This window comes from Rattus norvegicus, chromosome 9 (genome assembly GCF_036323735.1).
Source record: "Rattus norvegicus strain BN/NHsdMcwi chromosome 9, GRCr8, whole genome shotgun sequence".
Lineage (NCBI taxonomy): Eukaryota > Metazoa > Chordata > Mammalia > Rodentia > Muridae > Rattus > Rattus norvegicus.
Genome location: NC_086027.1, coordinates 17,211,982 through 17,356,160, shown reverse-complemented (window position 1 = coordinate 17,356,160; position 144,179 = coordinate 17,211,982). Strand labels below are relative to the sequence as shown.

At 42.3% G+C, this 144,179-nt stretch overlaps 1 protein-coding gene, 1 long non-coding RNA gene and 1 pseudogene across 5 annotated transcripts; all 3 read right to left on the bottom strand.

The window, feature by feature from the left end:
* Nucleotides 1–6,137: 6,137 nt before the first annotated feature.
* On the bottom strand, nt 6,138–14,920 carry LOC134480550 (uncharacterized). Its single transcript, XR_010054931.1, has 2 exons — nt 13,181–14,920; nt 6,138–11,848 (listed from the first exon to the last, which is right to left on the bottom strand). It is a non-coding gene; the product is annotated as an uncharacterized LOC134480550 (long non-coding RNA).
* Nucleotides 14,921–17,004: 2,084 nt separating this feature from the next.
* LOC134480458 (reticulocalbin-1-like) lies at nt 17,005–22,604 on the bottom strand (annotated as a pseudogene).
* A 25,110-nt stretch (nt 22,605–47,714) lies between these two features.
* On the bottom strand, nt 47,715–81,164 carry LOC691414 (hypothetical protein). Of its 4 annotated transcripts, XM_063268076.1 has the most exons (6): nt 80,720–81,164; nt 59,191–59,459; nt 54,955–55,114; nt 53,496–53,627; nt 52,650–52,833; nt 47,715–48,502 (listed from the first exon to the last, which is right to left on the bottom strand). In XM_063268076.1, exons 2-6 carry the CDS (start codon nt 59,279–59,281, stop codon nt 48,497–48,499), a joined length of 573 nt encoding a protein of 190 aa, XP_063124146.1. In that variant the 5' UTR covers nt 59,282–59,459; nt 80,720–81,164; the 3' UTR covers nt 47,715–48,496. The 4 variants fall into 4 exon arrangements, with proteins under 4 accessions (XP_063124146.1, XP_063124147.1, XP_063124148.1 ...); XM_063268077.1 differs by lacking the exon at nt 80,720–81,164 and having other exon boundaries at nt 59,191–64,357; XM_063268078.1 differs by lacking the exons at nt 59,191–59,459; nt 80,720–81,164 and adding an exon at nt 55,899–59,184.
* Nucleotides 81,165–144,179: the final 63,015 nt, after the last annotated feature.

Below are 144,179 nucleotides of genomic sequence, written 5' to 3'. Positions count from 1 at the left end.
TTCTGTTGGGAACACAAGAGCACTTGGCCAGAGATCATAGGGGACTGCATTTTGGTTGAGCCCTGAGACCTGGATGAGCACAGGCCTCCACAGTTCTGATAAAGGGAAGCAGAGCCACATACATGTGAGGGAACAATGGATCTTTGAACTGCATGTTCTCCACTTCATTTATCTTGTATACATAATATATGTAAATGACAAGAGCATCCTACTTTATCACATCTAGTCTCTCTATCTGTTAAAGCATGTGCAAATGTAATCACAGGTGAGTTAGTTCAGCAATACATTGTATCCCATTTTGTTAAAGAACTTTATTTTATTTCTATTCATATATTTTTTCTTTTTCACTTTACGTTCTGCTCACTGACTACTGATACCTAATTACTCTCCCACAATCCTTTCCCAATTCTCCTGCCACAGTCTTCTCTGAGTTTATGAGGGCCAACTGTCTCACTACCTCCCTTCTTTTACCAAAGCCTTTTCTGGTTGCATTGGTGAGGATGCTGGTTTTGAATGCCTTGGACTTGGCTTTCTTCATGCTCCAATTTGCTGGCTTTCAGAAGTTTGTGAAGAAATGTCTGTGAACTTGGTACTTCATCCAGATGGTACACAAGAGGCAATGGTTTTGTTAATATTTTTGAGAGTATATTTCAATCAAACCTATCTTACTAATATCCTAACAATTACAAAGGTAATGGGAGGCTACACATCTATTCCCTTAGTTTTCAGTTCTTCTCAGAGCAGCAGTGTAGAAGCCCACAAAGCTGGCAAAGTGAAGTGAGGTCAGGCAGGGATACTAAGAGCACAGTCCTACTTTCTTAGAGTAACTCCTAGGGACTTACCATATCCATACACCCATAGCTCCATATGCACTGGACCCCAGGGAAGTGATCAACACTCATTGCTTTTGCCACGCAGTTTGCCACAAATGTTAGAAATCTGAAAAGTTCAGGAAAATTGAAGGTGTGAATAAGTCCCAGTGACTGGAGTAAGCTCAAACAGTCTGTGACAACAAAGAACTGATTGAGCATCCAAGAGACAAAACGCTCACCAGGATCATAGTTTTATCCCAGTAAGAAAATTTGAATAATAAGTCTTCAGGTGAAAAGATAAATTAGGAGGTCATAGATCTAAAAGTTTTATCCTTTGCCCTCAGGGGAGCAGCCATTCTGTCAGCCTTTCCTGGCCCTCACACAGGATCAGAGTTCTCACCTGGAAGCAGGGTTATCTGGAAGGCGCGTAATACATATCCACAGACTCCTCTTTGGGTACAAACTGACAGGCAACTTCAAGGCTTAAAGTCATTGTCTGTCTGTCTCTCTGTCTCTCTGTCTCTCTGTCTTTCTGTCTCTCTGTCTCTCTCTCTCTCTTTCTCTCTCTCGGAGCTTGAGGCTGCACACACGCTGCATTCTTTTGTGCACTCTGCTTTTTTTATTGCAGTTTTCTTTTCTCAAACTCCCACAATCGTGCACATGTCTGTTCATTACCCTTTCATTCTCACACACACTCTTCATACACACCTCATACATATCTCACACAGACCACACGCACTCTCCTGTCACTCACACACACAGTCTTCATACACACCTCATACATATCTCACACACACCACATGCACTCTCCTGTCACGCACACACACAATCTTCATACACACCTCACACATATCTCACACACAGCACATGCACTCTCCTGTCACGCACACACACAATCTTCACACACACCTCACACATATCTCACACACAGCACATGCACTCTCCTGTCACGCACACACACAGTCTTCACACACACCTCACATTCTCTCCTCATTCATTTTCACATTCTCTCCTCATGCTCTCTCCCTGGCTCTCACATTTGTTCTCAGACTCACTCTCTCATTAGCTCTCTCATTAGCTCCCTCATTCACTCTTCACATTCTCTCTCCACTCACTTTTCACATGCTCTTCTCATGCTCTCGCATTTGCAATCACATTTGTTCTTACATTTGCTCTGTCATTTACTCTCTCATTCACTCCCTCATGCTCTCTCTCATTTACTCTTCACATGTTCTGTAGCCTTTCTCTTGCCCCAGTCCTTTATTAATATTCCAAAAGCAGGTAGAAAAAAGAGATTTTATAATCATTGCCAAATCAAATGCAAAGAATGACTACATCTCACCAAGAACTAAGAATTACAACTGTTCTCCAAAGTTTCAGGATTGCCCTATACCCAGGCCTGTGGCCAATATAATAATAATAATTGTAAACTTATCATTATTTAAACTTTAACTCTTTACTTTTATACTTCAGAGTCCAAAGCTCCGAGATCAGCTAATTGCGTTTTCCTGTGACACTCTAATGATAAATGACATAGGCAAAACTGCCAGGCAGTGGCCAGAAAGAATCAAGGTAACCCTTAGCACACTAATTCCACTAGCGTTCTGTTCCTTGCACACAATGACTCTCATAAGGGTTCCAGTAGTTAGACTTAGTTTACTAGTATATTATTTTATATATTCTATACTTCCTTAACCAGTCAATAATATTATGTAAAACTTACTTCCTAACTTCAATAACTTTTTCGTTTCTTAGGGTCCCAATGTTGGCTCTAATTTATTTTCTCTTATTTTCTTCAAGCTGTCTTTGCAAGTCAAACCCTAATCTAGAACTACAATTCTGCAGTTATTACATTTTTTCCAAGATGAGAATACACAGTATCCACCTGGGCCTCTAGGACTGTGCTGTGCTGTGCCCCTATGCATCAATTTCCAATTGTTTAAGAATAATAACATCAAGGAACATCTAGTTTCACAGAATTCACGAGAGCAGGAGGAGAAAGAAGTAGGAAAGTCAGATATAATACAATAATTGTGCACACCAAGGACAACTGATAGACAGTCCCACACAAATGAAATCTATACAGCCCTTGTCCAGGGCTAAGGTTTGGAGAAATGCAAACAACCATTTTTTACAAAAAGCTACTGCAGGCTACTGAGATGTCTCCATTGTATGTTGTCCCCAGCATTAGCCAGAACTCAGACAACAAAGGGAGGTCAAAAGGATTCAGATTGGAGAGGAAGAAGTCAAAATATCACTGTTGCAGAGGATAGGGTAGTATACATGGGACACCCCAAAAGTTACAACAGAGAACTCCTAAGCCTGATAAACAACTTCAGCAAAGTGGTTGGGTATAAAATTAATTCAAACAAATCAGTAGCCTTCCTCTACACAAAAGATAAACAAGCTGAGAAAGAAATTAGGGAAATGACACCTTTCATAATAGTCCCAAATCATATAAAAATACCTCAGTGTGACTTTTATCAAACAAGTGAAAGATCTGTGTGACAAGAACTTCATGAAATGAAGAAAAAAATTGAAGAAGGTCTCAGAAAATGGAAAGATCTCCCATGTTCATGGCTTGGCAGTATGAAGATAGTAAAAATGGCCATTTTCCCAAAGTGACCTACAGTTGCAATGCAATCTCCATCAAAATTCGATTCCAATTCTTCATAGGGTTAGACAGAACAATTTGCAAATTCATTTGGAATAACAAGTAACGCAGGATAGCTAAAACTATCCTCAACAATAAAAGGACTTCCCTGGGAATCACCATCCCTGAACTCAAGCAGTTTACAGAGCATTAGTGATAAAACTGTATGGTATTGGTACAGAGACAAACAGATAGACCAGTGGAATAGAACTGCAGAACCAGAAATGAACCAGCACACCTATGGTCCCTTGATTTTTGACAAAGGAGACAAAAGCATCCAGTGGAAAAAGGATAGCATTTTTACCCAAGGGTGCTGGTTCAAATGGAGGTCAGCATATGGAGGAGGACAAATCATCCTCTTCTTATTGCCCTGTGTAAAGCTTAAGTCCAGGTGGATCAAGGACCTCTACATCAAACCAGATCACTCAAACTAATTGAAGCAAAAGCGGGGAAGAATCTTGAACACATGGACACTGGAAAAAATTTCCTGAACAAAACATGAATGGCTTATGCTCTAAGATCAAGAATAGACAAATGGGACCTCATAAAGCTACAAAGCTTCTGTAAGACAAAGGACACTGTGGTTAGGACAAAACAGCAAACAACAGATTGGGAAAAGACCTTTACTAATCCTACAACTGATAGAGGGCTAATATCCAAAATATACAAGAACTCATGAAGTTGGACTGCAGGGAGACTAATAACCCTATTAAAAATTGCAGAACAGAGCTAAACAAAGAATTCATAGCTGAGGAATATGGAGTGGCTGAGAAGCACGAAAAGAAATGTTCAACATCTTTAGTTATGTGGGAAATGCAAATCAAAACAACCCTGAGATTCCACCTCACACCAGTCTGAATGGCTAAGATCAAACACTCAGGCTATAGAAGATGCTTGCCCGGATGTGAGAAAGAGGAACACTCCTCCATTGTTGGTGAGATTGCAGACTGGTACAACCATTCTGGATATCAGTCTGGAGGTTCCTCAGAAATTAGACATTGCACTAGCGGAGGACCCAGCTATACCTCTCTTGCACATATACCCAAAAGATGCTCCAACATACGACAGGGCACATGCTCCACCATGTTCATAGCAGCCTTATTTATAATAGTCAGAAAATGAAAAGATCCCAGATGCCCTTCAACAGAGAAATGGAAACAGAAAGTGTGGTACATCTACACAATGGAGTACTACAGAGATATCAAAAACAATGACTTCATGAAATTCATAGGCAAAGAGAACGAACTAAAACATATCCTCCTGAGTGAGTTAACCCAATGACAGAAACACACACATGGTATGCACTCATTGATAAGTGGATATTAGGCCAAATGCTCAAATTCTCCAAGATTCACAGACCAAATGAAATTCAGGAAGGATGACCAAAATGCTGATTCTTCACTCCTTCCTTTAAAGGAGAAGAAGAATCCCTATTGAAGGGACAGGGATGCAAAGTTTAGAACAGAGCCTGAAGGAATGGCCATTCAGAGTCTACCCCACATGTGGCTTATACATATACAGCCTTCAAACTAGATGAGGTGGATGAAGCTAAGAAGTGCAGGCTGACAGGAACTGGATATAGATGTCTCCTGAGAGGCACAGCCAGATCATGTCAAATACAGTGGAGAATGCTAGCAGCAAACCATTGAACTGAGAACTGGACCTCAGTTGGAGGAATTAGAGAAAGATTGAAGGAGCTGAAGGGACTTGCAACCCCATGAGAACAACCATGGCTGCCAAGCAGAGTTCCCAGAGACTAAACCAGTACCAATCACTATACAGGGACTGTGCCATGGCCTCATCTGCATGTGTATCAGAGGATGGTCTTCTTCGGCACAAATGGAATGAACAGCCCTTGGTCCTGCCTAGGCTGGGAATGTGGATGGCTGGTGAAGGGAATACCTTTATAGCAGAGGTGGAGGGCGATGGTATTCAGACTTATTTCTGGAAAACAAGGAAGGAATAACATTTGAATTCGAAATGAAAAATATCCAACTAAAAATCAACAACAACAAAATGGTATTTTGAGCTACGAATCAAAAAAAAGCCACAGTCAGGAAACAGAGAATTGTATGCCTCTGGTTTTCTTCAAATATGCTCGGGGCCCATGTAGGTTCTGGGCCCAGGCTGAACCAAGCAGGTTCCTGCCACTGACTGCTCCTCTATTCCTGTTTCCAGAGGCATCATGCAGATTAATATTGGGCCAGAGATGTGGGCAGAGCTGGTCAGAAGTGGCTTTCTTTCCTGTGGTCTCAGGATTATCTGCATTCCAGGGTGTTCAGCATTTTCTGCCCCGGGATTTGGGTGCAGGATTCCTGATGGCTTTAAACTCCATTATACCATGTTTATATGTCCTGGGAGGTGTTACAGAAAATTAATGTTTATCCTATTAATTTGGTCAAAACTCTCATCGACAGAGTATAATTTAGAGGTAACTATATATTTGACAGCAAGCATACACAGTGGGTAATGTATGCATGATGAAGTTGAAATTCAGAGTCGGAAACACAGTGCACAGTGACTATATAAATGCCTGTGAATCTCAGTCTGACTGGGAAGTGATTTGATGCCCAGTCCCCATGAGAATGCAGAGATCCATCCCTCCCTGATAGCTGTGGGACTTCAGATATTGACACTAATGATCAATAAAGAAGGTTCTTAAGAGTGAAGAGTTTGAGATTACTCCTTTATTGACCAGAATACATCCAATTTACTTGATAGTAACCAGATGCAGGTAGTCAATATATACAGTCTATATCCTTATCAAAATAGAAAAGCAAATGAACAAAACAACAACAACAGATAAATTACAAATCTTCAAATGAATAGAAGGAAAACCAAATAACCAAAACAATTAAAAATTAACCATACTTTAAATAGAGGAATTGCACTAAGCATTTTTTGCTGCTCCTTTTGCAGAATAGACTTATAGCCTGTGGCTTGCCTTGGAGACATAGTAGACAAGCAGTTAGTGATGGTAATAATCTTTTCAAGAGGAGTGGAAGTAGGTCTGTTTTGTTGGAGTGGAGGTATTAAGGTAAAAGCCATCCAACACTGAGTATAAATGATATTACACACTTTGTCACAAAGTCTTTCCAATTTTGTGAACTGATCTCCACGAAACTCTTCTGGATGACCCATCAGGACAAGTACAAATTTACACGTGCACAGTCTTTCTGGATGACCAGCAGCTCTTGATTGATGTGCATCAGCACTTCTCTGAGTCCCTCAAAAAGTGTACACTTGCTGGAGAGAGGCAAGGTGAAAATACAGCGTATTCAATCCAAAGAAATCAAACTAAAGGAGGAAAATGCAGCCCACAATTGCTATGGACATTACAGGTGAGACGCAATAGTGGTGTATTTGCTGTGCACACGTAGTACTCCTCCTGTAGCACTTCTCTCCAAGGGAGATCTTGTCCTGGACTGTGTCATGTTCGAGATTCTGCTGGAGAATTTCAGACCTAGCAGAGCAAGGGAAAAAAGGTTTAGTGAGTGGTTGTCAATTCAGCTCTCCCTCTTACATCAGCTCTATTCAGTTGGACAATCCAGCATGACCTGTCAGCTGAGGTCAGTCCCTGCATCCCCAAGTGTCATAGAGTACCTGCACTTGGATTTATATCTCTTCTTTCAAACTGCTAGAATTTGAACTGTGGACTATGCACTGTACTGGGATTAAGAGAAAAATGAGCATTTTTTCCCACTGGTCCAGGTATATGACATTGAATAATAACATTGTAGCTATGTCTGAATCTGAGTTCAAGAGAGGTATGAGCAACCTAGAATACCATGTGGATTCCTTCTGGAGAACATGCCCAGAATTGAGGTGAAATTTCTGATTATGTCAGTACTGAAGGAACCCGTCTAGTTTCCATTTGTAACCACTGAATCTGCAAATACAGAGAGAAGCCATCTCACTTCAAATCCATGGGAAGTGCACAGATCCTGTAATCACTGCGAATGTGCTCCATGCAAATCTTCCCAGCGTACACATGGACATTAAAGGTGATTGTGATGTAGAAACAGAACAGCACCCCTGTAAGTCTATGGCTAGTGTAAGGCAATTTTTGAGAGGACAGAAGAGAAGATGTCCTCAGATCTTTCCGGAGAGATCACAGGAAGAAAGGAGTAGAACATAGCAAGAAATCCAGAGGATCATATATAATGTTTCATGGGCAAAATTCACATGAACTGTACCAGAACAATACTCTGAGTAGCTCCTTAACTGCCTGAGGCTGAAATCCAGGTGGGGTGGTCATCCACCCAAAAAGGGTATTTATATAGGGAAGGATATTCAAATGGCTTCTTCCAGCCTGTGTTCCTACCTGAACATTAATACTTAATGTAATGATTCCCCAGGATTCGCTGGAGGCATAAAAACAAATGTTGAGTGGGATATGTACATAGTGGCCAGACCTATAGACAGCTCAGTCAGTGATATGCTGTCCTCCCATAAACCGTCATAGACTCAGGGTTCTTTCTCCATTAACAATCTGGCTTAGCAAGTCCCAAAGGCTGTGTAGAGCTGTCTTGTTGCTCAGCAAAGGATCATATATTGGTGGTGGACTAGACTCTTGTTCTTGTTCACTCTTTCAGACTTTCCCCAAAGTGTGCAACTTCTTCTAATCGGAGCTGTCTTTACCATAGCCTGAGTGACTTCATGCCCAAAGCTAGAATCACAGGAAATCTCCATAACCAGGATCCAAATCAACAAATTTTCTCCCAGTAATGTGATTGTTCCACAGATAATTTGAATAAGTAAGTAAAATCTTGCATGGATTATCTCACACTGAATCAGAATCTATGGAAGGGCTCCATCGTATGGTACACTTTTACTCCTTGGCTGATGGACGTCTGGATAGATTCTCCTTCAAGGCTACTCTGGGACCACTACAACATTGATGCTCCCTAGTTGCAATGGCAATACCTACTCCTTGTTGTGGAATCACTGGGTTAACTAAAACTTCTGTTCCACTTTCTGAACATGGCTTCTCATAGGGCTAACTGTTCTTACACTGTCAGACCCATTTCAAGCTCATCATTTCTCCTAACCCATTGAGGCTGAAATTAACTGAGAGAAAATGATGTTGATCGAAAGCACTTGCAGAATGCTACACAGATAACATAGAGGAGCGCTTTGGATTATCTGTGCACCTAAAGGGGTTCCTGAAACTGCCCTGTTCTTGCACCACAGCATAGCTATGGGACTTTTTCTGGATGACGATACAATTCCAAGCAACTCAAATTCTCAATGAATAAAATCCAAGCCAAACTCCCAGGGGAAGTTGTAGTGTGCCAAGGTAGCTCGAAAGAAATGGTAGCAGGCAATGTGGAAAGCAACCTTGGAGAAGACACAGTGAGTGACATAACCTTCCAGTGGGCTTTCACAATTCACAAAGAACAGAGAAGCAGAGTAAACTCATGAATTTTTCTAGAGAAGCCTTGCCCTTACCTCCCAGTACTCCATTCCTTTGATGTGCTCCAAAGGATTTCAATGCAGATCAGTAGTTTTGCCCCTAATCACTTGAAAATCTAACTTTACAGGTGTTTTTGTGTCCTCTTTTTGGGGGTTGCATTTCTAAAGGATTGTATTGTCCTGCTTCTACACCATAACAAAAAGGGACCTGCAAGCTCTAGGCCTGTATCATTTGTTACCCCTGTGAAATATGACTCACTTGAACATATTTCCACTCCTCCCCCAGACTTCACAAGATAATTCATTCTGAAATTTTTGGAAACAATAAATTAGTAATTTAAGTGTCCTTTTGCTGTACAGAGCTCGATGGAGATGCCAAATGACTGGGCAGCTCTATTTCATGTTTCATGGATGTAAAGTGTATGCTTACAGTACTTTTCTCATGAAACTTGGAAATAGAGGGAAACATATGTTCACTACTGCAAAAACACACACACACATATACCCACACACACACCACACACACACACACACACACACACACCACACACACACCACACACACACACACACACACACCACACACACAAACACAGACACACAGATACACACTTGCATGCACAAATGATAACTTTGCTCTTATGCAGCACATTTCCTGTTGAGTGAGGAATTAGTGGGAACAATGCTGTGTACAAGTCTCTTAGACACAAGCAAGATGTGCTGCCCTGGCCTGTACTCATTTCCACTTCAGGAAACCTTTCTATGCAGATACTTGCTGGTCCGACAAGTAAGTTACATGTTCTGAACAGATAGCCTAAACAACACATCATCAAATCCCCAAGAGAGATTTCTAGGAATAGACTCCATCAAGCTCTATGCTGACTCATCATAGGCCCCTCACTAAAACTACCCTGTTTCCTTCATAGAAGACTTTGGAAGCATCAGAGAAGACAGTGACTCATGGTCAGTTCCCAGGAACATTTCATCACATTGGAGTTCCTGTGATACTAAAACAACCTCAATGTCAGTCAGAAAAAGGCTAAATAAATAACATACAGTGAATTTTCTGAAATGCAGCACTGTGTACAATATTGAGAGGGTATCTATCCTGAAAGAATGCAGTGCCCATGATATAGTCAGCAAAGCAATGTCAGCAGAGGGTTGCACTCTAGGATTCCATGCAATATCATGGTGAAGCCAATAATACAATCCAGAATCTTCCCGGGGGATAACTCTGTTCAGGTAAAGTGAAGAAATCTAATCCTTATTTTTAAAATAGCTGAATGGTTTAAGTATGTGTTGAGACAAATAAGAGAGGGGGCTCATCTTGGAACTGGACGAATGATGCAAAGACTGCTGGCCAGCACAAAACAGGAAGCTTCATGTTTGTTGAGAGACCTAGGCTTAAAGGACTAAGTCTCCAGGAGCACTCAAATAAGACAGGACTGACATGCTGATACACAGGCTCTGTAGTTACCCAAGATCTGTGAAGCATGAAGTCACCATCTTCATATACAGGGACATGAGGGGAGGAAAAACAAAAGCCACCACAAATGACAATGAGAACCATTTCTTTGGCATTTCCACCAGGCTCTCCTCCTTGAAAACTACTTACTTCCTGAGTCTCACACCATCCCTGTAAAGAAAATGGGCTCTGGGCTTTTGCTTCATCCCTCAAAGCCCTGCTCTGGTCTAAAGAGGGGCTCCCACATAGCACCCTCCATACATAATGGCATGTAGTGCTCTGCTGTGTGATCAACGTATCTCCCTCAATGAAGTGCAGATTCTCGAAGAGCAGGAGCATTTGCTTTCGAAACATGCAGTTTCTTGAAAAGGGGCTATCTCCACAGAAAGCCTTGTAAACAATCACATGAATGTACACTTGGATGAGACCTAGGTCAGGACATTGATCAGTCAATAGACAGTTACATTGGTTTGTCTATGTTTATGGTAAGACCTGAGGACAACCTGACCTGAAGCCTAACCCTACCTGCTGTTGCGTGGCACTGGGGGCACAGATGTTCATTCCGGCCTATTCACAGAGCCTCTTTGTCTCCACAGAGGATGCTGGCAGTTCAGTCTGCTCCACCAGCAGTTCTCTCTTCTCATTCAGCAAAATCTGTATATTGTTCTTCAATTGAGCTTGTTCACGCAGGAGCTGGGAGTGCCTGATGCTGAACCACAAACAAAAAATGGTAAAACCCAGCCAGCTTCTATTTGCCTGTCACTCCTGCAAGTCCAATCATCCCTTCAAGGGTCCTCATCCTCAGAAATCCCCAGAATAGAGCCACACTATGCAGGTTAGCACCAATTAGAGGAGGTCAAATCCAGAATCCACATTCCACATGAATCAAAGTACTTCTGAAAATCCTGACAGTAAGACGGTTTATATAAATCAAGGAAGAAGAGATGGTCCATAAGGGAGCTCGTATGTCCATGGTATGGTGAAACCATCTTCACGTTGTGGGGAAAGCCCCTCTGAGGGGTAGTTGAAGACCAAATAGCTATAGACTCTTTCCATGTGTTTCTCATGGATCACAGATCTTTGAATCTCCTGTCAGAGTCCTAGAGATTCAGATTTGATTCCCATCATGGTGCAAACCTTTTCTATCTAGAGGAACTTTAACTGGGAAAATAACAATTGGAGGGTCTTCTACACCCCTCACATGTACGACAACTGAGTCCAAGAGCTACAAATCTAAGACCCTTGCCAGGAGGCAGGGTTCTTGTTAAGAGTCAGACACTACAGAACCAGAGCCCTGACTTTTGTTCAAAGTCATACAGGACAGAAGCATTCCCAGCCTAGTGCTGGGTTCTCATCTCTGTCAGCGACTCACCGGTAGGAACTGTTCAATTGTATGAGCTCCTTGTACCTCTCCATGGCATCACTTATTGAGTTGGTCATCATTTGCATAGCCATCATTCTCATCTCATGTTCAGATTGAAGGACTGGCAATTCGACATGCAGCCTGGGTTAGGTCATGGCCAAAGGAACAAATAATGTTTTGAACTCACGATTTCAGAATTAGGTGAAATGTAAATAAAAATATATAATAAAAAATTTCAAATTCAAGGAATGGTGGAAGGGAAGAAAATGGCAAACTCAAAAACCAGACCAAAACCCAACAGTGAGACTCAATCCACAGAAAATATTTCTATGTAAATAAGCAAACATTTGTTTTGAAATAAGGACTCCTCGGAATCCTGAGAGATATGGTTCTGCAAAGACTCACTATATAGGAGGGGGCAGAGCCTGAGAGCTCCCTGTTTGGGAATAACAACTGTCAAGACCACAGTGACCATTTCTAGGTCACAATAAACAATCCCTGGATAGTTAAAAAAATAAAAAAACTAAAGATCAAAGCAGGTGAAACAAATTAGGTAAAATCAGACTGTTCTCTCTATTACTTAAACTCAGTATGTACCACATACTTGCTCCTTCAAAGTATTTGTACTGGTTAAGTTTATTATCCTGGGAACAGGAAAACAGAGTCACGGTACCAGTTGGAGGGACCTGACCTTCAAGAGCTGGCCAGGTGAGCATGATGGAATTGACTAGTTCAGGAAGAAGATTCCTCCAGTCTGTGCCACAGCTTTGGGCCCAAGAGAAAGCTGTGATGACATTTCTCTTGTTTTGAAAGCAGGTATACTCAATCCTTGGTTTCTATCGTTACATGAATTCCCAGAGGGCATAACTATGTTTGACAGGGAAGAGGATTTATAGCACCTCCTCCCCTCAGGAGAGTCCTGTGTGCCACCAAGGTATACAGAAGGAGCAAAGTGCTGTGTTGATCAACGTGGGCCTCCATGTACTCATCACTATCATGACCTGCAAACTGTTGATCAAACAAATCCTCAGACCCAATCAAAGGTCCCAGATGTCCTGATCCAGAGTAAACCACCAACAAATACTGCCACATATATACACACCAACCCATATCCAAACACATTTAGAATGCCAACTACATCCATGGAGGTGCCATAGAATCAGTGTATAATGAACAAATTCAGAGGAAAGAGTGATGACGTGCAGGCATTTCATTCACACACACAGTTGCAGCAAGTGTGACAAGGTCATTCTAGCTGTTGACAGAACCAATGCTAATCCAAGAGGCTCAGGGTCAAGTACAAAAGAGGTTGACCCTAAACACACAGCACCTAGCTCATCTCACAAGCAAATGCCTGCCAAATCTCCTTAAAATCCAGGATGAGAGGTGAAACTCTCTCCTGCTATGAGTAAATCTAGGGTTAGCAGAGAGAGAGCACAAGACAGTGAACAGGTTACTGGGCATAATGACTACCTGTGGTCCCACTCATCATAGATATAAAGATCCAGGATTTGATAAAGTTCATCCCTCTCGAATTGACACTTCTGGATTTCAAATTTGAGTTCCTCCAGTTCCTTTAGACACTCCTCTTGCTTACTAATGACATTTTGGGATGATGCCTTCCTACCAAAACCTGTAGACAGATAAACCCAAGTGAATTTGCATATTTGAACCAATGGGCAGAATAGATCATTCTGAATCCGAAAAGGAGGTTGAGGAAGGGGAAATGGTAGAGACTGGGTGAAGCCCTGAAAGAGCAGAAAAGCTTTCTTAAAGGTTGATTCTTAAGCTTTGTCCCTGTTCCCAACCTCTAATGCCATACACGTGCCACACTCACTATTAAACAACCCGCGGCACTGAAAGTTATAATATGACTGAGACATAAACATCTGTGACATTGTTATATCAGATGTGGTGCAGATAATCCTGGAGTTCATAATGACTTCATAATGTTTAGCACCATCAAGCTCTAACCAAGTGTGGTCCAGCCCAAAGTGTCTGAGAACTCAATTCATGACTAGGGGTGCATCCTTCCTTGTTCTCGCCATCAGACACTTATGTAACCTACAGTAATCTAGAGGATGAAGTGCTTCAACTCCCAACCATGGATGGTCACATTGTTAATCTCACAGTGCCTCCTCCTGCTATTCGTTGACACTCACAGTTAAAAAGCTTCAAGAAAAGACACTGAAGTCTTACAACTTTATGGCTTTCTCTCAAATTAAAGATCAGGAACTCCTGACTCTTGTTTTGCCTTTGAAAAATCCCAAGGCTCCTGCTTGTAAGGCCTAGTCTTAGAAGGCACATCTCAAACCTACCTCCTTGAGGATGTTCCCCAACTCTGCCCACGACTCACCAAGCCTTCCCCAGAATGATTTCCTCCTTCCTGTTTCACTAGAGAGGGGGTCAGCTTCCCTCTGACCTGGTGCGGTCTCTCCTTGATCAACACTTTCCTTCCGAAATAGCCTGAGCAGCTGGCGAAACATGCCTGCTTGTGAACGCAAAGGGAACTGAAGTAATATCCCAAAGGCAGTTGGTGTCACCACAACACTGGTGACATCACAGAAGATTCTAGGGATCTCTTAGATACAATAGAGTGTCCAGTGAACGGCCTACTGGTGATGTCACTGGAAAATTCTATGGCCTACCTACTAACCAGCTCTCCCCACACTGATGAATTTCTGTGGGGACCCTTTCCTCCAGTCTCCCATGTGTCACTGGGAATACCATTTGGCAACCTCTATTTCAAAGCTAGATGTCTCTCTGCTTCATTAGAAGTCAACATTGCTTTTGCTGCAGAGGGTTTCTTACAACCCTGAATTGGAGAACAGATTTTTCTTAGCACCCAAATCTCTAGGGACCAAGGAGGAGGGAGATTTTTCTTAAAAGTAAATCTACTACTCGAGACAATGCATGTGACATGTATTTCGATTTCTAAGCTTTTCCCTTTTTCTGGAGGCCAATATATTTCTTCTATACCTCTGAGTGTATAAAACCTCTGAGTGTATATTTGCTTACTGTGCAGTCCTTGAAAGCCGACATTGTTTCCATTTACATATCCATGTATTTCCAAAATCAATGGTCTATAATCCTATTTTTTTGCAATAAAAACTCCTTTTCCTTGGGAACATAGGGATCAACTACAGGGCATATATAAAACAATAAATTTCTGTCTGTTTTATATATTATGTAGGACATCCTCCCTTTCTCAAATATAAGAAGACAATTAAATTGGACATCAGTGAGCAAATGTCAACCTGGACCTTGTGTTACTACATTGTAACTACATAACCATCACTTCTCCAATATCATTCTCCGTGAATAGACAAGTCTAGGCATGAGAATATTGGGGACTACAACATGATCTTTTACTTGTAGCAAACATAAGAATCCGGAGGACGAGAAGGGAGTGGAATGGTCTGAGTTCAGGTTGAACCTCAATTTTAATGGGTCCATACGTTCAGGAGGGAGTCTATTTGGCATTGTGATATATGCATTCTGTCTTCTTATCATAGGTGTTATAATAATTCAACATGAATGTGTGCTATAATGCCAGCCCACCTCAGAGATGTAAGAGTGAAAATCATGTCTGACCTTGCTGGGAAGAACTCTGCCTTTTACTACCATCTGGAGTTATACAACATCACTATACAAAGCTCAGAAGAGAGGGGTGCAGATGTGCAGGCCTTAGAAGTTGAGGATCTTTTCTACTGATTAAGCCACTTCTTTTTCCTATGTAATTTTTCCCTTGCTCTTTTACTAATGGTGGCTGACTTCTTTCCTGGCCTGAGGTAAACTGGAGTCCAATCTTTTGGATTACCGAACCTTCTATTTTCGAGATGACAGTCCCACCAACGGTCCTACTGCATACAGAAGGTATGAATAAGTCTCAGGGGCTGGAGTAAGTTAAAAAGGTCTGTTACAACAAAGAACTGATTAAGAAAACAAGAGCCCAGCTGCTCATCAAGATCACAGTTGTATGAGATTAAGAAAATGTGAATAGGGCATCGGGTGAAAGACAAATTAATTAGGAGGTCATAGGCCTAGAAGGGTTATCCTTTGATCTCAGTGGAGCTGCCATTCCTTCTGCAATTCCTCGTTCTCTGCCACAGGACCAGAGACTTCCCCATACAAATGGCTGGCCTTGCCAAAGACCTGGCAGGGCTTCTCCCTGTAGAATAGGACATGTAGAGTCCTTGAGGACTCACCAAGAGGTCTCCTCCACACAGGTTCCTTGTTGTCAAAGGGAAATGTTCCTGCAGAATCCTGTCATGGCAGCAGGAATTTCAACCTGGCTGCTCTTGGTCCAACTCACTGGGTGCAGGCCTGAGGCCCAGGAATATCTGGGGAAAGAAGTAGCAGGCACTACCTCACAGCTCTCTCTTTGTTGGATGCAACTGCTAGGACTGTGATAGGATTTTTGTTTCTTGTGTGTTTATTAGAAATACCTACAAAGCTGATTAAAGTTGTAACATGCCTTCATACCCAGCGTGCAGAATGTTTTCAAATCGTTGTTCCTGTTTTATGTTTGGATTTTGTTCTTTAATCCCCTCAGGAAATTTCCCTGTGCTTAGAATGTTAAGCACATGCTCAGGAGGGATCGATTATTCAAGTTAGGCAAAGCTTTTGTTCTCACCATCCACTCCACAGATGATGCCATAACTTACTTTGAAATAAGAATACAGTTATAGAGAAGTAAATTAACCTATAAGCTATCACAGAAGAAACACATCATGATTGTGGAATGGCACCCCAGTATTTTGTATTTCCTAAGTTATTTTTATTTTAAACTTTTTTATTGGATTTTTTTGGGTACATTTCATCTTTTTTAAATCCTTAAAGGTATCTTTTATTCCTCTCCTCCCATTTAAACAAGGTGGAATTTCACATGTAATTGTTAGTCCAGATAGTTTGGTCAATGGCTTAGATATCACCCTGGCCTAGTTTCCTTGGCATAAGCTGACTTAGAAGCAGACTCAAAGGTTCAGGACTCAACAAATAATGAATTCCACTACATCTGGATACCTAGCCTCACAGCCAGGAAGGGACTGTATTTCCATTCACTATTTAAAAAAAAGATGCAGTTCATTAACATGTAAAAAATTTCTCAAGTATATTAAAGTGTTTACCATGGTCATACAGTTTTTTAAATACCTGGCATTCATCTTTTTCCAAAACCTAAAATTTCTTTCTTATTCACATTTTTTGATTATTTTTTGGTATCAGTATCATTTTTTTAAATTTCAGTTTTTTACTAGATATATATGTTTTATTCAAACGTTATTCCCTTTCCCAGCTTTTGGTCCATAAGCCCCCCTGCCATGACCTCTCCCATATGTATGGTCCCCAAATCCATGCCACTTAGAAACCCCTTCCTGGACATTTCCCTGCACTCAGGGTCCAACCTTGTTAAGAACAAGGTCTTCCCCTTCCACAGGTGCCCCAACGAGGATATTCTCTCCTACATATGCAGTTGGACCCCTGGGTCAGTCCATGTATAGTCTTTTGCTAGTGGTTTATTTGGTTGGCATTGCTGTTCTTATGGGGTTGCAAGCCCTTCAGCTCTTTGAATCCTTCTTCTAATTCCCATAAAGGGCGTCTTGTTATCAGTTCAGTAGTTTACTGCTAGCACTGACCTCTTTATTTGACATGCTCTGGATGTGTCTCTCAGCGGAGATGCATATTCTGTCCCTTTCAGTAAGCACTTTTTAGCTTTATCAATCTTACCTAGTTTTGGTGGCTGTATATATATATGGGCCACATGTGGGGCAGACTCTGAATGGCTGTTCCTTCAGTCTCTGCTTTAGATTTGGCCTCCATATCCCCTCCTATGGATATTTTTGTTCCCCATTTTAAGAAGGAGTGGGAGCATCTGCACTTTGGTCATCCTTCTTCTTGAGTTTCCTGAGATCTGTAGATTGCATCTTGGGTAATTCGAGGTTTTGGTCAATATCCACTTATCAATGAGTGCATACTGTCAATGAGGGGTGCTGAGTACCTGGAAGAGAATGGGGGACAAGAGATGTGAAGAAGGACGCCAAGACAAGAGTCTAATCAAGGCGACACTTTTATTTTTCCCCAAGGCTGATTTTGTACCATAAAAAGGGTAACAGAGAGAGGGGGGAAGTAAGAAACATTTACCCACGCTAAGGACACAATATTCCTGTGGTTAGAGAATTGGCTGGTGTTGACAGGTTGTCAGAAAGGTCACGGGTTTGTCATATCTATTAGTCAGCAGGATGTTGGTTTTTCAGAAAGGTTACAGGTCATGATATTGGGTATCTTAACGTCACACGTTATCATATGATTATTCATTTTGACCACCACTTTTGTATTAGTCTTCTGCAGCTGGCTGGGGATTTTCCATGAACCCAGTCATACTTAATGCTCACCATAATAATAACATCAATAATGGAGGGCTTCAAGGCCATCGCTCCCAACAGCATACCAAGTGTGTTTTTCTGTGATAGGATTACCTCACTGTGGATGATATTTTCTAGTTCTTTCCATTTGCCTATGAATTGAACGTTGTCATTGTTTTTGATAGCCGAGTGGTACTCCATTGTGTATATATACCACATTTTTCGAATAAATTCCTCTGTTGAAGGGCATCTGGGTTCATTCCAGCTTCTGGCTATTATGAATAAGGCTGCTATTAACATCGTGGATTATATGTGTTGTTGTATGAGGGAGTATCTTTTGGGTATATGCCCAGGACAGGTATAGCTGTGTGCTCAGGTAGTGCAATTTCCAATTTTACAGGAACGTTCAGACTGATTTCCAGAGTTCTTGTAGCAGTTTGCCATCCCAGCAACAATGGACGAGTGTTCCTCTTTCTCCACATCCTCGCCAGCATCTGTTGTCACCTGAGTTTTTGATCTTAGACATCCTGACTGGTGTGAGGTGGATTCTTAGGGTTGTTTTGATTTGCATTTCCCTGATGACTAAGGATATTGAGCATTTCTTTAGGTGCTTTTCAGCTATTCTATATTCCTCAGCTGAGAATGTTTTCTTTAGCTGTGAACCCCATTTATTAACAGGGGTGTTTGGCTCTCTGTACTCTAACTTCTTCTGTTTTGTGTATACTTTGGATATAAGCCCTCCATCAGATGCAGGATTGGTAAAGATTTTTTCCCAATCTGTGGGTTGCCTTTTTGTCCTAATGACACTGTCCTTTGCCTTACAGAAGCTTTTCAGTTTTATGAGGTCCCATTTGTCGATTCTTGATCTTAAAGCATAAGCCGTGGTATTTTGTTCAGGAAATTTTCCTTAGTGCTCATGTCTTCGAGACTCTTCCCTACTTTTTTTCTATTAATTTTAGTGTATCTGGTTTGATGTGGAGGCCCTTGATCCACTTGGACTTAAGCCTTGTACAGGGTAATAAGAATGGGTCAACTTGCATTCTTCTACATGCTGACCTCCAGCTGAATCAACACGATTTGTTAAAAATACTATCTTTCTTCCATTGGATGTTTTAACTCCTTTGTCAAAGAACAAATGACCATAGGTGTGTGGGTTCTTTTCTGTGTCTTCAATTATGTTCCACTGAGCTGCCTGTCTGTATGCCAATACCATACAAACTATTGCTCTGTAATACTGCTTGAGGTCAGAGATGGTGATTCCCCCAGAAGGTCTTTTATTGTTGAGTATAGTTTTGCTATCCTGGGTTTTATGTTATACCAAATGACGGCAAATTGCACTTTCTACCTTTATAAAGAATTGAGTAGGAATATTGTCGGTGATGGCATTGAATCTGTAGATTGCCTTTGGCAAAATGGTCATTTTTTACCATATTCATCCTGCCAATCTATGAGCATGGGAGATCTTTCCATCTTCTGAGACCTTCTTCAGTTTCTTCAGAGATTTGAAGTTCTTGTCATACAGATTTTTTACTTGCTTGGTTCAAGTAACAGCAAGTTATTTTATATTATTTGGGACTATTGTGAAGGGTGCCATTTCCCTAATTTCTTTCTCAGCCTGTTTACCCTTTGAGTAGAGGAAGGCTACTGAATTGTTTGGGTTAATTTTATACTCAGACAGTTTGCTGAAATTGTTGATCAGGTTAAGTAGTTCTCTGGTAGCATTTTGGTGTTGCTTAAGTATACTATCATATCATCTTCAAATATCAGTGTTTTTACTTCATCCCTTCTAATTTTTTCCCTTTGACCTACTTTCATTGTTTGATTGCTATGGCTAGGACGTTAAGTACCATATTGTACTTAAGTAGGGAAAGAGTGGGCAGCCTTGTCTAGTCCCTGATTTTAGTGGGATTCCTTCAATTTTCTCAGTTTAGTTTGATATTAGCTACTGGTTGGATGTATTTTGCCTTTTCCTATATTTAGATATGGGCCTTGAATTCCTGATCTTTCCAGGACTTTATTAATGAAAGGGTAATGAATTTTGTCAAATGATTTCTCAGCATCTAATGAAATGATCATGTGGTTTTGACTTTGTTTATATGATGAATTTCGTTGATGGACTTCCGTATATTAAACCATCCCTGCATCCTTGCCATGCGGCCTACTTGACCATGATGGATGATTGTTTGGATGCGTTCTTGGATTCAGTTTGCAAGAATTTTATTGAGCGTTTTTGATCAATATTCATAAATCAAATAGGTCTGAATTTCTCTATCTTTGTTGTATCTTTGTGTGGTTTAGGTATAAGAGTAATTGTGGCTTCATAGAAGGAGTTTGGTAGTGCTCTGTCTGTTTCTATTTTGCGGAATAATTTGGACAGTATTGGTATGAAGTCTTCTATGAAGTTCTGATAGAATTCTGCACTAAATCCATCTGGTCCTGGGCTCTTTTTGGATGGGAGATGTTTAATAGCAGTTTCTATGTCTTTATGAGTATGGGGTTGTTTCGATGGTTTATTTGTTCCTGATTTAGCTGTGGTACCTGTTATCTGTATAGAAAATTGTCCATTTCCTCCACATTTTCCAGTTTTGTTGAATATATGTTTTTGTAGTAGGATCTGATGATCTTTTTAATTTCTTCAGATTTTGTTGTTATGTCTCCCTTTTATTTCTGATTTTATTAATTTGGATACACTCTCTGTGACCTCTGGTTAATATGGCTAAGCGTTTATGTATCTTGTTGATTTTCTCAAAGAACCAGCTCGTGGGTTTGCTGATTCTTTTGATGCTCGGTTTTGTATCTTCTTGTTTGATTTCAGCCCTGAATTTGATTATTTCCTGCCTTCTACTCATCTAGGGCTTATTTAATTTTTTCTAGAGCTTTTAGGTGTGCTGTCAAGCTGCTGACATATGCTCTCTCTTGTTTCTTTTTGCAGGCATACAGAGCTAGGCGTTTTCCTCTTAGCGCTGCTTTTATTGTGTCCCATAAGTTTGGGTATGTTGTATCTTAATTTTCATTAAATTCTAAGAAGTCTTTAATTTCTTTCTTATGTCTCCAATGACCAAGTTGTCATTGACTTCAACTTCCATGTATATGTGGGCTTTCTGTCCTATTTGTTGTTATTGATCAGCAGCCTTAGTCCGTGGTTTTTTGATACGAGGCATGGGATTATTTCTATCTTCCTGTACCTGTTGAGGCTTGTTTTGTGACCGATTATATGGTCAATTTTGGAGAAGGTACCATGAGATGCTGATAAGAAGGTATATCCTTTGGTTTTAGGGTGGTGTGTTCTATAAATATATGTTAAATCCATTTGTTTCATAACCTCTTAGTCTTTCTGTGTCTCTGTTTAATTTCTGTTCCCCTGATCTGTCCATTGATGAAAGTGGCGTGTTTAAATCTCCTACTATTATTGTTTGTAGTGCAATGTATGATTTTTTTGAGCTTTAGAAAGGTTTCTTATTGTTTAGGGACACAACTGCTATATACTTGACAAATATAGCAATCAACCAGAATATCCGTAGAAAGCAGGTGACTGTTGGCCACATGAGGATGAGTTTCTTTCAAAGATCATCATGATTTTTGGTAAGATCTTCCCTGTAATTGGTGGCATGGCTTCCCACAAACATGGTCCAGTTGTCTACAATCTCCTCCTTGGTCAGCATCTCATCCTTGTTCTTATCTGACTCATACACCAGATGCTGGGCCTCAGCCTGTGCCTGGTCATAGTCCTGAGGGAGGATCCAGTGGTGAATCTCATCCTAATCCAGTTTCCCATCCGTGTTCAGATCTGGGAAATCATTGAACTGCTCCCCAGACAAAACCCAGTCGGTCTCAGGGCAATTGTCCTCCTGAGAAAAAGATGTCCACAATGTACTCATCCTGGTCCACAAAACCATCCCTGTTCTTGTCGATATTCTCCAGCGTTTCCAGAACTACAATCTCCTTCATATGTTCTAAATCCTCTTAGTGCAGAAAAGCAATGAACCAGTCCTGAGTAGATGTCAGGTCACCGTCAAGGCCTTAAACCTCCTCTCATCTCGTGGAGGCAACTTTTTAAAGTTGTGATGATCAGAGCTATCTTGGAATTCAGCAAGGTTTCCCAGGTAGTAGCCATAGGTAGCCTGCTTGTATTCTTCCCAGGAGATTTTTCATCTATGTCCCTATCATAATCCTTCCAGAGTTTAGCCACATTTTGGTTGATGTATCTTTTCTGTACCTGTTTGATCCAAACTTTCAGGTCCTCAGTAGTAACAAGGCCGCGTTCATCACTGTCGATTGGATCAACAATTTTCCCCAGCCTCTCCTGCTCTCGTCCAGGATTAGCTATCAAAGGTCTTGGAGTCCTCCTTGCCCAGGAAGACCTCAGGATCGTACAGGAAGCTGTGCTTATTCTCTGGTGGCCATTCGCCCTGCTCTGAATCAGGACAAACCATGTGCTCCTTGCTCATCATGCTCTTGGCCATGACCGCCAGGACCAGTGCCAGCAGCAGCCCATGGAGAGTCCCAGGCTGACACCATGTACCACAGTCGTGAACAAAGGGAGGCAGCAGGGAAGTAGGGGCTCAGAGCAGCTTATCCGCTGTCCCTTCCCCAGAGAGGGCTTTTGTTACATTTCAAATGTTATCCGTTTTCCTGGTTTCCACAAAACCCCTTATAAAACCCCCTCCCCCTTCTACTGTGAGGGTGTTACCACACCCACCCAAACACCCAGGCCTATCTGCCTCCCTGTTCTGGTTTCCCCTACACTGGGGCATCAAGCCTTGACAAGACCAAGGGCTTCTCCTCCCATTTGTGCCCAAGAAGGCCATCCTCTTCTACATATGCAGCTGTAGCCATGGGTCCGTCCATGTGTACTCTTTGGATGGTGGTTTCGGTCCTGGGAGCTCTGGGTCTTTCTTAGTGTTGTTCTTATGGGGCTGTAAACCCCTTCAGCTCCCTCAATCCTTTCTCTTACTCCTCCATTGGGGACCCTGCTCTCAGCTTAATGGTTGGCTGCAAGTATCTGCCTCTGTATTTGTCATGCTCTTTACCCCACTCTTTTGAGCAGATCACCACAGAGCAACGAAGATGTATTGTCTTGGCGTGATGATGTACAGACAAATAGATGATTTCTTAATTCTTATGATGATTCTATAAGAGTTCCTAAAATTAGATTAGTAATTTTAAGCTCCTTTATAATGGGACAGCTATTATGTTTTCTCTGGTAATCAAAATTGCATTGAGAACTCTTCCTTCTTAAAGTTTCATGAGTGAATTGCTTCTGCAATACCAAGCAGGCATCTACAAATTAGAACCCATGCTAAGAGGGTATAAACCAATTAACCAAAGTTCATAAATAGAGAACTAATGATTTACTATAGGTGCAAGGACTTTACGTAAATAATTGACTGGATTTGCCTATAGGCAATTTCACTTATTCTTTTCTCATAAAAATTACAGCTTTTAACTCTCCATGAACATGCAGAGCCAGTGACAGATGGTGACGGTTTATCCTGATGATTACTCTTGATGGATATGCATGTAAACATTCTCTGTCGTAAACTGATTATCCAACTTATGATTTGAATTCCTGTGCAAACTTGTGGTGAACTTTTCACCATGTGATGCTGTGTTCAGAAAGATATACAAATGTTGAGGACAAAGAGAGAGAAAGCTTTTTAGACAGAACTGAACTGAAGAGAACAGAACTCAAGAAGAACTTAGAAGTAAAGGCCTAGCGTTGAGAGTAAGGCATTGAGAGTAAGAAAATTATTGTCATAAGAGCAAGTAGAAAGGAGATTAGAAGAGAGCAAGGAGAACCTTATAAGTCAAACTTTATGGAGGCAAACCTTTGTAGAAATTTTAGGAAAACGGAAGAACTTATAAATAAAGGTTAAAATCACTGCTCTTCAGTCTTCAGCCTGGCTCACTGGCTAGCCTGTGCTCTTCAGTCAGACTCACTGGCGAGCCTCTGCTCTTCAGTCAGGCTCACTGGCTAGCCTGTGCTCTTCAGCCTGGCTCACTGGCTAGCCTCTGCTCTTCAGTCAGACTCACTGGCTAGCCTCTGCTCTTCAGTCAGGCTCACTGGCTAGCCTCTGCTCTTCAGCCTGGCTCACTGGCTAGCCTCTGCTCTTTAGTCAGGCTCACTGGCTAGCCTGTGCTCTTCAGCCTGGCTCACTGGCTAGCCTGTGCTCTTCAGCCTGGCTCACTGACTAGCCTCTGCTCTTCAGTCAGGCTCACTGGCTAGCCTCTGTTCTTCAGTCAGCCTCACTGGCTAGCCTCTGTTCTTCAGTCAGGCTCACTGGCTAGCCTTTGCTCTTCAGTCAGGCTCACTGTCTACCCTGTGCTCTTCAGTCAGGTTCCCTGGCTAGCCTCTGCTCTTCAGTCAGGCTCACTGGCTAGCATCTGCTCTTCAGTCAGGCTCACTGGCTAGCCTCTGCTCTTCAGTTAGGCTCACTGACTAGCCTCTGCTCTTCAGTCAGGCTCACTGGTTAGCCTCTACTCTTCAGCCTGGCTCACTGGCTACCCTCTGCTCTTCAGTCAGACTCACTGGCTAGCCTGTGCTCTTCAGCCTGTCTCACTGCCTAGACTCTGCTTTTCAGCTGGGCTCACTGGCTAGCATCTGCTCTTCAGTCAGGCTCACTGGCTAGCCTCTGCTCTTCAGTCAGACTCACTGGCTAGCCTCTGCTCTTCAGCTAGGCTCACTGGCTAGCCTCTGCTCTTCAGCTAGGCTCACTGGCTAGCCTCTGCTCTTCAGCTAGGCTCACTGGCTAGCCTCTCCTCTTCAGCTAGGCTCACTGGCTAGCCTCTGCTCTTCAGTCAGGTTCACTGTCTAGCCTCTGCTATTCAGTTAGGCTCACTGGCTAGACTCTGCTTCTCAGCTGGGCTCACTGGCCTATGGGGCCCTAGCACATCGCTTAACCATCTGCTCATGACTGCCTGACCACACTGACCACCTGACCGGTCGCCCTGACTTCTTAAAGTCATTCCCTAGAAAGAGCACAAGAAACCAAAGAGAAAAACCACAGCAAACTTTTCCCATGGGCTCTGCTTTAACCTTAAGTGCTTTCATTATTTCTTTAAAAGAGTGAAATATAATTTCGGCTATTCATATGGCCAAGAGAGCTGTGCAGTAGTCATTGCTTTATGGAATTTGGTGCTAAATCAAAAGATTCCTTTATTCTATTACGATGTTATCTGTTTGCTGTACGATGTATGTTTAGAAAACACAACACTAAAATCCTAAAATCTAGATGTTTTAAGACATCGGCTCATGGACAAACATAACTGCTTACCTATCTAGACTGGCCTTTTTTGCTATACTGCAGGTACAATCAATTTTCCACACTACTTCCATGATTTTCAAGAATGATTAAGAGAAAAATAAGTTGAACCTAATGGCCAGAAAGGGGGTTCTGTCAAGTTGTCGTATGTGGGACAAGATACCAAACTATGATGGTAAACCTAAAACCACCTGTTCCCAAAACTAACAGAACTTATAGAAAATACATACTTTCTTATCATTCCTCCTCCCCGATGGTCAGTGATTTATTGAGCACCTACTACGATCCTAGCACTGTGCATCTAAGTGTGTAATGGTGAATAAAAAACTTAATAAAAAGCCTCATTAAGGAATAAAGAAAAATGAAACATAACTTTGAAACTCAGAATTCAATATAAGCAAAACCACCACCATTTCTTCAACTGGTGATTTCTGAAAACTTCATCATTTTTTCCATGGGCTTCTATAGTAATGATACTGAGTCTTGATTTGGTAAATCACAAAAAGCAAGTCACACTTCTTTCTTGGCTCCCACAACTGTCAAAGGGAACAACACTGTTGCTGTCCATTGTGCTTCCCTATCAATCCTGCTATGGATGGTAATGAATTCCAGTCTTTTCAATGTGAAAACAGGCCACGACTTGAGGGCAAAGGTTATTAAAATTACCCAAACCGGTATATTCTCTAAAATTTTCACATAGCATTTTACTGATATCACAATGTAAATTCACCACAAATATTTAACCAATGAAAATATTGAATAGCTCTGCAAATAGGAGCGATAATCATATATACGTGAAAACAACTATCATGGAAACAAACGACGTAATAGGAGAAAAGATACATCACGAAAAGCTACACAAGCAGCAAAAAAGACACTACATTTCTTGGTTTAAAAGTTAGGAGATACACTTGATCTTTAAAGACAGACAATGTACTTGATCTTTAATCCCTTTAACTGTGCCCTGTCCACATAGAAACTGCAGTAGATGACAATCTTTTGTAAGATTTATTTATTTATATGTGAGACAATGCATCTGTCTTCAGACACACCAGAAGAGGGCATCAGTACTCCTTACAGATGGTTGTGAGCCACCATGTGGTTGCTGGCATTTGAATTCAGGACCTCTGGAAGAACACTTGGTGCTCTTACCCACTGAGCCATCTCTCCAGCCCTCACAACTGCCTCTTACACAGCATCACAGTGGTCTATTTCACTAGATGGCTCCAGGATGATAACAGAGAAACTTTCACAGTTCCTGAGCACTTCTGAGTTCAAACACCACCAGTGCCCACTCTGTGCTGTTGGCACATTCTGACCTTCTCCTAAGGGTTGTCAGCCACAAAAGGGACGGGTTAGCCCCAGACAGCATTCACTGCCCAATCCTAAAAACCCCCTCGATTCTGAAAAAGCCACAATCCATGCTTGCTCCATATTTGAGGAAGCCAAATTGTTGATCTGGCTCAAGGCTCTACTTTTCTTAGCTCATCAACTTTCTTTTTCCACTTCTTGTCACAAGAAGTACGTTTTTATGCTGCAACTACACTGCAATGTTTGAAGGAAACCACCATAAACTCTGGGTGCCACCTCTTGAAATTTAAAATTCACAAAACAATTCATGGCTTTCTAATCAGCACCATGGACAATAAACAAAAACAAGCAAAACCATTCCAAAGGAACTTGCTGATCTGGAGGCCTGCTCATAGCAGGCAGGAAAGAATTAAATTAGGCAGAACTGTAATCTGCATAAATTGCCTGAGGTTTTAAGAAAATATATTCCCATGATCCCCATCCTATAACATACAATAGAAACATTACAGGGAGTGTGCCACCAGGATAAGCTGCCTCTGAAAAGCCTGTCCTGCCCTGGCAGGTACAGGTCATTTAATTCTAAGTCAATCTGGAGAGAGGTGACAGCCCCAAGTTGCTCTGGGGATGTCAGAGCACAGCTCTCATGCACACTCCAGAGCACCTCTACACTCTTTCCCAATGCCATAGGCTTTCCAATCCCTGCTTCAGCTCTCCATACATCCCTGAACCCTCCCTCCCCCTACCCAGTGGGCTCACTTTGCATTGCCTCCTTCTGCCACTGCTTTCCCAGGACAGGGGGACCAGGTGGGGGGGGGCAGAACCAGTCCAAAGAGGGACGCGGGTCTCCTACCTACCTTGATTCTGCTGCTCTGGGGCTGCAGCCCGCCCTGCTTGCTGCTTGCTGCTTGCTGTTCCTGGGGACCAGACCGGAGGTTGGGCTAGGGGTCCCCACGAGCTCCATGCCTCAAGGTCCCCTGGCAGGGCTGGCCTGGGCTTCTTCCTTGGACACTGCGAGGCTGTAGTCTCTGTTGGAAACCCCGCCGCTGTCATAGGGCGCCCTCCCGTGGCCGAGATGATGCCCAACGCCGCTAAGGCCCCCTTCCCTGGCCGCTCCTTCTGCTTTTTCTTTTCTTTTTTTCTTTCTCTTTTTGCTCGCGATGTGGCGCCTGCGAAGAGCTCGCCTCCAGGAAGGAGGACAACGTGGAGGCAGAATCACCTCTGGGGCCTGCCGGGGTCAGAGAGGGAGAGAGAGGAGTCAGCTTGGGCGGAGGCGCCCTGGCTGCAGGCGCCTGAGGAAGGAAAACTCGTCCAGGCACAGGCGCTGCTGCGGGCGCCAAATATAAAGCGAGCGCCCCGTCCCCTCAGGCCCTGCGCTCACCCACGAGCCCCGCGTGCCCTGAGTCCCGGCTGGGGCGAGGTCGAAGGGCGGGGTGGGAAGGACACGTGTGCCCACTCCAAGGTGCAGGCAACACCGGGAGGCGCGACACCCGGAAGCGCATGGTGCGGAACTCAGGGATCCAACCAGGCAAGTCAGTCCCCTCTCAAGGCTCTTTTGATGCGAGGGCGGCTTCTTCAGGCCTCCAGGTCCACCACGAAAAACCCGCGGGCATCACAGCTTGAGCTTCCAGGTGCCCCAGGCTGGAGGCTTGGACATGGCGATTGTGGTTGCCACTCTCCTAGGCTGGCTCAGCAGGGCACAAGCCACCACCTGCTGTCCTCACCTGAAGGCATCTTGATGGGGCTGAGAGCCCACATCCAGCAGGCGAGCCTCAGGGCACAGGGCCATGGTCTTGGGTCTGCACCTTGTTGCCAGCCCCTCACACATATGGCAGCATCACACATATGGCTCCTTCTACCAACCGCCACTAATTACCATTTGGACATTCCATCACAGTGTTCTCAAGAAGAAAGATGCAAACAAACACGAAAAGAATGAAATTTAAAATCTTTTTTATCAGGCTGGAGAGATGGCTTGGTGGTTAAGAGCGCTGCTTCTCCATTGCTCCCAAGTTCAATTCCCAGCAACCACATGGTGACCCACAACTATCTGTAGTGGGATCCAATGCCCTCTTCTGTCTGAAGCTCTCTTCTGAGATGCAGGCACACTCGCAAACAGAGTGCTCATGTACAGAAATAAATAAATCTTTAAAAATAAAACCTTCTAATCAGTTAATGTATCTACATCTAGAAGCTAGAAAAGGGTCACAGCACTATTAAAAATAACTCAGAAATAGTAAAGGTATGTATGAGAGTCACAAAATTCACTGGGCAAGATGGTGTATACCTGCAATCCCAACACTCACAAGGCTGAGGTAGGTGGATTGCCTTGAGTTCAAGGCTAGACTAAAGTGTGAGTCCTTGTACTAGAAAACAGAACAATTGGGGAGGGGATGGAGAGAGAGACAGAGAGACAGAGAGACAGAAGAGACAGAGAGACAGAGAGACAGAGAGGGAGACAGAGACAAAGAGACAGAGATAGAGAGAGAGAGAGAGAAAAAGAGAGAGAGAGAGCTTGATGTCATTTCCTGCACTGATGACAAGCTACTGAAGAATGTGAATGTCTCCTATCAAGCACAGAGAGTGCTAATGACAGAATGGGTTTCTTATTAAGATATCATAAAATGTAGATGGAAAAGTAAAGGAATGTATAATAAATAAAAGAGAAATCCTAAATTTGGAAAGCCTAAATTTAGAAGACTGTATAAGTTTAAGTCATAGGGGAGGGGATGAGACGATGTGGGGGGAGAGAATAATCACAATAAATTATATATGTGTATGAAAATGTTAACTAAGAGCAACCAATGAAAAGAGAAAAGCAGGTTTGTTTACGATGAAATTGAGTTCCCATATGACACTATATAACATTTTGTGAATGGATTATATGAATTATCTGCAATAAAAAATCAATTGTTATTAAAGATGTGGTTGTGTTCATATTAATTTCAAGTGTTTTAAATTCTTTTTTATTTGCTTATTTATTGATTGATTTTTTTTTAAGATAGGGTTTTCCTATGTAGACCAGGTTGACTCAAAAAAGAGATCAACCTGCCTAAGTCTCCAAAGAGTTAGGATCAAAAGTGTATACACACACATGAAATTTACATTCTTAAAGTCATAAAAAATAACAGCTATCAACTTGGTACAATTTTTGAACAGTGATCAAGTGAATAGAAATATCAGAAACACATTTAAGGCATTAGGTTACTGTTGTTAAAAGGATCTTGAGCAGCATATATAATTCAAATCATCCAGGAGATACATTGTGAAAAAAAACATGAAACTGGGTAAAGATGATTTAAATTTTTTAATCTATTAAAAATTTTAAAGTGCATTCGATATGAAAGCTCTAAGTGATATACTTCACACTTTTGCTTATATACCATCTTCAATTTTATGTGCATTCTGCAAATATTGTCCATGTTTATTCAGGCTCTTATTATTTCCCCATGACTGATAACATTCACAGAAATCATATTGAGCAAACTGTATATGTTGACATATAATAGAATTGTATTCTACACAGTATAGCATAGAAATATGTATACATAACTTCCCATATGTTTGTTTATACATATGTAAATGGGTCAAGAAAATGAGTATCACTTTATCATTGTGGTATTATTGTCATCAAAATCCTGAGAACATTGAAATGGCATCAAATAGTGACCAGATCGGCAAAAAAATCCACAAAATAAAACTCTTATAAAGAATCTAAAAATACTAGCAAAAGATGCAAAAATATTAAAGTCTCAATGAAATAAAAAGCCCAGATGAAATATTGTATAATATTTTCTCAAATCTAGGATAATGTATTTTTGTAAAACTATCAATAAAAGGCCTAAATTTTGAAGAAATCAAAAGTAGTACAGTATAATTATGCAGTGGTCAATATTGATGCATACCATTTTTACATAACTGCATAAACTGTCTTTCTTTTATTCCGTGGTCTACCGTCGAACTCGGATAGATTTATGGGGAACCATTACATTGTAGACTTAAACTGGATTAATTTCGGGGTGAGTAAGTCATATTTTGGTAAAGTTGCTTTAAAAATAAACCATTTGATATTAGTACGGCAAATAATTCTCCTTAAAGGAAAAACCAGACACCAAGAACCTAGACCACTGCTGTCCAGGAGAAATTTCTAGATGATAGAAATATTCTATATCTGCGGTGTTTCTGGCTATGGATTCTGGCTGGCTGTTTGCCTCCTGGTTTGCCTGCTGTGACTAAAGAGGCAGATTTTAGTTCTAAGTTTAGTTCATCTCAAATAGCCATGTGTTACCAGTCGGTGCCATTTGGACAGTGTAGCCACAGAAAACTGAAGCAGTGTAACCAAAGACTCACCTAGGAGTCAGTTGACCTCCTAGAAGTGACTTGGGAAAACGCTGGCAGTGATAGCCTCTTGGGGAGCTCAGCTTCACCAAAAGCAAACTGTGAATCCTTTACTCTTCTGCAATACTCATAATGCAACTGGTCTCACACCAACCCCAACTCTCACCAAAGACACTTGAGAGGGAGCTGAACCCACTGTGTGCTTTAGATTTCAGTTTAGAAAGCACTTCCTTCAAAGTGGAGCAGACTGAGATTGCCAAGTCCTTTGTGTGGCTCCAGGGACTTGGGCCTGATGTGGGTGAGGAGGAAATGAAGAATGACATTGGACACACATACATGGGGAAGGCTGGGTCCGTGGGCTGGAGAAAATGCAGCATCCCAGAAGCTCAGCATGTTTATTGTATAGAGCTGGCCAGGAAGCAGGGCTGTTGCACAGGGAAGCAAGGAGGTGGGCATTACATGCAGATAAACAAGTAGGGGAGGACTATGCATATGCAACTGACAAGGGGCAGATTTAGCTAATCTCAGTAGGAGCAGTCTGTGCAGGGAGCAGTCTTCAGGCTGTAAATATCCAGATGGGGCCAGGGAGAAAGTTAGAGTAGACTTTTTCTGCACACACTATCAACACCATCCTGAGAAGGCTTTGTCATGTCCCTGAGCCTCAAGGGGCATGGGGGCCTTTCCCTTTTCCCCATGGATGAATGGCTTTGGGTCCAAGGCATGGTCATATCATGTTTACAGCACACATCCACTTAGGGCTGTACTTCCTCAGGGCTTCCTCTGCTCCCACAGTAAGATCTCAAAAGAAAAACAGAAACCAAACAAAGAAAAAATGTGCTCAGTGAACTGGTTAATTCCCTTAACGGTACAGATCCAGTGTCCTAAGTCTAGGACTTCCTCCAAGGCTACAGAAAATCCTGTGGACCTAAAATAAGCAAAAAACAAACAAACAAACAAAAAGAAAACCAAAAAACAAAACAAAAACAAAAAACAAACAAAGACCCTTGCGCCCCCCCAAAAAAAAATGAATGGGAGAAAAAATTATTAAAGGTTTTCATAGAAAAATGTTTAAGAAATACACACGGGAATTTACTTAATATAGTTAGTGTGCTGAGATGTGAGGCCCACTCACATCATGCAGCATTTGGAAGTCTCAGAGAACTTAACAGAAGAGGACTCCTATTTATTCTTTGTGACCACTCTCCACATCTACTCACAGCTTAATACTAACCTTCATAATTGAGTTGGGGACAATATTCACCATAGCAGATAATTGAAGCATTAGTGCACACAGACACAGACACAGACACACACACTCATACATACACTCACACACGCACACACACACAAAACACACACACTCACATGCATACACACACACTCACACCTGCATACACACTCACACACATACACACACAGACACACAGACACTCACACACACAAGTACACACACATACACACACACTCACACATACACATAATACACACACAAAACACATACAAAACACACACACTCAGGAGCACACACAAAAGAAATGTATATTCTATGAAGTTTCTTGGCATAATGTTATTTGTAATCCTCAATGCTTTAGTATTCTTGGTTTTGCTTAAAGGGGGGGAAAGTCAGGCTTCATTTTCCCCCTTTTGAAATGACAGATATCTGTGTGTTAAACATACTCTCATGGCTGTCCAGGCTGCCTCGGCCTATTTGACAGCATCCAGGTCACTGTGGTCAGGACCACAGTGCTCTTCTTATTGGCAACTGGTTTGCATCACAAGAGTTTTCCACATCCTTACCAATATTAGAAGTTTGGTGACACAAGCAGCTTGACAAACAGTAAAATTATTGTGGTTTTGCCTTTCTGGAGGACATTAAAATTTACATGTTTTACATATTGCTTTTTTTCTTAGCATTTAGTCCTGCTTTAGTGCTGTTCAAATGTGGCCATGCAGCCAGCATCCCTTTGCTCCAGGCTCTCAGCACCCCATTCCCGTCACTGATCTGATGCATACTTGGTCCCAGAGATGGACAGCAGAGGGACTTGACACACAGCATCCACTCTGCTCCACTGCTTTGCTTTTTGTAAATTCTTTACAATGGCTATTTCTTGATTTATTATTAAATAATAATAAATCTTGACTTTTCTTGACATTTTGACATAGGATCTTATTAGGCAGTCCAGGCTGGCCTTGATTTCCCAATTCTCTGGCCTTAGTCTTCCACCATTCCCTGATTCTCAGTTTGTTACTAGAGGTAGTTATATAGCCCCATTTCCAAATCAAATGTTCTTCTGGCTTTATTACTTTGCCCTTTCCACAGACTTTTATTAATTATGCAAAGTAGATGATGTTTAATGTTTAAATACTAGATATATTAACTCGTCAGTCCCCAAGACAACTCTGTGAATTAACACTCGTTATCATCCTCACTGTGCAGATAAGGAAATTGGGTCACACAAAGGTAAAATAACTTCTCCAGGTTGAACATCCAATGGATGTGAGAGCCAAGCTTTGAGTCCAACTACAAAGTAGATCGGCCTATAATGTGTCTGCTGCTGCTGTATATTCAAATGGTAAATTCTGTACCCTAAGGTCTGGTTTCTCCAAGACAAGGAGATCCTCATGTATACCAGATTTTCTTTTTTTTTTTTTTTTTTTTTTTTGCCTCCTAAGTTACCCCTGATTGGTTAATAAAAATCCCTACAACATGGGCTGGGCAGAAGAGAGGGGACAGAGCAAAGTTTCCCTGGGCCTGGGGGCTCAGGCAGGGTCCACGAGGAGAAGGAAAGGACATGGAGGAGAAGGAAGGAGACACCACCCCATATGGTAGGTGGATCGTGAGTGTATTGGCATGAGGGGCAGCCTGACAGAACAGGAGTGGCCCAGGTAGAGCATGGCAAGCAATACCTCAGGGTTATTGAGAGGGAAGCAGAAAAAATAGCACAGAGGGTTGATGTCTGCCCAGTTCTAGTATTTTAAAGCTTATTATAAATCTAAAAGTTTTGTGTCTTTTATTTGGGAACTAAATGATCTACGGTCTGGTAGAAACCCCCTTATAATATTTACTGTAGCAATGGCCACTCAATTATTGTGGTATTTTAAATATAACACACATTGAATTTTACAATTCAGATGCAAGGTTTTGTATATTTCCAATGTGACTGTACACCTGAGGTCATGTGTAGGTATAGAGACATAACATGGCAGAAATACCTAGAACATTTTAAGGTCACCACACCGACCAAATGAAAGCCACAGGCTATACAGAATAGGATGGATGAGGAGAAGGCTTAGTGCTCTCTGGAGTCCCCTTCCCTAGTCTTGGGATAAGACTACCAGTAAATCAAGACCATATTCCTCTTTCATTTCTCAAGGAGCCAGGGGTAGACCCAGATATATGATTTATTGCCTGCAGGGTTTTTTTTTTCGGCAAGCGCTGCCCTGTTTGAGAACTTGTCAAGGGTAAGCACTGTCAGAGGAAGGCCAGCATATGAATTCTGTATAACTCTGCTATGACAGAATGTAGCACAATCCTATCAAGTACTGGAAGCCTTGCTGGAAAGAGTAATCAAACTCTAGGATCAAAAGGAAGCAACCCGAGGGCCACATGGCTGTAAATCAAGTATGAAACCATAGCCCATTATGGAAGTTCATCCTTGCATCTTATGTCAAACAGCGTTAGCATCCAAAAGAAACACAAAATTGAAATTGCAAGGTGACGGGTAATGACCCCATGGCAAGAATATCTAAGTCATGTGGAAAGGTCCCAGTGCAAAGACATGTAGCAAAGATACTGAAAGAGTGAACCCCAAAACGGGGAGCCCCGTCTCTTGCTCAGATCGCGGGCTGTGGTGCCCCCAGGAATCACGAGTAGCCATTCTTGATGTAACAGCAAGAGGTAGCTTTTAGTAAGGAGATCCCGGGTCTTAGCGGGATCCCGGGTCGATACGTATCTCACACAGGAGACAGAGGAATCGACCCCGAGCCTCCAACCTGGGGGGTTTATATAGGGAGGTTAGGGACATTTGCACGGTTACACATGATTGGTCAATTCAAGTGGTGCACAGTTACTTTCGGCGCGAAATTACATCAGCAAGGAGTACGTGCTCCCTAGCAGCTCGGCAGGCAGCTAGGGTGGCTCATCTCACTCAGGGGGGTGAAGGAAGGGGAGGGAGTGGCTACAGATGGTCAATGTCCTTGGGGCTGGTAGCGGGTCCGGCAAGTCCTATCTCTGGCTCTCCCTCAGGCACGTCCGGACCTGCACATCCGGACTCTGACAATGAGTAACCTTTTAAAAACTCTAGTTCTACATTCCCCACTTCTTTTTTTTGTTAATAGTTCTAATCTTAGAACTTCATGGAGAACTCAGCTTCATCTAGCATAACAGCTTGGTATTGTTGTCTTAACATGAGGATTCTAATCTGGACACTATCTAAGCCTATACACCAAGGTCATGACTAGCTTTTAGAACTTCTAAGCTTATACAGACTGTGATCCCTGAGGCACGGTCCCAAGAAGTATTAAGAGTACTAACATATGCAATGTTACATCATTTGTAATGGAAATCAAGCCTATCCCACACCTATCTTGATAGAACCCGGGACAAACATGACTGAATTTCCCTCTAGGTCCCAGCTCTCAGCCCCAACAGCTAGTACACGACTGGTGAGGGCTGAGAATTGACAGCTGTCAGGGTGGTCAGCAGCACCAGGTATGGTCCTTTCCAGCGAGGCTCGAGTGTCTGGGCTCAGTGTAGCTGCAGTCTCCGACCTGGAACTGATGGGATGTCTCAGGGGTCTCCGGGGCATAGGCTGCTGTCAGCTGTGAGCAGATTTCTTTCTGTATCACCTGTAGGTCTTTTAGCCTTGCACACAAATCATTATTACTATGGCACTATGACGTGTTGGTTCAGTAACATCATCTAATACAGTCAGGGGGGCTGAGGCCCCATATAAGATCTCAAAGGGGGTAAGGCTGAATCTGGAAGGGGTATTTCTTGTTCTGAAGAGAGCAAGAGGGAAGGAGTGTCACCCAGTCTGCGCCAGTCTCCATGGTTAATTTAATTTGGACAGGGTCTCTTTTAGAGTTTTATTTATTTACTCTACCTGTCCTGAACTTTGAGGTCTGTAGATACAATGTAATTTCCAATCGACCTCTAAATACTTGGCCACACCCTGGCTTACCTTGGCAATGAAAATAGGGCTGTTGTCTGACCAGATTACCTTGGGTACTCCAGACTGGGGGAAGATTTCTTCCAGTATCTTCTTGATGACTATCGAGGCCGTCTCTTGCAGTTGTTGGCTTCACCAGGGCATCCAAGAGATGGTAAAGGCATCTGAAGTGCTGATGTGCTGGGGGGTAGAAGTTCAGCCCTCCCAGATGACATCGTGTTGTCCACCATGGCAGCACCCACTTGTCTCTGACCTTCATTCATGAAGAGAACTGTTTCCGTCGTGTGGACAAGGTCCTCGGCTTTCAGCAGGGGTCAATCAGCCAGTTGCAGAGGTCTTTCCTCCACCCATGGGCTTCTGTCAGTGCTTGACACTCGTGCTGTGGTGGCTCCAGGTCTGGATTGGGCAGCAAGGTGACCAGATTGTCCCCACCGGTGGAGAATCTAGTCCATGGCAGCTGACCAGTGGTTCCATCTTTTGGGACACTCTATTTAAAGGCAAAACATCAGCCACTCTATCACAGTTTAAGTCCTGGATTGGGTGATAATTGCCAGTGCCCGGCTGGCAGGAACGGTGTGTTCCAAGCAGAACAGGACTAAGTCACACATCTCCCAGCATCAGGTACTGGTGCACTGAGACAGGTCTTAAGCTCCACATTCACAGTCTGTAGATATGCATACACATGGCCTCACCCAGCGATTTTAGCCCACGCAAGCCAATTTGGAGAACAATTTTCTCATGAGCAAGGGATAGGGGCAGTCAGGGATGACCATGAATTAGTGGGTGGGTTACCTGGCCCACGCCAAGGTCCACTGTTCTTCGGGCAGTCCATAAGTATTGTTCGTTGCCAGTAGCCCCTTGCACTCAAGGTCTTTGGATATTGGCCCACTGGGGGGCATAGGAGCACAGAGCATTGGGTCCCTGTCCAGCACTCTAGGACCAAGAAGCTCTCCAGTGGCCCCTCTTGTTCTTTCTTGGGCAGTCCATGCCCCAGTGTCCTTTTTCTTTGCATTAGGCACACTGATCTTTAGCCAGGAATTCTCTTCTGTTGCCAGGTACTATCTTCCTTAGTTCCCTAACTACTGTGGCCAGTATATGTTCCTCTCTCATCTTTTATCTCTCTTTAGCTCTCTAACTTCTTCTTCTTTTTGTCTCTTTTCTTCCCTAGCTTCCTGCTCTTTTTATCCTCTTTCTTTCTTTCTTTTTTTCAATCTCTCTGTCTGCACCTTCTTCTACAGCTATTTTTCTCTGCAACTTACAATAACTCTCTCAGTGACTTAGCTTAACCCTTCAAGTTTCTGTAACTTTCTGTTCATATCCTTTCCTTATCTTAGCCAGATTGGTGGGGCATTTTCCAGCCCCTCAGAGACCACCCTTGGAGCCTGGCGGCAGACCTGGAGCACTCCCTACCTTCAGGCGTCTGAAGAGAGCAGGCAGAAGTGAGGGCCTTCTATCCGTGTCTGGAACATTTTTTTCTGGCCTCTAGTAGGATCCCGTCTTTCCTCAGTGGTAAAGAAAACCTGTAACAGTTACTAACAAGCATGAAGAGGGCAAACAGCATTTAGTCACACAGCTAAACCAGGAGGCCTTCTTGGACAAAAAGCCATTGTACAAATAAGCACAAGCTTTGTCTATGAAACGGAAAGGTGAGCAGAGAGGCAGCAGATCTCTTATCGACTATCTCTCTAGACTTAGATTTTTCCCTCAAGGAGTATAACCAAAGGATGGAGAGATGGTTAGAACCTGGGTGCTAGATGCCAGGTGGCTGACAAAAGAATCGTAACCAATTCACCTGGGGCTATCAGGACCTCAGTAGCAGCCCTTTACCAAACTGTCTCACTGGGTTTAAAGGCCCATGGAAAAGAAAACATTAATGCTGACCTTGGCCACCGCCTGATAAGGCAGGCTCCCTTAAAGAACTTCTCTAAATGAGCGCTCTCCTACTGTGAGCAAATGTCAGAAATTCCTTTCTTATTCTTGTTTTCCTTATAGTCCTCTCCCACCTCGCTCTCAGCCTTTTCAGATAGTTCCTCCTGTAGCATTTCTAACACAGCCTCTCTCTCTCTCTCTCTCTCTCTCTCTCTCTCTCTCTCTCTCTTTTTTGATAGCCTGTTGACAGCATTTCTGATCTTTTAGGCAGCTACGCACTAAGTGTCAAAACGGCTGAAACTCCGCCTTTAAGATTCCTTACTCCCAAGCAAAATTTAAATCTTTCTCTAGCTTATCTCAGCTGGCTGCGAGCACAAGCACAGATAAAACACTGTTTTAAAAATTAACTTTGGCTATCAACCAACACACCGCCACTAGAGCAGGGTCCATAAGATTAAGTTTCTTACTCACTAAGCATTAAGGGGACCAAGTAAAACTCTTCGACGAACAAAGCAAAACATGATTTCAAACACAGTCGTCAGTCCAAGATTTTAAACACAGTCAAATCTTTTTGACTGTCAGTTGCCGGGTCCTCCCTGCAAAATTCAGCTTGTGGAACGTTCTCATGCGTCCCAGATCATGCGCGATTGGGGCGTCCCCCTGTGCGCCTTCTAAAAAGGAAAAAGAAAAAAAAAGACTATTTGGAGTAGGAATCCTTCATCTACTCACAGGCGCCTATTCGGGGTGGGGAACCTTCTTCCACCCGTGCACAGGGCAGGAATCCTCCTTCTGCCCAGACAGTGCACTCTCAAGGTAGCTTTCTACTGGGTGGGAATCCTTCTTCCACCCGTGCACAGGGCAGGAATCCTTCTTCTGCCCAGACAGTGCACTCTCAAGCTAGCTTTCTATGGGGTGGGAATCCTTCTTCCACCCGTGCACAGGGCAGGAATCCTTCATCTGCCCAGACAGTGCACCAAGACCTTAAACCGGTACTGAAAAACACAGACTACAAGACTTAATTCACACACACTCACACACAGCAGCCGCTTTCCAGCACTCACACTAACGTACCTCCAAGTGGCATTCATGGTTCCGGGGGGGTCACGCTCAGATCTCAGATGAGCCCCCAAATGAAAGAGCATACCCCAAAACGGGGAGCCCCGTCTCTCGCTCTGATCGCGGGCTGGGGTGCCCCCAGGAATCACGAGTAGCCATTCTTGATGTAACAGCAAGAGGTAGCTTTAATTAACAAGATCCCGGGTCTTAGCGGGATCCCGGGTCGACACGTATCTCACACAGGAGACAGAGGAATCGACCCCGAGCCTCCAAACTCGAGGGTTTATATAGGGGATGTTAGGGGCATTCTCTCGGTTACACATGATTGGTCAATTCAAATGGTGCACAGTTACGTCCGGCACGAAATTACATCAGCAAGGAGTACGTGCTCTATAGCAGCTCGGCAGGCAGGTAGGGTGGCTCATCTCACTTAGGGTGGTGAAGGAAGGTGGCTATAGATGGTCAATGTCCTTGGGGCTGATAGCTGGTTTGGCAAGTCCTATCTCTGGCTCTCCCTCAGGCACGTCCGGCCCTGCACATCCGGACTCTGACAATGAGTAACCTTTTTAAAACTCTAGTTCTGCAATACATGTCCATGAAGCTTTCACCAAGTATCCCCATTCTGTGTTCTAAAATACTATATATACACACACACACACAGTGAATCCTCATTTATGGTCAGCTATGGGGATTGATTCTCTGGGAACCTGACTTCGAGATAGAGATAGATGTATAAATGTGTTCGACAAGTGCTCTTGGGGACCATGGCTGTGACAAAGAGGAGAGAAGAGGATAGGATAGAGAGCACTCTGACTCTAATGCAGTCACAAGAGTATGCAGGCAGCCCTGTGTGGGGCTCAGGAGCTGGCCTGACCCTGAAGTCTTAGCCTGCACTGGAACAAGCAGGAGGCCCGGCCTTAAAGTCCCCATTGGCTAAGGACGAGGTTCCTGGTCAGAAACTAATTACCACATTGTAACCACATAGCCATCCCTTCTCCAATATCATTCTTCCTGAATTTCCAAGTCCAATCATGAGGATATTTGGGGGTCCACTCTGATCTTTTACTCAGAGCAAACATAAAAATCAGGCGGATGGGCAGGGAGTGGAATGGCCTAAGGTTAAGCTAAACCTCAATTTTAATGGGTCCATAAGTTCAGGAGGGAGTCCATTGGCATTGTCATCTGTGGCTTCTGTGTCCTTATCCCGGGTGTGCTGACTCTGTGATACGATGCCAACTCAACTCACATATGTCAGGGTGAAAATCATGTATGAGTTTTCTGGGAAGAACTCTGCCTTTTCCTACCATCTGGAGTTATACAACATCACTATGCAAAGCTCAGAAGAGAGGGGTGGAGATTGTGGAGGCCTTAGAAGTTGAGGATCTTTTCTGAATAAGGCACATATTTTTTCCTGTATAATTTTTCCCTTGCTCTTTCACTAATGATGGTTGACTTCATTCCTGGCCTGAAGTAAACTGGATTCTAAGGTTTGGATTAGGGAAGCCCCTCTTTTTGAGATGATAGGCCCAGCAAGGGATCCCACTGCATACAGGTTCCTATTCCCAAGGAAGTTGTTGCTGCAGATTCACAGCATGGGGGCAGCAGCACAGGATGTCTCCCAGCTTTCTCTCCTGCACTTGCTGCAAGTGTAATAAGGCTGTTTGTTTGTTTGTTTGTTTGTTTGTTTGTTTTTTATTGGAAATTCCTACAAAGCTGGTCAGAATTAATACATGCCTTTAATACCAGCACCCACAAGGTATTTTTGTTTTTGCTTTTGTTTTTGTTTTATTTCATTTCATTATTTCTGTAATTGTTGTTAGGATTCTTATTGTTTTCTTTGGTAATTCCCTCTACCTCTTCACTCTCTACCTAGAATGTGAAGCCTATGCTCTGCATGGTCCTATTATTTATGTTAAGAATTTTATTCTTACCACCACTACCACAGATGATCACATTATTTACTTTCAAATCAGGAAAACAGGCATAAAGAAGAGAGCTATGTAGTTTGGTCTCAGGTAAGCAGGCAATCAGGAGTGTAGGATGGCTTCCCATTGTTTTGGGTTAGGTAAGCTTCTGTTATTGAGATGAAAGGCCTCTGTTGAAACCTCCAGTTGAGTAACTGAGAGCATGGAAAGACTGAAAGAGTGGTTGCACCTTGAAGGTGAAGGCTGGCCCTTCAGTGTCTCTGCAGCCTGAGGCAGAGTTCTATTGTGAACACAAGGGCACTTGGTCAGAGATCATAGGGGACTGCATTTTGGTTGAGCCCTGAGACCTGGATGAGCAGAGGCCTCCACAGTCCTGATAAAGGGAAGCAGAGCCACATAGATGTGAGGGAAGAATGGATCTTTGAACTGCATGTTCTCCACCTCATTTATCTTGTATACATAATATATGTAAATGACAAGGGCATCCTACTTTATCACATCTAGTCTCTCTATCTGTTAAAGCATGTGCAAATGAAAATACAGTAGAGTTAGTTCAGCAATACATTGTATCCCATTTTGTTAAAGAACTTTGTTTTATTTCTATTTATATATTTTTTTCTTTTTCACTTTACGTTCTGCTCACTGACTACTGATACTTAATTACTCTCCCACAATCCTTCCCCAATTCTCCTGGCACAGTCTTCTCTGAGTGTATGAGGGCCAACTGTCTCAGTACCTCCCTTCTTTAACCAAAGCCTTTCCTGGGGGCATTGTTGAGGATGCTGGTTTTGAATGCCTTGGACTTGGCTTTCTTCATGCTCCAATTTCCTGGCTTTCGGGAGTTTGTGAAGAAATGTCTGTGAACTTGGTCCTTCATCCAGATGGTACACAAGAGGCAATGGTTTTGTTAATATTTTTGAGAGTATATTTCAATCAAACCTATCCTACTAATATCCTAAAAATAACAAAGTTAATGGGAGGCTACACATCTATTCCCTTAGTTTTCAGTTCTTCTCAGAGCAGCAGTGTAGAAGCCCACAAAGGTGGCAAAGTGAAGTGAGGTCAGGTAGGGGTCTTAAGAGCTCAGTCCTACATTCTTAGAGTAACTCCTAGGGACTTACCATATCCATACACCCGTAGCTCCATATGCACTGGACCCCAGGGAAGTGCTCAACATTCATTGCTTTTGCCACGCAGTTTGCCACAAATGTTAGAAATCTGAAAAGTTCAGGAAAATTGAAGGTGTGAATAAGTCCCAGTGACTGGAGTAAGCTCAAACGGTCTGTGACAACAAAGAACTGATTGAGCATCCAAGAGACAAGACGCTCACCAGGATCATAGTTTTATCCCAGTAAGAAAATTTGAATAATAAGTCTTCAGGAGAAAAGATAAATTAGGAGGTCATAGACCTAAAAGTTTTATCCTTTGCCCTCAGGGGAGCAGCCATTCTGTCAGCCTTTCCTGGCCCTCGGTCACAGGATCAGACTTCTCACCTGGAAGCAGGGTTATCTGGAAGGCACATAATACATATCCACAGACTCCTCTTTGGGTACAAACTGGTAGGAAACTTCAAGGCTTAAAGTCATTGTCTCTCTCTCTCTCTCTCTCTCTCTCTCTCTCTCTCTCTCTCTCTCTCTCTCTATCAGCTTGAGGCTGCAAACACGCTGCATTCTTTTGTGCACTCCGGTTTTTTTATTGCAGTTTTCTTTTCTCAAACTCCCACAATCATGTACACGTCTGTTCATTACCCTTTCATTCTCACACACACTCTTCATACACACCTCGTACATATCTCACACACACCACATGCACTCTCCTGTCACGTACACACACATAATCTTCATACACACCTCACACATATCTCAAACACACCACATGCACTCTCCTGTCACTCACACACACAGTCTTCATACACACCTCATACATATCTCACACACAGCACATGCACTCTCCTGTCAGGCACACACACAATCTTCACACACACCTCACACATATCTCACACACAGCACATGCACTCTCCTGTCACGTACACACACATAATCTTCATACACACCTCACACATATCTCACACACAGCACATGCACTCTCCTGTCACTCACACACACAATCTTCACACACACCTCACACATATCTCACACACACCACATGCACTCTCCTGTCACTCACACACACAGTCTTCATACACACCTCATACATATCTCATTCACAGCACATGCACTCTCCTGTCATGCACACACACAGTCGTCACACACACCTCACACATATCTCACACACAGCACATGCACTCTCCTGTCACGCACACACACAGTCTTCACACACACCTCACACTTATCTCACACACAGCACATGCACTCTCCTGTCACGCACACACACAGTCTTCACACACACCTCACATTCACTCCTCACTCATTCTCAAATGCTCTCCTCATGCTCTCTCCCTGGCTCTCACATTTGTTCTCAAACTCGCTCCCTCATTAGCTCCCTCATTCACTCTTCACATTCTCTCTCCACTCACTCTTCACATGCTCTTGCCATGCTCTCTCATTCGCTCTCACATTTGTTCTTACATTAGCTCTGTCATTTACTCTCTCATTCACTCCCTCATGCTCTCCCTCATTTAGTCTTCACATGTTCTGTAGCCTTTCTCTTGCCCCAGTCCTTTATTAATAATCCAAAAGCAGGTAGAAAAAAGAGATTTATAATCATTGCCAAATCAAATGCAAAGAATGACTACATCTCACCAAGAACTAAGAATTACAACTGTTCTCCAAAGTTTCAGGCTCGCCCTATACCCAGGCCTGTGGCCAATATAATAATAATAATTGTAAACTTATCATGATTTAAACTTTAACTCTTTACTTTTATACTTCAGAGTCCAAAGCTCCGAGATCAGCTAATTGCATTTTCCTGTGACACTCTAATGATAAACGACATAGGCAAAACTGCCAGGCAGTGGCCAGAAAGAATCAAGGTAACCCTTAGCACACTAATTCCACTAGCGTTCTGTTCCTTGCACACAATGACTCTCATAAGGGTTCCAGTAGTTAGACTTAGTTTACTAGTATATTATTTTATATATTCTATACTTCCTTAACCAGTCTATAATATTATGTAAAACTTACTTCCTAACTTCAATAACTTTTTCATTTCTTAGGGTCCTAATGTTGGCTCTAATTCATCTTCTCTTATTTTCTTCAAGCTGTCTTTGCAAGTCAAACCCTAATCTTGAACTACAATTCTGCAGTTATTACATTTTTTCCAAGATGAGAATACACAGTATCCAGCTGGGCCACTAGGGCTGTGCTGTGCTGTGCCCCTATGCATCAATTTCCAATTGTCTAAGAACCATAACACAAGGAACATCTAGTTTCACAGAATTCACCAGAGCAGAAGGAGAAAGAAGTAGGAAAGTCAGATATAATACAATAATTGTGCACACCAAGGCCAACTGATAGGCAGTCACACACAAATGAAATCTATACAGCCGTTGTCCAGGGATAATGTTTGGAGAAATGGAAACCACCAGTTTTTACAAAAAGCTACTGCGGGCTACTGAGATGTCTCCATAGTATGTTGTCCCCAGCATTAGCCAGAACTCAGACAACAAAGGGAGGTCAAAAGGATACAGATTAGAAAGGAAGAAGTCAAAATATCACTGTTGCAGAGGATCGGGTAGTATACATGGGACACCCCAAAAGTTACAACAGAGAACTCCTAAGCCTGATAAACAACTTCAGCAAAGTGGCTGGGTATAAAATTAACTCAAACAAATCAGTAGCCTTCCTCTACACAAAAGATAAACAAGCTGAGAAAGAAATTAGGGAAATGACACCTTTCATAATAGTCCCAAATCATATAAAAATACCTCAGTGTGACTTTTATCAAACAAGTGAAAGATCTGTGTGACAAGAACTTCATGATATGAAGAAAGAAATTGAAGAAGGTCTCAGAAAATGGAAAGATCTCCCATATTCATGGCTCGGCAGTATGAAGATAGTAAAAATGGCCATTTTCCCAAAGTGACCTACAGTTGCAATGCAATCTCCATCAAAATTCGATTCCAATTCTTCATAGGGTTAGACAGAACAATTTGCCAATTCATTTGGAATAACAAGTAGCTAAAACTATCCTCAACAATAAAAGGACTTCCCTGGGAATCACCATCCCTGAACTCAAGCAGTTTACAGAGCATTAGTGATAAAACTGTATGGTATTGGTACAGAGACAGGAGGATAGACCAGTGGAATAGAACTGCAGACCCAGATATGAACCAGCACACCTATGGGCACTTGATTTTGACAAAGGGACAAAACCATCCAGTGGAAAAAGGATAGCATTTTCAGCAAAGGGTGCTGGTTCAAATGGAGGTCAGCATATGGAGGAGGCCAAATCATCCTCTTCTTATTGCCCTGTGTAAAGCTTAAGTCCAGGTGGATCAAGGACCTCTACATCAAACCAGATCACTCAAACTAATTGAAGCAAAAGCGGGGAAGAATCTTGAACACATGGACACTGGAAAAAATTTCCTGAACAAAACACGAATGGCTTATGCTCTAAGATCAAGAATAGACAAATGGGACCTCATAAAGCTACAAAGCTTCTGTAAGACAAAGGACACTGTGGTTAGGACAAAACAGCAACCAACAGATTGGGAAAAGACCTTTACTAATCCTACAACTGATAGAGGGCTAATATCCAAAATATACAAGAACTCATGAAGTTGGACTGCAGGGAGACTAATAACCCTATTAAAAATTGCAGAACAGAGCTAAACAAAGAATTCATAGCTGAGGAATATGGAGTGGCTGAGAAGCACGAAAAGAAATGTTCAACATCTTTAGTTATGTGGGAAATGCAAATCAAAACAACCCTGAGATTCCACCTCACACCAGTCTGAATGGCTAAGATCAAACACTCAGGCTATAGAAGATGCTTGCCCGGATGTGAGAAAGAGGAACACTCCTCCATTGTTGGTGAGATTGCAGACTGGTACAACCATTCTGGATATCAGTCTGGAGGTTCCTCAGAAATTAGACATTGCACTAGCTGAGGACCCAGCTATACCTCACTTGCACATATACCCAAAAGATGCTCCAACAGACAACAGGGCACATGCTCCACCATGTTCATAGCAGCCTTATTTATAATAGTCAGAAAATGAAAAGTCCCAGATGCCCTTCAACAGAGGAATGGAAACAGAAAGTGTGGTACATCTACACAATGGAGTACTACAGAGATATCAAAAACAATGACTTCATGAAATTCATAGGCAAAGAGAACGAACTAAAACATATCATCCTGAGTGAGTTAACACAATCACAAAAACACACACATGGTATGCACTCACTGATAAGTGGACATTAGCCCAAATGCTCAAATTCTCCAAGATTCACAGACCAAATGAAATTCAGGAAGGATGACCAAAATGCTGATTCTTCACTCCTTCCTTTAAAGGAGAAGAAGAATCCCTATTGAAGGGATAGGGATGCAAAGTTTAAAACAGAGCCTAGAGGAATGGCCATTCAGAGTCTACCCCACATGTGGCTTATACATATACAGCCTTCAAACTAGATAAGGTGGATGAAGCTAAGAAGTGCAGGCTGACAGGAACTGGATATAGATGTCTCCTGAGAGGCACAGCCAGATCATGTCAAATACAGTGGCAAATGCTAGCAGCAAACCATTGAACTGAGAACTGGACCTCAGTTGGAGGAATTAGAGAAAGACTGAAAGAGCTGAAGGGACTTGCAACCCTATAAGAACAACCATGCCTGCCAAGCAGAGTTCCCAGAGACTTTAGTGGTTTACCACTACCCAATCACTATACAGGGACTGTGCCATGGCCTCATCTGCATGTGTATCAGAGGCTGGTCTTCTTGGGCACAAATGGAATGAGCAGCCCTTGGTCCTGCCTAGGATGGGAAAGTGGATGGCTGGTGAAGGGAATACCGTATAGAAGAGGGGGAGGGCGATGGTATCCGGACTTATTTCTGGAAAACAAGGAAGGAATAACATTTGAATTTGAAATGAAAAATATCCAACTAAAAATCAATAACAACAAAATGGTATTTTGAGCTTCGAATCAAAATAAGTCACAGTCAGGAAACAGAGAATTGTATGCCTATGGTTTTCTTCAAATATGCTCAGGGCCCAGGTAGGTTCTGGGCCCAGGCTGGACCAAGCAGGTTCCCGCCACTAACTGCTCTTCTATTCCTGTTTCCAGAGGCACCATGCAAATTAATATTGGACCAGAGATGTGGGCAGAGCTGGTCAGAAGTGGCTTTCTTTCCTGTGATCTCAGGATTATCTGCATTCCTGGGTGTTCAGCATTTTCTGCCCCAGGATTTGGGTGCAGGATTCCCGATGGCTTTAAACTCCCTTATACCATGTTTATATGTCCTGGGAGGTGTTACAGAAAAATTAATGTTTATCCTATTAATTTGGTCAAAACTGTCATCGACAGTATAATTTAGAGGTAACTATATATTTGACAGCAAGCATACACAGTGGGTAATGTATGCATGATGAAGTTGAAATTCAGAGTTGGAAACACAGTGCACAGTGACTGTATAAATGCCTGTGAATCTCAGTCTGATGGGGAAGTGATCTGATGCCCAGTCCCCATGAGAATGCAGAGATCCATCCCTCCCTGATAGCTGTGGGACTTCAGATGTTGACACTAATGATCAATAAAGAAGGTTCTTAAGAGTGAAGAGTTTGAGATTACTCCTTTATTGACCAGAATACATCCAATTTACTTGATAGTAACCAGATGCAGGTAGTCAATATATACAGTCTATATCCTTATCAAAATAGAAAAGCAAATGAACAAAACAACAACACATAAATAACAAATCTTCAAATGAATAGAAGGAAAACCAAAAAACCAAAACAATTAAAAATTAACCAAACTTTAAATAGAGGAATTGCACTAAGCATTTTTTGCTGCTCCTTTCGCAGAATAGACTTATAGCCTGTGGCTTGCCTTGGAGACATAGTAGACAAGCAGTTACTGATGGTAATAATCTTTTCAAGAGGAGTGGAAGTAGGTCTGTTTTGTTGGAGTGGGGGTATTAAGGTAAAAGCCTATCAATACTGAGTATAAATGATATTACAGACGTTGTTTCATAGTCTTTCCAATGTTGTGAACTGATCTCCATGAAACTCTTCTGGATGACCCATCAGGATAAGTACAAATTTACTCGTGCACAGTCTTTCTGGATGACCAGCAGCTCTTGATTGATGTGCATCAACACTTCTCTGCGTCCCTCCAAAAGTGCACACTTGCTGGAGAGAGGGGAGTTGAAAGTACGGCCTATTCAATCAAAAGATTTCAAACTAAAGGAGGAAAATGCAGTCCACAATTGCTATGGACACTACAGATGAGACGCAATAGTGGTGTATTTGCTGTGCACACTTAGTTCTCCTCCTGTAGCACTTCTCTCCAAGGGAGATCTTGTCCTGGTCTGTGTCATGTTCGAGTTTCTGCTGGAGAATTTCAGACCTAGCAGAGAAAGGGAATAAAGGTTTAGTGAGTGGTTGTCAATTCAGCTCTCCCTCATACATCAGCTCCATTCAGTTGGATAATCCAGCATGACCTGTCAGCTGAGGTCAGTCCCTGCATCCGCACGTGTCCTAGAGTACCTGGGCTTGGATTTATATCTCAGCTTTTGAAACTGCTAGAATTTGAACTGTGGACTATGCACTGTGCTGGGATTAAGAGAAAAATGAGCATTTTTTCCCACTGGTCCAGGTATATGACATTGAATAATAACATTGTAGCTATGTCTGAATCTGAGTTCAAGAGAGGTATGAGCAACCTAGAATACCATGTGAATTCCTTCTGGAGAACATGCCCAGAATTGAGGTGAAATTTCTGATTATGTTAGCACTGAAGGAACCTGCCTAGGTTCAATTTGTAACCACTGAATCTGCAAATACACAGAGAAGCCATCTCACATCAAATCCATGGGAAGTGCATAGATCCTGTAATCACTGAGAATGTGCTCCATGCAAATCTTCCCAGCGTACACATGGACATTAAAGGTGATTGTGATGTAGAAACAGAACAGCACCCCTGTAAGTCTATGGCTAGTGTAAGGCAATTTGTGAGAGGACAGAAGAGAAAATGTCCTCAGATCTTTCTGGAGAGATCACAGGAAGAAAGGAGTAGAACATAGCAAGAAATCCAGAGGATCATATATATTGTTTCATGGGCAAAATTCACATGAACTGTACCAGAACAATACTCTGAGTAGCTCCTTAGCTGCCTGAGGCTGAAATCCAGGTGGGGTGGTCATCCACCCAAAAAGGGTATTTATATAGGGAAGGATATTCAAATGGCTTCTTCCAGCCAGTGTTCCTACCTGAACATTAATGCTTAATGTAAAGATTCCCCAGGATTCGCTGAAGGCATAAAAACAAATGTTGAGTGGGATATGTACATAGTGAATAGAGCCTATAGACAGCTCAGTCAGTGATGTGCTGTCCTCCCATAAACCGTCATAGACTCAGGGTTCTTTCCCCATTAACAATCTGGCTTAGCAAGTCCCAAAGGCTGTGTAGAGCTGTCTTGTTGCTCAGCAAAGGATCAGATATTGGTGGTGGACTAGACTCTTATTCTTGTTCACTCTTTCAGACTTTCCCCAAAGTGTGCAACTTCTTCTAATCGGAGCTGTCTTTACCATAGCCTGAGTGACTTCATGCCCAAAGCTAGAATCATAGGAAATCTCCATAACCAGAATCCAAATCAACAAATTTTCTCCCCGTAATATGATTGTTCCACAGATAATTTGAATAAGTAAGTAACAGCTTGCATGGATTATCTCACACTGAATCAGAATCTATGGAAGGGCTCCATCGTATGGTACACTTTTACTCCTTGGCTGATGGACGTCTGGATAGATTCTCCTTCAAGGTTACTCTGGGACCACAACAACATTGATGCTCCCTAGTTGCAATGGCAATACCTACTCCTTGTTGTGGAATCACTGTGTTAACTAAAACTTCTGTTCCACTTTCTGAACATGGCTTCTCATAGGGCTACCTGTTCTTACACTGTCAGACCCATTTCAAGCTCATCATTTCTCCTAACCCATTGAGGCTGAAATTAACTGAGAGAAAATGATGTTGATCGACAGCACTTGCAGAATGCTACACAGATAACATAGAGGAGCGCTTTGGATTATCTGTGCACCTAAAGGGGTTCCTGAAACTGCCCTGTTCTTGCACCACAGCATAGCTATGCGACTTTTTCTGGATGACGATACAATTCCAAGCAACTCAAATTCTCAATGAATAAAATCCAAGCGGAACTCCCAGGGGAAGTTGTAGTGTGCCAAGGTAGCTCGAAAGAAATGGTAGCAGGCAATGTGGAAAGCAACCTTGGAGAAGACACAGTGAGTGACATAACCTTCCAGTGGGCTTTCACAATTCACAAAGAACAGAGAAGCAGAATAAACTCATGGATTTTTCTAGAGAAGCCTTGCCCTTACCTCCCAGTACTCCTTTCTTTTGATGTGCTCCAAAGGGTTTCAATGCAGATCAGTAGTTTTGCCCCTAATCACTTGAAAATCTAACTTTACAGGTGTTTTTGTGTCCTCTTTTTGGGGGTTGCATTTCTAAAGGATTTTATTGTCCTGCTTCTACACCATAACAAAAAGGGACCTGCAAGCTCTAGGCCTGTACCATTTGTTACCCCTGTGAAACAGGACTCACTTGAACATATTTCCACTCCTCCCCCAGACTTCACAAGATAATTCTGTTCTGAAATTTTTGGAAACAGAATAAATTAGTAATTTAAGTGTCCTTTTGCTGTACAGAGCTAGATGGAGATGCCAAATGACTAGGCAGCTCTATTTCATGTTTCATGGATGTAAAGTGAACGCTTAGAGTACTTTTCTCATGAAACTTGGAAATAGAGGGAAACACACGTTCACTACTGCAAACACACACACACACACACACACACACACACATATACCCACACACACACCACACACACACACACACACACACAAACACAAACACACAGATACACACTCACATGCACAAACGTAAACTTTGCTCTTATGCAGCACATTTCCTGTTGAGTGAGGAATTAGTGGGAACAATGCTGTGTACAAGTCTCTTAGACTCAAGCAGGCTGTGCTGCCCTGGCCTGTACTCATTTCCACTCCAGGAAACCTTTCTATGCAGATACTTGCTGGTCCGACAAGTAAGTTACATGTTCTGCACAGATAGCCTAAACAACACAAAATCAAATCCCCAAGAGAGAGATTTCTAGGAAAAGACTCCGTCAAGCTCTATGCTGACTCATCATAGGCCCCTCACTAAAGGCTACCCTGTTTCCTTCATAGAAGACTTTGGAAGCATCAGAGCAGACAGTGACTCATGGCCAGTTACCAGGAACATTTGATCACATTAGAGTTCCTGTGATATTAAAACAACCTCAATGTCAGTTAGAAAAAGGCTAAATAAATAACATACAGTGAATTTTCTGAAATGCAGCACTGTGTACAATATTGAGAGGGAATCTATCCTGAAAGAATGCAGTGACCATGATATAGTCAGCAAAGCAATGTCAGCAGACGGTTGCACTCTAGGATTCCATGCAAGATCATGGTGAAGCCAATAAGACAATCCAGAATCTTCCCCGGGGGATACCTCTGTTCAGGTAAAGTGAAGAAATCTAATCCTTATTTTTAAAATAGCTGAATGGTATAAGAATGTGTTGAGACAAATAAGAGAGGGGGCTCCACTTGGAACTGGACGAATGATGCAAAGACTGCTGGCCAGCACAAAACAGGAAGCTTCATGTTTGTTGAGAGACCTAGGCTTAAAGGAGTAAGTTAGAAATGACTGGGCAAAACTGCATGTCATGAACTGGCCTCCCCGAATGCTCCCTAAGATGCAGGTCAGCACAGCAATGCACCTTTCTTGGTGAGAATTGGGGGTACATACGGATAACTTTGTTCTTGAAGTCTCAAGTCTCTCATGCCAACCCTCAGCCTTTGAGAAACATTTTCCACATCCTTGCTCTTCTAACCAGCTTCAGGTTGTAAGGCCCAGTTATGAACTCTCCAGGAGCACTCAAATAAGACAGGACTGACATGCTGATACACAGGCTCTGTAGTTACCCAAGATCTATGAAGCATGAAGTCACCATCTTCATATACAGGGACATGAGGGGAGGAAAACAAAAGCCACCACAAATGACAATGAGAACCATTTCTTTGGCATTTCCACCAGGCTCTCCTCCTTGAAAACTACTTACTTCCTGAGTCTCACACGATCCCTGTAAAGAAAATGAGCTCCAGGCTTTTGCTTCATCCCTCAAAGCCCTGTTCTAGTCTAAAGAGGGGCTCCCACATAGCACCCTCCATACATAATGGCATGTAGTGCTGTGCTGTGTGATCAACCTATCTCCCTTAATGAAGTGCAGATTCTCGAAGAGCAGGAGCATTTGCTTTCCAAACATGCAGTTTCTTGAAAAGGGGCTATCTCCACAGAAAGCCTTGTAAACCATCACATGAATAAACACTTGGATGAGACCTAGGTCAGGACATGGATCAGTCAATAGACAGTTACATTGGTTTGTCTATAGTTATGGTAAGACCTGAGGACAACCTGACCCTGAGCCCTAACCCTACCTGCTCTTGCTTGGCTCTGGGGTCACAGATGTTCATTCCGGCCTCTTCACAGAGCCTCTTTTCCTCCACAGAGGATGCTGGCAGTTCAGTCTGCTCCACCAGCAGTTCTCTCTTCTCATTCAGCAAAATCTGTATATTGTTCTCCAATTGAGCTTGTTCACGCAGGAGCTGGGAGTGCCTGATGCTGAACCACAAACAAAATTGGTAAATCCCAGCCAGCTTCTATTTGCCTGTCACTCCTGCAAGTCCAATCATCCCTTCAAGGAATCCCTCATCCCCAGACATCCCCAGACTAGAGCAACATTATACAAGTTATCACCAATTAGAGGAGGTCAAATCCAGAGGACACATTCCACATGAATCAAAGTATTTCTGAAAATCCTGACACTAAAAAGGTTTATATAAATCAAGGTAGAAGAAATGGTCCATAAGGGAGCTCATATGTCCATAGTTTGCTGAAATCATCTGCAAGTAGAGGTCAAAATCCCTCTGAGGGAGGATAGAAGACCCAATAGCTGTACAATCTTGCCATGTGTTTCTCATGGATCATAGACATCCTGTCAGAGTCCTAGAGATTCAGAGTTGATTGATATTCCCATCATGGTGCAAACCTTTTCTATCTAGAAGATCCTTAATGGGGAAAATAAGAATTGGAGGGTCTTCTACACCCTTCACATGTAGGACAACTGAGTCCAAGAGCTACAAATCCGAGACCCTTGCCAGGAGGCAGGCTTCTTGTTAAGAGTCAGACACTACAGAACCAGAGCCCTGACTTTGGTTCAAAGCCATACAGGACAGAAGCATTCCCTGCCTAGTGCTGGGTTCTCATCTCTGTCAGCGACTCACCGGTAGGAACTCTTCACTTGTATGAGCTCCTTGTTCCTCTCCATGGCATCACTTATTGAGTTGGTCATCATTTGCATAGCCATCATTCTCATCTCATGTTCGGATTGAAGGACTGGCAATTCGACGTGCAGCCTGGGTTAGGTCAAGGCCAAAGGAACAAATAATGTTTTAAACTCATGATTTCAGAATTAGGTGAAATGTAAATAAAAAATATATAATAGAAAAGTTCAAATTCAAGGAATGGTGGAAGGGAAGAAAGTGGAAAAGTCAAAAACCAGACCAAAACCCAACAGTGAGACTCGATCCATAGAAAATATTTACAGGTAAATAAGGAAATATTTGTTTTGAAATAAGGACTGTTTGGAATCCTGGGAGATATGGTTCTGCAAAGACTCACTATATAGGGGGGGCAGAGCCTGAGAGCTGCCTGTTTGGGAATAAAAATGGTCAAGACCACAGTGAACATTTCTAGGTCACAATAAACAATCCCTGGATAGTTAAAAACATAAAAAACTAAAGATCAAAGCAGGTGAAACAAATTAGGTGAAATCAGACTGTTCTCTCCATTACTTAAACTCAGTATGTACCACATACTTGCTCCTTCAAAGTATTTGTACTGGTTAAGTTTATTATCCTGGGCACAGGACAACAGAGCCACGGTACCAATTGGAGGGACCTGACCTTCAAGAGCTGGCCAGGTGAGCATGATGGAATTGACTAGTTCAGGAAGAAGATTCCTCCAGTCTGTGCCACAGCTTTGGGCCCAAGAGAAAGCTGTGATGACATTTCTCTTGTTTTGAAAGCAGGTATACTCAATCCTTGGTTTCTATCATTACATGAATTCCCAGAGGGCATAACTAAGTTTGACAGGGAAGAGGATTTATAGCACCTCCTCCCCTCAGGAGAGTCCTAGGTGCCACCAAGGTATACAGAAGGAGCAAAGTGCTCTTTTGATCAGTGTGGGCCTCCACGTACTCATCACTATCATGACCTGCAAACTGTTGATCAAACAAATCCTCAGACCCATTCAAAGGTCCCAGACATCCTGATCCTGAGTAAAACACCACATATACTTCCACATACATACATAGCAACCCATATCCAAACACATTTAGAATGCCAACTACATGCATGGAGGTGCCATAGAATCAGTGTATAATGAACAAATTCAGAGGAAAGAGTGATACGTGCAGGCATTTCATTCACACACACAGTTGCAGCAAGTGTGACCAGGTCCTTCTAGCTGTTGACAGAACCAATGCTAATCCAAGAGGCTCAGGGTCAAGTACAAAAGAGGTTGACCCTAAACACACAGCACCTACTCATCTCACAAGCAAATGCCTGCCAAATCTCCTTAAAATCCAGGATGAGAGGTGAAACTTGTCGTGCTATGAGGAAATCTAGGGTTAGCAGAGAGAGAGCACAAGAATGTGAACAGGTTACTGGGCATAATGACTACCTGTGGTCCCACTCATCATAGATATAAAGATCCAGTATTTGATAAAGTTCCTCCCTCTCGAATTGACACTTCTGGATTTCAAATTTGAGTTCCTCCAGTTCCTTTAGACACTCCTCGTGCTGACTGATGACATTTTGGGATGAGGCCTTCCTACCAAAACCTGTAGATAGATAAACCCAAGTGAATTTGCATATTTGATGGCCCATGGGAGGAAAAGACCATTCTGAATCCCAAAATGCACTTGAGGAAGAGGAAATGGTAGAGACTGGGTGAATCCCTGAAAGAGCAAAAAAGCTATTTTCAAGCTGCACCTTAAGCTATGTCCCTCTTCCCAACCTCTAATGCCATACACGTGCCACACTCACTATTACAGGACCCTTCACCCTGAACAGTATAACCTGACTGATACATAAACATCTGGGACATTGTTATCTCATATCAGATGTGGTACAGTCAATCCTGGAGTTCATAATGCTTAGCACCACCAAGCTCTAATCATGTGTGTTCCAGACCAAAGTTTGTGAGAACTGAATTCATGTCTAGGGGTGCATCCTTCCTTCCTCTGGCCATCACAGACTTATGTAACCTACAGTAATCTAGAGGATGAAGTGCTTCAACTCCCAACCATGTATGGTCACATTGTTAATCTCACAGTGCCTCCTCCTGCCACTCATTGACACTCACAGTTAAAAAGCTTCCAGAAAAGAAACTGAAGGCTTACCACTTTCTGGCTTTCTCTCAAATTAAAGATGAGGAACTCCTGACTCTTGGTTTGCCTTTGAGAAATCCCAAGGCTCCTGCTTGTAAGGCCTAGTCTTAGAAGGCACATCTCAAACCTACCTCCTTGAGGATGTTCCCCAACTCTGCCCAGGACTCACCAACCCTTCCCCAGAATGATTTCCTCCTTCCTGTTCCATTAGAGAGGGGGTCAGCTTCCCTCTGACCTGGTGTGTTCTCTCCTTGATCTCCCCTTTCCTTCCGAAATAGCCTAAGCAGCTGGCGAAACATGCCTGTGAAACCAAAGGGAACTGAAGGAATATCCCAAAGGCAGTTGGTGTCACCACAACACTGGTGACATCACAGAAGATTCTAGGGAGCTCTTAGATACAAAAGATTGTCCAGTGAAGGGCTTACTGGTGATGTCACTGGAAAGTTCTATGGCCTACCTACTAACCAGCTCTCCCCACACTGATGAATTTCTGTGGGGACCCTTTCCTCCAGTCTCTCATGTGTCACTGGGAATACCATTTGGCAACCTCTGTTTCAAAGCTAGACATTTTTCTCTGCTTCATTAGAAGTCAACAATGCTTTTGCTACGGAGAGTTGCTTACAACCCTGAATTGGAGAACAGATTTTCTTTAGCAACAAAATCTCTAGGGACCAAGGAGGAGGGAGATTTTTCTTAAAAGTAAATCTACTACTCCAGACAATGCATGTGAAACACGTTTCGATTCCTAAGTTTTTCCCTTTTTCTGGAGGGCAATATATTTCTTCTATACCTCTGAGTGTTTAAAACCTGGAAATATTTGCTTACTGTGCAGTCCTTGACAGCTGACATTGTTTCCATTTACATATCCATGTATTTCACAAAATCAATGGTCTATAATCCGATTTTTTGCAATAAAAACTCCTTTTTCTTGGAATCATAGGGATCAACTACATGGCATATATAAAATAATAAATTTCTGTCCCTTTTATATATTAAGTAGGAAATCCTCCCTTTCTCAAATACAGCAAGACAATTAAATTGGACCTCAGTGAGCAAATGTCAACCTGGACCTTGTGTTACTACATTGTAACCACATAGCCATCCCTTCTCCATTATCATTCTTCCTGAATAGCCAAGTCCAGGCATGAGAATATTGGGGGCTGCACCATGATCTTTTACTTCTAGCAAACATAAGAATCAGGAGGATGGGAAGGGAGTGGAATGGCCTGAGGTCAGGTTGAAGCTCAATTTTAATGGGTCCATAAGTTCAGGAGGGGGTCCATTTGGCAGTGTGATATATGGATTCTGTCTTCTTATCCTAGGTGTTATAATTCCACCTCAATGTGTGCTATAATGCCACCCAACCTCACAGATGTAAGGGTGAAAATCGTGTTTGACGTTTCTGGGAAGAGCTCTGTCTTTTACTACCATCTGGAGTTATACAACATCACTATACAAAGCTCAGAAGAGAGGGGTGCAGATGTGCGGGCCTTAGAAGTTGAGGATCTTTTCTTCTGATTAGGGCACTTGATTTTCGTATGTAATTTCCCCCTTGCTCTTTTACTAATGGTGGCTGACTTCTTTCCTGGCCTGAGGTAAACTGGAGTCCAATCTTTTGGATTACCGAACCTTCTATTTTTGAGATGACAGGCCCACCAAGAGTCCTACTGCATACAGAAGGTGTGAATAAGTCTCAGGGGCTGGAGTAAGTTAAAAACGTCTGTGACAACAAAGAACTGATTAAGAAAACAAGAGACCAGCTGCTCATCAAGATCACAGTTGTATGAAAGTAAGAAAATGTGAATAAGGCATCAGGTGAAAAGATAAAATAAGTAGGAGGTCATAGGCCTAGAAGGGTTATCCTTTTTTGCCATTATTTCTGCCATTCCTTGCCCTCTGCCACAGGACCAGAGACTTCCCCAAACAACTGGCTGGCCTTGCCAAAGACCTGGCAGGGCTTCTCCCTGTAGAATAGGAAATGCAGAGTCCATGAGGACTCACCAAGAGGTCTCCTCCACACAGGTTCCTTGTTGTCAAAGGGAAATGTTCCTGCAGAATCCTGCCATGGCAGCAGGAATTTCAACCTGGCTGCTCTTGGTCCAGCTCACTGGGTGCAGGCCTGAGGCCCAGGGGTATCTGGGGAAAGAAGCAGCACGCACTACCTCACAGCTCTCTCTTTGTTGGATGCAACTGCTAGGACTGTGATAGGATTTTTGTTTCTTTGTGTGTTTATTAGAAATACCTACAAAACTGATTAAAGTTGTAACATGCCTTCATACCCAGCGTGCAGAAAGTTTTTAAATCGATGTTGTTCCTGTTTTATGTTTGGATTTTGTTCTTTAATCCCCTCAGGGAATTTCCCTGTGCTTAGAATGTTAAGCACATGCTCGGGGGGGATCAATTATTCAAGTTAGGCAAAGCTTTTTTTCTCACCATCCAATCCACAGATGATGCCATTACTTACTTTCATGTAAGAAAACAGTTATTGAGAAGTAAATTAACCTGTAAGCTATCACAGGAGAAACACATCATGATTGTGGAATGGCACCCCAGTATTTTGTACTTCCTAAGTTATTTTTATTTTAAACTTTTTTATTGGATTTTTTGGGTAAATTTCATTTTTTTTAAACCCTTAAAGGTATCTTTTATTCCTCTCGTCCCATTTACAAGGTGGAATTTCACCTGTAATTGTTAGTCCAGATACTTTGGTCAATGGCTTAGATATCACCTTGGCCTAGTTTCCTTGGCATAATCTGTGTTAGAAAGACTCAAGAGGTTCAGGACCAACAAATAATGAATTCCACTACATCTGGATACCTAGACTCACACCCAGGAAGGGACTGGATTTCCATTCACTATTTAAAAAAAAGATGCAGTTCAGTAACATGTAAAAAATTTCTCAAGTATATTAAAGTGTTTACCATGGTCATACAGTTTTTCAAATACCTGACATTCATCTTTTTCCAAATCCTAAAATTTCTTTCTTATTCACATTTTCTTTTTTTGATTATATCTTAGTATTATTATCATTTTTTAAAATTTTGGTTTTTTTAAATAGATATATACTTTTTATTCAAACCTTATTCCCTTTCCAAGCTTTTGGTCCATAAGAAGCCCTGCCGTGCCCTCTCCCATATGTATGGTTCGCCAATCCAGGACACTTAGAAACCCCTTCCTGGACATTCCCCTGCACTGAGGGTCCCACCTTGTTAAGAACAAGGGCTTCCACTTCCACAGGTGCCCCAACAAGGATATTCTCTCCTACATATGCAGTTGGACCCCTGGATCAGTCCATGTATAATCTTTTGCTAGTGGTTTATTTGGTTGGCATTGCTGTTCTTATGGGGTTGAAAGCCCTTCAGCTCTTTGAATCCTTCCTCTAAATCCTATAAACGGCGTCCTTTTCTCAGTTCACTAGTTTACTGCTAGCACTAACCTCTTTATTTGACATGCTCTGGATGTGTCTCTCAGGGGAGATGTATATCCGGTCCCTTTCAGTAATCACTTTTTAGCTTCATCAATCTTACCTAGTTTTGGTGGCTGTATATATATGGGCCACATGTGGGGCAGGCTCTGAATGTCTGTTGCTTCAGTCTCTGCTTTAGATTTGGCCTCCATACCCCCTCCTATGGATACTTTTGTTCCCCATTTTAAGAAGGAGTGGGAGCATCTGCACTTTGGTCATCCTTCTTCTTGAGTTTCCTGAGATCTGTAGATTGCATCTTGGGTAATTTGAGGTTTTGGTCAATATCCACGTATCAATGAGTGCATACTGTCAACGAGGGGTACTGAGAATCTGGAAGAGAATGGGGGACAAGAGACGTGACGAAGGACTCCAAGACAAGTGTCTCATCAAGGCGACAATTTTGTTTTTCCCCAAGGCTGAATTTGTACCATAAAATGGGTAACAGAGAGAGGAGAGAAGTAAGAAACATTTACCCACGCCAAGGACACAATATTCATGTGGTCAGGGAATCGGCTGATGTTGACAGGATGTCAGAAACGTCAGAGGTTTGTCATATCTATTAGTCAGCAGGATGTTGGTTTTTCAGAAAGGTTACAGGTCATGACATTGGGTATCTTAACGTCACACGTTATCATATGATTATTCATCTTGACCACCACATTTGTATTAGTCTTCTGCAGCTGGCTGGGAATTTTCCATGAACCCAATCATACTTAATGCTAACCATAATAATAACATCAATAATGGAGGGATTTGAGGCCATCGCTCCCAAGAGCATACCAAGCATGCTTTTCTGTGATTGGATTACCTCACTGTGGATGATATTTTCTAGTTCTTTCCATTTGCCTATGAATTGAATGTAGTCTTTGTTTTTGATAGCTGAGTGGTACTCCATTGTGTAGATGTACCACATTTTTCGAATCCATTCCTCTGTTGAAGGGCATCTGGGTTCATTCCAGCTTCTGGCTATTATGAATAAGGCTGCTATGAACATAGTGGAGCATGTGTGTTGTATGTTGCAGCATCTTTTGGGTATATGCCCAGGACAGGAATAGCTGTGTGCTCAGGTAGTGGAATGTCCAATTTTCTGAGCAACCTTCAGACTGATTTCCAGAGTGATTGAACCAGTTTGCCATCCCAGCAACAATGCACAAGTGTTCCTCTTTCTCCACATCCTTGCCAGCATCTGTTGTCACCTGAGTTTTTGATCTTAGCCATCCTGACTGGTGTGAGGTGGATTCTCAGCTTTGTTTTGATTTGCATTTCCCAGATGACTAAGGATGTTGAGCATTTCCTTATGTGCTTTTCAGGTATTGGATATTCCTAAGCTGAGAATGTTTTCTTCAGCTCTGAACCCCATTTATTAACAGGGTTGTTTGGCTCTCTGTACTCTAACTTCTTGTGTTTTGTGTATACTTTGGATATTACCCTCCATCAGAAGCAGGATTGGTAAAGATTTTTTCCCAATCTGTTGGTTGCCTTTTTGTCCTAATGACACTGTCCTTTGCCTTACAGAAGCTGTTCAGTTTTATGAGGTCCCATTTGTCGATTCTTGATCTTAAAGCATAAGCCATTGGTATTTGTTCAGGAAATTTTCCTTAGTGCTCATGTTTTCGAGACTCTTCCCTACTTTTTATCCATTACTTTTAGTGTATCTGGTTTGATGTGGAGGTCCTTGATCCACTTGGACTTAAGGTTTGTACAGGGTAATAATGATGGGTCAATTTGCACTCTTCTGCCTGCTGACCTCCAGTTGATCCAGCACCATTTGTTAAAAATGCTATGTTTCTACCATTGGATGTTTTAACTCCTTTGTCAAAGATCAAATGACCATAGGTGTGTGGGTTCATTTCTGTGTCTTCAATTATGTTCCGCTGATCTGCCTGTCTGTATGCCAATACCATTCAAACTATTGCTCTGTAATACTGCTTGAGGTCAGAGATGGTGATTCCCCCAGAAGTTCTTTTATTGTTGAGTATAGTTTTGCTATCCTGGGTTTTATGTTATACCAAATGACGGCAAATTGCACTTTTTACCTTTATAAAGAATTGAGTAGGAATATTGTTAGTGATGGCATTGAATCTGTAGATTGCGTTTTGCAAAATGGCCATTTTTTACCATAATCATCCTGCCAATCTATGAGCATCGGAGATCTTTCCATCTTCTGAGATCTTCTTCAATTTCTTTCCTCAGAGATTTGAAGTTCTTGTCATACAGATTTTTTATTTTCTTAGTTCAAGTAACAGCAAGTTATTTTATATTATTTGGGACTATTGTGAAGGGTGTCATTTTCCTAATTTCTTTCTCAGCCTGTTTACCCTTTGAGTAGAGGAAGACTACTGAATTGTTTGGGTTAATTTTATACTCGGACAGTTTGCTGAAGTTGTTGATCAGGTTAAGTAGTTCTCTGGTGGAATTTTGGTGTTGCTTAAGTAGACTATCATATCATCTTCAAATATCAGTGTTTTTACTTCATCCCTTCTAATTTTTTCAATGACCTACTTTCATTGTTTGATTGCTATGGCTAGGACGTTAAGTACCATATTGAAAAAGTAGGGAAAGAGTGGGCAGCCTTGTCTAGTCCCTGATTTTAGTGTGATTCCTTCAATTTTCTCAGTTTAGTTTGATGTTAGCTACTGGTTTGATATATTTTGCATTTTCCTATATTTAGATTCAGGCCTTGAATTCCTGATCTTTCCAGGACTTTATTAATGAAAGGGTAATGAATTTTGTCAAATGATTTCTCAGCATCTAATGAAATGATCATGTGGTTTTGACTTTGTTTATATGATGAATTTCGTTGATGGACTTCCGTATATTAAACCATCCCTGCATCCTTGCCATGAGGCCTACTTGATCATGATGGATGATTGTTTGGATGTGTTCTTGGATTCAGTTTGCAAGAATTTTATTGAGCATTTTTGATCAATATACATAAATCAAATAGGTCTGAATTTCTCTATCTTTGTTGTATCTTTCTGTGGTTTTGGTATAAGAGTAATTGTGGCTTCATAGAAGGAATTTGGTAGTACTCTGTCTGTTTCTATTTTGCGGAATAGTTTGGACAGTATTGGTATGAAGTCATCTACGAAGGTCTGATAGAATTCTGCACTAAATCCATGTGGTCCTGGGCTCTTTTTGGATGGGAGATGTTTAATAGCAGTTTCTATGTCTTTATGAGTTATGGATTTGTTTCAATGGTTTATTTGTTCCTGATTTAACTGTGGTACCTGGTATCTGTACAGAAAATTGTCCATTTCCTCCACATTTTCCAGTTTTGTTGAATATATGTTTTTGTAGTAGGATCTGATGATCTTTTTAATTTCTTCAGATTTTGTTGTTATATCTCCCTTTTATTTCTGATTTTATTAATTTGGATACACTCTCTGTGACCTCTGGTTAGTATGGCTAAGCGTTTATGTATCTTGTTGAGTTTTTCAAAGAACCAGCTCCTGGGTTTGCTGATTCTTTTGATACTCGGTTTTGTTTGTTCTTGTTTGATTTCAGCCCTGAGTTTGATTATTTCCTGCCTTCTACTCCTCTAGGGTTTATTTAATTTTTTCTAGAGCTTTTAGGTGTGCTGTCAAGCTGCTGACATATGCTCTCTCCTGTGTCTTTTTGCAGGCATACAGAGCTATGAGTTTTCCTCTTAGCGCTGCTTTCATTGTGTCCCATAAGTTTGGGTATGTTGTATCTTCATTTTCATTAAATTCTAAGAAGTCTTTAATTTCTTTCTTATGTCTCCAATGACCAAGTTGTCATTGACTTCAACTTCCATGTGTATGTGGGCTTTCTGTCCTACTTGTTGTTATTGGTCAGCAGCCTTAGTCCATGGTTTTTTGATAGGATGCATGGGATTATTTCTATCTTCCTGTATCTGTTGAGGCCTGTTTTGTGACCGATTATATGGTCAATTTTGGAGAAGGTACCATGGGATGCGGAGAAGAAGGTATATCCTTTGGTTTTAGGGTGGAATGTTCTATAAATATGTTAAATTCATTTGTTTCATAACCTCTGTTATTCTTTCTGTGTCTCTGTTTAATTTCTGTTTCCCTGATCTGTCCATTGATGAAGTGTGGTGTTTAAATCTCCTACTATTATTGTTTCTGGTGCAATGTATGATTTTTTTTGAACTTTAGAAATGTTTCTCATTGTTTAGGGACACAACTGCTATATACTTGACAAATATAGCAATCACCCAGAACATCCGTAGAAAGCCTGTGACTGTTGGCCACATGAGGATGAGTTTCTTTCAAAGATCATCATGATTTTTGATAATATCTTCCCTGTAATTGGTGGCATGGCTTCCCACAAACATTTTTGTCTAGAATCTCCTCTTTGGTCAGCATCTCATCCTTGTTTTTATCTGACTCATACACCAGATGCCGGGCCTCAGCCTGTGCACGGTCATAGTCCTGCGGGAGGATCCAGTGGTGAATCTCATCCTAGTCCAGCTTCCCATCCTTGTTCAGATCTGGGAAATCATTGAACTGCTCCCCAGACAAAAAACCCTGTCTGTCTCAGGGCAATTGTCCTCGTGAGAAAAAGATGTCCACAATGTACTCATCCTGGTCCACAAAACCATCCCCGTTCTTGTCAATATCCTCCATGGTTTCTAGAACTACAATCTCCTTCATATGTTCTAAATCCTCTTAGTGTAGAAAAGCAATGAACCAGTCCTGAGTAGCTGTCAGGTCACCATCAAGACCTTAAGCCTCCTCTCATCTCGTGGAGGGAACTCTTTAAAGTTGTGATGATCAGAGCCATCTTGGAATTCAGCAAGGTTAATCAGGTAGTAGCCATAGGTGGCCTGCTTGTATTCTTTCCATGATATCTTTTCGTATATGTCCCTATCATAATCCTTCCAGAGTTTAGCCACATTATGGTTGATGTATCTTTTCTGTACCTGTTTGATCCAAACTTTCAGGTCTTCAGTAGTAAGAAGGCCACCTCCATCACTGTCAATTGGATCAACAATTTTCCCCAGCCTCTCCTGCTCTCGTCCAGGCTTAGCTATCAAAGGTCTTGGAGTCCTCCTTGCCCAGGAATTCCTCATGATCGTACAGGAAGCTGTGCTTGTTCTCTGGTAGCCACTTGCCCTGCTCTGAATCGGGACAAACCATGTGCTCCTTGCTCATCATGCTCTTGGCCCTGAATGCCAGGACCAGTGCCAGCAGTAGCCTATGGAGAGTCCCAGACTGACACCTGGCACCAGAGTCGGGATCAAAGGGAGGCAGCCAGGAAGTATGGGCTCAGAGCACCTTAGCCGCTGTCCATCCCCAGAGAGGGCTTTTGTTACATTTCAAATGTTATCCCATTTCCTGGTTTCCCATCCATAAAGCCCCTTATAAAACCCCCTCCCCCTTCTACTATGAGGTTGTTACCACCCACCCAACCACCCAGGCATACCTGCCTCCCTGTTCTGGTTTCCCCTACACTGGGGCATCAAGCCTTGACAAGACCAATGGCTTCTCCTCCCATTTGTGCCCAAGAAGGCCATCCTCTTCTCCATATGCAGCTGTAGCCATGGGTCTGTCCATGTGTACTCTTTGAATGGTGGTTTCGGCTCTGGGAGCTCTGGGTGTTTCTTATTGTTGTTCTTATGGGGCTGTAAACCCCTTCAGCTCCCTCAATCCTTTCTCTTACTCCCCCATTGGGGACCCTGATCTCAGCTAAATGGTTGGCTGCAAGCATCTGCCTCTGTATTTGTCATGCTCTTTACCCCACTCTTTTGAGCAGATCACCACAGAGTAACGAAGATGTATTGTATTGAAGTGATTATGTATAGACAAATAGATTATGTCTTAATTCCTAATGATGGTTCTATAAAAATTCCTAAAATTAGATTAGTAATTTTAAGCTTTTATAATGAGACTGCTATTATGTTTTCTCTCATAATCAAAATTGCATTGAGAACTCTGCTATTCTTAAAGTGTTATGAGTGAATTGCTTCTGCAATACCAAGCAGGATCTACAAGTTAGAGCCCATCCTAAGAGGGTATACACCAATTAACCAAAGTTCATAAAAAGGGAATGAGTGATTTACTATAGGTGCAAGACTGAACGTAAATAATTGACTGGATTTGCCTATAGGTAATTTCACTTATTCTTTTCTCATAAAAATTACAGCTTTTAACTCTCCATGAATGTGCAGAGCTAGTGACAGATGGTGATGGTTTATCCTGATGATTACTCTTGATGGATATGCATGTAAACATTCTCTGTCGTAAACTGATTATCCAACTTATGATTTGAATTCCTGTGCAAACTTGTGGTGAACTTTTCACCATGTGATGCTGTGTTCAGAAAGATATACAAATGCTGAGCACAAAGAGAGAGAAAGCTTTTTAGACAGAACTGAACTGAAGAGAACAGAACTCAAGAAGAACATAGAAGTAAAGGCATAGCATTGAGAGTAAGGCATTGAGAGTAAGGAAATTATTGTGTCATAAGAGCAAGAGGAAAGGAGATAAGAAGAAGAGAGCAAGGAGACCCTTCTAAGTCAAACTTTATGGAGGCAGACTTTTGTCTTTTAGGAAAACTGAAGAACTTAGAAATAAAGGTTAAAATCACTGCTCTTCAGCCTTCAGCCTGGCTCACTGGCTAGCCTGTGCTCTTCAGTCAGGCTCACTGGCTAACCTCTGCTCTTCAGTCAGGCTCACTGGCTACCCTCTGCTCTTCAGTCAGGCTCACTGGCTAGCCCCTGCTCTTCAGCCTGGATCACTGGCTAGCCTCTGTTCTTCAGCCTGGCTCACTGTCTAGCCTGTGCTCTTCAGTCAGGCTCACTGGCTAGCCCCTGCTCTTCAGCCTGGCTCACTGCCTAGCCTCTGCTCTTCAGCCTGGCTCACTGGCTAGCCTCTGCTCTTCAGCTGGGCTCACTGGTACCCTCTGCTCTTCAGCATGGTTCACTGGCTAGCCTCTGCTCTTCAGCCTGGCTCACTGACTAGCCTCTGCTCTTCAGTCAGGCTCACTGTCTAGCCTCTGCTCTTCAGTCAGGTTCCCTGGCTAGCCTCTGCTCTTCAGTCAGGCTCACTGGCTAGCCTATGCTCTTCAGTCAGGCGCACTGCCTAGCCTCTGCTCTTCAACCTGGCTCACTGACTAGCCTCTGCTCTTCAGACTGGCTCACTGGCTAGCCTGTGCTCTTCAGTCAGGCTCACTGGCTAGCCTCTGCTCTTCAGTCAGGCTCACTGGCTAGCCTCTGCTCCTCAGTCAGGCTCACTGGCTAGCCTCTGCTCTTCAGTCAGGCTCATTGGCTAGCCTCTGCTCTTCAGCCTGGCTCACTGGCTAGCCTCTGCTCTTCAGTCAGGCTCACTGGCTAGCCTGTGGTCTTCAGTCGGGCTCACTGTCTAGCCTGTGGTCTTTAGTCAGGCTCACTGTCTAGCCTGTGCTCTTCAGTCAGGCTCACTGGCTAACCTCTGCTCTTCAGTCAGGGTCAATGGCTAGCCTCTGCTCTTCAGCCTGGCTCACTGCCTAGCCTCTGCTCTTCAGTCAGGCTCAGTGGCCTATGGGGCCTGGCACATCGCTTAACCATCTGCTCATGACTGCCTGACCACACTGACCACCTGACCGCCCTGACTTCTTAAAGCTGTCCTCTAGAAGGAGCACAAGAAACAAAAGAGAAGCACCACAGGGACCTTTTCCAATGGGCTTTTTCAACCTTAAGTACTTTCGTTATTTCTTTAAAAAAGTGAAATATAATTTCTGTAATTCATATGGCCAAGAGAGCTGTGCAGTAGTCATTGCTTTATGGAATTTTGTGCTAAATCAAAATATTCCTTTATTCTATTACGACGTTATCTGTATGTTATAAGATGTATCTTTGGAAAACACAACACCAAATTCCTAAAATCTAGATGTTTTAAGACATCAGATGATGGAGAAACATAACTGCTTACCCATCTAGACTGGCATTTTTTGCTATTCTGCAGGTACCATCAATTTTCCACATTACTTCCATGATTTTCAAGAATGATTAAGAGAAAAATAGGTTGAACATAATGGCCAGAAAGGGGGTTCTGTCAAGTTGTCTTATATTGGACAAGATACCAAGCTATGACTGGTCAACCTAAAACCATCTGTTCCCAAATGTAACAGAACTTAAAGAAAATACATACTTTCTTATCATTCCTCCTCCCCGATGGTCAGAGATTTATTGAGCACCTACTACGATCCTAGCACTGTGCATCTAAGGGTGTAATGGTGAATAAAAAACTTAATAAAAAGCCTCATTGAGGAATAAAAAAAATGAACCATAATTTTGGAACTCAGGATTCAATATTAGCAATACCACCATTTCTTTAACTGGTGATTTCTGAAAACTTCATCATTTTTCCATGGGCTTCTACCATAATGATACTCAGTCTTGATTTTGTAAGTCACAAAAAGCAAGTCACACTTCTTTCTTGGCTCCCACAACTGTCAAAGGGAACAACACTGTCGCTGTCCATTGTGCTTCCCTATCAATCCTGCTATGGATGGTTATACATTCCAGTCTTTTAAATGTGTAAACAGGCCACCACTTGAGGGGAAAGGTTATTATAATTACCCAAACCGGTATATTCTCTAAAATTTTCACATAGCATTTTACTGATATCACAATGCAAATTCACCACAAATATTTAACCAATGAAAACAGAAATATTGAATAGCTCTGCAAATAGGAGCAATAATCATATACACTTGAAAACAACTATCATGGAAACAAACGACGTACTAGGAGAAAACATACATCATTAAAAGGTACAGAAGCAGCAAAAAAGACACTACATTTCTTGGTTTAAAAGTTAGGTGATACACTTGATCTTTAAAGACAGACAATGTACTTGATCTTTAAGCACTTCAACTGTGCCCTGTCCACATAGAAACTGCAGTAGATGACAATCATTTGTAAGATTTATTTATTTATATGTGAGACAATGCATCTGTCTTAAGACACAACAGAAGAGGGCATCAGTACTCCTTACAGATTGTTGTGAGCCACCATGTGGTCTCGGGCATTTGAACTCAGGACCTCTGGAAGAACACTTGGTGCTCTTACCCACTGAGCCATCTCTCCAGCCCTCACAATGGCCTCTTACACAGCATCACAGTGCTCTATTTCACTAGATGGCTCCAAGGTGATAACAGAGAAACTTTCACAGTTCCTGAGCACTTTTGAGTTTAACACCACCAGTGCCAACTCTGTGCTGTTGGCACATTCTGACCTGTCTCCTAAAGGTGGTTGTCAGCCACAAAAGGGATGGGTTAGCACCACACAGCATTCACTGCCCAATCCTAAAAACCGCTTCGATTCTAAAAAAACAACATTCCATGCTTACTCCATATTTGAAGAAGCCAAATGGTTAATCTGGCTCAAGGCTCTATTTTTCTTAGCTCATCAACATTCTTTTTCCACTTCTTGTCACAAGAAGTATTTTCTTATGCTGCAACTACACTGCAATGTTTGAAGGAAACCACCATAAACTCTGGGTGTCACCTCTTGAAATTTAAAATTCACGAAATAATTCATGGCTTTCTAATCAGCACCATGGAAAATAAACAAAAACAAGCAAAACCATTCCAAAGGAACTTGCTGATCTGGAGGCCTGCTCATAGCAGGCAGGAAAGAATTAAATTATGCAGAACTGTAATCTCTCAGAGCTTTGGAGGCTAAAAAAGAGGAAATCTCTGTTTATGTTCCCTTTTCCGGAGTAATTGAAGGAGGGTATATTACATCCTCCAAATACAATCTCTTGCAAGGGGCAACCAATTACAAAGTAGATCAGAAGAAATCTATTAAATAATACATTCATTGCCTGAGGTTTTAAGAAAATATTTTCCCATGATCCCTGTCCTTTAACATACAATAGAAACATTACAGGGAGTGTGCCACCAGGCTAAGCTTCCTCTTAAAAGCCTGTCCTGCCCTGGTCCAAGTCAATCTGGAGAGAGGTGAGATCCCCAAGTTGCTCTGGGGATGTCAGAGCACAGCTCTCATGCACTCTCCAGAGCCCCTCTCCACTCTTTCCCAATGCCATAGGCTTTCCAATCCCTGCTTCAGCTCTCCATACATCCCTGAACCCTCCCTTCCCCTACCCAATGGGCTCACTTTGCATTGCCTCCTTCTGCCACTGCTTTCCCAGGGCGGGGGAGGAGGGCCAGAAGGAGCCTAAGGAGGGACGCGGGTCTCCTACCTACCTTTATGATGCTGCTCTGGCGGTGCAGCCCGCCCTGCTTGCTGCTTGCTGTTCCTGGGGAGCAGGCCTGCGGCCGGGCTAGGGGTCCGCGCGAGCGCCACGCCTCCATGACCCCTGGCAGGACTGGCCTGGGCTTTGTCCCTGGACACTGCAAGGCTGCAATCTCTGTTGGAAACCCCCCCGCTGTTGGGTGAACCCCAACGCCGCTAAGACCCCCTTCCCTGGCTGCTGCTTGTGCTTTTTCTTTTCTTTTTTTCTTTCTCCTTTTGTTCGCGATGTGGCGCCTGGGAAGAGCTCGCCTCCAGCAAGGAGGACATCGTGCAGGCAGAATCACCTCTGGGCCCTGTTGGGGTTGGAGAGGGAGAGAGAGTAATCCAATCTTTTGGATTACTGAACCTTCTATTTTTGAGATGACAGGCCCACCAAGGGTCCTACTGCATACAGAAGGTATGAATAAGTCTCAGGGGCTGGAGTAAGTTAAAAAGGTCTGTTACAACAAAGAACTGATTAAGAAAACAAGAGCCCAGCTGCTCATCAAGATCACAGTTGTATGAGATTAAGAAAATGTGAATAGGGCATCGGGTGAAAGATAAATTAATTAGGAGGTCATAGGCCTAGAAGGGTTATCCTTTGATCTCAGTGGAGCTGCCATTCTTTCTGCCATTCCTCCTTCTCTGCCACAGGACCAGAGACTTCCCCATACAAATGGCTGGCCTTGCCAAAGACCTGGCAGGGCTTCTCCCTGTAGAATAGGAAATGCAGAGTCCATGAGGACTCACCAAGAGGTCTCCTCCACACAGGTTCCTTGTTGTCAAAGGGAAATGTTCCTGCAGAATCCTGCCATGGCAGCAGGAATTCAACCTGGCTGCTCTTGGTCCAGCTCACTGGGTGCAGGCCTGAGGCCCAGGGGTATCTGGGGAAAGAAGCAGCACGCACTACCTCACAGCTTTCTCTTTGTTGGATGCAACTGCTAGGACTGTGATAGGATTTTTGTTTCTTGTATGTTTATTAGAAATACCTACAAAGCTGATTAAAGTTGTAACATGCCTTCATACCCAGCGTGCAGAATGTTTTCAAATCGTTGTTCCTGTTTTATGTTTGGATTTTGTTCTTTAATCCCCTCAGGAAATTTCCCTGTGCTTAGAATGTTAAGCACATGCTCAGGAGGGATCGATTATTCAAGTTCGGCAAAGCTTTTGTTCTCACCATCACTCCACAGATGATGCCATTACTTTCTTTGAAATAAGAAATCAGTTATAGAGAAGTAAATTAACCTGTAAGCTATCAAAGAAGAAACACATCATGATTGTGGAATGGCACCCCAGTATTTTGTATTTCCTAAGTTATTTTTATTTTAAACTTTTTTATTGGATTTTTTTGGGTACATTTCATCTTTTTTAAATCCTTAAATCCTTTTTTAAATCCTTATCTTTTATTCCTCTCCTCCCATTTACAAGGTGGAATTTCACCTGTGATTGTTAGTCCAGATAGTTTGGTCAATGACTTAGATATCACCTTGGCCTAGTTTCCTTGGCATAAGCTGTGTTAGAAGCAGACTCAAAGATTCAGGACCAACAAATAATGAATTCCACTACATCTGGATCCCTAGCCTCACATCCAGGAAGGGACTGGATTTCCATTCACTATTTAAAAAAAAGATGCAGTTCATTAACATGTAAAAAATTTCTCAAGTATATTAAAGTGTTTACCATGATCATACAGTTTTTCAAATACCTGGCATTCATCTTTTTCCAAAACCTAAAATTTCTTTCTTATTCACATTTTTTGATTATTTTTTGGTATTAGTATCATTTTTTTTAAATTTCAGTTTTTTAATAGATATATATGTTTTATTCAAACGTTATTCCCTTTCCCAGCTTTTGGTCCATAAGCCCCCTTGCCGTGCCCTCTCTCATATGTATGGTCCCCCAATCAATGCCACTTAGAAACCCCTTCCCGGACATGAACATTTCCCTGCACTCAGGGTCCAACCTTGTTAAGAACAAGGGCTTCCCATTCCACAGGTGCCCCAACAAGGATATTCTCTCCTACATATGCAGTTGGACCCCTGGGTCAGTCCATGTATAGTCTTTTGCTAGTGGTTTATTTGGTTGGCATTGCTGTTCTTATGGGGTTGCAAGTCCTTCAGCTCTTTGAATCCTTCTTCTAATTCCCATAAACGGCGTCCTGTTCTCAGTTCAGGAGTTTACTGCCAGCACTGACCTCTTTATTTGACATGCTCTGGATGTGTATCTCAGGGGAGATGTATATCCGGTCCCTTTCAGTAAGTACTTTTTAGCTTCATCAATCTTACCTAGTTTTGGTGGCTGTATACATATGGGCCACATGTGGGGCAGACTCTGAATGGCTGTTCCTTCAGTCTCTGCTTTAGATTTGGCCTCCATATCCCCTCCTATGGATATTTTTGTTCCCCATTTTAAGAAGGAGTGGGAGCATCTGCACTTTGGTCATCCTTCTTCTTGAGTTTCCTGAGATCTGTAGATTGCATCTTGGGTAATTCGAGGTTTTGGTCAACATCCACTTATCAATGAGTACATACTGTCAATGAGGGGTGCTGAGTATCTGGAAGAGAATGAGGGACAAGAGATGTGAAGAAGGACTCCACGACAAGAGTCTGGTCAAGGCGACAATTTTATAATAATAACATCAATAATGGAGGTCTTCAAGGCCATCGCTCCCAAGAGCATACCAAGTGTGTTTTTCTGTGATTGGATTACCTCACTGTGGATGATATTTTCTAGTTCTTTCCATTTGCCTATGAATTGAACGTTGTCATTGTTTTTGATAGCTGAGTGGTACTCCATTGTGTAGATGTACCACATTTTTCGAATAAATTCCTCTGTTGAAGGGCATGTGGGTTCATTCCAGCTTCTGGCTATTATGAATAAGGCTGCTATGAACATAGTGGATCATATGTGTTTGTTTTATGTTGGAGTATCTTTTGGGTATATGCCCAGGACAGGTATAGCTGTGTGCTCAGGTAGTGCAATGTCCAATTTTCCAGGAACGTTCAGACTGATTTCCAGAGTGCTTGTACCAGTTTGCAATCCCAGCAACAATGGAGGAGTGTTCCTCTTTCTCCACATCCTCCCCAGCATCTGTTGTCACCTGATTTTTTGATCTTAGACATCCTGACTGGTGTGAGGTGGATTCTTAGTGTTGTTTTGATTTGCATTTCCCAGATGACTAAGGATGTTGAGCATTTCTTTAGGTGCTTTTCAGCTATTCTATATTCCTCAGCTGAGAATGTTTTCTTTAGCTCCGAACCCCATTTACTAACAGGGGTGTTTGGCTCTCTGTACTCTAACTTCTTCTGTTTTGTGTATACTTTGGATATTACCCTCCATCAGATGCAGGATTGGTAAAGATTTTTTCCCAATCTGTGGGTTGCCTTTTTGTCCTAATGACACTGTCCTTTGCCTTACAGAAGCTTTTCAGTTTTATGAGGTCCCAATTGTCGATTCTTGATTTTAAAGCATAAGCCATTGGTATTTTGTTCAGGAAATTTTCCTTAGTGCTCATGTCTTCGAGACTCTTCCCTACTTTTTATCCATTACTTTTAGTGTATCTGGTTTGATGTGGAGGTCCTTGATCCACTTGGACTTAAGCTTTGTACAGGGTAATAAGAATGGGTCAACTTGCATTCTTCTACATGTTGACCTCCAGTTGAATCAGCACCATTTGTTAAAAATGCTATCTTTCTTCCATTGGATGTTTTAACTCCTTTGTCAAAGATCAAATGACCTTAGGTGTGTGTGTTCATTTCTGTGTCTTCAATTATGTTCCACTGATCTGTCTGTCTGTATGCCAATACCATACACACTATTGCTCTGTAATACTGCTTGAGGTCAGAGATGGTGATTCCCCCAGAAGTTCTTTTATTGTTGAGTATAGTTTTGCTATCCTGGGTTTTATGTTATACCAAATGACGGCAAATTGCACTTTCTACCTTAATAAAGAATTGAGTAGGAATATTGTTGGTGATGGCATTGAATCTGTAGATTGCCTTTGGCAAAATGGTCATTTTTTACCATATTCATCCTGCCAATCTATGAGCATGGGAGATCTTTCAATCTTCTGAGACCGTCTGCAATTTCTTCAGAGATTTGAAGTTCTTGTCATACAGATTTTTTACTTGCTTGGTTCAAGTAACAGCAAGTTATTTTATATTATTTGGGACTATTGTGAAGGGTGTCATTTCCCTAATTTCTTTCTCAGCCTGTTTACCCTTTGAGTAGAGGAAGGCTACTGAATTGTTTGGGTTAATTTTATACTCGGACAGTTTGCTGAAGTTGTTGATCAGGTTAAGTAGTTCTCTGGTAGAATTTTGGTGGTGCTTAAGTAGACTATCATATCATCTTCAAATATTAGTGTTTTGACTTCATCCCTTCTAATTTTTTCCCTTTGACCTACTTTCATTGTTTGATTGCTATGGCTAGGACGTTAAGTACCATATTGTACTTAAGTAGGGAAAGAGTGGGCAGCCTTGTCTAGCCCCTGATTTTAGTGGGATACCTTCAATATTCTAAGTTTAGTTTGATGTTAGGTACACGTTTGATGTATTTTGCATTTTCCTATATTTAGATTCAGGCCTTCAATTCCTGATCTTTCCAGGACTTTATTAATGAAAGGGTAATGAATTTTGTCAAATGATTTCTCAGCATCTAATGAAATGATCATGTGGTTTTGACTTTGTTTATATGATGAATTTCGTTGATGGACTTCTGTATATTAAACCATCCCTGCATCCTTGCCATGAGGCCTACTTGACCATGATGAATGACTGTTTGGATGTGTTCTTGGATTCAGTTTGCAAGAATTTTTTTGAGCATTTTTGATCAATATTCATAAATCAAATAGGTGTGAATTTCTCTATATTTGTTGTATCTTTGTGTGGTTTAGGTATAAGAGTAATTGTGGCTTCATAGAAGGAGTTTGGTAGTGCTCTGTCTGTTTCTATTTTGCAGAATATTTTGGACAGTATTGGTATGAAGTCTTCTATGAAGGTCTGATAGAATTCTGCACTAAATCCATCTGGTCCTGGGCTCTTTTTGGATGGGAGATGTTTAATAGCAGTTTCTATGTCTTTATGAGTTATCGGGTTGTTTCGATGGTTTATTTGTTCCTGATTTAACTGTGGTACCTGGTATCTGTATAGAAAATTGTCCATTTCCTCCACATTTTCCAGTTTTGTTGAATATATATTTTTGTAGTAGGATCTGATGATCTTTTTAATTTCTTCAGATTTTGTTGTTATGTCTCCCTTTTATTTCTGATTTTATTAATTTGGATACACTCTCTGTGACCTCTCGTTAATATGGCTAAGCGTTTATGTATCTCGTTGATTTTCTCAAAGAACCAGCTCCTGGGTTTGCTGATTCTTTTGATACTCAGTTTTGTTTCTTCTTGTTTGATTTCAGCCCTGAGTTTGATTATTTCCTGCCTTCTACTCCTCTACGCTTTATTTAATTTTTTCTAGAGCTTTTAGGTGTGCTGTCAAGTTGCTGACATATGCTCTCTCCTGTGTCTTTTTGCAGGCATACAGAGCTATGAGTTTTCCTCTTAGCGCTGCTTTTATTGTGTCCCATAAGTTTGGGTATGTTGTATCTTCATTTTCATTAAATTCTAAGAAGTCTTTAATTTCTTTCTTATGTCTCCAATGACCAAGTTGTCATTGACTTCAACTTCCATGTATATGTGGGGTTTCTGTCCTATTTGTTGTTATTGATCAGCAGCCTTAGTCCGTGGTTTTTTGATACGAGGCATGGGATTATTTCTACTTTCCTGTATCTGTTGAGGCCTGTTTTGTGACCGATTATATGGTCAATTTTGGAGAAGGTACAATGAGATGCTGAGAAGAAGGTATATCCTTTGGTTTTAGGGTGGAGTGTTCCATAAGTATATGTTAAATCCATTTGTTTCATAACCTGTTAGTCTTTCTGTGTCTCTATTTAATTTCTGTTTCCCTGATCTGTCCATTGATGAAAGTGGCATGTTTAAATCTCCTACTATTATTGTTTGTGTTGCAATGTATGATGTTTTTGAGCTTTAGAAAGGTTTCTTATTGTTTAGGGACACAACTGCTATATACTTGACAAATATAGCAATCAACCAGAATATCCGTAGAAAGCATGTGACTGTTGACCACATGAGGATGAGTTTCTTTCAAAGATCATCATGATTTTTGGTAAGATCTTCCCTGTAATTGGTGGCATGGCTTCCCACAAACATGGTCCAGTTGTCTAGAATCTCCTCATTGGTCAGCATCTCATCCTTGTTTTTATCTGACTCATACACCAGATGCTGGGCCTCAGCCTGTGCATGGTCATAGTCCTGAGGGAGGATCCACTGGTGAATCTCATCCTAATCCAGTTTCCCATCCTTGTTCAGATCTGGGAAATCATTGAACTGCTCCCCAGACAAAACCCAGTCGGTCTCAGGGCAATTGTCCTCTTGAGAAAAAGATGTCCACAATGTACTCATCCTGGTCCACAAAACCATCCCTGTTCTTGTCGATATTCTCCACCGTTTCCAGAACTACAATCTCCTTCATATGTTCTAAATCCTCTTAGTGCAGAAAAGCAATGAACCCGTCCTGAGTAGCTGTCAGGTCACCGTCAAGGCCTTAAACCTCCTCTCATCTCGTGGAGGCAACTTTTTAAAGTTGTGATGAACACAGATATCTTGGAAATCAGCAAGGTTTCCCAGGTAGTAGCTATAGGTGGCCTGCTTGTATTCCTCCCAGGAGATTTTTTCCTCTATGTCCCTATCATAATCCTTCCAGAGTTTAGCCACATTATGGTTGATGTATCTTTTCTGTACCTGTTTGATCCAAACTTTCAGGTCTTCAGTAGTAACAAGGCTGCCTCCATCACTGTCAATTGGATCAACAATTTTCCCCAGCCTCTCCTGCTCTCATCCAGGCTTAGGTTCAAAGGTCTTGGAGTCCTCCTACCCAGGAAGTCCTCATGATTGTACAGGGAACTGTGCTTGTTCTCTGGTGGCCACTGGCCCTGCTCTGAATCGGGACTAACCATGTGCTCCTTGCTCATCATGCTCTTGGCCCTGAATGCCAATACCCGTGCCAGCAGCAGCCCATGGGGAGTCCCAGGCTGACACCATGCACCACAGTCGTGATCAAAGGGAGGCAGCAGGGAAGTAGGGGCTCAGAGCACCTTAGCTCCTGTCCATCCCCAGAGAGGGCTTTTGTTACATTTCAAATGTTATCCCTTTTCCTGGTATCCCATCCACAAAACCCCTTATAACACCCCCTTCCCCTTCTACTATGAGGGTGTTACCACACCCACCCAACCACCCAGGCCTACCTGCCTCCTTGTTCTGGTTTCCCCTAAGCTGGGCCATCAAGCCTTGACAAGACTAAGGGCTTCTCCTCCCATTTGTGCCCAAGAAGGCCATCCTCTTCTACATATGCAGCTGTAGCCATGTTTCTGTCCATGTGTACTCTTTGGATGGTGGTTTCGGGTCCTGGGAGCTCTGGGTGTTTCTTAGTGTTGTTCTAATGGGGCTGTAAACCCCTTCAGCTCCCTCAATCCTTTCTCTTACTCCCCCATTGGGGACCCTGATCTCAGCTAAATGGTTGGCTGCAAGTATCTGCCTCTGTATTTGAAATGCTCTTTACCCTACTCTTTTGAGCAGATCACCACAGAGCAATGAAGATGTATTGTCTTGGCATGATGATGTACAGACAAATAGATGATGTCTTAATTCCTATAATTCTTATAATTCTATAAGAATTCCTAAAATGAGATTAGTAATTTTAAGCTCCTTTATAATGAGAATGCTATTAAGTTTTCTCTGGTAATCAAAATTGCATTGAGAACTCTTCTTCTTAAAGTGTCATGAGTGAATTGCTTCTGCAATACCAAGCAGGCATCTACAAATTAGAGCCCATCCTAAGAGGGTATAAACCAATTAACCAAAGTTCATAAAAAGAGAACTAATGATTTACTATAGGTGCAAGGACTGAACATAAATAATTGACTGGATTTACCTAGAGGTAATTTCACTTATTCTTTTCTCATAAAAATTACAGCTTTTAACTCTCCATGAATGTGCAGAGCTAGTGACAGATGGTGATGGTTTATCCTGATGATTACTCTTCATGGATATGCATGTAAACATTCTCTGTCGTAAACTGATTATCCAACTTATGATTTGAATTCCTGTGCAAACTTGTGGTGAACTTTTCACCATGTGATGCTGTGTTCAGAAAGATATACAAATGCTGAGGACAAAGAGAGAGAAAGCTTTTTAGACAGAACTGAACTGAAGAGAACAGAACTCAAGAAGAACTTAGAAGTAAAGCATAGCGTTGAGAGTAAGGCATTGAGAGTAAGGAAATTATTGTGACATAAGAGCAAGAGGGAAGGAGATAAGAAGAAGAGAGCAAGGAGAACCTTTAAAGCCAAACTTTATGGAGGCAAACTTATGTAGAAATTTTAGGAAAATGGAAGAACTTAGAAATAAAGGTTAAAATCACTGCTCTTCAGCCTTCAGCGAGGCTCACTGACTAGCCTGTGCTCTTCAGTCAGGCTCACTGGCTAGCCTCTGCTCTTCAGCCTGGCTCACTGGGCAGCCTCTGCTCTTCAGTCAGGCTCACTGGCTAGCCTCTGCTCTTCAGTCAGGCTCACTGCCTAGCCTCTGCTCTTCAGTCAGGCTCACTGGCTAGCCTCTGCTCTTTGGCTGGGCTCACTGGCCTATGGGGCCCTAGCACATCGCTTAACCATCTGTTCATGACTGCCTGACCACACTGACCACCTGACTGCCCTGACTTCTTAAAGTTGTCTTCTAAAAGAGCACAAGAAACCAAAGAGAAACACCACAGTAAACTATTCCAATGGGCTTTGCTTAACCTTAAGTACTTTCATTATTTCTTTAAAAGAGTGAAATATAATTTCCGCTATTCATATAGCCAAGAGAGCTGTGCAGTTGTCATTGCTTTATGGAATTTGGTGCTAAATCAAAAGATTCCTTTATTCTATTTGATGTTATCTGTATGCTGTAAGATGTATGTTTAGAAAACACAACACCAAATTCCTAAAATCTAGATGTTTTAAGACATCAGCTCATGGAGAAACATAACTGCTTCCTATCTAGACTGGCCTCTTTTGCTATACTGCAGGTACAATCAATTTTCCACACTACTTCCATGATTTTCAAGAATGATTAAGACAAAAATAAGTTGAACATAATGGCCAGAAAGGGGGTTCTGTCAAGTTGTCTTATGTGGGACAAGATACCAAGCTGTAACTGGTCAACCTAAAACCACCTGTTCCCAAAACTAGCAGAACTTACAGAAAATACATACTTTCTTATCATTCCTCCTCCCCAATGGTCAGTGATTTATTGAGCACCTTCTACGATCCTAGCACTGTGTATCTAAGGGTGTAATGGTGAATAAAAAACTTTATTCCTCATTAAGGAATAAAGAAAAATGAAACATAACTTTGAAACTCAGAATTCAATATAAACAAAACCACCATTTCTTTAACTGGTGATTTCTGAAAACTTCATCATTTTTTCCATGGGCTTCTACAGTAATGATACTCAGTCTTGATTTTGTAAGTCACAAAAAGCAAGTCACACTTCTTTCTTGGCTCCCACAACTGTCAAAGGGAACAACACTGTCGCTGTCCATTGTGCTTCCCTATCAATCCTGCTATGGATGGTAATGAATTCCAGTCTTTTCAATGTGAAAACAGGCCACCACTTGAGGGGAAAGGTTATTACAATTACCCAAACCGGTATATTCTCTAAAATTTTCACATAGCATTTTACTGATATCACAATGTAAATTCACCACAAATATTTAACCAATGAAAATATTGAATAGCTCTGCAAATAGGAGCGATAATCATATATACTTGAAAACAACTATCATGGAAACAAACGACGTAATAGGAGAAACGTTACATCACTTAAAGGTACAGAAGCAGCAAAAAAGACACTACATTTCTTGGTTTGAATGTTAGGTGATACACTTGATCTTTAAAGACAGGCAATGTACTTGATCTTTAAGCCCTTCAACTGTGCCCTGTCCACATAGAAACCGCAGTAAATGACAATCTTTTGTAAGATTTATTTATTTATATGTGAGACAATGCAGCTGTCTTCAGACACACCAGAAGAGGGCATCAGTACTCATTACAGATGGTTGTGAGCCACCATGTGGTTGCTGGCATTTGAACTCAGGACCTCTGGAAGAACACTGGTGCTCTTACCCACTGAGCCATCTCTCCAGCCCTCCCAATGGCCTCTTACACAGCATCACAGTGGTCTATTTCCCTAGATGGCTCCAGGGTGATAACAGAGAATCTTTCACAGTTCCTGAGCACTTCTTAGTTCAAACACCAGCAGTGCCAACTCTGTGCTGTTGGCACATTCTCACCTGTCTCCTAAGGGTTGTCAGCCACAAAAGGGATGGGTTAGCACCACACAGTATTCACTGCCCAATCCTAAAAAAACCCTCGATTCTGAAAAAGCCACATTCCATGCTTGCTCCATATTTGAGGAAGCCAAATGGTTGATCTGGCTCAAGGCTCTACTTTTCTTAGCTCATCAACTTTCTTTTTCCTGTTCTTGTCACAAGAAATATTTTTTTATGCTGCAACTACACTGCAATGTTTGAAGGAAACCACCATCAACTCTGGATGCCACCTCTTGAAATTTAAAATTCACAAAACAATTCATGGCTTTCTAATCAGCACCATGGAAAATAAACAAAAACAAGCAAAACCATTCCAAAGGAACTTGCTGATCTGGAGGCCTGCTCATAGCAGGCAGGAAAGAATTAAATTATGCAGAACTGTAATCTCTCAGAACTTTGGAGGCTAAAAAAGAGGAAATCTCTGTTTATATTCCCTTTCTCCAAGTAATTGAAGGAGGGTATTTTACATCCTCCAAATACAATCTCTTGCAAGGGGCAACCAATTACAAAAGTAGATCAGAAGAAATCTATTAAATAATAATTCATTGCCTGAGGTTTTAAGAAAATATTTTCCCATGATCCCTGTCCTTTAACATACAATGGAAACATTACAGGGAGTGTGCCACCAGGCTAAGCTGCCTCTGAAAAGCGTGTCCTGCCCTGGCAGGTACAGGCCATTTAATTCCAAGTCATCTGGAGAGGTGTGACAGCCCCAAGTTGCTCTGGGGATGTCAGAGCACAGCTCTCATGCACACTCCAGAGCACCTCTACACTCTTTCCCAATGCCATAGGCTTTCCAATCCCTACTTCAGCTCTCCATACATTCCTGAACTCTCCCTTCCCTACCCAATGGGCTCACTTTGCATTGCCTCCTTCTGCCACTGCTTTCCCAGGGCGGGGGAGGGGGGCAGAAGGAGCCTAAGGAGGGACGCGTGTCTCCTACCTACCTTGATGATGCTGCTCTTAAGGTGCAGCCCGCCCTGCTTGCTGCTTGCTGTCCCTGGGGACCAGACCGGAGGTCCGGCTAGGGGTCTGCGCGAGCGCCAGGCCTCGAGGTCCCCTGGCAGGACTGGCCTGGGCTTCTTCCTTGGACACTGCGAGGCTGCAGTCTCCGTTGGAAACCCCGCCGCTGTCATAGCGCGCCCTCCCGTGGCCGAGGTGACGCCCAACGGCGCTAACGCCCCCTTCCCTGGCCGCTTCTTCTCTTTTTCTTTTCTTCTTTCTCTTTTTGTTCGCGACGTGGCGCCTGCGAAGAGCTCGCCTCCAGGAAGGAGGACATCGTGCAGGCAGAATCACCTCTGGGCCCTGCCGGGGTCAGAGCGGGAGAGAGAGGAGTCAGCTTGGGCGGCGGCGCCCTGGCTGCCAGCACCTGCGGAAGGAAAACTCGCCCAGGCACACGCGCTGCTGCGGGCGCCAAATATAACGCACGCGCCCCGTCCCCTCAGGCCCCGCGCTCACCCACGAGCTCCGCGTGCCCTGAGGCCCGGCTCGGGCTCGGTCGAGCTGCGGGGTGGGAAGGACACGTGTGCCCACTCCAAGGTGCAGGCAACACCGGGAGGCGCGACACGGGGAGGCGCGTGCTGTGGAACTCCCGGCTCCGCTCAGGCGCGTCAGTACCCCTCAGGGCTCTGCGGAAGCGCAGGGCGGCTTCTGCGGCCCCCAGGCCCACCGTGACTTAACCGCGGCCCTCACCTCTGGAGCTTCCAGGTGCCCCAGGCTGGAGGCTTGGGCATGGCGATTGTGGTTGCCACTCTCCTAGGCCGGCTCAGCAGGGCACAAGCCACCACCTGGTGTCCTCACCTGAAGGCATCCTGATAGGGCTGAGAGCCCAAGTCCAGCAGGAGAGCCTCAGGGCACTGGTCCATGGTCTTGGCTCTGCACCTTGTTGCCAGCCCCTCACACATATAGCAGCATCACACACATGGCTCCTTCTACCAACCGCCACTAATCACCATTTGGACATTCCATTACAGTGTTCTCAAGAAGAAAGATTGCAAACAAACACAAAAAGAAAGAAATTTAAAATCTTTTTTTATCAGGCTGGAGAGATGGCTTGGTGGTTAAGAGCGCTGCTTCTCCATTGCTCCCAAGTTCAATTCCCAGCAACCACATGGTGACCTACAACTATCTGTAGTGGGATCCAATGCCCTCTTCTGTCTGAAGCTCTCTTCTGAGATGCAGGCACACTCGCAAACAGAGTGCTCATGTACATAAATAAATAAATCTTTAAAAATAAAACCTTCTAATCAGTTAATGTATCTACATCTAGAAGCTAGAAAAGGGTCACAGCAATATTAAAAATAATTCAGAAATGGTAAAGGGATGTACGAGAGTCACAAAAAAGTGATAAAAAAGAAAGTACAGTTATCAACTTGGTACAATTATTGAACAGTGATCAAGTGAATGGAAATATCAGAAACACATTTAAGGCATTAGGTCACTGTTGTTAAAAGGATCTTGAGCAGCATATATAATTCAAATCATCCAGGAGACACATTTCAAAAAAAAAACAAGAATCTGGGTAAAGATGATTTAAATTTTTTAATCTATTAAAAATTAAATTTTTAATTTTTAATTAAATTTTATATTTAATTAGCTGTAAGTGATATACTTCACATTTTTGCTTATATACCATCTTCAATTTTATGTGCATTCTGCAAATATTGTCCATGTTTATTCAGGCTCTTAATATTTCCCCATGACTGATAACATTCACAGAAATCATATTGAGCAAAATGTATATGTTGACGTATAATAGAATTGTATTCTACACACTATAGCATAGAAATATGTATATATAACTTCCCATATATGTGTGTATATGCATATGTAAATGGCTCAAGAAAATGAGTATCACTTTATCATTGTAGTATTATTTTCATCAAAATCCTTAGAACATTGAAATGGCATCAAATACTGACTAGATTGGCAAAAAAAAAAAAAAAGAAAGAAAAAAACTCCAAAAAATAAAACTCTTATAAAGAATCTAACGATACTAGCAAAAGATGCAAAAATATTAAAGTCTCAATGAAAAAAAAAGCCCAGATGAAATACTGTATATTTTCTCAACTCTAGGATAATGTATTTTTGTACAACTATCAATAAAAGGCCTGAATTTTGAAGAATTCAAAAGTAGTGCAGTATAATTATGCAGTGGTCAATACTGTTGCATACCATTTTACATAACTGCATACACTCTCATTCTTTTGTTTCGTGGTCTAGCAACAAACTCGGGTAGATTTATGGGGAACCATTGCACTGTAGACTTAAACTGGATTAATTTGGGGGTGAGTAAGTCATATTTTGTTAAAGTCGCTTTAAAAATAAATCTTAGGATATTAGTACAGCAAGTAATTCACCCTGAAGGAAAACCAGACACCAAGAAACTAGACCACTGCTGTCCAGGAGAAATTTCTAGATGATAGAAATATTCTATATCTGCGGTGTTTCTGGCTATGGATTCTGGCTGGCTGTTTGCCTCCTGGTTTGCCTGATGTGACTAAAGAGGCAGATTTTAGTTCTAAGTTCAGTTCATCTCAAATAGCCATGTGTGACCAGTGGGTGCCATTTGGACAGTGTAGCCACAGAAAACTGAAGCAGTGTAACCAAAGACTCACCTAGGAGTCAGTTGATCTCCTAGAAGGTGACTTGGGAAAACGTTGGCAATGATAGCCTCTTGGGGAGCTCACCTTCACCAAAAGCAAACTGTGAATCCTTACTCTTCTGCAATAGTCAGAATGCAACTGGTCTCACACCCACCCCAACCCTCACCAAAGACACTTGAGAGGGAGCTGAACCCACTGTGTGCTTTAGATTTCAGTTTAGAAAGCACTTCCTTCAAAGTGGAGCAGACTGAAATTGCCAAGTCCTTTGTGTGGCTCCAAGGACTTGGGCCTGACCAGGGGTGAGGAGGAAATGAAGAATGATATTGGACACACATACATGGAGAAGGCTGGGTCCGTGAGCTGGAGAAAATGCAGCATCCCAGAAGCTCAGCAGGTTTATTATATAGAGCTGGCCAGGAAGCAGGGCTGTTGCACAGGGAAGCAAGGAGGTGGGCATTACATGCAGATAAAAAAGGAGGGGGGACTATGCATATGTAACTGACAAGGGGCAGATTTAGCTAATCTCAGTAGGAGCAGTCTGTGCAGGGAGCAGTCTTCAGGATGTAAATATCCAGATGGGGCCAGAGAGAAAGGTAGAGTAGACTTTTTCTGCACACACTATCAATGCCATCCTGAGAAGGCTTTGTCATGTCTCTGAGCCTCAAGGGGCATGGGGGCCTTTGCCTTTTCCCCATGGATAAATGGCTTTGGGTCCAAGGCATGGTCATATCATGTTTACAACACACACCCTCTTAGGGCTGCAGTTCCTCAGGACTTCCTCTGTTTCCACAGTAAGATCTCAAAAGAAAAACAGAAACCAAACAAACAAAAAATGTGCTCAGTGAACTGGCTAATTCCCTAATGTGTATGGATCCAGTGTCCTAAGTCTAGAACTTCCTCAAAAGCTACAGAAAATCCTGTGGTCCTAAAATAAGCAAGAAAAAAAAAAGAAAAAAAAAAAAAAAAACAAAGACCCTTGTCCCCAACACAAAAAATGAATGGGAGAAAAAATTATTAAAGGTTTTCATAGAAAATTGCTTAAGAAAAACACACGGGAATTGTACTTAATAGAATTAGTGTGCTGAGATGTGAGGCCCACTCACAGTATGCAGCATTTGGAAGTCTCAGACAACTTAACAGAAGAGGACTCCTAATTATTCTTTGTGACCACTCTCCACCTACTACTCACAGCTTAATACTAACCTTCATAATTGAGTTGGTGATAGTATTCACCATAGCAGATAATTGAAGCATTTGTGCACACAGACACACACACACACACACACACACATGCACACAAAACACATACACTCACTCACATACACACAGACACACACACATGCACACAAAACACATACACTCACACACATTCACACACATACACACAGACATACACACATGCACACAAAACACACACACTCACACACACACTCACACACACAAAACACACACACTCACACACATACACACAGACACACACATATGCACACAAAACACACACTCACACACACATTCACACACATACACACAGACATACACACATGCACACAAAACACACACTCACACACACACTCACACACACAAAACACACACACTCACACACATACACACAGACACACACATATGCACACAAAACACACACTCACACACACATTCACACACATACACACACACATACACACATGCACACAAAACACACACACTCACACACACACTCACACACATACACACACACTCACACATACACACACACAAAACACAAACAAAGCACACACACACTCAGGAGCACACAGAAGAGAAATGCATATTCTATGAAGTTTCTTGGCATATTTTTATTTGTAAGCCTCAATGCTGGAGTATTCTTGGTTTTGCATAAAGTGGGGGGAAAAGTGTGGCTTCATTTTCCCCCTTTTGAAATGACAGATATCTGTGTGTTAAACATACTCTGATGGCTGTCCAGGCTGCCTCGGCCTATTTGACAGCATCCAGGTCACCTTGATCAGGACAGTGGTTGCTCTTCTTATTGGCAACTGGTTTGCATCACAAGAGTTTTTCACATCCTTACCAATGTTAGAAGTTTGGTGACAGAAGCAGCTTGCGAAACAGTAAAATTATTGTGGTTTTGCCTTTCTGGAGGACATTAAAATTTACATGTTTTGCATATGGCATTTTTTTCTTAGCATTTAGTCCTGCTTTAGTGCTGTTCAAATGTGGCCATGCAGCCAGCATCCCTTTGCTCCACGCACGCAGCACCCCATTCCCGTCACTGATCTGATGCATACTTGGACCCAGAGATGGACAGCAGAGGGGTTTGACACACAGCATCCACTCTGCTCCACTGCTTTGCTTTTTGTAAATTCTTTACAATGGCTATTTCTTGATTTATTATTACTATGACCATGACTTGTCTTGATATTTTGAGATAGGATCTTATTACGCAGCCCAGGTTGGGCTTGATTTCCCAATTCTCTGGCCTTAGTCTTCCACCATTCCCTGATTCTCAGTTTGTTATTAGATGTAGTTGTATGGTCCCATTTCTAAATCAAATGTTCTTCTGGCTTTATGACTTTGCCCTTTCCACAGACTTTTATTAATTATGCAAAGTAGATGGTGTTTAATGCTTAAATACTAGATATATTAACTCGTTAGTCCCCAAGACAACCCTGTGAATTAAACACTCGTTATCATCCTCACTGTGCAGATAAGGGAATTGAGGCACACAAAGGTAAAATAACTTCTCCACAGTTGAACATCCAATGGCTGTGAGAGCCAAGCTTTGAGTCCAACTACAAAGTAGATCGGCCTATAATGTGTCTGGTGCTGCTGTATATTCAAATGCTAAATTCTGTACCCTAAGGTCTGGTTGCTCCAAGACAAGGAGATCCTCAGGTATACCAGATTTTTTTGCCTCCTAAGTTATCCCTGATTGGTTAATAAAATCCCTACAACACGGGCTGGGCAGAAGAGAGGGGACAGAGCAAAGTTTCCCTGGGCCTGGGGGCTCAGGCAGGGTCCATGAGGAGAGGGAAAGGACATGGGAGGAGAAGGAAGGAGACACCACCCCATAGGGTATGTGGATTGTGAGAGTATTACCATGAGGGCCAGCCTGTCAGAACAGGAGTGGCCCAGGCAGAGCATGGCAAGCAATACCTCGTGGTTATTGACAGGTAAGCAGAAAAATAGCACAGAGGGTTGATGTCTGTCCAGCTCTAGTACTTTAAGGCTTATTTTAATCTAAAAGTTTTGTGTCCTTTATTTGGGAACTAAATGGTCTACAGTGGGGTAGAATCCCCCTAATAATATTTACTGTAGCAATGGCCACTCATTTATTGTGGTATTTTACATATAACACACATTGATTTTCACAATTCAGATGCAAGGCTTTTTATATTTCCAATGTGACTGTAGACCTGAGGGCATGTCTAGGTATAGAGACATAACATGGCAGAAATACCTAGAACATTTTAAGGTCATCACACCGACCAAATGAAAGCCACAGGCTATACAGACAATTATGGATGAGGAGAAGGCTTAGTGCTCTCTGGGAGTCCCCTTCCCTAGTCTTGGGATAAGACTTCCAGTAAGCCAAGACCATATTCCTCTTTCATTTCTCAAGGAGCCAGGGGTAGACCCACATATATGATTTCTTTGCTTGCAGTGTTTTTTTATCCAACCGCTGCCCTGTTTGAGGACTAGTCAAGGGTAAGCAACATCAGAGGAAGGCCAGCATATGAATTCTGTGTAACTCTGCTCTGACAGCATGTAGCACAATTCTATCAAGTACTGGAAGCCTTGCTGGAAAGATTAATCAACCTCTAGGATCAAAAGGAAGCAACCCGCGGGCCACATGGCTGTAAATCAAGTCTGAAACCATAGCCCATTATGGAAGTTCTTCCTTGGATCTTATGTCAAACAGCAGTAGCATCGAAAAGAAAAACAAAAGTGAAATGGCAAGGTGACGGGAAATGACCCCATGGCAAGGATATCTAAGTCATGTGGAAAGATCCCAGTGCAAAGACATCTAGCAAACATACATGTCCATGAAACTTTCACCAAGAATCCCCATTCTGGGTCCTAAAACATTATACACACACACACACACACACACACACACACACACACACACACACACACAGTGAATCCTCATTTATGGTCAGCTATAGGGATTGATTCTCTGGGAACCTGACTTTGAGATTGAGATAGATGTATAAAGGTATTTGACAATTGCTCTTGGGGACAATGCCTGTGACAAAGAGGAGAGAAGGGGATTGGGCAGAGAGCACTCTGGCTCTAATGCAGTCACAAGTGTATGCAGGCAGCCCTGTGTGGGGCTCAGGAGCTGGCCTGACCCTGAAGTCTTAGCCTGCACTGGAACAAGCAGGAGGCCTGGCCTTGAAGTCCCCATTGGCTAAGGATGAGGTTGCTAGTCAGAAACTAGTTACCACATTGTAACCACATGGCCATCCCTTCTCCAATATCATTCTTCTGGAATTTCCAAGTCCAATCATGAGGATATTTGGGGCTACACACTGATCTTTTACTCAGAGCAAACATAAAACTCAGGCGGATGGGCAGGGAGTGGAATGGCCTAAGGTTAGGCAAAACCTCAATTTTAATGGGTCCATAATTTCAGGAGGGAGTCCATTTGGCATTGTCATCTGTGGCTTCTGTGTTCTTATCCCGGGTGTGGTGACTCTGTCCCGCGCTGTCTCTCGCCAGCAAGATTATGCAGGAACCCATCATGATAAAAGTCCTGGAAAGAATAGGAATTCAAGGCCCATACCTAAGCATAGTAAAAGCCATATACAGCAAACCAGTTGCTAACATTAAACTAAATGGAGAGAAACTTGAAGCAATCCCACTAAAATCGGGGACTAGACAAGGCTGCCCACTCTCTCCCTACTTATTCAATATAGTTCTTGAAGTTCTAGCCAGAGCAATCAGAAAAAAAAAGGAGGTCAAGGGGATACAGATCGGAAAAGAAGAAGTCAAAATATCACTATTTGCAGATGATATGATAGTATATTTAAGTGATCCCAAAAGTTCCACCAGAGAACTACTAAAGCTGATAAACAACTTCAGCAAAGTGGCTGGGTATAAAATTAACTCAAATAAATCGGTAGCCTTCCTCTACACAAAAGAGAAAAAAGCCGAGAAAGAAATCAGGGAAACGACACCCTTCATAATAGACCCAAATAATATGAAGTACCTCAGCGTGACTTTAACCAAGCAAGTAAAAGATCTGTACAATAAGAACTTCAAGACTCTGAAGAAAGAAATTGAAGAAGTCCTCAGAAGATGGAAAGATCTTCCATGCTCATGGATTGGCAGGATTAATATAGTAAAAATGGCCATTTTACCAAAAGCGATCTACAGATTCAATACAATCCCCATCAAAATACCAATCCAATTCTTCAAAGAGTTAGACAGAACAATTTGCAAATTCATCTGGAATAACAAAAAACCCAGGATAGCTAAAACTATCCTCAACAATAAACGGACTTCAGAGGGAATCACTATCCCTGAACTTAAGCAGTATTTCAGAGCAATAGTGATAAATACTGCATGGTATTGGTACAGAGACAGACAGATAGACCAATGGAACAGAATTGAACAACCAGAAATGAACCCACACACCTATGGGCACTTGATTTTTGACAAAGAAGCCAAAACCATCAAATGGAAAAAAGATAGCATTTTCAGCAAATGGTGCTGGTTCAACTGGAGGTCAACATGTAGAAGAATGCAGATCAATCCATGCTTATCACCCTGTACAAAGCTTAAGTCCAAGTGGATCAAGGACCTCCACATCAAACTAGACACACTCAAACTAATAGAAGAAAAACTAGGCAAGCATCTGGAACACATGGGCTCTGGAAAAAATTTCCTGAACAAAACACCAATGGCTTATGCTCTAAGATCAAGAATCGACAAATGGGATCTCATAAAACTGCAAAGCTTCTGTAAGGCAAAGGACACTGTGGTTAGGACAAAACGGCAACCAACAGATTGGGAAAAGATCTTTACCAATCCTACAACAGATAGAGGCCGTATATCCAAAATCTACAAAGAACTCAAGAAGTTAGACCACAGGGAGACAAATAACCCTATTAAAAATGGGGTTCAGAGCTAAACAAAGAATTCACAGCTGAGGAATGCTGAATGGCTGAGAAACACCTAAAGAAATGTTCAACATCTTTAGTCATAAGGGAAATGCAAATCAAAACAACCCTGAGATTTCACCTCACACCAATGAGAATGGCTAAGATCAAAAACTCAGGTCACAGCAGATGCTGGTGAGGATGCGGAGAAACTCCTCCATTGTTGGTGGGATTGCAGACTGGTACAACCATTCTGGAAATCATTCTGGAGGTTCCTCAGAAAATTGGACATTGAACTGCCTGAGGATCCAGCTATACCTCTCTTGGGCATATACCCAAAAGATGCCCCAACATATAAAAAAGACACGTCCTCCACTATGTTCATTGCAGCCTTATTTATAATAGCCAGAAGCTGGAAGGAACCCAGATGCCCTCAGTAGAGGAATGGATACAGAAAATGTGGTATATCTACACAATGGAATATTACTCAGATATCAAAAACAATGACTTTATGAAATTCGTAGGCAAATGGTCGGAACTGGAAAATATCATCCTGAGTGAGGTAACCCAATCACAGAAAAACACACATGGTATGCACTCATTGATAAGTGGCTATTAGACCAAATGCTTGAATTACCCTAGATGCCTAGAACAAATGAAACTCAAGACGGATGATCAAAATGTGAATGCTTCACTCCTTCTTTAAAAGGGGAACAAGAATACCCTAGGCAGGGAATAGAGAGGTAAAGATTAAAACAGACACAGAAGGAACACCCATTCAGAGCCTGTCCCACATGTAGCCCATACATATACAGCCATCCAATTAGACAAGATGGATGAAGCAAAGAAGTGCAGGCCGACAGGAGCAGGGTGTAGATATCTCCCGAGAGACACAGCCGGAATACAGCAAACACAGAGGCATATGCCAGCAGCAAACCACTGAATTGAGAATAAGACCCCCGTTGAAGGAATCAGAGAAAGAACTGGAAGAGCTTGAAGGGGCTCAAGACCCCATATGTACAACAATGCCAAGCAACCAGAGCTTCCAGAGACTAAGCCACTACCTAAAGACTATACATGGACTGACCCTGGACTCTGACCTCATAGGTAGCAATGAATAGACTAGTAAGAGCACCAGTGGAAGGAGAAGCCCTGGGTCCTGCTAAGACTGAACCGCCAGTGAACTAGATTGTTGGGGGGAGGGCGGCAAGGCGGGGAGGATGGGGAGGGCAACACCCATAAAGAAGGGGAGGGAGGAGGGGGATGTTTGCCCGGAAACCGGGAAAAGGAGTAACACTCGAAATGTAAATAAGAAATACTCAAGTTAATAAAAGAAAAAAAAAAAAAGAATACACGGGAACACACAAATCCTTCTGTAGCCAAAATGCTTATATTTATTAATAATAGAGGGCGGCGGGGCGACAGCATTGCGCAGCTTATATATCCCGTAGCACGGCGCATCCACACCTGATTGGTTGCTTACCCATGATCTCATTAGGCATGCCCCAGAGTGGGCAAAGACCTGGCACGAAGGTACTCCTGCACATGCGCACACAGTTAACTTCCTGAAACGAAGTCGGCTGGCGCCACCTTATAACAGCGAAACTATCTTGGCCTTCCACATGGGGCACAGCGGAAGCCAGCGCCATCTTGTGGTGGCGAATGTTATTGCGGCCCTCTACATCTACCCCTTATTATTTTATTAATTAATAATAAATTATTTTCTAGGCTGGTCTAGGTCTCTGCAGTTATGTCCATCTGCTGTGGCTCCTGTCTTAGGTCGTTCCTCTATGTCACAGCCTGATCTGTCGAATGGTAACCCTATCTCCACCGGGCCCCATGTACTGTGCATGAGGAAAGTTGCCCGTCTCTGGATACCACAGTGCTGTGTGACAGTAACTGTTAAGTGACCTAGGGCAAACTCTAAAAAGAGGCCAGCCAGAAAATGAGTTAGTGGGGAAGTCATGATCACCCTATCGCGTGCAATGAGGAAACCTCAGCGATGTGGAAGGGCTGATCAAAGAATCATTGAGTGTCTCTCATCCCAGTGCAATGGATCCACAGATCCATGGGGTGCAAGAGCAGAGAACTCAGATACCAACTAATTTTTGAAGATAGATAACCAAATTTCGGGGGGGGGGGTTGTTCAATGGCCACAAGTGCTTGAGTGACAACGACCTTGTCACGTTTCTGTTGAGATCTGAGTTTGCAAACCAACCATAGCATGAACACTAATCCACAGCATAGGGCTGCACCAAACAGAGCCACTCGAGATAAATAGTAGGCACCTCATCTGGTTCACCTCAGCTGTTACCACCAAGGGCTGTAGTCAAGCCGCTCCTATAATAAAATTTAGAATTTCCAATTGTTTACAACTACTCTGGAAAGTTCACCCACTGTGCTTGTCTAACCATAGATTGGGGGAGGGTAACTCCAGACACTGTAGACACAATGGCTATAGCAATAAATGGCTGCTACAATAGCAGCGAAAGTAACAAGGTCTTTCCCAGGACAGTTCAGGATCAGTCATTCTTCTCTGGAACAACCAGCAGGCAATGGAACCATGTCTGACATCTGCACAACCAGGACAGAGTTCCCCAGTCCACAGCAGCTTTACGCAGGTGGCATTCCTGTGAAGCTACAGACTGCAAGATGACAACACCAGTTAAGGCAGCAAGAGTCGCCAGGGGAATGAGGGGGGCAGCAACGGCTGGAGCCCAGTCTTCTCCAGCAAGCAGCAGTGCACAGCGGGTCAGAGAGCAGGCCACAGTGGGACGGGACACACGCAGCGGTAACACTGACTGCAGCAACGCCAAAATCTCTGTGATGACAAAAGATGAGGGGGAATCTTCCATCTTCTTCTCAGGGCAGAGGAATGACTCCAGGGACCCGAACCAGGAGAACTGAATCTTCATGTAACCAGGATTAGCAAGTCTCACCAACCACCTCTGGCAACTGGCACACTCTTGTAGCATCCTGTAGAAAAAACACAAACATTCCCTCTTCCCCATATAAAATATCTGGACAGGATCATGTCAATATGTGGATCTTTCTATTTTACCTAGGCAGAAGAATGCCTAGTTGTAGGGTGCCATAAACTTTGGCATCCAAATTTTAAAATTGAAATAAAAGGAGAATTATTTAGCATACAGGGATAACTCCCCCTTTTTATTTATTAAGATATTGTAAAGATATTATTTATTAAGGTAAGTCCTCAAGGATTAAATTGAGGACACTGAGCACTTGTATTTATAAATTGACTTGTATACCAAATTATTGTCTCCAGCATTATTGTTTTGGATATAAAAAGAATGAGATTTTTTTGACTAACTGTTCCTATGTAAGTCCTATAATCTGTCTGGTATCATTGTCCTCCCTTGTTAAGGAGTCTAGGCAATCTAGTTTGAGTTCTTAAATGGTCTATTAAGGAACAGTACTTAGTGCTCTTAACCACTAAGCCATTTCTCTAGTACCTCACAAACTTTATTTACCTAAACATAAGCATTAATTAGAAATGTCAAAACCTGTAAAAATTGTCTAGATTCAGTTGTACTAGAAATCTCTGAGCTGGCAGGGTGAGGTTGGGAATTGAAAGTAAGCAAATGGAGTCTTCCTCTTTTCATATCAAATCCATTAAAAAACTCCATTTTAAAGAGCTGGGTCTATGGTTTTGTCTAGTTGTCTGAGCCAGAGCACTGAAAGGACAGTGAGTTGTCAGACAATTTACACTGAAATCACTCATTGATTTTATATAGAAAACCTGTCTCTAGTAAAGCATTAAGTAATTGAAATCAATTGTAAACCACAAGCCACACATTGGCTATCAGTATGTGAATTGAAAGCTTGATTTAAAAACAGTGGCTAAACCACGGAAATTAATTCTGTTTTGAAGCAACAGGAACTCAAGAGAATAAACAAGTTATCCAATCATACTTGTAGCCTTTTCATTAGATGAACCACCTATAAATACACTAAGCGCATTTCCTATGGGTTGTATGCACAAATATATAGGAAGTACAAAAGCATGTAAAGAGTAAAATTATGCCTGAAAAATTTATATATGTAATAGGCCAAATAGCAGTATTTTGTAATAACCAATTTGATTGCTGTTTGGAATAAGGTATGTTTCACCAGGTTTCTTTTTAAAATACTTCCATGACTCTAGCCTACAATTCTGTATTAACATAACTGAAGCTTTATCTCCAATGAGGATAACAAAGACCTAAGTCCTCTGGTAAGGTGAGGTACTTAGCCAATTAACATATCCTTAGAAGCTTAAAATTAGTTTTAAATATTCTTTTCTGGAGTAGTGTAACAGCTAATCCCCAAATATTAAAGCTCATTTTGAGAGCAAAGAAAACAATAAGAATCCTAACAAAAATTACAGAAATAATGAAATGAAATAAAACAAAAACAAAAGCAAAAACAAAAATAACTTGTGGGTGCTGGGATTAAAGGCATGTATCAACTCTGACCAGTTTTGTAGGTATTTCCAATAAAAAGCAAACAAACAAACAAACAAACAGCTTTATTACAGTTGCAGCAGGTGCAGAAGAGAAAGCTGGGAGATATCCTGTGCTGCTGCCCCCATGCTGTGATTCTGCAGCAGCAACTTCCTTGGGAATAGGAATCTGTATGCAGTGGGATCCCTTGCCGGGCCTGTCATCTCAAACAGAGGGGCTTCCCTAATCCAAAACCTTGGAATCCAGTTTACTTCAGGCCAGGAATGAAGTCAACCATCATTAGGGAAAGAGCAAAGGAAAAATTACATAGGAAAAAATATGTGACTTAATTAGAAAAGATCCTCAACTTCTAAGGCCTCCACAATCTCCACCCCTCTCTTCCGAGCTTGGCATAGTGATGTTGTATAACTCCAGATGGTAGTAAAAGGCAGAGTTCTTCCCAGAAAAGTCATACATGATTTTCACCCTGACATCTGTGAGGTGAGGTGGCATCGTATCACAGAGTGAGCACACCCGGGATAAGGACACAGAAGCCACAGATGACAATGCCAAATGGACTCCCTCCTGAACTTATGGACCCATTAAAATTGAGGTTTAGCCTAACCTTAGGCCATTCCACTCCCTGCCCATCCACCTGATTTTAATGTTTGCTCTGAGTAAAAGATCAGAGTGTAGCCCCAAATATCCTCATGATTGGACTTGACTATTCAGGAAGAAACATATTGGAGAAGGGATGGCTATGTGGTTACAATGTGGTAACACAAGGTCTAGCTTGATGTTTGCTCAGTGATGTCTGATTTCATTGTCATGTTATATTTCAGAAAGGGATGATGTCCAACTTAATATATAAAAGGTACAGAAATTTATTATTTTATATATGCCATGTAGTTGATCCATATGTTTCCAAGAAAAAGGAGTTTTTATTCTAAAAAAATAGGATTATAGACCATTGATTTTGTGAAATACATGGATATGTAAATGGAAACAATTGCAGCTGTCAAGGACTGCACAGTAAGCAAATATTCCCAGGTTTTATACACTCAGAGGTATAGAAGAAATATATTGTCCTCCACAAAAAGAAAAACTTTAGGAATCGAAAAGTGTGTCACATGCATTGTCTTGAGTAGTAGATTTACTTTTAAGAAAAACTCCCTCCTCCTTGGTACCTAGAGATTCGGGTGCTAATAAAAATCTGTTCTCTAATTCGGGGTTGTAAACAACTCTCCCCAGCAAAAGCATTGTTGACTTCCAATGAAGCAGAGAGAAACATCTAGCTTAGAAATAGAGGTTACCAAACAGTATTCCCAGTGACATATAAGAGACTGGAGGAAAGGGCCCCCACAGAAATTGATCAATTTGTGGACAGCTAGTTAGCGGGTATGCCATAGAACTTTCCAGTGACATCATCAGTAAGACCTTCACTGGACAACCTTTTGTATTGAAGAGATCCCTAGAATCTTCTGTGATGTCACCAGTGTTGTGGTGACACAAATAGACTTTGGGACATTCCTTCAGTTCCCTTTGGGTTCACAAACAGGCATGTTTCGTCAGCTGCTCAAGCTATTTCGGAAGGAAAGTGTTGATCAAGGAGAGACCGCACCAGGTCAGAGAGAAGCTGACCCCCTCTCTAGTGAAACAGGAAGGAGGAAATCATTCTGGGGAAGGCTTGGTGAGTTCTGGGCAGAGTTGGCGAACATCCTCAAGGAGGTAGGTTTGAGATGTGCCTTCTAAGACTAGGCCTTACAAGCAGGAGCCTTGGGATTTCTCAAAGGCAAACTAAGAGTCAGGAGTTCCTGATCATTAATTTGAGAGAAAGCCAGAAAATGGTAAGCCTTCACTTTCTTTTCTGGAAGCTTTTTAACTGTGAGTGTCAATGGATGGCAGGAGGAGGAGGCAGTGTAAGATTAACAATGTGACCATACATGGTTGGGAGTTGAAGCACTTCATCCTCTAGATTACTGTAGGTTCCATAAGTCTCTGATGACGAGAACAAGGAAGGATGCACCCCTAGAAATGAATTGAGTTCTCAGACACTTTGGACTGCAACACACATGATTAGAGCTTGATGGTGCTAAGCATTATGAACTCCAGGATTAACTGCACCACATCTGATATGAGATAACAATGTCCCAGAAGTTTATGTATCAGTCAGGTTATACTGTTCAGGGTGAGGGGTCCTGTGATAGTGAGTGTGGCACGTGTATGGCATTAGAGGTTGGGAAGAGGGACATAGCTTAAGAATCTCCCATTAAGAAAGCTTTTCTGCTCTTTCAGGGATTCACCCAGTCTCTGCCATTTCCCCTTCCTCAACCTCCTTTTGGGATTCAGAATGATCTTTTCTGCCTGTGGGCCATCAAATATGCGAATTCACTTGGGTTTATCTATCTACAGGTTTTGGTAGGAAGGCATCATCCCAAACTGTCATCAGTAAGCAAAAGGAGCGTCTAAAGGAACTGGAGGAACTCAAATTTGAAATGCAGAAGTGTCAATTCGAGAGGGATGAACTTTATCAAATCCTGGATCTTTATATCTATGATGATTGGGACCTCAGGTAGTCATTATGCCCAGTAACCTGTTCACTGTCTTGTGCTCTCTCTCTGTTAACCCAGGATTTCCTCATAGCATGAGAGAGTTTCACCTCTCATCCTGGATTTTAAGGAGATTTGGCAGGCATTTGCTTGTGAGAGAAGCTAGGTGCTGTGTGTTTAAGGTCAACCTCTCTGGTACTTGACCCTGAGCCTCTTGGATTAGCGTTGGTTCTATCAACGGCTAGAAGGACCTGGTCACACTTGCTGCCTGTATGTGAGGGAATGAAATGCCTGCACGTCATCACACTTTTCCTCTGATTTTATTCATTATACACTGATTCTATGGCACCTCCATGCATGTAGTTGGGATTCTGCTTGTGTTTGTATATGGGTTGCTATATATGTATGTGAAAGTGTTTGTGGGATTTACGCACTCAGTTAGGGAGTCTGGGGAGTTTACTGGGATCTGAGGATTTGTGTGATGGACAGTTTGCAGGTCATGATGGTGTGGATGCCCACATGGATCAACAGAGCACTTTGCATCTTCTGTTTACTTAGGTGGTAGATAGGACTCTCCTGAGGGAAGGAGGGGTTATAAATCCTCTACCCTGTCAAAGTAGTTATGCCCTCTGGGAATTGATGGAACAATAGGAAACAAGGTAAGAGAATCCCTGTTTTCAAAACAAAAGAAATGTCATCACAGCTATCTGAACTATCTGTTGGACCCAAGCCACTGCAGTAGAGAGGGTCTTTGGAGAACCATATTGCCACAGCTTTTTAAAGAGTCCATATTTCAAAATAACTCTTTGCTGATTTGCGTAGAAATATTTCCTTGAAAGAATTGTTGTTGGAGTCTCACTGTTGTGTTTTTGCTTTCTTCTTTGTGTTTGCCACATTCTTCCCCCTCATTTCTTAAATTTGAATTTTTTATTGGGTTTTTTTATTTACAATTCACCTAATTCTGAAATCATGAGTTCAGATGGTTATTTATTCCTTGGGCCATGCCCCCAACACAGGCTGGATGTCGAAATGCCAATACTTCAATCCGAACATGAGAGGAGAATGATGGCTATGCAAATGATGACCAACTCAATAAGTGATGCCATGGAGAGGTACAAGGAGCTCATACAAGTGAACAGTTCCTACTGGTGAGTCGCTGACAGAGATGAGAACCCAGCACTAGGCAGGGAATGCTTCTGTCCTGTATGACTTTGAACAAAAGTCAGGGCTCTGGTTCTGTAGTGTCTGACTCTTAACAAGAAGCCTGCCTTGTGGCAAGGGTCTTGGATTTGTAGCTCTTGGACTCAGTTGTCCAACATGTGAAGGGTGTAGAAGACCCTCCAATTATTATTTTCCCCATTGAAGATCCTCTAGATAGAAAGTTTTGTACCATGATGGGAATATCAATCAACTCTGAACCTCTAGGACTCTGAACAGGAGATTTAAAGATCTGTGATGCATGAGAAACACATGGAAAGATTGTATAGCTATTGGGTCTTCAATACCCCTCAGAGGGGATTTCCCCACCATGTGAAGATGGTTTTAGCATATCATGGACATATAAGCACCCATATGGACCATTTCTTCTTCCCGGATTTATATAAACCGTCTTAGTGTCAGAATTATGAGAAGTATTTGATTCATGTGGAATGTGGATTCTGGATTTGACCTCCTCTAATTTGTGCTAACTTGTATAGTGTGGCTCTATTCTGGGGATTTCTGGGGATGAGAACCTTGAAGGGATGATTGTACTTGCAAGAGTGACAGGCAAATAGAAGCTCGCTGGGATTTACCATTTTTTGTTTGTGGTTCAGCATCAGGCACTCCCAGCTCCTGCGTGAACAAGCTCAATTGGAGAACAATATACAGATTTTGCTGAATGAGAAGAGAGAACTGCTGGTGGAGCAGACTGAACTGCCAGCATCCTCTGTGGAGGCAAAAAGGTTCTGTGAAGAGGCCGGAATGAACACCTGTGACCCCAGAGCCAAGCAACAGCAGGTAGGGTGAGGCCTCAGGGTCAAGTTGTCCTCATGTCTTACTATAAACATAGACACACCAATGTAACTGTCTATTGACTGATCCATGTCCTGACCTAGGTCTCATCCAAGTGTTCATTTATGTGATGGTTTACAAGGCTTTCTGTGGAGATAGCCCCTCTTCAAGAAACTGCATGTTTGGAAAGCAAATGCTCCTGCTCTTTGAGAATCTGCACTTCATTAAGGGAGATAGGTTGATCACACATCACAGCACTACATGCCATTATGTGCAGAGGGTGCTATGTGGGAGCCCCTCTTTAGACTAGAGCAGGGTTTTGAGGGGTGAAGCAAAACCCTGGAGCTCATTTTCTTTTCATGGATCTTGTGAGACTCCAGGAAGTAAGTAGTTTTCAAGGAGGAGACCCTCGTGGAAATGCCAAAAAAATGGTTCTCATGGTCATATGTGGTGGCTTTTGTTATTCCTCCCCCCTCCCCCTCTATATGAAGATGGTGCCTTCATGCTTCATAGATTTTGGGTAACTAAAGAGCCTGAGGAGCAGCATGTCAGTCCTGTCTTATTTGAGTGCTCCTGGAGAGTTCATAACTGGGCCTTAAAATCTGAAACTGTTTAGAAGAACAAGGTTGTGGAAAAAGTTTCTCAAAGGCCGAGGGTTGCCATGAGAGATTTGAGACTTCAAGAACAAAGTTATCTGTATGTACCCCCTATTCTCACCAAGAAAGGTACATTGCTGTGCTGACCTGTATCTTAGGGAGCATGCGGGGAGGCCAGTTAATGACATGTAGTTTTGTCCATTCATTATCCAACTTAGTCCTTTAAGCCTAGGTCTCTCAACAAACCTGAAGCTTCCTGCTTTGTGCTGGCCAGCAGTCTTTGCATCACCAGTCCAGTTCCAGGTGGAGCCCCCTCTCTTATTTGTCTCAACACATTCTTAAACCATTCAGGTATTTTCAAAATAAGTAGTAGATTTCTTCACTTTACCTGAACAGAGGAATCACCCGGGAAGATTCTGGTTTGTCTTATTGGCTTCACCATGATCTTGCATGGAATCCTAGAGTGCATCCCTCTGCTGACATTGCTTTGCTGACTATATCATGGGCACGGCATTCTTTCAGGATAGATTCCCTCTCAATATTGTACACAGTGCTGCATTTCAAAAAAGTCACTGTATGTTATTTCTTTAGCCTCCTTCTGACTGACATTGAGGTTGTTTTAATATTACATGAACTCTAATGTGATGAAAAGTTCCTGGTAAATGACTGTGAGTCGTTGTCTTCTCTGATGGTTCCAAGGTCATCTATGAAGGAAACAGTGTAATTTTAGTGAGGGGCCTATGATGAATCAACATAGAGCTTCATGGAGTCTTTTCCTAGAAATCTCTCTCTTGGGAATTTGATGTTGTGTTGTTTAGGCTATCTGTGCAGAAGATGTAACTTACTCGTAGGACCAGAAAGTATCTGCATAGAAAGGTTTCCTGAAATGGAAATGAGTATAGGCCAGGGCAGCACAGCCTGCTTGAGTGTAAGAGACTTGTACACAGCATAGCTCCCACTAATTCCTCACTCAACAGGAAATGTGCTACACAAGAGCAAAGTTTTCATTTGTGCGTGCCAGTGTGTATCTGTGTATGTCTGTGTGTGTGTGTGTGTGTTTTCAGTAATGAACCTGTGTTTCCCTCTATTTCCAAATATCCTAAGAAAAGAATTCTAAGAGTTCACTTTACATCCATGAAATATGAAATACAGCTGCCCAGTCATATGGCATCTCCATCTAGCTCTGTACAGCAAAAGGACACCTAAGTTATTAATTTATTCTGTTTACAAAAAAATCGCAACAGAATTATCTTGTGAAGTGTGGAGGAGGAGTGGGAAATATGTTCAAGTGAGTTGTGTTTCACAGCGGTAACAAATGGTACAGGCCTGGAGCTTGCAGGACACTTTTTGTTATGGTGTAGAAGCAGGACAATAAAGTCCTTTAGAAATGCAACCCCCAAAAAGAGGACACAAAAACACCTGTAAAGTTAGATTTTCAAGTGATTAGGGAAAAATGACTGGTCTGCATGGAAATCCTTTGGAACACATCAAAGGAATGGAGTACATGGAGGTAAGGGGGGGCTGCTTTATAAAATCCATTGATTTATGATCCTTCTCTGTTCTTTGTGAATTGTGAAAGCCCACTGGAAGGTTGTGTCACTCACTGTGTCTTCTCCAAGGTTGCTTTCCACATGGCCTGCTACCATTTCTTTCCAGCTACCTTGGCACACTACAGCTTCCCCTGGGAGTTTGGCTTGGATTATATTCACTGAGAATTGCTTGGAGTTGTATTGTCATGCAGCAAAGTCCCATAGCTATGCTGTGGTGCAAGAACAGGGCAGTTTCAGGAGCCCCTTTAGGTGCACAGATAATCCAAAGCGCTCCCCTATGTTATCTGTGTAGCATTCTGCCAGTGCTGTTAATCACCATCATTTTCTCTCAGGTAATTTCAGCCTCAATGGGGTTAGGAGAAATGATGAGCTTCAAATGGGTCTGACAGTGTAAGAACAGGTAGCCCTATGAGAAGCCATGTTCAGAAAGTGGAACAGAAGTTTTAGTTAACACAGTGATTCCACAACAAGGAGTAGGTATTGCCATTGCAACTAGGGAGCATCAATGTTGTAGTGGTCCCTGAGTAGCCTTGAAGGAGAATCTATCCAGAGGTCCATCAGCCAAGGAGTAAAAGTGTACCACAGGGTGGAGCCCTTCCATAGATTCTGATTCAGTGTGAGATAATCCATGCAAGCTTTTACTTACTTACTCAAAATATCTCTGGCACAATGACATTATGGGGAGAAAATTTGTTGATTTGGATCCTGGTTAAGAAGATTTCCTATGATTCTAGCTTTGGGCATGAAGTCACTCAGGCTATGGTAAAGAGAGCTCTGATTTGAAGAAGCTGCACACTATGGGGAAAGTCTGAAATAGTGAACAAGAACAAGAGTCTAGTCCACCACCAACATATGATACTTTGCTGGGCAACAAGACTGCTCTACACAGCATTGGGAACTTGCTAAGCAAGATTGGTAATAGGGAAAGAACCCTGAGTCTATGTCGGTTTATGGGAGGACAGCACATCACTGACTGAGCTGTCTATAGGCTCCAGCCACTATGTACATATCCCACTCAACATTTGTTTTTATGCCTTCAGAGTATCCTGGGGAATCTTTACATTAAGCATTAATGTTCAGGTAGGAACACAGGCTGGAAGAAGCCATTTGGATATCCTTTCCCTATATAAATATGCTTTTGGGGTGAATGACCACCCACATGGATTTCTGCCTCAGGCAGCTAAAGAGCTACTCAGAGTATTGTTCTGGTACAGTTCATGTGAATTTTGCCAATGAAACAATATACATGATCCTCTGGATTTCTTGGTATTTTCTACTCCTTTTTTCCTGTGATCTCTCCAGAAAGATCTGAGGACATTTTCTCTTCTGTCCTCTCACAAATTGCCTAACACTAGCCATAGACTGACAGGGTGCTGTTCTGTTTCTACATCACAATCACCTTTAATGTCCATGTGTACGCTGGGAAGATTTGCATGGAGCACATTCTCAGTGATTACAGGATCTGTGCGGTGAGCATGAATTGATGTGAGATGGCTTCTCTGTGTATTTGCAGATTCAGTGGTTACAAATGGAAACTAGACAGGTTCCTTCAGTGCTAACATAATCAGAAATTTCACCTCAATTCTGGGCATGTTCTCCAGAAGGCATCCACATGGTATTCTAGGTTGCTCATACCTCTCTTGAACTCAGATTCAGACATAGCTACAATTTTATTATTCAATGTCATATACCTGGACCAGTGGGGAAAAATGCTCATTTTTCTCTTAATCCCAGTACAGTGCATAGTCCACAGTTCAAATTCTAGCAGTTTGAAAAGTGAGATATAAATCCAAGTGCAGGTACTCTAGGACACTTGGGGATACAGGGATTGACCTCAGCTGACAGGTCATGCTGGATTATCCAACTGAATAGAGCTGATGTATGGGGGAGAGCTGAATTGACAACCACTCACTAAACATTTTTTCCCTTGCTCTGCTAGGTCTGAAATTCTCCAGCAGAAACTCGAACATGACACAGTCCAGGACAAGATCTCCCTTGGAGAGAAGTGCTACAGGAGGAGGACTAAGTGTGCACAGCAAATGCACCACTATTGCATCTCATCTGTACTGTCCATAGCAATTGTGGACTGCGTTTTCTTCCTTTAGTTTGATTTCTTTGGATTGAATACGCTGTATTTTCACCTTGCCTCTCTCCAGCAAGTGTACACTTTTCGAGGGACTCAGAGAAGTGCTGATACACATCAATCAAGAGCTGCTGGTCATCCAGAAAGACTGTGCATGTGTAAATTTGTACTTGTCCTGATGGGTCATCCATAAGAGTTTCATGGAGATCCGTTCACAATATTGGAAAGACTTTGTGACAAAGTCTGCAATATCATTTATACTCAGTATTGGTAGGCTTTTTCCTTAATACCCCCACTCCAACAAAACAGACCTACTTCCACTCCTCTTGAAAAGATTATTACCATCAGTAACTGCTTTGCTACTATGTCTCCAAGGCAAGCCACAGGCTATAAGTCTATACTGCAAAAGGAGCAGCAAAAAATGCTTAGTGCAATTCCTCTATTTAAAGTTTGGTTAATTTTTAATTCTTTTGGTTATTTGGTTTTCTTCTATTCATTTGAAGATTTGTTATTTATCTGTTGTTATTTTGTTCATTTGCTTTTCTATTTTGATAAGGATATAGACTGTATATATTGACTACCTGCATCTGGTTACTATCAAGTAAATTGGATGTATTCTGGTCAATAAAGGAGTAATCTCAAACTCTTCACTCTTAGGAACCTTCTTTATTGATCATTAGTGTCAACATCTGAAGTCCAACAGCTATCAGGGAGGGATGGATCTCTGCATTCTCATGGGGACTGGGCATCAAATCACTTTCCAGTCAGACTGAGATTCACAGGCATTTACACAGTCACTGTGCACTCTGTTTCCAACTCTGAAATTCAACTTCATCATGCATATATTACCCATTGTGTATGCTTGCTGTCAAATATATAGTCACCTCTAAATTATACTCTGTCGATGAGAGTTTTGACCAAATTAATAGGATAAACATTAATTTTTCTGTTATACCTCCCAGGACATATAAACATGGTATAAGGGAGTTTAAAGCCATTGGGAATCCTGCACCCAAATCCCGGGGCAGAAAATGCTGAACACCCAGGAATGCAGATAATCCTGAGACCACGGGAAAGAAAGCCACTTCTGACCAGCTCTGCCCACATCTCTGGCCCAATATTAATCTGCATGGTGCCTCTGGAAACAGGAATAGAGGAGCAGTCATTGGCAGGAACCTGCTTGGTTCAGCCTGGGCCCAGAACCTACCCGGGCCCTGAGCATATTTGAAGAAAACCAGAGGCATACAATTCTCTGTTTCCTGACTGTGGCTTTTTTTGATTCGAAGCTCAAAATACCATTTTGTTGTTGTTGATTTTTAGTTGGATATTATTCATTCGAATTCAAATGTTATTCCTCCCTTGTTTTCCAGAAATAAGTCTGAATACCATTGCCCTCCACCTCTGCTATAAAAGTATTCCCTTCACCAGCCATCCACTTTCCCAGCCTAGGCAGGACCAAGGGCTGTTCATTCCATTTGTGCCCAAGAAGACCATCCTCTGATACACATGCAGATGAGGCCATGGCACAGTCCCTGTATAGTGATTGGTACTGGTTTAGTCTCTGGGAACTCTGCTTGGCAGCCATGGTTGTTCTTATGGGGTTGCAAGTCCCTTCAGCCCTTTCAATCTTTCTGTAATTCCTCCAACTGAAGTCCAGTTCTCAGTTCAATGGTTTACTGCTAGCATTTGCCACTCTATTTGACATGATCTGGCTGTGCCTCTCAGGAGACATCTATATCCAGTTCCTATCAGCCTGCACTTCTTAGCTTCATCCACCTTTTCTAGTTTGAAGGCTGTATATGTATAGGCCACATGTGGGGTAGACTCTGAATGGCCATTCCTCTAGGCTCTGTTTTAAACTTTGCAATCCTATCCCTTCAATAGGGATTATTCTTCTCCTTTAAAGGAAGGAGTGAAGAATCAGCATTTTAGTCATCCTTCCTGAATTTCATTTGGTCTGTGAATCTTGGAGAATTAGAGCATTTGGGCTAATATCCACTTATCAATGAGTGCATACCATGTGTGTGTTTCTGTCATTGGGTTAACTCACTCAGGATGATATGTTTTAGTTCGTTCTCTTTGCCTATGAATTTCATGAAGTCATTGTTTTTGATATCTCTGTAGTACTCCATTGTGTAGATGTACCACACTTTCTGTTTCCATTCCTCTGTTGAAGGGAATCTGGGATCTTTTCATTTTCTGACTATTATAAATAAGGCTGCTATGAACATGGTGGAGCATGTGCCCTGTTGTATGTTGGAGCATCTTTTGGGTATATGTGCAAGAGAGGTAAAGCTGGGTCCTCAGGTAGTGCAATGTCTAATTTTCTGAGGAACCTCCAGACAGATATCCAGAATGGTTGTACCAGTCTGCAATCTCACCAACAATGGAGGAGTGTTCCTCTTTCTCACATCCGTGCAAGCATCTTCTATAGCCTGAGTGTTTGATCTTAGCCATTCAGACTGGTGTGAGGTGGAATCTCAGGGTTGTTTTGATTTGCATTTCCCACATAACTAAAGATGTTGAACATTTCTTTTGGTGCTTCTCAGCCACTCCATATTCCTCACCTATGAATTCTTTGTTTAGCTCTGAACTGCAATTTTTAATAGGGTTATTAGTCTCCGTGCAGTCCAACTTCATGAGTTCTTGTATATTTTGGATATTAGCCCTCTATCAGTTGTAGGATTAGTAAAGGTCTTTTCCCAATCTGTTGGTTGCTGTTTTGTCCTAACCACAGTGTACTTTGTCTTACAGAAGCTTTGTAGCTTTATGAGGTCCCATTTGTCTATTCTTCATCTTAGAGCATAAGCCATTCGTGTTTTGTTCAGGAAATTTTTTCCAGTGTCCATGTGTTCAAGATTCTTCCCCGCTTTTGCTTCTATTAGTTTGAGTGATCTGGTTGATGTAGAGGTCCTTGATACACCTGGACTTAAGCTTTACACAGGGCAATAAGAAGAGGATGATTTGTACTCCTCCATATGCTGACCTCCATTTGAACCAGCACCCTTTGCTAAAAATGCTATCCTTTTTCCACTGGATGCTTTTGTCTCCTTTGTCAAAAATCAAGTGCACATAGGTGTGCTGGCTCATTTCTGGGTCTGAAGTTCTATTCCACTGGTCTATCTTCCTGTCTCTGTAACAAAACCATACAGTTTTATCACTAATGCTCTGTAAACTGCTTGAGTTCAGGGATGGTGATTCCCAGGGAAGTCCTTTTATTGTTGAGGATAGTTTTAGCTATCCTGCGTTACTTGTTATTCCAAATGAATTTGCAAATTGTTCTGTCTAACCCTATGAAGAATTGGAATCGAATTTTGATGGAGATTGCATTGCAACTGTAGGTCACTTTGGGAATATGGCCATTTTTACTATCTTCATACTGCCAAGTCATGAACATGGGAGATCTTTCCATTTTCTGAGATCTTCTTCAATTTCTTTCTTCATATCATGAAGTTCTTGTCACACAGATCTTTCACTTGTTTGATAAAAGTCACACTGAGGTATTTTTATATGATTTGGGACTATTATGAAAGGTGTCATTTCCCTAATTTCTTTCTCATCTTGTTTATCTTTTGTGTAGAGGAAGGCTACTGATTTCTTTGAGTTAAATTTATACCCAGCCACTTTGCTGAAGTTGTTTATCAGGCTTAGGAGTTCTCTGTTGTAACTTTTGGGGTGTCCCATGTATACTACCCTATCCTCTGCAACAGTGATATTTTGACTTCTTCCTTTCCAATCTGTATCCTTTTGACCTCCCGTTGTTGTCTGAGTTCTGGCTAATGCTGGGGACAACATACAATGGAGACATCTCAGTAGTCCACAGTAGCTTTTTGTAAAAATTGGTTGTTTCCATTTCTCCAAACCTTAGCCCTGGACAACAGCTGTATAGATTTCATTTGTGTGTGACTGCCTATCAGTTGGCCTTGGTGTGCGCAATATTGTATTATATCTGACTTTCTACTTCTTTCTCCTTCTGCTCTGGTGAATTCTGTGAAACTAGATGTTCCTTGATGTTATGATTCTTAGACAATTGGAAATTGATGCATAGGGGCACAGCACAGCACAGCCCTAGTGGCCCAGGTGGATACTGTGTATTCTCATCTTGGAAAAAATGTAATAACTGCAGAATTGTAGTTCTAGATTAGGTTTGACTTGCAAAGACAGCTTGAAGAAAATAAGAGAAAATGAATTAGAGCCAAGACCCTAAGAAAGGAAAAAGTTATTGAAGTTAGGAAGTAAGTTTTACATAATATTAAATTCATACATGATTTTCACCCTGACATATGTGAGGTGAGGTGGCATCGTATCACAGAGTCAGCACACCCGGGATAAGGACACAGAAGCCACAGATGACAATGCCAATGGACTCCCTTTCTGAACTTATGGACCCATTAAAATTGAGGTTTAGCCTAACCTTAGGCCATTCCACTCCCTGCCCATCCACTTCATTTTTATGTTTGCTCTGAGTAAAAGATCAGAAGGTAGCCCCAAATATCCTCATGATTGGACTTGGAAATTCAGGAAGAATGATATTGGAGAAGGGATGGCTATGTGGTTACAATGTGGTAACTAGTTTCTGACCAGGAAACTTGTCCTTAGCCAATGGGGACTTTAAGGCCAGGCCTCCTGCTTGTTCCAGTGCTGCCTAAGACTTCAGGGTCAGGCCAGCTCCTGAGCCCCACACAGGGCTGCCTGCATACTCTTGTGACTGCATTAGAGCCAGAGTGCTCTCCACCCTATCCTCTTCTCTCCTCTTTGTCACAGCCATGGTCCCCAAGAGCACTTGTCCAACAAATTTATACATCTATTTCTATCTCAAAGTCAGGTTCCCAGAGAATCAATCCCCATAGCTGACCATAAATGAGGATTCACTGTGTGTGTGTATATATATATATATATATATATATATATATATATATATATATATAGTATTTTAGAACACAGAATGGGGATTCTTGGTGAAAGCTTCATGGACATGTATTGTAGAACTAGAGTTTTAAAAAGGTTACTCATTGTCAGAGTCCGGATGTTCAGGGCCTGACGTGCCTGAGGGAGAACCAGAGATAGGACTTGCCAAACCAGCTATCAGCCCCAAGGACATTGACCATGAGTAGCCACCCCCTCCCCTTCCTTCACCCCCCTGAGTGAGATGAGCCACCCTACCTGCCTGCCGAGCTGCTAGAGAGCAGGTACTCCTTGCTGATGTAATTTCGCGCTGAAAGTAACTGTGCACCATTTGAATTGACCAATCATGTGTAACCGCGTGAATGCCCCTAACCTCCCCTATATAAACCCCCGAGTTTGGAGGCTCGGGGTCGATTCCTCTGTCTCCTGTGTGAGATACGTGTCGACCCGGGATCCCGCTAAGACCCGGGATCTCGTTAATTAAAGCTACCTCTTGCTGTTACATCAAGAATGGCTACTCATGATTCCTGGGGGCACCCCAGCCCGCGATCGGAGCGAGAGACGGGGCTCCCCGTTTTGGGGTACGCTCTTTCATTTGGGGGCTCGTCCGGGATCGGAGCGTGACCCCCCCCCCCGAAACCCGAATGCCACTTGGAGGTACGTTAGTGTGAGTGCTGGAAAGCGGCTGCTGTGTGTGAGTGTGTGTGAATTAAGTCTTGTAGTCTGTGTTTTTCAGTACTGGTTTAAGGTCTTGGTGCACTGTCTGGGCAGAAGAAGGATTCCCACCCTGAAAAGGCTCCTGTGAGTAGATGAAGGATTCCTATTTCGAATTGTCTTTTTTTTTTCTTTGTCCTTTTTAGAAAGCGCACAGAGGGACGCCTCAATCGCGCAGGATCTGGGACGCATGAGAACATTCCACGAGCTGAATTTTGCAGGGAGGACCCGGCAACTGACAGTCAAAAAGATCTGACTGTGTGTAAAATCTTGGACCGACGACTGTGTTTGAAATCATGTTTTGCTTTGTTTGTCGAAGAGTTTTACTTGGTCCCCTTAATGCTTAGTGAGTAAGAAACTTAATCTTATGGACCCTGCTCTAGTGGCGGTGTGTTGGTTGATAGCCAAAGTTAATTTTTAAAACAGTGTTTTATCTGTGCTTGTGCTCGCAGCCAGCTGAGATAAGCTAGAGAAAGATTTAAATTTTGCTTGTGAGTAAGGAATCTTAAAGACGGAGTTTCAGCCGTTTTGACATTTAGTGCGTAGCTGCCTAAAAGAAATGCTGTCAACAGGCTATCAAAAAGAGAGAGAGAGAGAGAGAGAGAGAGAGAGAGAGAGGCTGTGTTAGAAATGCTACAGGAGGAACTATCTGAAAAGGCTGAGAGCGAGGTGGGAGAGGACTATAAGGAAAACAAGAACAAGAAAGGAATTTCTGACATTTGCTCACAGTAGGAGAGCGCTCATTTAGAGAAGTTCTTAAAGGGAGCCTGCCTTATCAGGCGGTGGCCAAGGTCAGGATTAATGTTTTCTTTTCCATGGGCCTTTAAACCCAGTGAGACAGTTTGGTAAAGGGCTGCTACTGAGGTCCTGATAGCCCCAGGCGAATTGGTTACGATTCTTTTGTCAGCCACCTGGCATCTAGCACCCAGGTTCTAACCATCTCTCCATCCTTTGGTTATACTCCTTGAGGGAAAAATCTAAGTCTAGAGAGATAGTCGATAACAGATCTGCTGCCTCTCTGCTCACCTTTCCGTTTCATAGACAAAGCTTGTGCTTATTTGTACAATGGCTTTTTGTCCAAGAAGGCCTCCTGGTTTAGCTGTGTGACTAAATGCTGTTTGCCCTCTTCATGCTTGTTAGTAACTATTACAGGTTTTCTTTACCACTGAGGAAAGACGGGATCCTACTAGAGGCCAGAAAAAATGTTCCAGACACGGATAGAAGGCCCTCACTTCTGCCTGCTCTCTTCAGACGCCTGAAGGTAGGGAGTGCTCCAGGTCTGCCGCCAGGCTCCAAGGATGGGTCTCTGAGGGGCTGGAAAATGCCCCACCAATCTGGCTAAGATAAGGAAAGGATATGAAGAGAAAGTTACAGAAACTTGAAGGGTTAAGCTAAGTCACTGAGAGAGTTATTGTAAGTTGCAGAGAAAAATAGCTGTAGAAGAAGGTGCAGACAGAGAGATTGAAAAAAAGAAAGAAAGAAAGAGGATAAAAAGAGCAGGAAGCTAGGGAAGAAAAGAGACAAAAAGAAGAAGTTAGAGAGCTAAAGAGAGATAAAAGATGAGAGAGGAACATATACTGGCAACAGTAGTTAGGGAACCTAGGAAGATAGTACCTGGCAACAGAAGAGAATTCCTGGCTAAAGATCAGTGTGCCTAATGCAAAGAAAAAGGACACTGGGGCAGGGACTGCCCAAGAAAGAAGAAGAGGGGCCACTGGAGAGCTTCTTGGTCCTAGAGTGCTGGACAGGGACCCAATGCTCTGTGCTCCTATGCCCCCCAGTGGGCCAATATCCAAAGACCTTGAGTGCAAGGGGCTACTGGCAACGAACAATACTTATGGACTGCCCGAAGAACAGTGGAACTTGGCGTGGGCCGGGTAACCCACCCACTAATTCATGGTCATCCCTGACTGCCCCTATCCCTTGCTCAGGAGAAAATTGCTCTCCAAATTGGCTTGTGTGGGCTGAAATCGCTGGGTGAGGCCATGTGTATGCATATCTACAGACTGTGAATGTGGAGCTTAAGACCTGTCTCAGTGCACCAGTACCTGATGCTGGGAGGTGTGTGGCTTAGCACTGTTCTGCTTGGAGCACACCGTTCCTGCCAGCCGGGCACTGGCAATTATCACCCAATCCCGGACTTAAACTGTGATAGAGTGGCTGATGTTTTGCCTTTAAATAGAGTGTCCCAAAAGATGGGACCACTGGTCAGCTGCCATGGACTAGGTTCTCTAAAAGTTTGGGACAATCTGGTCACATTGCTGCCCAATCCAGACCTGGAGCCACCACAGGACGAGTGTCAAGCACTGACAGAAGCCCATGAGTGGAGGAAAGACCTCTGCAACTGGCTGATTGACCCCTGCTGAAAGCCGAGGACCTTGTTCACAGACGGGAACAGTTCTCTTCCTGAATGAAGGTCAGAGACAAGTGGGTGCTGCCATGGTGGACAACACGATGTCATCTGGGATGGCTGAACTTCTACCCCCCAGCACATCAGCACTTCAGATGCCTTTACCATCTCTTGGATGCCCTGGTGAAGCCAACAACTGCAAGAGACGGCCTCGATAGTCATTAAGAAGATACTGGAAGAAATCTTACCCCAGTCTGGAGTACCCAAGGTAATCTGGTCAGACAACAGCCCTATTTTCGTTGCCAAGGTAAGCCAGGGTGTGGCCAAGTATTTAGAGGTCGATTGGAAATTACATTGTATCTACAGACCTCAAAGTTCAGCACAGGTAGAGTAAATAAATAAAACTCTAAAAGAGACCCTGTCCAAATTAAATTAACCATGGAGACTGGCGCAGACTGGGTGACACTCCTTCCCTCTTGCTCTCTTCAGAGCAAGAAATACCCCTTCCAGATTCAGCCTTACTCCCTTTGAGATCTTATATGGGGCCTCAGCCCCCCTGACTGTATTAGATGATGTTACTGAACCAACACGTCATAGTGCCATAGTAATAATGATTTGTGTGCAAGGCTAAAAGACCTACAGGTGATACAGAAAGAAATCTGCTCACAGCTGACAGCAGCCTATGCCCCGGAGACCCCTGAGACATCCCATCAGTTCCAGGTCAGAGACTGCAGCTACACTGAGCCCAGACACTCGAGCCTCGCTGGAAAGGACCATACCTGGTGCTGCTGACCACCCTGACAGCTGTCAATTCTCAGCCCTCACCAGTCGTGTACTAGCTGTTGGGGCTGAGAGCTGGGGCCTAGAGGGAAATTCAGTCATGTTTGTCCTGGGTTCTATCAAGATAGGTGTGGGATAGGCTTGATTTCCATTACAAATGATGTAACATTGCATATGTTAGTACTCTTAATACTTCTTGGGACCGTGCCTCAGGGATCACAGTCTGTATAAGCTTAGAAGTTCTAAAAGCTAGTCATGACCTTGGTGTATAGGCTTAGATAGTGTCCAGATTAGAATCCTCATGTTAAGACAACAATACCAAGCTGTTATGCTAGATGAAGCTGAGTTCTCCATGAAGTTCTAAGATTAGAACTATTAACAAAAAAGGAGAAGGGAATGTAGAACTAGAGTTTTAAAAAGGTTACTCATTGTCAGAGTCCAGATGTTCAGGGCCGGACGTGCCTGAGGGAGAGCCAGAGATAGGACTTGCCAAACCAGCTATCAGCCCCAAGGACATTGACAATGAGTAGCCACCCCCTCCCCTTCCTTCACCCCCCTGAGTGAGATGAGCCACCCTACCTGCCTGCCGAGCTGCTAGAGAGCACATACTCCTTGCTGATGTAATTTTGCGCCGAAAGTAACTGTGCACCATTTGAATTGACCAATCATGTGTAACCGCGTGAATGCCCCTAACCTCCCCTATATAAACCCCCGAGTTTGGAGGCTCGGGGTCGATTCCTCTGTCTCCTGTGTGAGATACGTGTCGACCCAGGATCCCGCTAAGACCCGGGATCTCGTTAATTAAAGCTACCTCTTGCTGTTACATCAAGAATGGCTACTCGTGATTCCTGGCGGCACCCCAGCCCGCGATCAGAGCGAGAGACGGGGCTCCCCGTTTTGGGGTACACTCTTTCAGTATCTTTGCTAGATGTCTTTGCACTGGGATCTTTCCACATGACTCAGATATCCTTGCCATGGGGTCATTACCCGTAACCTTGCCATTTCAATTTTGTGTTTCTTTTGGATGCTAACGCTGTTTGACATAAGATCCAAGGATGAACTTCCATAATGGGCTATGGTTTCAGACTTGATTTACAGCCATGTGGCCATCGGGTTGCTTCCTTTTGATCCTAGAGGTTGATTAATCTTTCCAGCAAGGCTTCCAGTACTTGATAGGATTGTGCTACATGCTGTCAGAGCAGAATTATACAGAATTCATATGCTGGTCTTCCTCTGACAGTGCTTACCCTTGACAAGTCCTCAAACAGGGCAGCACTTGCAGAAAAAAAAACCCTGCAGGCAATAAATCATATATGTGGGTCTACCCCTGGCTCCTTGAGAAATGAAAGAGGAATATGGTCTTGAGTTACTGGTAGTCTTATCCCAAGACTAGGGAAGGGGACTCCCAGAGAGCACTAAGCCTTCTCCTCATCCATCATAGTCTGTATAGCCTGTGGCTTTCATTTGATCGGTGTGATGACCTTAAAATGTTCTAGGTATTTCTGCCATGTTCTGTCTCTATACCTAGACATGACCTCAGGTGTACAGTCACATTGGAAATATACAAAACCTTGCATCTGAATTGTAAAATTCAATGTGTGTTATATTTAAAATACCACAATAATTGAGTGGCCATTGCTACAGTAAATATTATTAGGGGGTTTCTACCCCACCGTAGATCATTTAGTTCCCAAATAAAAGACACAAAACTTTTAGATTTATAATAAGCTTTAAAGTACTAGAACTGGGCAGACAGCAACCCTCTGTGCTATTTTTTCTGCTTCCCTGTCAATAACCCTGAGGTATTGCTTGCCATGCTCTGCCTGGGCCACTCCAGTTCTGACAGGCTGGCCCTCATGTCAATACACTCACGATCCACCTACCCTATGGGGTGGTGTCTCCTTCCTTCTCCTCCCATGTACTTTCCTTCTCCTCGTGGACCCTGCCTGAGCCCCCAGGCACAGGGAAACTTTGCTCTGTCCCTTCTCTTCTGCCCAGCCCATGTTGTAGGGATTTTATTAACCAATCAGGGATAACTTAGGAGGCAAAAAAAAAAAATCTGGTATACATGAGGATCTCCTTGTCTTGGAGCAACCAGACCTTAGGGTACAATATTTACCATTTGAATATACAGCAGTAGCAGACACATTATAGGCCAATCTACTTTGTAGTTGGACTCAAAGCTTGGCTCTCACACCCGTTAGATGTTCAACTGTGAAGAAGTTATTTTACCTTGTGTGACTCAATTCCCTTATCTGCACAGTGAGGATGATAATGAGTGTTTAACTCACAGAGTTGTCTTGGGGACTGGTGAGTTAATATATCTAGTATTTAAACATTAAACACCATCTACATTGCATAATTAATAAAAGTCTGTGGAAAGGGCAAAGTAATAAAGCCAGAAGAACATTTGATTTGGAAATGGGGCCATACAACTACCTCTAGTAACAAACTGAGAATCAGGGAATGGTGGAAGACTAAGGCCAAAGAATTGGGAAATCAAGGCCACCATGGGCTGCATAATAAGATCCTATCTCAAAATGTCAAGAAAAGTCATGTTCGTAGGAATAATAAATCAAGAAATAGCCATTGTAAAGAATTTACAAAAAACAAAGCAGTGATGCAGAGTGGATGCTGTGTGTCAAATCCCTCTGCTGTCCATCTCTGGGACCAAGTATGCATCAGATCAGTGACGGGAATGGGGTGCTGAGAGCCTGGAGCAAAGGGATGCTGGCTGCATGGCCACATTTGAACAGCACTAAAGCAGGACTAAATGCTAAGAAAAAAAGCCATATGCAAAACATGTAAATTTTAATGTCCTCCAGAAAGGCAAAACCACAATAATTTTACTGTTTGTCAAGCTGCTTGTGTCACCAAACTTCTAATATTGGTAAGGATGTGGAAAACTCTTGTGATGCAAACCAGTTGCCAATAAGAAGAGCACTGTGGTCCTGACCACAGTGACCTGGATGCTGTCAAATAGGCCGAGGCAGCCTGGACAGCCATGAGAGTATGTTTAACACACAGATATCTGTCATTTCAAAAGGGGGAAAATGAAGCCTGACTTTCCCCCCCTTTAAGCAAAACCAAGAATACTAAACCATTGAGGATTACAAATAAAAATATGCCAAGAAACTTCATAGAATATACATTTCTCTTGTGTGTGCTCCTGAGTGTGTGTGTTTTGTATGTGTTTTGTGTGTGTTTTATGTGTATGTGTGAGTGTGTGTGTATGTGTGTGTACTTGTGTGTGTGAGTGTCTGTGTGTATGTGTGTGTATGTGTGTGAGTGTGTATGCAAGTGTGAGTGTGTGTGTATGCGTGTGAGTGTGTGTGTTTTGTGTGTGTGTGAGTGTGTGTATGAGTGTGTGTGTGTCTGTGTCTGTGTCTGTGTGCACTAATGCTTCAATTATCTGCTATGGTGAATACTGTCCCCAACTCAATTATGAAGGTTAGTATTAAGCTGTGATTAGTATGTGGAGAGTGGTCACAAAGAATATTTAGGAGTCCTCTTCTGTTAAGTTGTCTGAGACTTCCAAATGCTGCATGATGTGAGTGGGCCTCACATCTCAGCCCACTAACTCTATTAAGTAAATATCCGTGTGTTTTTCTTAAGCAATTTTCTATGAAAACCTTAATAATTTTTTCTCCCATTCATTTTGGGGGGGGGGGGAGGCACAAGGGTCTTTGTTTGGTTTTTGTTTTTGTTTTTTTTTTTTTTTTTGGTTTTCTTTTTGTTTGTTTGTTTGTTTGTTTGCTTATTTTAGGTCCACAGGATTTTCTGTAGCCTTGGAGGAAGTCCTAGACTTAGGACACTGGATCTGTACAGTTAAGGGAATTAACCAGTTCACTGAGCACATTTTTTCTTTGTTTGGTTTCTGTTTTTCTTTTGAGATCTCAGTGTGGGAGCAGAGGAAGACCTGAGGAAGTACAGCCCTAAGTGCATGTGTGCTGTAAACATGATATGACCATGCCTTGGACCCAAAGCCATTTATCCATGGGGAAAAGGCAAAGGCCCCCATGCCCCTTGAGGCTCAGAGACATGACAACGCCTTCTCAGGATGGCATTGATAGTGTGTAGAAAAAGTCTACTCTACCTTTCTCCCTGGCCCCATTTGGATATTTACATCCTGAAGACTGCTCCCTGCAGAGACAGCTCCTACTGAGATTAGCTAAATCTGCCCCTTGTCAGTTACATATGCATAGTCCTCTCATCCTTTTTTATCTGCATGTAATGCCCACCTCCTTGCTTCCCTGTGCAACAGCCCTGCTTCCTGGCCAGCTCTATATAATAAACATGCTGAGCTTCTGGGATGCTGCATTTTCTCCAGCCCACGGACCCAGCCTTCCCCATGTATGTGTGTCCAATGTCATTCTTCATTTCCTCCTCACCCATGTCAGGCCCAAGTCCCTGGAGCCACGCAAAGGACTTGGCAATCTCAGTCTGCTCCACTTTGAAGGAAGTGCTTTCTACACTGAAATCTAAAGCACACGGTGGGTTCAGCTCCCTCTCAAGTGTCTTTGGTGAGGGTTGGGGTGGGTGTGAGACCAGTTGCATTATGACTATTGCAGAAGAGTAAGGATTCACAGTTTGCTTTTGGTGAAGGTGAGCTCCCCAAGAGGCTATCATTGCCAACATTTTCCCAAGTCACCTTCTAGAAGGTCAACTGACTCCTAGGTGAGTCTTTGGTTACACTACTTCAGTTTTCTGTGGCTACACTGTTCAAATGGCACCCACTGGTCACACATGGCTATTTGAGATGAACTGAACTTAGAACTAAAATCTGCCTCTTTAGTCACAGCAGGCAAACCAGGAGGCAAACAGCCAGCCAGAATCCATAGCCAGAAACACCGCAGATATAGAATATTTCTATCATCTAGAAATTTCTCCTGGACAGCAGTGGTCTAGGTTCTTGGTGTCTGGTTTTTCCTTCAGGGAGAATTATTTGCTGTACTAATATCCAACAGTTTATTTTTAAAGCAACTTTACCAAAATATGACTACTCACCCCCAAATTAATCCAGTTTAAGTCTACAATGTAATGGTTCCCCATGAATCTATCTGAGTTCGGCGGTAGACCAAGGAACAAAAGAAAGACAGTTTATAGTTATGTAAAATGGTATGCATCAATATTGACCACTGCATAATTATACTGTACTACTTTTGATTTCTTCAAAATTCAGGCATTTTATTGATAGTTTTACAGAAATACATTATCCTAGATTTGAGAAAATATTATACAATATTTCATCTGGGCTTTTTATTTCATTGAGACTTTAATATTTTTGCATCTTTTGCCAGTATCTTTAGATTCTTTGTAAGAGTTTATTTTGTGGATTTTTTTGCCGATCTGGTCACTATTTGATGCCATTTCAATGTTCTCAGGATTTTGATGAAAATAATACCACAATGATAAAGTGATACTCATTTTCTTGAGCCATCTACATATGTATATACACACATATGGGAAGTTATGTATACATATTTCTATGCTATACTGTGTAGAATACAATTCTATTATATGTCAACATATACAGTTTGCTCAATATGATTTCTGTGAATGTTATCAGTCATGGGGAAATAATAAGAGCCTGAATAAACATGGACAATATTTGCAGAATGCACATAAAATTGAAGATGGTATATAAGCAAAAGTGTGAAGTATATCACCTAGAGCTTTCATATCGAATGCACTTTAAAATTTTTAATAGATTAAAAAAATTTAAATCATCTTTACCCAGTTTCATGTTTTTTTTTCACAATGTATCTCCTGGATGATTTGAATTATATATGCTGCTAAAGATCCTTTTAACAACAGTAACCTAATGCCTTACATGTGTTTCTGATATTTCTATTCACTTGATTACTGTTCAATAATTGTACCAAGTTGATAGCTGTAATTTTTTATCACTTTAAGAATGTAAATTTCATGTGTGTGTATACACTTTTGATCCTAACTCTTTGGAGGCATAGGCAGGTGGGTCTCTTTTTTGAGGTCCACCTGGTCTACATAGGAAAACCCTGTCTTAAAAAATTAATCAATAAATAAGCAAATAAATAAAAAGAATTTAAAACACTTAAATTTATATGAACACAACCACATCTTTAATAACAATTGATTTTTTTATTGCAGACAATTCATATAATCCATTTACAAAATGTTACATAGTGCCATATGGGAACTCAATTTCATCATAAATTAAACCTGCTTTTCTCTTTTCATTGGTTGCTCTTAGTTAACATTTTCATACACATAAACAATTTATTCTGATTATTCTCTCCCCCACATCGTCTCATCCCCTCCCCTATGACTTAAACATATACAGTCTTCTAAATTTAGGTTTCTGATGTCTGATTTCTCTTTTATTTATTATACATTCCTTTTCTTTTCCATCTACAGTTTATGATATCTTAATCAGAAACCCATTCTGTCATTAGCATTATCTCAGTGCTTGGTAGGAGACATTCACATTTCAGTAGCTTGTCATCAGTGCAGGAAATGACATCGAGGTCTCTCTCTGTTTCTGTCTCTCTCTGTCTCTGTCTCTGTCTCCCTCTCGGTCTCTCTCTGTCTCTCTGTCTCTCTGTCTCTCTCTCTCCATTCCCTCCCCAATTGTTCTGTTTTCTAATATAAGGTCTCACTTTAGTCTACCCTTGAACTCAAGGCAATTCACCTACCTCAGCCTTGTGAGTGTTGGGATTCCAGGCAAACACCATCTTGCCCAGTGAATTTTGTGACTCTCGTACATCCCTTTACCATTTCTGAATTATTTTTAATATTGCTGTGACCATTTTCTAGCTTCTAGATGTAGATACATTAACTGATTAGAAGGTTTTATTTTTAAAGATTTATTTATTTATGTACATGAACACTCTGCGAGTGTGCCTGCATGTCAGAAGAGAGCTTCAGACAGAAGAGGGCATTGGATCCCACTACAGATAGTTGTCGGTCACCATGTGGTTGCTGGGAATTGAACTTGGGAGTACTGGAGAAGCAGCGCTCTTAACCACCAAGCCATCTCTCCAACCTGATAAAAAAGATTTTAAATTTCATTCTTTTTGTGTTTGTTTACAATCTTTCTTCTTGAGAACACTGTGATGGAATGTCCAAATGGTGATTAGTGGCGGTTGGTAGAAAGAGCCATATGTGTGATGCTGCCATATGTGTGAGGGGCTGGCAACAAGGTGCAGAGCCAAGACCATGGCCGGGTGCCCTGAGGCTCGCCTGCTGGATGTGGGCTCTCAGCCCCATCAGGATGCCTTCAGGTGAGGACAGCAGGTGGTGGCTTGCGCCCTGCTGAGCTGGCCTAGGAGAGTGGCAACCACAATCGCCATGCCCAAGCCTCCTGCCTGGGGCAGCTGGAAGATCCGGAGGCTTTGGCCACAGTTAGGTCACGGTAGGCCTGGGGGCCGCAGAAACCGCCCTGGGCCTCCCCAGAGCCCTGAGAGGGGACTGACCCGCCTGGACTGAGCCAGGAGCTCTGCAGCATGTGCTTCCCCGTGTTGCTCCTCCCCGTGTTGCCTGCACCACCGAGTGGGCACACGTGTCCTTCCCACCCCGCCGCTCGACCGGGCCCGAGCCGGGCCTCAGGGCACGCGGAGCTCCTGGGTGAGCGCAGGGCCTGAGGGAACGGGGCGCCCGCGTTATATTTGGCGCCCGCAGCAGCGCGTGTGCCTGGGCGAGTTTTCCTTCCGCTGGTGCGGGCAGCCGGGGCGCCGCCGCCCAAGCTGACTCCTCTCTCTCCCTCTCCGACCCCGGCAGGCCCCAGAGGTGATTCTGCCTGCACGATGTCCTCCTTGCTGGAGACGAGCTCTTCCAAGGCGCCACTTCGCGAACAAAAAGAGAAAGAAAAAAAAGAAAAGAAAAAGCAGAAGGAGCGGCCAGGGAAGGGGGCCTTAGCGGCGTTGAGGGTCAGCTCGGCCGCGGGAGGGCGCGCTATGATAGCGGCGGGGTTTCCAACAGAGACTGCAGCTTCTCAGTGTCCAGGGACAAAGCCCAGGCCAGCCCTGCCAGGGGACCTCGAGGCGTGGTGCTCGCGCGGACCCCTAGCCAGACCTCTGGTCTGGTCCCCAGAGACAGCAAGCAGCAAGCAGGGCGGGCTGCACCGCCAGAACAGCAGAAGCAAGGTAGGTAGGAGACCCGCGTCCCCACTTGGCTGGTTCTGGCTCCTGGTCCCCCTGTCCTGGGAAAGCAGTGGCAGAAGGAGGCAATGCAAAGTGAGCCCATTGGGTAGGGGAAGGGAGGGTTCAGGGATGTATGGAGAGCTGAAGTAGGGATTGGAAAGCCCATAGCATTGAGAAAGAATGGAGAGGTAATCTGGAGTGTGCTGTTAATGGACGGGGATCGTGGGAAAATATTTTCTTAAAACCTCAGGAAATGAATTATTATTTAATAGATTTCTTCTGATCTACTTTGTAATTGGTTGCCCCTTGCAAGAGATTGTATTTGGAGGATGTAAAATACCCTCCTTCAATTACTCAGAGAAAGGGAACATAAACAGAGATTTCCTCTTTTTTAGCCTCCAAAGCTCTGAGAGATTACAGTTCTGCATAATTTAATTCTTTCCTACCTGCTATGAGCAGGCCTCCAGATCAGCAAGTTCCTTTGGAATGGTTTTGCTTGTTTTCGTTTATTTTCCATGGTGCTGATTAGAAAGCCATGAATTGTTTGTGAATTTTAAATTTCAAGAGGTGGCACCCAGAGTTTATGGTGGTTTCCTTCACACATTGCAGTGTAGTTGCAGCATAAAAACGTACTTCTTGTGACAAGAAGTGGAAAAAGAAAGTTGATGAGCTAAGAAAAGTAGAGCCTTGAGCCAGATCAACCATTTGGCTTCCTCAAATATGGAGCAAGCATGGAATGTGGCTTTTTCAGAATCGAGGGGGTTTTTAGGATTGGGCAGTGAATGCTGTCTGGGGCTAACCTGTCCCTTTTGTGGCTGACAAACCTTAGGAGACAGGTCAGAATGTGCCAACAGCACAGAGTGGGCACTGGTGGTGTTTGAACTCAGAAGTGCTCAGGAACTGTGAAAGTTTCTCTGTTATCATCCTGGAGCCATCTAGTGAAATAGACCACTGTGATGCTGTGTAAGAGGCCATTGTGAGGGCTGGAGAGATGGCTCAGTGGGTAAGAGCACCAAGTGTTCTTCCAGAGGTCCTGAGTTCAAATGCCAGCAACCACATGGTGGCTCACAACCATCTGTAAGGAGTACTGATGCCCTCTTCTGGTGTGTCTGAAGACAGCTGCATGGTCTCACATATAAATAAATAAATCTTACAAAAGATTGTCATCTACTGCAGTTTCTGTGTGGACAGGGCACAGTTGAAGGGCTTAAAAATCAAGTACATTGCCTGTCTTTAAAGATCAAGTGTATCACCTAACTTTTAAACCAAGAAATGTAGTGTCTTTTTTGCTGCTTCTGTACCTTTAAGTGATGTAACTTTTCTCCTATTACGTCGTTTGTTTCCATGATAGTTGTTTTCAAGTATATATGATTATCGCTCCTATTTGCAGAGCTATTCAATATTTTCATTGGTTAAATATTTGTGGTGAATTTACATTGTGATATCAGTAAAATGCTATGTGAAAATTTTAGAGAATATACCGGTTTGGGTAATTGTAATAACCTTTCCCCTCAAGTGGTGGCCTGTTTTCACATTGAAAAGACTGGAATTCATTACCATCCATAGCAGGATTGATAGGGAAGCACAATGGACAGCGACAGTGTTGTTCCCTTTGACAATTGTGGGAGCCAAGAAAGAAGTGTGACTTGCTTTTTGTGACTTACAAAATCAAGACTGAGTATCATTACTGTAGAAGCCCATGGAAAAATGGATGAAGTTTTCAGAAATCACCAGTTAAAGAAATGGTGGTTTTGTTTATATTGAATTCTGAGTTTCAAAGTTATGTTTCATTTTTCTTTATTCCTTAATGAGGCTTTTTATTAAGTTTTTTATTCACCATTACACCCTTAGATACACAGTGCTAGGATCTTAGTAGGTGCTCAATAAATCACTGACCATCGGGGAGGAGGAATGATAAGAAAGTATGTATTTTCTGTAAGTTCTGCTAGTTTTGGGAACAGGTGGTTTTAGGTTGACCAGTTACAGCTTGGTATCTTGTCCCACATAAGACAACTTGACAGAACCCCCTTTCTGGCCATTATGTTCAACTTATTTTTGTCTTAATCATTCTTGAAAATCATGGAAGTAGTGTGGAAAATTGATTGTACCTGCAGTATAGCAAAAAAGGCCAGTCTAGATAGGAAGCAGTTATGTTTCTCCATGAGCTGATGTCTTAAAACATCTATATTTTAGGAATTTAGTGTTGTGTTTTCTAAACGTACATCGTACAGCATACAGATAACATCATAATAGAATAAAGGAATCTTTTGATTTAGCACCAAATTCCCTAAAGCAATGACTACTGCACAGCTCTCTTGGCTATATGAATAGCCGAAATTATATTTCACTCTTTTAAAGAAATAATGAAAGTACTTAAGGTTAAGCAAAGCCCATTGGAATAGTTTACTGTGGTGTTTCTCTTTGGTTTCTTGTGCTCTTTTAGAAGACGACTTTAAGAAGTCAGGGCGGTCAGGTGGTCAGTGTGGTCAGGCAGTCATGAGCAGATGGTTAAGCGATGTGCTAGGGCCCCATAGGCCAGTGAGCCCAGCCGAAGAGCAGAGGCTAGCCAGTGAGCCTGACTGAAGAGCAGAGGCTACCCAGTGAGCCAGGCTGAAGAGCAGAGGCTAGCCAGTGAGCCTGACTGAAGAGCACAGGCTAGTCAGTGAGCCTCGCTGAAGGCTGATGAGTAGTGATTTTAACCTTTATTTCTAAGTTCTTCCGTTTTCCTAAAATTTCTACAAAAGTTTGCCTCCATAAAGTTTGGCTTTAAAGGTTCTCCATTCTCTCTTCTTCTTATCTCCTTTCCTCTTGCTCTTATGTCACAATAATTTCCTTACTCTCAACGCTATGCTTTACTTCTAAGTTCTTCTTGAGTTCTGTTCTCTTCAGTTCAGTTCTGTCTAAAAAGCTTTCTCTCTCTTTGTCCTCAGCATTTGTATATCTTTCTGAACACAGCATCACATGGTGAAAAGTTCACCACAAGTTTGCACAGGAATTCAAATCATAAGTTGGATAATCAGTTTACGACAGAGAATGTTTACATGCATATCCATGAAGAGTAATCATCAGGATAAACAGTCACCATCTGTCACTAGCTCTGCACATTCATGGAGAGTTAAAAGCTGTAATTTTTATGAGAAAAGAATAAGTAAAATTACCTATAGGCAAATCCAGTCAATTATTTATGTTCAGTCCTTGCACCTATAGTAAATCATTAGTTCTCTTTTTATGAACTTTGGTTAATTGGTTTATACCCTCTTAGGATGGGCTCTAATTTGTAGATGCCTGCTTGGTATTGCAGAAGCAATTCACTCATGACACTTTAAGAAGAAGAGTTCTCAATGCAATTTTGATTACCAGAGAAAACTTAATAGCATTCTCATTATAAAGGAGCTTAAAATTACTAATCTCATTTTAGGAATTCTTATAGAATTATAGGAATTATAGGAATTAAGACATCATCTCTTTGTCTGTACATCATCATGCTAAGACAATACATCTTTGTTGCTCTGTGGTGATCTGCTCAAAAGAGTAGGGTAAAGAGCATGACAAATACAGAGGCAGATACTTGCAGCCAACCATTTAGCTGAGATCAGGGTCCACAATGGGGGAGTAAGAGAAAGGATTGAGGGAGCTGAAGGGGTTTACAGCCCCATAAGAAAAACAGTAAGAAACACCCATAGCTCCCAGGGCTGAAACCACCATCCAAAGAGTACACATGGACAGACCCATGGCTACAGCTGCATATGTAGAAGAGGATTGCCTTCTTGGGCACAAATGGGAGGAGAAACCCTTGGTCTTGTCAAGGCTTGATACCCCAGTGTAGGGGAAACCAGAACAGGGAGGCAGGTAGGCCTGGGTAGTGGGGTGGGTGTGGTAACACCCTCATAGTAGAAGGACGAGGTGGTTTTATAAGGGGTTTTGTGGAAACCAGGAAAACGGTTAACATTTGAAATGTAACAAAAGCCCTCTCTGGGGATGGACAGCGGATAAGGTGCTCTGAGCCCCTACTTCCCTGCTGCCTCCCTTTGATTGCGACTGTGGTGCATGGTGTCAGCCTGGGACTCTCCATGGGCTGCTGCTGGCACTGGTCCTGGCGTTCAGGGCCAAAAGCATGATGAGCAAGGAGCACATGGTTTGTCCCGATTCAGAGCTGGGCGAATGGCCACCAAAGGACAAGCACAGCTTCCTGTACGATCATGAGGTCTTCCTGGACAAGGAGGACTCCAAGACCTTTGATAGCTAAGCCTGGACGAGAGCAGGAGAGGCTGGGGAAAATTGTTGATCCAATTGACAGTGATGGAGGCGGCCCTGTTACTACTGAGGACCTGAAAGTTTGGATCAAACATGTACAGAAAAGATACATCTACCATAATGTGGCTAAACTCTGGAAGGATTATGACAGGGACATAAACGAAAAGATCTCCTGGGAAGAAGACAAGCAGGCCACCTATGGCTACTACCTGGTTAACCTTGCTGATTTCCAAGATAGCTCTGATCATCACAACTTTAAAAAGATGCCTCCACGAGATGAGAGGAGGCTTAAGGCCTTGATGGTGAACTGACAGCTACTCAGGACGGGTTCATTGCTTTTCTACACTAAGAGCATTTAGAACATATGAAGGAGATTGTAGTTCTGGAAACCCTGAAGGATATCGACAAGAACGGGGATGGGTTTGTGGACCAGGATGAGTACATTGTGGACATCTTTTCCTCACGAGGACAATTGCCCTGAGACAGACTGGATTTTGTCTGGGGAGCAGTTCAGTGATTTCCCAGATCTGAACAAGGATGGGAAGTTGGACTAGGATGTGATTCTCCACTGGATCCTCCCTCAGGACTATGACCATGTGAAGGCTGAGGCCTGGCATCTTGTGTATGAGTAAGACAAAAACAAGGATGAGATGCTAACCAAGGAGGAGATTCTAGACAACTGGACCATGTTTGTGGGAAGCCAAGCCACCAATTACGGGAAAGATCTTACCAAAATCGTGATGAATTTTGAAAGACACTCATATTCATGTGGCCAACGGTCACAGGCTTCCTGCGGATGTTCTGGGTTATTGCTATATTTGTCAAGTATATAGCAGTTGTGTCCCTAAACAATGAGAAACCTTTCTAAAGCTCAAAAAAATCATACATTGCACCAAACAATAATAGTAGGAGATTTAAACACCCCACTTTCATCAATGGACAGATCAGGGAAACAGAAATTAAACATAGACATAGAAAGACTAACAGAAGTTATGAACCAAATGGATTTAACATATATTTATAGATCATTCCACCCTAAAACAAAAGGATATACCTTCTTCTCAGCATCTCATGGTACCTTCTCCAAAATTGACCATATAATCGGTCACAAAACAAGCCTCAACAAGTATAGGAAGATAGAAATAATCCCATGCATCCTTTAAAAAAGCCACGGACTAAGGCTGCTGATCAATAACAACAAATAAGACAGAAAGCCCACATATACATGGAAGTTGAAGTCAATGAAAACTTGGTCTTTGGAGACATAAGAAAGAAATTAAAGATTTCTTAGAATTTAATGAAAATGAAGATATACATACCCAAACTTATAGGACACAATAAAAGCAGCACTAAGAGGAAAACTCATAGCTCTGAGTGCCTGCAAAAAGAAACAAGAGAGAGCATATCTCAGCAGCTTGACAGCACACCTAAAAGCTCTAGAAAAAATTAAATAAACCTAGAGGAGTAGAAGGCAGGAAATAATCAAACTCAGGGCTGAAATCAAACAAGAAGATACAAAACCAAGTATCAAAAGAATCAGTAACCCCGGAGTTGGTTCTTTGAGAAAATCAACAAGATAAATAAACACTTTACCATACTAACCAGAGGTCACAGAGAGTGTATCCAAATTAATAAAATCAGAAATAAAGGGGAGACATAACAATAAAATCTGAAGAAATTAAGAAGATCATCAGATCCTACTACAAAAACATATTCAACAAACTGTAAAATGTGAAGGAAATGGACAATTTTCTATACAGATACCAGGTACCACAGTTAAATCAGGAACAAATAAACAATCTAAACAACCCCATAACTCATAAAGAAATAGAAACTGTTATTAAACATCTCCCATCCAAAAAGAGCCCAGAACCAGATGGATTTAGTGCAGAATTCTATCAGACCTTCATAGAAGACTTCATACCAATACTGTCCAAACTATTCCGCAAAATAGAAACAGACAGAGCACTACCAAATTCCTTCTACGAATCCACAATTACTCTTATACCTAAACCACACAAAGATACAACAAAGATAGAGTAATTCAGACCTATTTGCTTTATGAATATTGATGCAAAAATGCTCAATAAAATCCTTGCAAACTGAGTCCACGAAAACATCCAAACAATCATCCATCATGATCAAGTAGGCCTCATGGCAAGGATGCAGGGATGGTTTAATATACAGAAATCCATCAACGAAATAACCATATAAACAAACTCAAAGGAAAAAAGACACACATGATCATTTCATTAGATGCTGAGAAATCATTTGACAAAATTCAATACCCTTTCACTAATAAAGTCCTGTCAAGATCAGGAATTCAAGGCCCATATCTAAATATAGGAAAATGCAAAATATATCCAACCAGTAGCTAATATCAAGCTAAACTGAGAAAATTGAAGGAATCCCACTAAAATCAGAGACTAGACAAGGCTGCCCACTCTTTACCTACTTTTTCAATATGGTACTTAAAGTCCTAGCCATAGCAATCAAACAATGAAAGTAGGTCAAAGGGATAAAAATTGGAAGGGATGAAGTCAAAACACTAATATTTGAAGATGATATGATAGTATACTTAAGCAACACCAAAATTCCACCAGAGAACTACTTAACCTGATCAACAACTTCAGCAAACTGTCCAAGCATAAAACTAACTCAAACAATTCAGTAGCCTTCCTCTACTCAAAGGGTAAAAAGGCTGAGAAAGAAATTAAGGAAATGACACCCTTCACAATACTCCCAAATACTATAATATAACTTGCTGTTACTTGAACCAAGCCAGTAAAAAAATCTGTACGACAAGAACTTCAAATCTCTGAAGAAACTGAAGAAGATCTCAGAAGATGGAAAGATCTCTCATGCTCATAGATTGGCAGGATGAATATGGTACAAAAAAATGGCCTTTTTGCCAAAAGGAATCTACAGATTCAATGCCATCAGCATCAATATTCCTACTCTATTCTTTATAAAGGTAGAAAGGGCAATTTGCCTTCATTTGGTATAACATAAAACTCAGGATAACAAAAACTATACTCAACAATAAAAGAACTTCTGGGGGAATCACCATCTCTGATCTCAAGCAGTATTACAGAGCAATAGTTTGTATGGTATTGGCATACAGACCGGCAGATCAGTGGAACATAATTGAAGACACAGAAATGAACCCACACACCTATGGTCATTTGATATTTGACAAAGGAGTTAAAACATCCAATGGTAGAAGCGTAGCATTTTTAACAAATGGTGCTGGATCAACTGGAGGTCAGCATGTAGAAGAATGCAAGTTGACCCATTCTTATTGCCCTGGACAAAGCTTAAGTCCAAGGGGATCAAGGGCCTCCACATCAAACCAGATACACTAACATTAATAGAAAAAAAAGTAGGAAAGAATCTAGAAGACATGAGCACTAAGGAAAATTTCCTGAACAAAATACCAATGGCTTATGCTTTAAGATCAAAAATCGACAAATGGGGTGACCGCATAAAACTGAAAAGCTTCTGTAAGGCAAAGGACAGTGTCATTAGGACAAAAAGGCAACCAACACATTGGGAAAGAATCTTTACCAATCCTGCATCTGATGGAGGGCTTATATCCAAAGTGTACACAAAACACAAGAAGTTAGAGTACAGAGAGCCAAACATCCCTGTTAATAAATGGGGTTCAGAGGTAAAGAAAACATTCTCAGCTGAGGAATATCGAACAGCTGAAAAGCACCTAAAGAAATGCTCAACATCCTTAGCCATCAGAGAAATGCAAATCAAAACAACCCTAAGAAACCACCTCACACCAGTCAGGATGTCTAAGATCAGAAACTCAGGTGACAACAAATGCTGGTGAGGATGTGGAGAAAGAGGAACACTCCTCCATTGTTGCTGGGATGGCAAACTGGTACAAGCACTCTGGAAATCAGTCTGAAAGTTCCTCAGAAAATTGGACATTGCACTACCTGAGCACACAGCTATACCTGTCCTGGGCATATACCCAAAAGATACTCCCTCATACAACAACACACATGCTGCACTATGTTCATAGCAGGCTTATTCATAATAGCCAGAAGCTGGAATGAACCCAGATGCCCTTCAACAGAGGAATAGATTCGAAAAATGTGGTACACCTACACAATGGAGTACCACTCAGCTATCAAAAACAATGACTACGTTCAATTCATAGGCAAATGGAAAGAACTAGAAAATATCATCCACAGTGAGGTAATCCAATCACAGAAAAACACACTTGGTATGCTGTTGGGAGCGATGGCCTTGAAGCCCTCCATTATTGATGTTATTATTATGGTTAGAATTAAGTATGATGGGGTTCATGGAAAATCCCCAGCCAGCTGCAGAAGACTAATACAAATATGGTGGTCAAGATGAATATGATAACGTGTGACGTTAAGATACCCAATGTCATGACCTGTAACCTTTCTGAAAAACCAACATCCTGCTGACTAATAGATATGACAAACCTGTGACCTTTCTGACAACCTGTCAACAGCAGCCGATTCCCTGACCACATGAATATTGTGTCCTTGGCGTGGGTAAATGTTTCTTACTTCTCTCCTCTCTCTGTTACAAATTCAGCCTTGGGGAAAAATAAAATTGTCGCCTTGATCAGACTCTTGTCTTGGCGTCCTTCTTCACATTTCTTCTCCCTCATTCTCTTCCAGATACTCAGCACCCCTCATTGACAATATGCACTCATTGATAAGTGGATATTGACCAAAACCTCGAATTAACCAAGATGCAATCTACAGATCTCAGGAAACTCAATAAGATGACCAAAGTGCAGATGCTCCCACTCGTTCTTAAAATGGGGAACAAAAATATCCATAGGAGGGGATATGGAGGCCAAATCTAAAGCAGAGACTGAAGGAACAGCCATTCAGAGTCTGCCCCACATGTGGCCCATATATATACAACCACCAAAACTAGGTAAGATTGATGAAGCTAAAAAGTGCTTACTGAAAGGGACCGGATATACATCTCCCCTGAGAGACACATCCAGGGCATGTCAAATAAAGAGGTCAGAGCTAGCAGTAAACTACTGAACTGAGAACAGGACGCCCTTTATGGGAATTAGAGGAAGGATTCCAAGAGCTGAAGGGCTTGCAACCCCATATGAACAGCAATGCCAACCAAATAAACCACTAGCAATAGACTATACATGGACTGACCCAGGGGTCCAACTGCATATGTAGGAGAGAATAGCCTTGTTGGGGCACCTGTGGAAGGGGAAGCCCTTGTTCTTAACAAGGTTGGACCCTGAGTGCAGGGGAATGTCCAGGAAGGGGTTTCTAAGTGGCGTGGATTGGGGGACCATACATATGGGAGAGGGCACGGCAGGGCAGCTTATGGACCAAAAGCTGGGAAAGGGAATAAGGTTTGAATAAAAAGTATATATCTATTAAAAAAAACTAAAATTTTAAAAAATGATAATAATACTAAGAAATAATCAAAAAAAGAAAATGTGAATAAGAAAGAAATTTTAGGATTTGGACAAAGATGAATGCCAGGTATTTAAAAAACTGTATGACCATGTAAACACTTTAATATACTTGAGAAACTTTTTATATGTTACTGAACTGCATCGTTTTTTTAAATAGTGAATGGAAATACAGTCCCTTCCTGGGTGTGAGGCTAGGTATCCAGATGTAGTGGAATTCATTATTTGTTGAGTCCTGAATCTTTGAGCCTGCTTCTAACTCAGCTTATGCCAAGGAAACTAGGCCAAGGTGATATCTAAGCCATTGACCAAACTATCTGGACTAACAATCACAGGTGAAATTCCACCTTGTAAATGGGAGGAGCGGAATAAAAGATACCTTTAAGGATTTAAAAAAAATGAAATGTACCCCAAAAAAATCCAATAAAAAGGTTTAAAATAAAAATAACTTAGGAAATACAAAATACTGGGGTGCCATTCCACAATCATGATATGTTTCTTCTTTGATAGCGTACAGGTTAATTTACTTCTCTATGACTGTTTTCTTATTTCAAAGTAAGTAATGGCATCATCTGTGGAGTGATGGTGAGAACAAAAGCTTTGCTGAACTTGAATAATCGATCCCTCCCGAGCATGTGCTTAACATTCTAAGCACAGGGAAATTTCCTGAGGGGATTAAAGAACAAAATCCAAACATAAAACAGGAACAACAACGATGTAAAAACATTCTGCACGCTGGGTATGAAGGCATGTTACAACTTTAATCAGCTTTGTAGGTATTTCTAATAAACTCACAAGAAACAAAAATCCTATCACAGTCCTAGCAGTTGCATCCAACAAAGAGAGAGCTGTGAGGTAGTGCCTGCTACTTCTTTCCCCAGATACCCCTGGGCCTCAGGCCTGCACCCAGTGAGCTGGACCAAGAGCAGCCAGGTTGAAATTCCTGCTGCCATGGCAGGATTCTGCAGGAACATTTCCCTTTGACAACAAGGAACCTGTGTGGAGGAGACCTCTTGGTGAGTCCTCAAGGACTCTACGTGTTCTATTCTACAGGGAGAAGCCCTGCCAGGTCTTTGGCAAGGCCAGCCAGTTGTTTGGGTAAGTCTCTGGTCCTGTGTCAGAGGGCGAGGAATGGCAGAAAGAATGGCAGCTCCACTGAGAGCAAAGGCTACCCCTTCTAGGCCTATGACCTCCTAATTAATTTATCTTTTCACCTGATGCCCTATTCACATTTTCTTACTATCATACCACTGTGATCTTGAGGAGCAGCTGGGCTCTTGTTTTCTTAATTAGTTCTTTGTTGTCACAGACGTTTTTAACTTACTCCAGCCCCTGAGACTTATTCATACCTTCTGTATGCAGTAGGACCCTTGATGGGCCTGCCATCTCAAAAATAGAAGATTCGGTAATCCAAAAGATTGGACTCCAGTTTACCTCAGGCCAGGAAAGAAGTCAGCCACCATTAGTAAAAGAGCAAGGTAAAAATTACATAGGAAAAACAAGTGCCCTAATCAGAAGAGATCCTCAACTTCTAAGGGGTGCACATCTTCACCCCTTTCTTCTGAGCTTTGCATAGTGACGTTCTATAACTCCAGATGATAGTAAAAGACAGAGCTCTTACCAGAAGGGTCATAAATGATTTTCACTCTTACATCTGTGAGGTTGGGTGGCATTATAGCACACATTCAGGTTGAATTATAACACCTAGGATAAGAATACAGAATCCATATATCACAATGCCAAATGGACTCCCTCCTGAACTTATGGACCCATTAAAATTGAGGTTCAACCTGAACTCAGGCCATTCCACTCCCTTCCCGTCCTCCTGATTCTTATGTTTGGTAGGAGTAAAGGATCATGGTGCAGCCCCCAATATTCTCATGCCTAGACCTGACTATTCGGGAAGAATGAAAATGGAGAAGAGATGGCTATGTGGTTACAATGTAGTAACACAAGGTCCAGGTTGACATTTGCTCACTGATGTCCAATTTAATTGTCTTGTTATAGTTGAGAAAGGGAAGATGTCTGAATAATATAAAAAAGGAACAGAAATTTATTATTTTATATATGCCATATAGTTGATCCCTATGCTCCCAAGGAAAAGCAGTTTTTATTGCAAAAAATAGGATTATAGACCATTGATTTTGTGAAATACATGGATATGTAAATGGAAACAATGTCAGCTGTCAAGGACTGCACAGTAAGCAAATATTTCCAGGTTTTATACACTCAGAGGTATAGAAGAAATATATTGCCCTCCAGAAAAAGGGAAAACCTTAGGAATCGAAATGTGTGTCACATGCATTGTCTCGAGTAGTAGATTTACTTTTAAGAAAAATCTCCCTCCTCCTTGGTCCCTACAGATTTCGGTGCTAAGAAAAATCTGTTCTCCAATTCAGGGTTGTAAGCAACTATCCCCAGCAAAAGCATTGTTGACTTCTAATGAAACAGAGAGAAATATCTAGCTTTAAAATAGAGGTTGCCAAATGGTATTCCCAGTGACACATGAGAGACGGGAGGAAAGGGTCCCCACAGAAATTCATCAGTGTGGGGAAAGCTGGTTAGTAGGTAGGCCATAGAATTTTCCAGTGACATCACCAGTAAGCCATTCACTGGACAATCTTTTGTATCTAAGAGATCCCTAGAATCTTCTGTGATGTCACCAGTGTTGTGGTGACACCAACTGCCTTTGGGATATTCCTTCAGTTCCCTTTGGGTTCACAAGCAGGCATGTTTCGCCAGCTGCTCAGGCTATTTCGGGTGAAAGTGGAGATCAAGGAGAGACCACACCAAGGCAGAAGGAAGATGACCCCCTCTCTAGTGAAACAGGAAGGAGGAAATCATTCTGGGGAAGGCTTGGTGAGTTGTGGGCAGAGTTTGGGAACATCCTCAAGGAGGTAGGTTTGAGATGTGCCTTCTAAGACTAGGCCTTACAAGCAGGAGCCTTGGGATTTCTCAAAGGCAAACCAAGAGTCAGGAGTTCCTAATCTTTAATTTGAGAGAAAGCCATAAAGTGGTAAGCCTTCAGTGTCTTTTCTTGAAGCTTTTTAAATGTGAGTGTCAATGAATGGCAGGAGGAGGCACTGTGAGATTAACAATGTGACCATCCATGGTTGGGAGTTGAAGCACTTCATCCTCTAGCTTACTGTAGATTACATAAAGTCTCCGATGGCGAGAACAAGGAAGGATGCACCCCTAGTCATGAATTGAGTTCTCAGACACTTTGGGCTGGACCACACTTGGTTAGAGCTTGATGGTACTAATCATTGTGAACTGCAGGATTGACTGCTCCACATCTGATATGAGATAACAATGTCCCAGATGTTTATGTATCAGTCAGGTTATACTGTTCAGGGTGAATTGTCCTGTAATAGTGAGTGTGGCACGTGTATGGCATTAGAGGTTGGGAAGAGGGACATAGCTTAAGAATCCACCTTTAAGAAAGCTTTTCTGCTCTTTCAGGGATTCACCCAGACTCTACCATTTCCCCTTCCTCAACCTCCTTTTGGGATTCAGAATGATCTTTTCTGCCCATGGGCCATCAAATATGCAAATTCACTTGGGTTTTTCTATCTACAGGTTTTGGTAGGAAGGTATCATCCCAAAATGTCATCAGTACCCAAGAGGAGTGTCTAAAGGAACTGGAGGAACTCAAATTTGAAATCCAGAAGTGTCAATTCGAGAGGGATGAACTTTACCAAATCCTGGATCTTTATATCTATGATGAGTGGGACCACAGGTAGTCATTATGCCCAGTAACCTGTTCACTGTCTTGTGCTCTCTCTCTGCTAACCCGAGATTTCCTCATAGCAGGAGAGAGTTTCACCTCTCATCCTGGATTTTAAGGAGATTTGGCATGCATTAGCTTGTGAGATAAGCTAGGTGCTGTGTGTTTAGGGCCAGCCTTTTTGTACTTGACTCTGAGCTCCTTGGATTAGCGTTGGTTCTGTCAGCAGCTGGAAGGACCTGGTCACACTTGATGCAACTGTGTGTGTGAATGAAATGCCTGCACGTCATTACTCTTTTCCTCTGAATTTGTTCATTATACACTGATTCTATGGCACCTCCATGCATGTAGTTGGCATTCTAAATGTGTTTGGATATGGGTTGCTATGTATGTATGTGGAAGTATATGTGGTGTTTACTCAGGATCAGGACGTCTGGGACCTTTGATGGGGTCTGAGGATTTGTTTGACCAACAGCTTGCAGGTCATGATAGTGATGAGTACGTGGAGGCCCACACTGATCAACAGAGCACTTTGCTCCTTCTGTATACCTTGGTAGCACCCAGGACTCTCCTGAGGGGAGGGGGTGCTACAAATCCTCTTCCCTGTCAAACTTAGTTATGCCCTCTGAGAATTCATGTAACTATAGAAACCAAGGATTGAGTATACCTGCTTTCAAAACAAGAGAAATGTCATCACAGCTTTCTCTTGGGCCCAAAGCTGTGGCACAGACTGGAGGAATCTTCTTCCTGAACTAGTCAATTCCATCATGCTCACCTGGCCAGCTCTTGAAGGTCAGGTCCCTCCAACTGGTACCGTGACTCTGTTGTCCTGTGCCCAGGATAATAAACTTAACCAGTACAAATACTTCGAAGGAGCAAATATGTAGTACATACTGAGTTTAAGTAATCGAGAGAACATTCTGATTTCACCTAATTTGTTTCACCTGCTTTGATCTTTAGTTTTTTACTTTTTAACTATCCAGGGATTGTTTATTGTGACCTAGAAATGGTCACTGTGGTCTTGACCGTTGTTATTCCCAAACAGGCAGCTCTCAGGCTCTGCCCCCTCCTATATAGTGAGTCTTTGCAGAACCATATCTCTCAGGATTCCAAGGAGTCCTTATTTCAAAACCAATGTTTGCTTATTTACATAGAAATATTTTCTGTGGATTGAGTCTCACTGTTGGGTTTTGGTCTGGCTTTTGAGTTTGCCACTTTCTTCCCTTCAACCATTCCTTGAATTTGAAATTTTTTATTATATATTTTTTATTTATACTTCACCTAATTCTGAAATCATGAGTTCAAAACGTTATTTGTTCCTTTGGCCATGACCTAACCCAGGCTGCACGTCGAATTGCCAGTACTTCAATATGAACATGAGATGAGAATGATGGCTATGCAAATGATGACCAACTCAATAAGTGATGCCATGGAGAGGTACAAGGAGCTCATACAAGTGAACAGTTCCTACCGGTGAGTCCCTGACAGAGATGAGAACCCAGCACTAGGCAGGGAATGCTTCTGTCCTGTATGACTTTGAACCAAAGTCAGGGCTCTGGTTCCAAGGTGTCTGACTCTTAACAAGAAGCCTGCCTCCTGGCAAGGGTCTTAGATTTGTAGCTCTTGGGAAAGTTGTCCTACATGTGAAGGGTGTAGAAGACCCTCAATCGTTATTTTCCCCATTAAGGATCCTCTAGATAGAAAAGGTTTGCACCATGATGGGAATATCAATCAACTCTTAGTCTCTAGGACTCTGACAGGTTGTCTATGATCCATGAGAAACACATGGAAAGTTTGTACAGCTATTGGGTCTTCTATCCTCCCTCAGAGGGGATGTGACCTCTACTTGCAGATGACTTCAGCATACTATGGACATACGAGCTCCCTTATGGACCATCTCTTCTTCCTTGATTTATATAAACCATCTTAGTGTCAGGATTTTCAGAAGTACTTTGATTCACAGGGATGTGTCCTCTGGATTTGACCTCCTCTAATTGGTGCTAACCTGTATAGTGTGGCTCTATTCTGGGGATGTCTGGGGATGAGGACCCTTGAAGGGATGACTGGACTTGCAGGAGTGACAGGCAAATAGAAGCTGGCTGGGATTTACCATTTTTTGTTTGTAGTTCAGCATCAGGCACTCCCAGCTCCTGCTTGAACAAGCTCAATTGAAGAACAACATACAGATTTTGCTGAATGAGAAGAGAGAACTGCTGGTGGAGCAGACTGAACTCCCAGCATCCTCTGTGGAGGCAAAGAGGTTCTGTGAAGAGGCCGGAATGAACATCTGTGACCCCAGAGCCAAGCTACAGCAGGTAGGATTAGACCTCAGGGTCAGTTTGTCCTCATGTCTTACCATAAACATAGACAACCAATGTTACTGTCTATTGATTGATCCATGTCCTGACCTAGGTCTCATCCAAGTGTTCATTCAAGTGATGGTTTACAAGGCTTTCTGTGGAGATAGCCCCTTTCAGGAAACTACATGTTTGGAAAGCAAATGGTCCTGCTCTTCGAGAATCTGCAGTTTATTAAGGGAGATAGGTTGATCACACAGCACAGCACTACATGCCATTATGTGTGGAGGGTTCTATGTGGGAGTCCCTCTTTAGACTAGAGCAGGGCTTTGCGAGATGAAGCAAATGTCTGGAGCTCATTTTCTTTACAGGGATCTTGTGAGACTCCAGGAAGTAAGTACTTTTCAAGGAGGAGACCCTCATGGAAATGCCAAAGAAATGGTTCTTATTGTCATTTGTGGTGGCTTTTGTTGTTCCTCTTCTCCCTGTATATGAAGATGGTGTCTTCATGCTTCATAGATCTTCGGTAACTACAGAGCCTGAGGAGCAGCATGTCAGTCCTGTCTTATTTGAGTGCTCCTGGAGAGTTCATAACTGGGCCTTACAACCTGAAGCTGGTTAGAAGAGCAAGGATGTGGAAAAGGTTTCTCAAAGGCCAAGGGTTGGCATGAGAGATTTGAGACTTCAAGAACAAAGTTATCCGTATATACCCCCAATTCTCACCAAGAAAGGTGCATTGCTGTGCTGACCTGCATCTTAGGGAGCATGCGGGGAGGCCAGTTCATGACATGCAATTTTGTCCAGTCATTATCCAACTTAGTCCTTTAAGCCTAGGTCTCTCAACAAACCTGAAGCTTCCTGTTTTGTGCTGGAAGCAGGAGTCTTTGCATCACTGGTCCAGTTCCTGGTGGAGCCCCCTCTCTTATTTGTCTCAACACATTCTTAAACCATTCAGGTATTTTCAAAATAAGGATTAGATTTCTTCACTTTACCTGAACAGAGGTATCCCCCAGGAAGGTTCTGGTTTGTCTTATGGGCTTCACCATGATCTTGCATGGAATCCTGTAGTGCATCCCTCTAATGACATTGCTTTGCAGACTATATTATGGGCACGGCATTCTTTCAGGATAGATTCCCTCTCAATATTGTACACAGTGCTGCATTTTAGAAAAGTCACTGTATGTTATTTCTTTAGCCTCCTTCTGACTGACATTGAGGTTGTTTTAATGTCACATGAAATCTAATATGATGAAAAGTTCCTGGTAAATGACCATTAGTTACTGTCTTCTTTGATGCTTCCAAGGTCTTCTATGAAGGAAACAGTGTAGTTTTAGTGAGGGGCCTATGATGAGTCAACATAGAGCTTGATGGAATTTTTTCCTAGAAATCTCTCTCTTGGGGATTTGATGTTGTGTTGTTTAGGCTATCTGTGCACAACACGTAATTTACTCGTAGGACCACCAAGTATCTGCATAGAAAGGTTTCCTGAAGTGGAAATGAGTATCGGCCAGGGCAGCACAGCCTGCTTGAGTCTAAGAGACTTTTAAACAACATTTTTCCCACTAATTCCTCACTCAACAGGAAATTTGCTTCACAAAAGCAAAGTTTTCATTTGTGCGTGCGAGTGTGTATCTGTGTATGTCTGTGTGTTTGTGTGTGTGTGTGTTTTCAGTAATGAACCTGTGTTTCCTCTATTTCCAAGTTTCATAAGAAAAGAATTCTAGGACTTCAATTTACATCCATGAAACATGAAATACAGCTGCCCAGTCATTTGGCATCTCCATCTAGCTCTGTACAGCAAAAGGACACCTGTTATTAATATATTCTGTTTACAAAAAAATCGCAACAGAATTATCTTGTGAAGTGTGGGGGAGGAGTGGAAAATATAATCAAGTGAGTCATATTTCACAGTCCTAACCAATGGTACAGGCCTGGAGCTTGCAGGACCCTTTTTGTTATGGTGTAGAAGCAGGACAATAAAGTCCTTTAGAAATGCAACCCCCCCAAAAAGAGGACACAAAAACACCTGTAAAGTTAGATTTTCAAGTGACTAGGGGCAAAACTACTGATCTGCATTGAAATCCTTTGGAGCACATCAAAGGAAAGGAGTACTGGGAGGTAAGGACAAGGCTTCTCTATAAAATCCATGAGTTTATTCTGCTTCTCTGTTCTTTGTGAATTGTGAAAGCCCACTGGAAGGTTGTGTCACTCACTGTGTCTTCTCCAAGGTTGCTTTCCACATTGCCTGCTACCATTTCTTTCCAACTACCTTGGCACACTACAGCTTCCCCTGGGAGTTTGGCTTGGATTTTATTCATTGAGAATTTGAGTTGCTTGGAATTGTATCGTCATCCAGAAAACGTCCCATAGCTATGCTGTGGTGCAAGAACAGGGCAGTTTCAGGAACCCCTTTAGGTGTACAGATAATCTAAAGCGCTCCCCTTTGTTATCTGTGTAGCATTCTGCAAGTGCTGTCGATCAACATCATTTTCTCTCAGTTAATTTCAGCCGCAATGGAGTCAGGAGAAATGATGAAATTCAGACGGGTCTGTTAGTGGACCATCAGAAAGGCCTGTGAGAAGCCATGTTCTTTAAGTGGAACAGAAGTGTTAGTTGACCCAGAGATCCCAGAGAAGAGAATAGGTGTCCAACTAGAGCAACTAGAGCTCTGGGTTTTAGTGGTCCAAGGAAGGAAACTGTAGGAGAGGATGGAGCCCTTCAATGGATTATGACTCAGTGTGAGATAATCCATGTAAGCATTTATTCATTTACTCCAAATATCTGTGACACAATCACATTATAGGTAGAAACATTGTTCATATGGATCCTGGCTATGGAGATTTCCTAAGATTCTGGGGTCATAGCTTTGGGCATGAAGTCACTCAGGGTATGGTAAAGAGAGCTCCTATTAGAAGAAGCTGCACTCTATGGGGAAAGTCTGAAACAGTGAACAAGAACAGGAGTCTAGTCCACAACCAACATATGATCCTTTGCTGGGAAACAAGACTGCTCTACTCAGCCTTGGGAACTTGCTAAGCCAGATTGGTTATAGGGAAAGAACCCTGATTCAATGTCGGTTTATGGGAGGACAGCACATCACTTACTGAGCTGTCTATAGGCTATGACCACTATATACATATCCCACTCAACATTTGTTTTTATGCCTCCAGAGTATCCTGGGGACTCATTATATTAAGCATTAAAAGGGAAAGTAAACACTGCAATGTACTATGTTTATATTGTGTAAACACAAACGTCTTGTGTGTTTGCGAGTTTGTATTAGTGTGTCTGTGTGTCTGTGTGTGTGTTTGTGTGCACACATGCATGCATGCTTCCATTGACAGTACACTCATCTGATGACCACGATAAGGAAGGATTAGAGGAAAGAATGAAGGACATTCTGAAGCAGAAAGAACCGATCACCCAGGAAAGTGACTTGGGAGGAACATTGTAGAAGCATTCTGATATTTTGAGATCAGGTAGGAATACAGACTGGCAGAAGCCAATTGGATTTCCTGTCCCTATATAACTATCCTTTTTGGATGGCTGATCACTGACAAGGTTTTCCCCATCAGTCACCTAAAGAACTACCCAGAGTATTGTTCTGGTACAGTTTATGTGAATTTTGTCCATGACACAATATGTATAATCCTCAGGATTTCTTTGTATTTTGTACTTCTTTCTTCCTGTTAACTCTCTGATAAGATCTGAGGACATTTTCTCTTCTGTCGTCTCACAAATTGCATTACAATAACCATAGTGTTACAGGGGTGATGTTATGTATGTCCATCACAATAAACTTTACTGTTCCTTGTGTATGCTGTGAGCACATTCTCAGTGATTACAGGATCTGTGCGGTGAGCATGAATTTGAAGTGAGATGGCTTCTCTGTGTATTTGCAGATTCAGTGGTTACAAATTGAACCTAGGCAGGTTCCTTCAGTGCTGACATAATCAGAACTTTCACATCAATCCTAGGCATGTTCTCCAGAAGGAATCCACATGGTATTCTAGGTTGCTCATACCATTCTTGAACTCAGATTCAGACCCAGCTACAATGTTATTATTCAATATAATAATCCTGGACCAGTGACAAAATATGACCATTTTTGTATTAATTCCAGTACAGTCCACAGTTCAAATTCTAGCAGTTTGAAAAGCTGAGATATAAATCCAAGCCCAGGTACTCTACGACATTTGGGGATGCAGGGACTGACCTCAGCTGACAGGTCATGCTGGATTGTCCAACTGAATAGAGCTGATGTAAGAGGGAGAGCTGAATTGACAACCACTCACTAAATCTTTATTCCCTTGCTCTGCTAGGTCTGAAATTCTCCAGCAGAAACTCGAACATGACACAGACCAGGACATGATCTCCCTTGGAGAGAAGAGCTACAGGAGGAGAACAAAGTGTGCACAGCAAATACACCACTATTGCAACTCATCTGTACTGTCCATAGCAATTGTGGACTGCATTTTCCTCCTTTAGTTTGATTTCTTTCGATTTAATAGGCCTTACTTTCACCTCGCCTCTCTCCAGCAAGTGTGCACTTTTGGAGGGACTCAGAGAAGTGCTGATGCACATCAATCAAGAGCTGCTGGTCATCCAGAAAGACTGTGCACGTGTAAATTTGTACTTGTCCTGATGGGTCATCCAGAAGAGTTTCATGGAGATCAGTTCACAACATTGGAAAGACTTTGAGATAAAGTCTGTAATATCATTTATACCGAGTATTAGATGGCTTTTTCCTTAATGTCCCCACTCCAACAAAACGGACCTACTCCCACTCCTCTTGAAAAGATTATTACCATCAGTAACTTCTTGTCTAGTATGTCTCCAAGGCAAGCCACAGGCTATAAGTCTATTCTGCAAAAGGAGCAGCAAAAGAATGCTTAGCAAACTTCCTCTATTTAAAGTTTGGTTGAGTTTTGATTATTTTGGTTATTTGGTTTTCCTTCTATTCTTTTGAAATTTTGTTATTTATGTGTTGTTGTTTTGTTCATTTGGTTTTCTATTTTGATAAGGATATAGACTGTATATATTGACTACCTGCATCTGGTTACTATCAAGTAAATTGGATGTATTCTGGTCAATAAAGGAGTAATCTCAAACTCTTCACTCTTAAGAACCTTCTTTATTGATCATCAGTGTCAACATCTGCAGTCCCACAGCGATCAGGGAGGGATGGATCTCTGCATTCTCATGGGGACTGGGCATCAAATCACTTCCCAGTCAGACTGAGATTCAAAGGCATTTATACAGTCACTGTTCACTGTGTTCCCAACTCTGTGAATTGCAACTTCATCATGCATATATTACCCATTGTGTATGCTTGCTGTCAAATATATAGTTACTTCTAAGTTATACTCCGTGGATGAGAGTGTTGAACAAATTAATGGGATAAACATTAATTTTTCTGTAATATCTCCCAGGATATATAAACACGGTATAAGGGAGTTTAAAACAATCGGGAAGCCTGCACCCAAATCCCAGGGCAGAGAGTGCTGAACACCCTGGAATGCAGATAATCCTGAGACCAAAGACAGAAAGCCATTTCTGCCCAGCTCTGCCCACATCTCTGGCCCAATATTAATCTGCATGCTGCCTCTGGAAACAGGAATAGAGGAGCAGTCAGGGGCAGTAAACTGCTTGGTCCAGCCTGGGTCCAGAACCTACCTGGGCTCTGAGCATATTTGAAGAAAACCAGAGGCATACAATTCTCTGTTTCCTGGTTGTGCCTTTTTTTTTTGAACCAACATTTTGTTGCTGTTGAATTTCTTATGGATATTTTTCATTTCGAATTCAAATGTTCTTCCTTCCTTGTTTTCCAGAAATAAGTCTGAATACCATCGCCCTCCCTCTTCTATAAGGTATTCCCTTCCCCATCCATCCACTTTCCCAGCCTAGGCAGGACCAAGGGCTGCTCATTCCATTTGTGCCCAAGAAGGCCATCCTCTGATACACATGCAGATGAGGCCATGGCACAGTCCCTGTATAGTGATTGGTACTGGTTTAGTCTCTGGGAACTCTGCTTGGCAGCCATGGTTGTTCTTATGGGGTTGCAAGTCCCTTCAGCTCTTTCAATGTTTCTGTAATTCCTCCAACTGAGGTCCAGTTCTCAGTTCAATGGTTTGCTGCTAGCATTCGCCACTGTATTTGACATGAACTGGCTGTGAATCTCAGGAGACATCTATATCAAGTTCCTGTCAGTAATGCACCTCTCAGCTTCATCCACCTTATCTAGTTTGAAGGCTGTATACGTATAGGCCACTCGTGGGGTAGACTCTGAATCGCCATTCCTCAGGTTCTGTTCTAACTTTGACTCCTTATCCCTTCTATGGGTATTCTCCTTCCCCTTTGAAAGAAGGAATGAAGCATCAGCATTTTGGTCATCCTTCCTGAATTTGATCTGGTCTGTGAATCTTGGGGAATTTGAGCATTTGGGCTAATGTCCACTTATCAATGAGTGCATACCATGTGTGTGTTTCTGTGATTGGGTTAACTCACTCAGGATGATATGTTTTAGTTCATTCTCTTTGCCTATGAATTTCCAGAAGTCATTGTTTTTGATATCTCTGTAGTACTCCATTTGGTAGAGGTACCACACTTTCTGTTTCCATTTCTCTATTGAAGGGCATCTGGGATCTTATCATTTTCTGACTATTATAAATAAGGCTGCTATGAACATAGTGGAGGGTGTGCATTGTTGTATGTTGGAGCAGCTTTTGGGTATATGTGCAAGAGAGGTATAGCTGGGCCTCAGCTAGTGCAATGTCTAATTTTCTGAGGAACCTCCAGACTGATATCCAGAATGGTTGTACCAGTCTGCAATCTGACCAACAATGGAGGAGTGTTCCTCTTTCTCACATCCGTACAAGCATCTTCTATAGCCTGAGTGTTTGATCTTAGCCATTCAGACTGGTGTGAGGTGGAATCTCAGGGTTGTTTTGATTTGCATTTCCCACATAACTAAAGATGTTGAACATTTCTTTTGGTGCTTCTCAGCCACTCCATATTCCTCAGCTATGAATTCTTGTTTAGCTCTGAACCGCAATTTTTAATAGGATTATTAGTCTCCCTGCAGTCCAACTTCATGAGTTCTTGTATATTTTGGATATTAGCCCTCTATCAGTTGTAGGATTGGTAAAGGTCTTTTCCCAATCTGTTGGTTGCTGTTTTGTCCTAACCACAGTGTCCTTTGCCTTACAGAATTTTGTACCTTTATGAGGTCCCATTTGTCTATTCTTGATCTTAGAGCATAAGCCATTCGTGTTTTGTTCAGGAAATTTTTTCCAGTGTCCTTGTGTTCACGATTCTTCCACACTTTTTCTTCTATTAGTTTGAGTGTATCTGGTTTGATGTAGAGGTCCTTGATCCACCTGGACTTAAACTTTGTCCAAGGCAATAAGAAGAGAATGATTTGTACTCCTCCATATGCTGACCTTCAGTGGAACCAGCACCATTTGCTGAAAATGCTATCTTTTTTCCACTGGATGTTTTTGTCTCCTTTGTCGAAAATCAAGTGACCATAGGTGTTTGGGTTCTTTCCTGGGTCTGCAATTCTATTCCACTTGTCTATCTTCCTTTCTCTGTACCAATACCATACAGTTTTTATCACCAATGCTCTGTAAACTGCTTGAGTTCATGGATGGTGATTCCCAGGGAAGTCCTTTTATTGTTGAGGATAGTTTTAGCTATCCTGAGTTACTTGTTATTCCAAATGAATTTGCAAATTATTTCTTCTAACCCTATGAACAATTGATTTGGAATTTTGATGGGGATTGCATTGAATCTATAGGTCAGTTTTGGAAAAATGTCCATTTTTACTATCTTCATCCTGCCAACCCATGAGCATGGGAGATCTTTCCATTTTCTGAGATCTTCTTCAATTTCTTTCTTCAGATCATGAAGTTCTTTTCACACAGATCTTTCACTTGTTTGATTAAAGTCACACTGAGGTATTTTTATATTATTTGGGACTATTATGAAAGGTGTCATTTCCCTAGTTTCTTTCACAGCTTCTTTATCTTTTGTGTAGAGGAAGGCTACTTCTTTGTTTGAGTTAATTTTATACCCAGGGTCTTGCTGAAGTTGTTTATCAGGCTTAGGAGTTCTCTGGTATAACTTTTGGGGTGAATCAAGTGTACTCTTCTATCGTCCTCAATAGTGATATTTTGACTTCTTCCTTTCCAATCTGTATCCCTTTGACCTCCTCTTTTTGTCTGATTGCTCTGGCTAATGCTGGGGACAACATACAATGACTGGGACTGCAGGCAGTAGGCCGGGATGGAGATATCTCAGAAGCCTGCAGCAGCTCCTTGTAAAGTAGGGTGGCTTCTGGAAACCTGAGAAGCAGAAGACACATCTCTCCACGAACCCACCATCTGAAATAAGAGGCTGCCTGCAGCAGTCCGGGATGGAGACATCTCAGTAGCCCGCAGTAGCTCTTTTTAAAAACTGGTTGTTTCCATTTCTCCAAACCTTAGCCCTGGACAACGGCTGTATAGATTTCATTTGTGTGTGACTGCCTATCAGGTGGCCTTGGTGTGCACAATTATTCTATTCTGTCTGACTTTCCTACGTCTTTCTACTTCTGCTCTGGTGAATTCTGTGAAACTAGATGTTCCTTGAGGTTATGATTCTTAGACAATTGGAAATTGATGCTAGGGGCACAGCACAGCACAGCCCTAGCGGCCCAGGTGCATATTGTGTATTCTTATCTTGGAAAAAATGTAATAACTGCACAATTGAAGTTCCAGATTAAGGTTTGACTTGCAAAGACAGCTTGAAGAAAATAAGAGAAAATGAATTAGAGCCAACAATCGGGCACTAGGAAAGGAAAAAAGATATAGAAGTTTTGAAATAAGTCATATAATATTACAGACTAGTTAAG

What these genes read in the sequence shown, in the direction of transcription:
- LOC691414 (XM_063268075.1), bottom strand. Translation starts at nt 55,962, where the DNA reads ATGTTTCGCCAGCTGCTTAGGCTATTTCGGAAGGAAAGGGGAGATCAA. An exon ending in TATGATGAGTGGGACCACAG is followed by an intron (nt 53,628 to 54,954) that starts GTAGTCATTATG and finishes GACCTAACCCAG; the next exon opens with GCTGCACGTCGAATTGCCAG. An exon ending in CAAGTGAAGAGTTCCTACCG is followed by an intron (nt 52,834 to 53,495) that starts GTGAGTCGCTGA and finishes TTTGTGGTTCAG; the next exon opens with CATCAGGCACTCCCAGCTCC.